This window comes from Aptenodytes patagonicus, chromosome 8, assembly GCF_965638725.1.
Source record: "Aptenodytes patagonicus chromosome 8, bAptPat1.pri.cur, whole genome shotgun sequence".
Taxonomy (NCBI): domain Eukaryota; kingdom Metazoa; phylum Chordata; class Aves; order Sphenisciformes; family Spheniscidae; genus Aptenodytes; species Aptenodytes patagonicus.
This window is the reverse complement of record NC_134956.1, coordinates 14,838,392-14,982,570: the sequence shown is the minus strand read 5'-3', so window position 1 is coordinate 14,982,570 and position 144,179 is coordinate 14,838,392. Positions and strand designations below refer to the sequence as shown.

The window sequence follows — 144,179 nt, the reverse complement described above, 5'->3', positions numbered from 1 at the left end:
GCCTTTATCAGGCCTGTGCACAGGAGTAAGTTTCACATCATGAAGGCAACACGACTCAACTGCGCAAGGCTGTGTTTTAAGTAAAATGGACAGAAGGCAACATGCCCAAAACCTACAGTGTTCTCCTGCTACATGAGATGGGAGATATTTAGCCAAATATTCTGCTGGCATATGTCCATTGACTTGGAGTCAAAGCAGTCATAGCAGTACGGAATCTGCTAACAATTAACCATATTCATACACACAGAAATACATTGATATGAATACGCATGCACACACGAACAAGCTTACTCCTCACACAGTTTCCAGATTAGTCGTCTTGTGGGTACAAAAAGATACATGCTCATATTTTATACAGCACATTTGAAGTTTGAGCTACAAAAAGATTCCTGCGTGTAAACGTATGGATACATTTCCTCCGAGTGGAGAGGTATGTCAGGAGAATATGATTTCACAGCCAGATCTGTAGCAACCACCCCGGAGATAACCCCAGAGGCAGTTCCATGGCCAGCTGTTCAGAGTTCACAAAGAATTCAGGCAATAAGCCAGAGCCAAGCCCAGATGCTGCTATTGGGAACTTTCCAAAGCTTTACATCTGCATCCCGCTCCTGCCAAATGCCCCATCTGGCTACGAGGTGATAAATTCCACCTCTCAGAGGACAATTAGCAAGAGAACACAGCAGGGAAAGGGAACACCAACGGCACCAAATCGATAAGAGAGACAGTTCACACTTGGTTGGAATTTAAGAAAGGATTTTCTCGGTATTGTCCTGCTCCATGTTCTATACCAGCCTTCCACAGAAGGCCCAAAGTACTGCTTTTCCATGGCCTTCAGCTAGTGGGACACTAGATATCCAGGAGACCTAAAGCAACGTGGGATTATGCCAGTGTGCAAGGGCAATACAAAATTTTTTGGTTTTTTTCCAAGATATCAAGAGAAGGCTCAGGTAAATCTGAAAACTGAGTCCCAACATAGGAGCATCAACATATGAGGCTGCCAAAGTGCAGGACTGCCCTTGAGAAGGGTTGTAGGTTTTAAAAAGATAGGGTGGTTCAGCAGAAAGGATTAGTACTGCTAGAGTAAAAATATAGTTCTTTACGCTCATGAACAGCAGGGAGGAAGAAAAAATTGCACAGGAACAAAACACGCATCTACTAGTGGGGCAACACATCAGATTTTTGCAACTGAGGATAGTATCATAGCATCCAAAGAGGAAGAATTCAGTCCGTGAGAAGTCACAGAGGACATTCTGTTTCTGGAACTGGTACAGCGAGGAGACATTAAAAAAAAAATACTGTGGAAACAGTTTTACATGCTTTAGAGTTTCTATTGCACCCCTTTTTGGCACTTTCTCCTTCAAAACTGGCAGTAGCTCAACTTTCTCTGAATTTCACAGAATCATCAGCTCTTCTCTCACACTGAATTGCAGAAAACTCAGCTTGGGGTGGCATCCTCAGTGAAAAGCACTTCTCCGAAAAAATCCATAGCATTATATATCTCAAAGCCTTTGTAGTATCACTATTGTTAACAGCAATAGTTTGTACATCACCCTAGAAAACCGCAATTATTTTTCAATGGGGCTAAGCATTTGAGGAAAGCTTATATAGCATCCAGGCTTAAAAAGGAATTAAGGGCCAAACTAGAAAACTACAGAGCTGTAGCACAGGCAAAGATCCTAAACTTGGTGATAAGGCAAAGAACAGAAGACTATTCGGACATGCTACACAATGAATGGTCCAAGAGGATTTCTAAAGGGGAGGTCGTGCTCAGCAAAGCTTTTGTGAACAGAACAATGAAAAGCTATCAGGACTGAAGCTAGAAATACAAGGTAGTTGCCTCCATGAATGCTTTTTATACAGTAATATATAACACTAGTATTTAAAGATGAATAAGTATGGCAATGATGGCACAATTGATAGACAGGTAAATGAGCTCAGTTCTACATCTAAGGTCAGTGATTAGTAATAGACGGGTTCAATTTGTAAAGGAGAGAGAGAAGTGACTTGTGTTGCAATCCAGCTTTGTGCAGGGCCCAATTAATAAATAAGGCACAACAGCACTGTGGAGGAGGCAACCAAGTTTACTTCCTGCTTATACAGTCATAGCTGGCTGAAGCATTTATCAATCCTGGAAAAACAACACAAAAGAAACTTTTTTTTTTTAAATATATAGCAACTGGCAAGCCAGTGACTAATACACAATGATAATTTAACATTAAATAGAGGCTAATCAAGTTAATAACCCTTTGTGCAAGGTACCATGTAAACAGAATAAATATCATCCCCTGCTCCAAAGGCCTTACAACTGTGAGGCAAAATAGAAAATACATGACACCATGGGATCAACATTTCAAGAAGATAAAAGCCTAATAGCAAACATGCTAAAGATACCACAGTGAAAATCGTCCAGAGAACAAAGGCAAACAAAAACTGAAAACCAAACAATAAGGGTCTGGCAGTTCGAAGTTATGGAAGCAACCAGGGTTGAGATCAAAATGCAACTGCACATGAGCAAGCCAAGGAAACCTCCTCAGAAGGCTCCTGCAGCAAGGGTAAAAAAGGTTCTAAAGACAGGAGCTAGAACAACAAAAGGAAATATAGATACAGGTAGATATAGATATGTATACACATACACACGTGTATACAGACATATAGAAATGGATACAAGGGATTAAACTTTCCTGGAGACTGAAGCAGAGCTGTGAGCTCACAGAGGCTGTGAAGTAGGACAATGAAGAGCAATTCTACGTGCGATCCTTTAGCTGACTCCCATGAAGCTGAACTCTCACAACCTGCCCCACAGGTTGCTGCGTGGAACCACTCACCTCAGCCTTGCTCTGTGCAGGTGCATGCTGAAAGCTGTGGCCTGTCCACAGCTGGTGGCATCTCTCCCACCCTTCTGCCAGCTCTCCCTCCCTTTCTCCATGTACACACAATTTGTCTTTTCTGTAAACAAACACATCCAATCTAGTGGAAAGAGACAACAACTTGTCCAGTAGGCACCACTGAAGAAACACAAATGCAAAATGTCTCAGGTCAAAACCTGATCATTTCCACCAAAAAAAAAAATCAAATTTTTTCTCTTTAGAAATGTTCCATAAGACAATCCACAACTACACAGGATAAAATATGCCAATTTTAGTAAAACTGAAGCTCTGAACAGCAATGTGAAGGATCTTCCCTCTGTGGGATCTGTTCTGGGTTCTCCCCCAAAAAAGGATTTAGAGGAGTTTTGTTCACTCATTGGAAGTTTATTTGGTTTTTGTTTTTTAATCAGTTGTAATGCCCCAAGGAGGGTGGATGCAGAGGGACTGATGGCAAATCCAGTAGCACCAATCACGTCTTTATTCTGAACTATCTGTCAGTGGCATGCTGCAACGCTACTTACATTTGCCTGTTATTCATTAAGATTGCAAGGCACAGAGCATGGCACCAACTTTAATTCTGGCAAGAAGAGTTTGCCTTAAATGCACTGGACATCTACACATTTAGGCAGCCTGACCTTTCATCAAAACTGCCACCTCTTCCTAGAGAAGGATTAAAAAGATCCAATGAGCTACCCACAGAAACAAGACGGGCTTGAGGTTTGCAGGTGGATTCATGGCACAAGGCACATGGCTGATGGCAGAAATGAGTTATGTCCCTTGTCCCATGTTCACCTCATAGGTACAAGAAGAAGTGACATGTAGTGAGTATGAAGGACTCCCTGGTGAAAATAAATGAGATGCAATAAACAAGTCTTCACACGACTGTTGCTATTGTGATGTTAGATTAATGTTCAAATTCCCAAATACACACCTTGTTATAATCCTGCTGAAGTCATGGCACCTGTGACAAACCTGCCACTATCATGTTAAAGCCAGAAGGAATTACATTGGTCTTTTAGAATCACTTTCTGCAACATAAGAGTCATTCAAATTATCTTCAATCTACTCCTGGTAAAGTTCAACCTTCTCTCATACGATAGCTTTCTTATGATTTTTTAGGACTTGGAACTATATTTAGAAAGGGACCTAAATTCCCACACAAGCAACCATGGCCTGATCTTCCTGCTCCCTGAATGGGGAGAAGCATTTAAGAACGAGATTCAGAGCTGCCAGCCTGCTCATCAGGAAACTGCATACACCAGCCCGTAAAGCAGCGCTGACAGAACTGACATGACAGTCCTGGACCTCCTGAGGGATTAGGCACCTCGCTCTCTGTTGCCAGAAGCATTTATGACACTTTAGGTTTCATGGCCATGAACTTGCACCAGAGTTTTGATACCTAAATTGTCCCCCTCAGAACAGAACAGGGATCAGCCTTAAATCACTGTGGAGGTGCTTGCTACAGACATTGCCTCCACTAAATACACAAGCTGGGATAATTAGAGCAATAGGAGACTGATGCCCCAAGAACTTCCACTACTGCAGCAAAGCTGTGGATCAGAATTTGCCACACCTTAATGATTATCTGGCATTTCTCCAATACTTTTGGCTAATACTCTGACTAATTCAACTTTACAACACAATGATCTAGGGGAGCAAGAACAGAATTGGACTCTCAGCACAGAATTGTGGCTTTTACTGTTGCTTTTTAGTATTTAATACAGACGGATTCCCTGAAGACCATTTGGTTTGGAGGACTGTCATAGGAGATTTTTGGTCCTGATCGGTGCTAGAGCGACCTGTGCTATTTTCCAGTGTTGAAAGACAAAGATTTATGTACATTAGTGAAAAATCAAAATCTTTCACAAGAAGGCAGCAGCACAGCATGTTGCCAAAAAAGCAGAGCTGCTTACTGCCATGGCTGGAATGCATTTCTGCAAAGGACTGAGCACCACTTTGATTTAACGGAAGAGCAATGCTGCATTTCTGTGTATCAGCCAGTGTAAGATTAATGCCTTCTGATGTGAGACTACTGCACACCAGAGAGAACTGACTGACAGAAGCATTAACTAATGTTTGCAACATGATGGTTTTACAATCAGTATCCTCATATCTTTTTAACCAAGGGCTCCTATAAAGCAGTAGGCAACGCCACATGTCACTTTAATAAGCCTCTAAAACCTAAATTCAAAATCTAGCTGTTTGTGCACACAGGTATATGTGTCTGTGTGTATGTGCACATACATGCACACTGTGAAATATCTTTTAAGAAGAGTGCTGGTAATTACTGATATGGAATTGCACAAACTGAGAAGAATTGTTGGGTTTTTTTGTGGAATTAGGTGTTTTCCAAAATTTAGTGAGATTGTTTGTGGCCCTAAAGGTACTCCTCTGAGAACGCTTATTTATTTATGTCATTTTCTAACAGGGCACATTTTTAAGTTGGTACAAAATCCTACCTCATTGCCAACTAGTAGTCATGTTGATTTACAGCAAACTCAAAAATGGCTTACAAGTGAGAAGCCCAAATTCCAGCTTTGATTTGTCCTTTACTGTAAAACTGAAATCGAGCCATTTTGGGGTTAGAGATGGAAGAAAACAATGTGCTTGTACACTCAGGCTCAATTCTAAGCAAAAGCAAAATGAAGAACAACAAAATTAGTATTCTGAAGCCTGTGGTGAACTCTACTGAGCTGGAAACTTCTCATTTATCCATTACTGGTTTGCAAAATTTAAGACTTGTGCCCAGCTTCAGCAAGACTAAAATCAAAACTATTTCTACTTTTTCTCATCACCAATGCAGATTAATTCATTAAGAACTAAGCAAAGACCATCAATCTAGCTTCCAGGTAATCAATAATAAAGTCCTATAGGTTCAGACTGACCCATCTCTATTTTCAGTGGAAAACAATTAGTGGGTTGAGTGTTATTAGAGTATATTGGACCAATTCCGATAGAGATGTAATGAATGGAATTAAACTGATTTAATTAACACCTGCATACTGAAAGACACACAGAACAGGCCTGGCCAGAAATCTACAAGAATGTGATCCCAATCTGAATCTTCTCTTCAAGTTGCTCTCTGGAAAAAACAACCTGCTCTCTTGACTCCAGTCTCTGTCCCGTTATTTTGCTCTGCAGCTCCCCCTTGATCAGGGCAGCCTGGGAGGCTTTGCAGAGGCTGACCATGAAGAAGTGCCCCTCTGCTGTGCTCTGTTATTTCCAAGAGGACAGTTAGATGAGGCAGAGAAGTAATACAGAAACAGAGCTAGGTCAGATCAGTCTCACATGATAGCATGCAACCTTGATACAGTCTGGCCTACTGACTACTGTCCAGGCTCTGTGGAGTAGAGTCAATGTTTGAAGAAACTTACTTATTTTTTAATTTTTTTTAAATCCTTCCCCCTCTTTTTAGGTTCATAATAGAAACAAGTAGGTATCACTGAATTCTGTTGTAGTCCTATTTTGCATCCAACATTATAGCAACCTAAACCCTGTAAGAGCTGCAGACCCCAAGACAAGCCATACAAAGATTCTAATAGAAATTACAGCAGGAAGAAGAGAGCTCAAGCCATCAAGCCCACATCTTTGCTTATGTGACACTGTTTCAATTCTGTATGTTTAAGGTGTCGCCTCCCCATCTTTGTTCATATTTTTGCAGGTATGTTCTCTGTGTTTCAGCCAGATGATTTTATTTTGGAGTTAATTTCTCATTCACATCCAGTTATCTTCTTTTTTTGTTTGCACATTAATAATAAAGCAGGGTTAAAAAAATAAAGAAGGTTCATTTGACAGCATACATTCATTCTTTTTAAACTCAAAACACTGACAGCTCAAGCAGCTACCTCATATCTCCAGGTTCCAGCAGACTAAAGGAAGGACTGATAAACAGCCCGCAAATCATTTCTATGCCTGTGAACGCGTTAAATACAGGGTGTTTCTGTTCTGTGCAAAAGAGTCTCTGTATTATCATCCTGTTTATCCTTAAGACTTTTCTGCCACTGCTTTTATGTTTCACTTAGGGTGGGGAGAAAAAATTAACAGATATCTGTTCATCTTTTTCTCTATAGCCACAGTTCAGAAGTGGCAATAGAGCAGATAATGTGTTTGACCTTGTGGGAGTGGTGGGTGCCTTAGGGCACCATACTCTCGTGCTGTCTTCCTTTCTTTGGGACCTGGCAAGTGATAGACAGAGGATTATGAGGAGATGAAAAGATTCCTTTTAAGTTGCTGTTGAAATTAACTGATCAGACTCTGTCATCCCTAGGGTCTTGCTCTCCCTTTTCTTATATTCTCCCTGCTGTGGGAATGAAACTCTGCAAAGAGAACAAAAGTGCCACTCAATTCAACTAAAAGGAGTTCTCTGAAATGGCAAGCTGTTAATGTACATACTAAAGATCATCTCCCATTGTGCTTGTCAACCAGTTTGCCAATCATTTAAGCTAACATTATCTTTTTGCTTTACCTTAAAAGTCTGCAAGTTGCCATGACAAGTCTGGAAAAAAAAAAATCTTAAACGCTTCTTCATCTGGAGGAAGATAATTGATGACATGTTAAAACTTGGATCTTTAAAGGCTAAGTACCAATTCCTGTCCATCTCAAGTCAGCAAGGTACGGATGCTTGGGAAAAAAGCTCTGCAGAATTCAGGCAATATCTGGCTACAAAAGAACAGCTAAGGAAGTCTTCAGAAGTTTGTATCAGGAATACTCTCATCAGTGAGCAATACCTGCAATGCTACTGCAGTAGAAGACAAACCTTAGGGCAACATTCCCAAATAACTCATTTTGATGGGTAGGACAAAAAACAAACTTATAATGCATCCACTGCAGAAAAGTTACACGAGAGGGACAGACTAGTTCTCCCGTATGAAAGAGAAGCAGACAAATATCACAAACCAAGACCATCAATGTTCTGTGTGAGGGTTGTCATCTTTAGGTGAAACTCCTATAATAATGGAGTCCTGATCTTGCATCAGGGCATGCAGACAAGACTCAACACATCATCAGCCATAATAGTTAAGTGTTGGCATTGGAAGTCTTTTGGTTAAGCCAGCAGTGACTCAAGGAGATGCTTATGATGGAGAAGTAGTTTCTGGGTGGAATAATAAGTGTGATTTTTCTGCAGGAGAGGGGTAGAGGGAACAAGAGAAAAAACAGCTGATGAGCTAGATATCTCTGTGGAAAAGAAATTTATTGCTACAATTTTTTTTTTTTAATCTCAAGTTCACCATTAGAAATGCATACTTCCCATGCAAAGGTGCAATCCAGCATAAATTTGATGAAGACTATGCTCAGATCAATATTCATTTAGATTGTAAAAAGGTGTCATGGCCTAGAAGGCTCCAAAATTACAACTACTGTCAATAGAGGAAAGTCCATTTGCAGAGTCTTAGATTATATTATCTAGTACCTGATAGCAAAGATGTTTCTAAGAGCAATCTACAATGTTTGGGAACTTCTGCTATCTTTATATTAAATTTGGCTGATGACCTACAATACTTGAGCATGTGCATGCATTTTTTTTTTTTTAACACACAAAGGGCTTTCCAGCTGAGGGAATTTTAGGACACTGAAAATTCTCTCTCTTTTCCTTTTTCATACGTGCATACACTACACTATCTAGAAATGCACAGGCACCATAGCTTTGAAAATGCTGGGACTCTTTGGTAGCTAAGGCAGGAATTTTCTACTCAGAGTTACTAGCTCTTTAGAGAATACCTTTCTTTAAATTATCTCTTCTTCATTTCATCATGATCATTAACTGCATGTGTATTTGCAGGGCTATCTGCGACAGGTATCGTCACATATCTTTGCCTAACTCATTTGATTAATTGCCTCCAAAGCATGCCTCTGGCTAGGGGGCATGCCACCTTTTACTACAATCCCTGCCAGTCACCAGCAATTTATTTGTCACATGTATATACACAGCCCTAGCTAAGAACAGCAAGGATCCATGTTACCATGCCCATCTCATTCAATTAATTGCTTCAGTGCCAAGCCCCTGGCCAAGACAAATTTGGGTAACTGTAGTGTTACATGACCCATGCAAACATTTTCCACGTATACACTAAATCCATTTACTGGATTTACCACTCACCCATTTTCTGTCACCATACACCCCTGTCCTTGCCACTCATTTGAAGGTTAAATATCACATATACAAGCTTAGCTCCAGCTGCTGATCTCAGACTCCACCTGCCCTTTGCCCCATGTTCTGGGGCTAGAATATGCTAGGTGAGATACTGTTCTGCCCAGATCTCAATATATTTCATTAGGTAGAAAGTGTCAGCATTAAGAAGCTAGATGGTATAAATTTGACATAATGTAAATGTTATGTTTTGTGAAACTTATCTACATCCTTTGTTGTTTCACAATGCCCAGATAACTGCAGCTTGCACCGGGGATGCAATGACCGAGAACTTACCCTTGCACACCCTAAAGAGGATACAAAAGTTGGGATGGGGAGCTCCAGAAGTCCCCAGTTCAATAAATGGCATGTGTCATTCAGGCCAATAAAAGTATTAGGCCAGAGTATACATGTCCATGGACTCTGATAAAAAAAGACACTATAACTGCAGTTGTGACCGAAGCCTACGCAATGTGAATCAGGCACAGGCACGAGGACAGGGAGAGAACATAACTGCTGCGAGTTCATAGATACAGAAAATACTGGATGGGATCCCTTCAGCAGAGCCCCAACTTCACAAAATCAAAGGAAGATCTGCAACTGTCATTAACTACAGCAGGACTCCATCTTAGTCTGGCACTTTTAACTGATTTTACAAAGTCAGAATTGCAACTGGTACAGATCACTTCTAATTTCTTCATAATAATGATTAATCACTAAACTCTCCCTCCCTCAAAAGTTACCCAGTAATGAAAAAAAGTCATGAGAGCAGGATTATAAATGCGTCTGATAAACAATTCAGATGACTGCCAGTGATTATGAGTTCATAACACATTACTGAACTTCAATCTCTACATTAGAGTCAGTCAAAACCATCTTAAGTATTAGTGTAAGTAACTTATGGGGCAGGAAGCAACAGTTCAGAAAAGAAACAATACTGGGAAAATCCTGCTAGTCTGGCATGGGTGAGTTGGTGTTGTAACACAGAGGCAGCTGCTGCATATGAACCCTTCATATGCGACAGTTACGCTCTGCATCTCATCAGTCATGAAAGCACACATGCTATCCTCAGTCTGAATCAGGCAGAAGCTACACAGCAAGCAGTTATCCTCCAGGTTCACAAAATTGCACAAAAACTCAAATATACCCTGGCCATTCTTCATTTAAGAGTCACCCACACAGCCATGTGTGCACAGCAGATTTATACACCAGTTAAGCAACTGCTGTTCATTCTGGATGCAGGACCACGCTCAGACTAACTACTGCAGTATAGCTGTATGCATTGGGAATGATACTATGATTTCTCTGGATATCAGCCACATTTATGGAGCCTTATTTATTGATCTAGCAAAGGTTTCTGATACAGTTGACCGCACATTTTTGTTACAGCAATTTAAGCGTGACACAGATTTTACTGTAGCTTGGTTTAGCAGCAATATAATGGTCACTGGGTATTATGGGGAGGCAACAGCTCTGCTGTATCTGTGCTGCAAAGAAAGGACATTCTATTCCCCCAGATTGTTGGCCTAGCATCTTTTCTGAGAATGGCATATTCACTTGCCACAACCTGCATGATTCCCTGTGCTGGTTGTGGCTGGGATAGAGTTCATTTTCTTCACAGTAGCTAGTGTGGGGCTCTGTTTTGGATTTGTGCTGGAAACAGTGTTGATAACACAGGGATGTTTTCGTTCCTGCTGAGCAGTGCTGACACAGAGTCAAGGCCTTTTCTGCCTCTCACCCCACCCCACCAGCGAGCAGGCTGGGGGGGCACAAGGAGCTGGGAGGGGACACAGCCGGGACAGCTGACCCCAACTGACCAAAGGGATATCCCACACCATAGGACGTCATGCTCAGCATATAAAGCTGGGGGAAGAAGGAAGGGGGGGATGTTTGGAGTTACGGCGTTTGTCTTCCCAAGCAACCATTACCCATGATGGAGCCCTGCTTTCCTGGGGATGGCTGAACACCTGCCTGCCGATGGGAAGCAGTGAATGAATTCCTTGTTCTGCTTTGCTTGCACGTGCAGCTTTTGCTTTACCTATTAAACTGTCTTTATCTCAACCCACGAGTTTTCTCACTTTTACCCTTCCAATTCTCTCTCCCATCCCACTGGGGGGGAGTGAGTGAGCAGCTGTGTGGGGCTTAGTTGCCAGCTGGGGTTAAACCACGACATTCCCCTGAAAAGTTTGCATATTCTTCAATGGAACCTGTCCACAGCTTGCAGCCTGGGCAGACAAAGAGACAACAACAATTTTAAATACCCTCCATGCTCCTCTGATTCTGAGCAACCTCAGGACTCGGAGATCCCCAGCATAATCTTTCAGGCTTTCCCCAAATGCCGCAAGATTGCCCAGTATTTAGTATTGCTGTCTCTCTAACCCTCATCCTAGCAGGTATCTAATTCTAAGGCTTGCAGAAGGATGTGCAAAGTCCCGTACAAACTTCAGTAAGTGATCTTACTTCGGGTGACAGCAGTCTATGTTAATATATATGTTGTTTTTAAAAAAGTATATATACAAAGTAAAAGAGTTAATTCTGTCAAAAGAAGCACTTCCTGCTTTATTTACTGTGCTTCTCATCGACCTCCAAAAGCAGAGTAATACACAAGAGAATCTCATTTACAGAAAAACTGTGTAGTATAACATGAGTTCCTAGGTCATATAGCAGTTCTGGTCTCAGAAGGCTGGCAAGCTGCACGCAGAGGGGAGAAGCCATGGCAGGACCAGTACAGCTCCAGCATCTGGGGAAGCAATGAAGTCACCATTGCTGGGCATCCTAAAACGCCAGAGGTCTTACTAAAGAACGCGGCTTGAACCCACTACTCAGCCTGGAGATGGAGGGGAAGAGAAGGAGCAAATCTGTGAATGGTTCTGGGCAGGCACTTTTTCCACAAGGCACAGCAAGCAAGAGCAGCCCTTTATTTTCCTCAGTACTCAGCTCAACATTTGAGAAATGATTGTAATCAGCTCTTTTGTTTCAGGGGCTTATCTGATCACCTACCAGAGCTAATGAAGAATTTATTTTCCTCCCAACTGAGCAGAAGTACTTGAGTTCTTAAGATTCCTCTACCTCCAGCCCTGAAGCATCAGAGATCAGCTGTAATACATAGGATGTAGTGAAGAGAATTTTCTTCCTCAGGCACCCACGTTCCTGGGTGCTGCAGGCACAGGTGGGAGGCATACCCCTCTTTCTCTGCCTGTGACACACATATGCTTTTTCAAAGGCTAAATGCTTCAGTCTAAAATCACTGGGCTGATAGCACAGACACATCAGTGAAAGGTAATGATCTCTGTTAGCACAAAATTTACTTAATATTTAAGATGATACAGTGACCTCATATCACCTTTAACCCTATGATGACAGTATCTTAGTAAGTATGCATAGCAGATTAAACTTGAGGTTCAGCAAGAAATACCATGGCATCTCTAAACTGAGCAGTTAACTCACTTTTTCCTGCAGAATATAAAATAAATTGGACTTTGAATGCTATATAGCACTCAAAGATTATGGCTCAGATCCGCTAAGGAATTTTGAGGGAAGGCAAAGTGATGAATTGTCCAAAAAGCCCCTCACTGGAGGAAGGGAGAAAACATTCCTCCACAAAGCCAAGAATATAAGGAGGTGACCGCTCTTATCCCAACAGATCCTGGAATCCATAGCACAATTCCTTGATGAAACTTCAGACATGGCAATTTGTAAGTGTTACAATGCTAACACGTGGCCAGAAGCTCTTATAACCTTATGGATTTTTTCCCCATGAAAACAGCTGCTTAAATGATTCCATACTCTCAAAGAAAGTTGCTGCATTTTCCACTCTACAGTATGTTTTGTTTCTATTCCAGTTCATCTAGGATGATATTTCCATACCTTATGTGAAACAGTGAAGCTGATCTCCCTTTTACATTCTGATTAAAGATACTGGAATGCATTCCCTGTACACTTACACAAAATGGCTTAGGTCCCATTCCAAATTATATGTACTTACTGAAATGGGATCCAAAAATGGATAGAACTTGAGATCACACATTTATATTAATTTTAATGTTCTCAAGATTAGTCAGAATTTTTTAAGCAAATCATTCATTTACTTGGATCCCTGTTTCACATTAGAGAGCATGATTGTACCAAGATTTTTAAATCAATTTTAGAGTTTTTTTTCTACTGAGGATTAAGCTTGATGATTAAAGGGACTTTATGTTAATTTCAATAAAATTTTGCTTGCCTTTTCATTTACTATTTTATCAATTCAGTAAGAGAATTTTGCAGAGTCTCAGAGCTCAGCTTTTGAGGTCTAACATGACAGTTTCTTGGTAGGCTGTTCTTTCTCCCTTTTACACTATGATAGAGGACTTTAGTAATGGTCTCTCTCCCCTTTGACACTAACCTGCTGGAAGACTCCTAATGTCCTCCTCCCACCCCACTGTTCTCACTAAATATATTTTGACAAAAGATCAGAAAGGTGAATGACAGGCACATCCCCGTGGCTACTGTGGGTTACCCTCATAGCTACTAAAGAGAACAAATACAAATCATGGTCTATGCACAAAAGCCAAGAATAACTCATGGGCAGGACTGCTGGTGCCTTTGGAAAGCTTTTCACACAATAATGAAAATCCTAGATACTGCTAGACAACATAAGAACAAAAAAAAAACCCCAAACCTGTAAATTTCAGCCCCAAGCTACAGTGACTGTTATCAGAGTCTGTGTTATGACAGCCCTGGAAGCCCCAAACTAAAAAACACATAAGAAAGGGCAGGAAAAGGGTCCAGGGTCATCAAACCCATCCCCTACCCTACCAAGGCAGCAACATACCTAGCCATTCCTCTGAAGCATTTGTCTTGCCTGTTCCCCTCACTCTGGGTCTGCACAGCTGAAAGGACCAGTCCCTGCACCACAACGGTTAATAGCTGAGAACAAGAACAGAAGGAAGGCAGAATTCGTTCCTCCCCTGTTACTGATAGGCAAGAGGGGCCTGCCGGAGGTGTAGCCCAAAATACTTCAGATAAACAGCTGTCCCAGCACAAGGGACAAAGCTATCCTTCTTCCAGTTAGATGATAACTCAAAATGCAGCCCTGCACACCAGATCTATGTACTCTGTGTGCACTTAACAGTCTCCAAATTTGGCCATGTTCCCACAAGAGTCTGGCTGGGATCCGGGCTTAGTCCATAAGGCACTGGCTCTCCAAGTGCTTTACCAAACTGAGTGCACAGCTTATAAATACAGAGCAGAGACTGATGAAGCAAAATATAAGGAGACCTGGGAAGTCCCAGGGAGTGAGTAGATAAGACTGGTCCAGAAAGTAAAAGCTACAAAGAAGGCTTTTCACATAGTCAGGAGAGGAGAACTGGAAATAGAGATGGGCATCAACACAGGAGTGTGAAGCAGTTTGGCCTTATACACAAAGGGATGAGCTAACAGCCTTTAAAAACAAGAACGTACATTTCTTCCTAACCCTAACACCAATCAGCTCTGTGACACAGGGCCAGCAACCTCCCCAGCTAGTGCCCTTCCTTTCCCCATCTCTTGCTGGCTCCATCAGGAGTTCCTCCAGAAAGGAACAGTCCCCCAGTACACATGTCCCCAGTACTCCATCCCAGCATGTCATGGGCTCAGCTGGGACCTCTGTTCCCTATTCTCGTGCAATTAATCCAAACAAAATCAAGATGAGCAGTGATCGCTTTTGACAGAACTGAGGAATTTTCTCTACACAGTGATAATAACAAATTTCCACTTATTTTCTTGGCAATTTGCTTAAAGATCAGATTTTGCTAATTGTAAGAGAAATATTCACAAACGCCCAACACTTCATTTAATTTTCCCCTCAAAAAAATCCTTTCAATGAAAACTGATGGATTTGCAAATAGTCTTTGTCACCATAAGTCCCATTTTCACCACGTACACCTACCAAGTGCATGAAATATTGTCCAGTTCCAAACACGATACCAGTACTTTGCAGACAAAGTACTTAAGGTCAAGCCAGAGGTCAAATAGCTCAACAAATGGTGAGGGTTGAAAACACACTCTTAACCTCACGATCCTGTCCATAGCGTCTTGCTCCTGCGCCACCTCATCCCTTTTTGCTCAGTACCTGTATTAAGAAAAGCTACATAACTGACATCACCTACATCCTGTCCATGATTATTTTTAACACCACAAATCTGTTGCAAGTCTCTCCCTCATCCCTTTTTAAAGTAAATTTATCAAGGAAATAAGTCCTTCTCTCTGTAGAACATGGAATTTTTCCCCTCAGGAGATGGGGTAGATTTAAGACCCAACACCTAATGATTTAGCAGAGCCAGAAGAAGGAACTGTTCAGCAGCAGAAAGGGAAGAATTTCAAATTTTTTTTCTGAGAAGCATAGCATTTGCTTCTTCCATAAGTGTTCCCAAGAAAAGTGTGCCTAGAAAAAGAGATTTGAAGTAATTTTTTAGAGGGTTTTACGCTCCCACTGAGCCCTGTGCCTTTGGACTCATGCCAGCACTACTGAAGGATTACAGTGGATTCCAGCCATTCATTCTTCACCACACACATTTCAAATTCATCAAACAGGAGTGGTTTGCTCTTCCTGCTTCCGATGGAGATTGCCAAGCAACAGCAACGCATGAAGTGTTTTTGCTTATAGGATGAGGACAGGCTTCATCATTGCAGATAGTTTCTTTAGCTCTACTACCTTAGGTCACGGGTCTCTTAATAAACATCAGTGCTCCCCTTTCTTCCCAGAGTGTGGTTTTATTGGTATCTCACAAACAAGAGTACCTGGGCCTCAGCCTTTGGTTGGTTGCCCCCCAGGCTTCACCCCAGGTCTTCTCGGCACTCGTTTCTCCTGCCAAGGGAACTGCTCCCTCCATTCCTCATCCACACTCACAGCAAATAGACAGAAGCTGCCAAGGGTTAACAACAGGTCAGTGGTACTCTCCTGCTCAACAGGCAGGTTCTGGGAATCTCCTTAATGGGAAGGTGCAGACCTCCCCCTCCTCTCAGTTCTGCTTTGCCCAAGCCCTGGCATCCTTGTAGTCACCGTGTTCAGAACAGAATTAGAGGACCCTTCCTTCTCCCTTACAGAATACCCTGGTCTGTCTTATTGTCCCAGGGAACTACTGGGCAAGAAACCAACCAGGTCTCTCACACAGCAGTACAATGCCCTCCACATACTCACCAGTGTACCCTTAGACAATTCTTCTCCTTATAATTAAATCTAGAGGATGCTATGCTGATCTACTACTCTCCTACTCTCCAATTCTCACGCAGGCTGACTATTTTGTAATGAAAAAAGGGTATAGAAACTGTGTTGCCCTATTCTTTATAAGCAATGATCCTTGTATTGCTGTCAGCAGTTTGATTAACATGGTTACCGCTCAGTACAGACTCCAGAGCTCCTTTTGAGAGATATATAGTTGAAAAGTTTGTCTGAAGAACCTACTGGAATCGGTCTGGGTTTAAAAAATAGTTTAACATGCTAATGTGACTATTAAATGCACAGAAGCTTATGGCTTCATTGCAGTTGCGAATGCAGAGATGCTAGAGACCATCTTTATTATAACAAAGATGTGAAAATCCTTTGTGTTCATCTAGGGTTTTGAGCTGAGCCCAAGCTGAAGCCAACAGTATCTTTTTCATGGTACAGGGTTCTTAAGATGCCTCTGAAGCTTTTATCAGATATTTCAGCACACAGTTATTGAGCACAGGTACCAAAATACAAGAGTACTTCCATCTCCATCTGCACTCCTTGATGAAAGAAAACAGGTTCTCTGTTCTGTGCCACTGCTGCCATCCAGAGCCAGTATGAATGGCTGTTTTTCAAAAGTCTGACCCCAGCAGTAAGATATCTGCTAGAATTTCATGCTGCAGCATTGGTAGATTTTATTTGCTGCATTTGCAATGCCATCCTTTTTCCCTTTAAACAAATTGACCATTAGAGAACATCCTCTGTGAAAACAACTCAGAGAATGCTGGCACTTTGAATGTTATGCCGGAGGATGGGAAATTTGTATCTTTTGATGGAACAAAGTCACTGGTTTTACTTTGCTGTCGCTTTTTGTTAAGCATGTGTCCAGCTTCATTTACATGCCTGTCAACATCCCTTTTCCCTTGCTTAGAAACACTGAGGCCAATACCACAGAGCTCACACTGGAAATGGAAACACAAGAATGCATCTCTCTATATTTATACACTCACAGCCCTAATGTCAGTGCCAGCGGGCAGCCAGAAGAAAAATACCTGTGCATTTTAGCTATGACAGACACTTAAGGACCAGCTTTTCTGAATTTGGTGCCAAAAATACACAGATTTCGTTTTCTAAATAAACAAAGCAGTCTTTGCCATGCAATGACAGCTTTTTTTTTTGTTCTTCAGAGGGATATAGGGGTGTGGAAAAGGGGAGGTATGCATCCTGCATTTTACTGCTGGATCTATTACATGAGTCCTGTCTACTATATTCTGTTCTCTTCTACTGTCCTAATTAAGACAGCTTCAGAGCAAGCTCTCTTTAGTTGGCAGGAAATTTTATGCCAATGTCAGAAACACACAGTATCTTACAGTTTTACAGGTTGGATTTAGTTCCCAAAGATGTCAGAGCTATACTTGTGACCAGAGTGGACACTGGTCCCGGCATTTGCCAAACTGTGCATGTAGCAGAGGACGGTCACCTGAAATCAAGCAAACCAGCCCCTTCAGGGTAACATTGCACTAGGTAGAAAACGGGTAAGGCAAGGGCATGTGTAGGATTTAAACAGAAAGGTCTCTCCATATATGATATGATGCAGAAAACAGTCTGATAACATGCAAGTGATGCAGGACTGCATATACCAGCCCAACCCAGGTGGTGTCACTGAGGTTACCCAAACCACCACCTGCTGGTTCACCAATATCTGCCATCACGTAGGATGGTCCTTCAGAGCAGGAGCCCAGTTCATCTACACAGACTCCCAACAGCACTGTCCTGCATCAGCATTCCATTAAAATGAACAGGACCATTTAAAGACAGAAATAAATATTAATAAGGTGGCAGAATTCAGCCCATAATGGCTTCAAAAACTGTTAAGTATTTTTAGGCAGCATGGGGGCTGTTGTATCAAACTGCTGAATGCAGTAAAGGTATTCACACACTTCCACAGAACGACTGCCTGTCTCAGTCACTTTAGACTTATTTGACAGTGTTCTTGGTAGAATAAAATTTTTCTAAATTCAGAAATTCAGCAGGGAATCTTGCTTTGTTTGCAACTTCAGAACATCGCCACCTTCTAGACAAGTTACTAGTAGAAGTGCAATTCAAATTTATTTCTTTACATCTCAGTGCTAATAACGGTGGAAAATGCATCAGGCCTATTTAACAGCAGACAAAATCATTTTTTGTATGATTTCCAATGGCTGTATTTTGTATTTGCATGATGATACACTTAATCAAATCAGTCTTATGCTCCAAAGATGAGTATTTAATTTAGTATTTTAAACCATGTTGTACCCTGTGTTCTACATGAGAAATAGCCAGGGTGCATGCCTGTGCCTTAATCAAGACCAACTCCATTTCATTAAGACACACATTCCCTTTGAGAAGAAAGGTGTTAGGATGGGATTCAGCAGGTGGCACTGTTACACATAATTTAACACTTTTTTACAGGATAGGTGTACTTTTTGATTTGAAGATGTGTTACGCCTTTGTTAGTTTTTTCCAGTGAAGTTTCTTTCTGGAAAGCAGGAAAGAGGAGGACAGCTCTTCCAAAGTGTAGGAGGTTCTCTCTCCACTTTAATCTCTCTCACAGGAGTCAGCGGTTGAAGCAGAAGTTGAGGTGTACATTGGAAACACTGGGGGACATGATACATTTAAGACCATTTCTGTTTCAGGAACAAGGTGTACATTTAAATAAATCTCACATCACTTTGAATACAGCCAACATCTGTATTACTCAGCTTCCAACAGGCAGTCAACTCACAAAAATTGCTGAGGGCCAAAACCTTCACATCAATGATGCTCACAATATTCAGCAGCAGTTATTAAAAAAAAAAGTTGTTGAGTACCTAATGGTGTTTCTTATGTTGAATGTTACTTCATTGTACTGAAATTGGCATGCTCCTCTATGTGAGCACCAGCAGGTCTATTGGGGTTAACAACATAAGAAATTTGGGGATACTACTTGAACTCTACCCTTTTCTCCTGCCCTTGTATTTTTTCTGGGTAAACTGCAGTCCAGGTCCCATAGATGTCAGAAAGGATTTCCTTTCAGTATTGCTGCTCCTTGGCTTGGTGCCCTCTATCACCCACCACTAGGTCCCCCAAGAAGAGATGCATGATTTGCAGTTCCTCACCAAGGAAGGGTTAAGCATTAGGAGAAGCCTTCTAACAGCAAGAAAAACAAGTTGTCTACTGTTTTGGCATACCCATCACTCTCTAGGCTACTCTTTAAAATCACCAAGCACCTCCCAGCACCATGCACAGCAGTATTTGAATTAGTCTTGAAGGCGGAAAGCTGGTCTCTAGGCTCCAGCCTTGTTTTCCTAGATCTCTCTCACACACCGACTTTCACTGTCAGTCATGACAGAATTAGTTACTGGCCTGCTCCCAATCCACTTTCCACAGCATAGCTGCGTCCACTACTGACTGCCCATCAACTCTTCACAATAATTTTTAAAATGTGCTTCAGTTTCAAAGAACTGATTCTTTATCACTGTTGCTAGTATTGCAAGGAATGAGATTTTGAATCCATGCTGTTTTGCTGCACAGACAGTGATGGTAGCCAACACTTTTGAATCAAATCTAGCTTTTTTTTTCCCCCCCTATCTACTTGCATAGAATTCACCAAACATGAAACAAATTAGCTTTTTCTTTTTAATTTTTTTTTTTTAAATCATACTGTTCAAACTGAAATGTGCCAGCATCAAAAGATTTAAACTTCTATCTAGGAGGTTGAGCTGAGCAAATAACAACAGATATTGCTGCCTAAGCTTCTGGGGGAAAGGCAAGGATGTGGAAGCATCAGGAAAGATTTATGAGAGAGAACAGTTTTGTCTATTTTGAGGCAAACCTATACTGAGATTAAAACAGCTTTTAAAATGGATGTTTGAACCAGGAAACCATAGGTGGGAAGAGTCAGATGACATCCTCCTATGAAGGCTAAAGGAAATCAGGAGAGATCTATAAAAGGCAGGCTGGTATCCATTGCAGACACTGAAGCAAGGGGCCTCCTTGGCAGGTGCTATGTGGGAAAAATTTGGGGAAGTTAGCAAAGAAAAAAGGGATTACTGGATTGTTCCATTTTACTGGGGGGCATGCTTATTTCTTTACCAAGAGGGTGGTCAAACACTGGAGCAGGCTTCCTAGAGAGGTGTTTGATGCCCCAAGCCTGTCAGTGTTTAAGAGGCATTTGGGCAATGCCCTTAACAACATGCTTCAACTTTTGGTCAGTCCTGAATTGGTCAGGCAGTTGGACTAGATGATTGTTGTAGGTCCCTCCCAACTGAAATAGTCTATTCTATTCTTATTAATTTTCATGCAAGAATAAATGGAACTGAGAGGAACTCAGGCCTTCGTGTGTGAACTGTAAAGACAAGTTATCAGCCTACAGTGGGAATGATTTAAATATGATTTGTTCCTGGATACTAGACAAGGAGACTGTACTTCCAAAGACATGCCTACTGCTTTGAGTTAGATTTGCCTTTTGAACTCATGTCCATTTGTAAAGTTAAGTCTTTGGCACAAAGAAGAGCACCAACGCTACACAGAAGCTGCCTATTTGGGAATGAATTCTCCATCACCAAGATTCCAGTGACCTTCACAGGACTCGGCTGATTTCCACGCCTGCGATTTATTCTGACGAGAAACTAACACATACAATTTGAAGGCAGTATGTAAGCTACGGAAACCAGCAGAGAAAACTCAGAGACCAGTATCAGATGGGCTCAAAGAGACTTTTAGTATGGCAGGACATGCTGGGCTATTCTCTCTGTAAAACAATACCATCTGCCTTCCCCCTTTAAAAATTAAAATTCAAATGAAATCATAATTCTGACTGTTTCAGCCTTTATCAAACTCAACTGTTCAGCACAGCATTAAATAGTATGAAATAAGGACTCTTGGAGGACTGTGCACACTGCATGAAAGCATTCATTAAGTCTAAGTTATGGTTACTTCCGCTGTCAAGTCAACAATGCACAATCAGTGGTGGCTAAAATTTTAGGCTGCTATGTTAGGCTAACGAATAGCTTTTGAGCCTATATAAATTCTGTTTCCTGCTAATGAGGACAAATTATATGTCACTACGGGATTAATTTCTTTCTTCGCACTAAACAAAATAACAGGAAGAAACTTCTTGCAGATACAACTTCGTAAAAACTTGTCATGATTTTTGCTAGAAACAGCACTTCTCTTTTCAGCACTTTGGTTCAGCATAAGAGCATAAAGAGATGGGGCAAAGGCAATAACTAGAAGATTTGGATTCAAACACATCCAAACTTTGAAGAGAAAAAACAAAAAGAAATTGAAACTCACACCTATACATGATTCTGCAAGTGCCCCGTGTTGTCACAAAGATATGGATTCACATGAAAGTGAGGCATCTCTGAAGCTCAGGGTGCACTGAATCCAAACACAAATTTTATGACCAGGACCATCACTACTTAGGATAGTCATCCTACAGTATCACAGACCATCAACTTGAGCTATTAGATTTTATTGAATACTCTTCCTTAAGTTCAGAGGCTGGTCTTTGCTGGCCTGACAAATGCCAACTCAGAGTCATTCAAATCAGCACTGCAAAACAATGTCCCTGTCTCGTTTCTCTCTGACTATATCACCATCACTTCCTGTAATCCACTTTACATCAGGCATAAAACCGTGTCTCTCCCATTGCACCTGCCACAGCCAACCCCCACAGCATCTCTAATAATGCCTCTGGTATCTGCCCAGCCAACATTCCTAGTTTCCATCACCTCAGAGTATTTTTTGTTTTCTACCTCAGTGTCCCATAAAGCCCAGAGAAATTCCCAGTGAACAACCCACCCTCCCTTTGCTGCAATCCACACAAAGCACTTAACAACAAGCAGGCTGCTGGCACAGTCTGACAGCTGCCTATCACACTAACCAGGACTGCCTCATTAATCTCAGGTGCTCCCCATCAGCCCACATCCAGCTATTGCCTCCTCTCTTCTGTTCCTATTACCTTTTGAACCAGTTCCTTTGCATTTCAATACCTACCACAGCGGGACTCTGGCCCAATATAAAGGTACTTGGGTGTTACTACAGTGTAACATGCTATTACATACATTATTTTCTAAGCTTGTCAGCCAGGCAACCGCACTAGCTTGCTGCCATTAATGCTAGTAACAGGTAGAGGAAACTCTCTATGCTTTGGTGAAAGAACAGACTACAGAACTAGCCGTGTATCTGAAAAACCATTAACTAAATCAAAATAATACGGCAAACCAGTTATAAGAGATCCTAGATGCAAATTAAATATATAGCACATATCCCAGGACTGCAGTGATTCAGTTTGGGATTATTCTATGTTTATATTATCACTTTAATACCAGCTATGTTACTAGTGTACCATATTTATATTGCACTCAGTGCCTTCCAGGCAGGATTGCTAGCACTGAGAGCTGAATTTCCACAGGTTTTTTAAAATTTATCTAGAAAGTGTTAAGTATATGGTATTTAGAGTAGGAATTGGGAATAACAGCACCAGCCACATCACCATGGATCACATAAAGAGCATATAACTCCTCATGGAGGACAAAGCTTACGCCACAGGGACAAAACAAGAATCACACAAGCATTTTACAGTTAGTATGCTTCCTCGGGATCACTAAAACAAAAAATTACATGTTTTGCAGTCCAGACCATGCAGTTGAATCAAGACAAAATGGCCCACACCTCTATAGAACTGTACTCTTCTGGTGGCCAAAGAACCCCAGAAAGCAAGCTCTATGAGGGGGCTGCAAGGTGCACAAGTCAACTTGTGTAGAAAAGAAAGGCTGTTTTTCCATGTAAAAGATGGTAAAGCTTGTTATAGGCTGTTTGGAAGAAAACACAAATAAAAGGATAAGCCTACCTTAACCTTGTGTTGCACTAGAATGAAGGTGAAAGTTTGCACAAAGCAGCCCAACAGTAGCTTCAAATATCATCCTGTGACACAAACACTCCTGCCCCTCTCCAGGTTGCAAAACACCTGAAGGCATTAGATTGATAAAGGGAGTTTAACCTCTGACCTTCAGCCCATGTGCTCCTGGGAAGTGTAGTTCAAGGTAGTTAAGTGACAAAGTCTGTGAATCAGAGTGAATTACAGAATGTGATTTCACAGGATTATTTATTTGTATGCAAGAGAAGTCATGAATTAATTGATGGCTTCTGTTATAGAAGATTAAATCAAGTGTTTTCAGGTGAAAAGACTTAAATCTTTGGGTTATTGCAAGAGGTTAAATTTCTCCTAAAAAGTCAAATTAACCTCAGCTCAGGTAAGGGAGTTGAGATAGAGTTATCTTAGCAAATGGCTCCATAAACTTTGACATGCTTATTGTTATATTTGATAGGAAGTTCTACAGACTGAGCTGTGTAGCTTAAATATTTTATATTAAGTCTTTTAATATTTTTAACTAAAAGAGATATTTTTAACCATCTTTCCCATTTCTCCAGGAGCAAGCCTGCCAGTCACAGTTGATTCCTGATTTCCCAGTGCCTCACAAAGATGTCATCCCCTTCCTTCCAAACCAAATCTTTTCCAGCATTTCAGAAGACAGAAATAAAATCATCTACTCACAGTTTTAGCTATAATAGTTCTGAATAATTTATAGGTAGGAAGAGATGGAGAAGAGATGTACAGCATGTGACTGATCATATTAGCATAGTACAGCCAGATAAAATGTTTTCCAGAAGAAAGACAGTTTAGTTGCATCTTTGTAAATTACACTCTGAAAACTGAACAAGCAATCACTTTCAAAATGTAAATATTTCTAATGAAAGCACTGTGTATGAGAGTAGCTTCTCCTACCTTATTGCATAAAGCAAATGATACTGATTATTTTTCCCATAAAAGTGGACTGTTTATCAAAATTCCCATTAGATTAGGAGAAGGTGCACTGAGGTATGGGCCTGAGAAGCATGAATTCAGGTCTCATCTATCCAGCTCACTGGTCTTTCAGAGGCAGTGATGGATGGAGCATCATGCTGAAAGTCAGAAGTCAAGTGCTGTTCCCAATTTTGCCAAGTGATTCCCAGCCAAGATACTTGTCCTGTTAAAATGCTATGGTCTTCACAATAAAACAATAAACTTCTATGACTTTAAAATCTACAAGACATGAAAAATCTGCTAAGTTTCGTGAGATCACAAGATAAAAGGGACCTGGTACTTGTTCTGGCATGAAAGAATTAGTGAATTGCCCAAATTACATATCATTGCCCACTCTGGGTAACAAACACACAAACTCTCACAAACAAAAACCACAACTCTCAGTCCAAATTTGTCTACCTCCATGTGCCTTTGTAGGCTGGCATCCCCATTAGTAATAGAAATTTCCCAATATATGCCTACTATAGACCTTACTAGGAGGTGAGTAGGTCCCTGGGGATGGGAATAGTCCTTTGCTCTTCCAGCGCAGCCATACAGATTTAGTGAAATGGGACATTTGGAGTTTTAACAGGCTCAGCAGATCAGGCAAATTTCACCCTTTGTCTCTACAGTATTCCCTGATTGTTTCATTAGCAGAATGCCTCCCACTCAGAGAGAAGGAAAAGTGGGTGTGGGTGAGAAAGACTGCATGTACTATACACATACAGAAGGGAAGAAGTTGCTGTGAAAAAAATGAGTGAAATGACTGAAACAAGACAAGAAGGAGTACACTATCATTCGTATGTTACTGTGTGCCCCTCTGCTCCCTAATAGCATCAATCATGATGGTCACTGGGGTGTATGTGGTGGAAACAATATCTTTAGATATTAAGAAAACCCTTTCTACCATTGGGTCAGACACCTGAGAGAGGAAATAGCACAAGACCCACTTGACCAAGTCCCTGGGAAGGGTAAAAGCATTGCCTTTAAAATTTAGTCCAAAGTGACTGCTCTTCCTTTTCTGTCTCTCTTCTGAAGCTGCTTACTGGGAAGTGACAGCTTCCTCACCCTCACCCTGAGCCCCAGTTGCAAAGTGGATTCTGGCAGGAAATAAAGGTGCTTAGCTCCTATTTGGACAAGGCTGCTGTGTGTTAGCAACCCCATACAGCAGCCAAAGCAGCCTGTATCGAAGTGTCACATCTTAGCCAGTCCCTGCTTAGCACACTGGCTTAATGGCAAACAGTAAGTGGAACACTCTGCTTTCTCTTGTGCCTCTGTAATAGCAAAAAAACAAAAGTCAAACTCAGTAAGTCACCAGGAAAAGTGAATCCAAAATTGATATTCAACTTTTTGGACACTTTTTGCATCCAACGAGGTCTCTCCTAATCACCTCTGATACTTCTTATTTTCCAGACATCCTAGACACTGCCACGAGGAAACGGGTAATTGATTGGGGCCTCAAGATTTAATGTATTCACTGAACCTTGGTCTACTAACAGCTCATATTCATCTCAATAAGAATTGAATCAGCAGGTCACATCATGCCACCAGGATAATTACAGACAGAATGTATGAGATTTTTAAAATCCACTATTTTTTGTGTAGTTTTAGTTTATATCAAACATGAATGACAAGGAAGGTCCAAAAGGTTATAGCAATAAATGGACAGCAAAATACTATGATATTCAGACCCAATTCTGCTCTTTTTAGTGAGTCAAAACACAGTTATTTTCAGTTGGAAGATTGTTTTTTCAGAGTTTTTTGTTTGCCCAAATAACAACTGCAAGATTTGGCCCTAGTTTCATCTGAACCTAGAGGCACTTCATTACAATTTATAGTGAAACTCAGAGAGCAAATACACATTTTAAAGTATTTATAAAAGCAATCACTTCTACAGTCCACGATTTCCACACTTCAATTTGGATCTTATTTCTTCACATTTCGTTATTTACTCAGTAATTTCTGTTTATCCAAGAGCACACTGCTCAGATGTAATATCTCACTTTCAGCAAGGCCCTGCTTCTTCCCAGTTTTTCACAGCTAAGTTCACTGGAGTGGAAGAAGGTCAATAAGTGACTCTCTTAAAAGTCTTAATATATAATCCAATTGTTTTATGCATTTTTTTACTTGACAATGTGAAGTGTTGATAATACCAGAGTCAGACAGACACACTGGAAACAGATGTTGGAGGCAAACTCTTTTGGCTCCCTGGTCTCTGGGTGCTGGCCATTGGCCAAATCATAGGACTCTTGTTCATCCACACCAAGAACAGTTCCTTTAGAAAGCACTTACACCCACGAAGCTGCATCTCTAGCCTAATGACTTTAACAGATCCATTCCTGTGTCAGAGTTAGGTACCTACATGACTTTGCTGAATCATGACCAGGACCAACCTTGCAGTAGCTCTTGTGGAGCGGCAGGAAAGTGCTGACATTCCTATTGTGCATATTGTTAGCATACAGGCAGGAGAGATGATGCTGTCAGAGCATTAGGAGCCAGACAGAGCCTCCTAATATTACCAGGTACTCTCAGGTATTATGGAAAGAAAACTTAGCCCTGAAGAACAATGTTTAATATAACTTAGACTTTAACGTAGGCAGACAAAACTGTGTTTAACAACAGGCCAGCTGACCAGAGGTAAATCCTACAAGAATTAGAGTTCTACTGACAGACAATCTTACTTTCACAAAAGCAAACGCCTTTTGTCCCACAAAGCCACACTTAATAAACTATTAATTAAACTATTCCTTACAGTTGTGTTATAATATGGTCTAGTTTTTTTACTGAAGACAAGTATAGATGGAATTATGCAGGTGAAAGGTAAGTGATGAAGTAAGGAGAACACTGTCAGTAAATCAGGAGAACAGAAAAATGGCTTCTTGGCTGGTCAACAGTAACTCATGTTGAGTTTTTTCTATTGCTACCACATAAAATCAATATACTCCTGTGTCATGGTTTAACCTCAGTCGGCAACCGAGTACCACACAGCCACTCGCTCACTCCCCCCACCCCACCCCCCGGTGGGATGGGGGAGAGAATTGGAAGAGCACAAGTGAGAAAAACTCATGGGTTGAGATTAAAACAGTTTAATAATTGAAATATAATAATAATAATAACGATGTAGTAATAATAATAATAATAATAATACACAAAGCAAGTGATGCACAGTGCAATTGCTCACCACCTGTTGACCGATGCCCAGCCAGTCCCCGAGCAGCGGCCCCCCCGGCCAGCTTTCCCCAGTTTATGTACTGAGCATGACATCACATGGGATGGAATGTCCCTTTGGCCAGTTTGGCTGTGCCCCCTCCCAGCTTCTTGTGCACCTCCAGCCTTCTCAGTCGGCAGAGCATGGGAAGCTGAAAAGTCCTTGGCTAGTGTAAGCACTGCTCAGCAACAACTAAAACATCCGTGTGTTATCAACTTTGTTCTCATCCTAAATCCAAAACACAGCCCTGTACCAGCTACTAGGAAGAAAATTAACTCTATCCCTGCTGAAACCAGGACATCCTGTAACCTTTTTTCGTCCAGAAATATCTCTGCTTATCCAGTCTTTGGTCTTTCTGAAGTCAAGATAGTCTTGCACATAAAAACTGCAAGAAGTATAGTCAACATTGATATGTGTAAGGCTAAGATCTAGACAATTATTCTGATTCTTTGTACAGCTGAAGACTCAGGTTCAAAAATCCCATACTACTTCTTTTTAATGTAAAGATTTTTCAAGGTCCTTCCAGCAGGCAAGTATAGCACTTCTTTTGATTTATCCTGTCTGGTCAAAGTAACAGAATGATGACCAGATTTAGAGGATTAAAGGTAGGACTTTGATGTTACTGTAAAAGATTTAATGGAGCTGAGGGAATACTATGCAGAACTCCAATGTGCTACCCTTTTTCCTATAGCCGAACAGCCTTCTCTGCTGAAGTACAGAACAAAGTTTATTCTTTTTCAGGACTTTAAATAAAGATATGGGAATTAAAATTCCAAGAGACCAAGTGCCACACAACGGTACTTTTCAATATACATTTAAATCCAGCCTCTGAAAAACTTATAAATGCATTTCTTAGACATCACTATTATGTGGTCACTCTGCTGATATTTCCAAAATAATTTTTCCTTCCCACTCCACTCAGTTTATTGCTGCCACATAAACAGGATGCACCCACGAGGTGGCAGACATTGGCAGTACTGGAGTTCTGTCAGTAATATCTCTATGGCTGGGGAGGTTACATCTTACTGGGCACACATGGGAACACAGCCTTTTCTGCAGAAGTGACATGTCAGTCCCTGTAATGGAGCATCATAAAAGCACATACCTCAAAGTCATGCGTACCACACGAGGATACCACAATCCCTCTTAGGATGGCTAAGGAATATTTGACTGGTGTCTTGATGTGGGAAGGCATGTGTAGTAAGTGGGACAGTATGGGAGGGATATGGAGATAGACAGACTCAAGGACAGAAGTCTCTTGTTATTGCCTCAGACTAACTGACAGCAATGGCTGTTTCAATCTGAGAACTATGCACATCCCCATGCCATAGGAACAAGGGCTGTATAATGAGATGACATCTATGGTGCTGTGATTGCCATAAAAAATAAAAAGAGGTAATGATGAGATACAGAAAAATAGAGCAGCGAGGTTTGTAACGGGGCAACCTGAAGTCTCTTGAGTGACTGAAAGAAATTAAGGAGGCCTGCAGTAATATGAAAAACCTACCTAATCTGACTACATCATAGGGACCGAGATGAATTCCTAATCAGGACAGGCAAGCTTGACCAGCTTTTCTCCTAAGCAGTGTATCTGCATTATTACAGTCTGTCATTTGTTCACGGTTAAGCCAGAATAGCCGAATTTCCTTTGAATATTCCTTCTTCCCAAATAATCCTACCAACATTGTCTCTAAGTCTTGGTTAGGGCCCAAAGCCATTCCTGTTCTCTGTATGTGTGCAGCGATGCTGAGGATTCATTATAACTTCATATCTTCCCTCAATTGTTTATCACTTACTTGTACTAAAAGTCCAATTCTGTGATGTAAACTTGTGTGCAACATTACCACAGCTGATGGTAGGAATTCAACACTCCACTATATTACCTGAGTCTGCAGTCACACGAGTGACAAAAAAATCCTCTTCCTTTTGTTCCTCTAAAGGGAGTGACCGTCATATGAGCCTCTTGCTATGCCTGGAAAAACAAAAACAATAAATTATGTTGAGCTTTCACTACAGGTTAATGTGTAATTTAAGTGAAAAGTTCTCTACAGACAAAAAACAAACACACTATGCATTACCGCTGTGTTGGATGCTTTATTCAAGTGTCTCCTGAGGCCATTAAGTAGTTGACAATGTCTGCTGAAGGTACAATGTAGAGGAAGCTTCACCTTGTATGGAGATTTGGTCACCATGCACCCCTTATATACCTTGAAAGTTCATAAGGTATGAAGTTCTCCTCCAGAAGATACTATATATAAACAAAAATAAGGTTTAGAAATAATTTCTCTGAAACTCTTCATGGCTGTCATGTAATAGCTGAAGAGGAACTTCCTGTGTTGCCCCAGTATCGTAAAAGACTCCAATGAGAAAGACAATCAGCCAGATTCACCACCGGTTTAACAATCAAAACAAGAAGTTTGCTGCTCACATTTAATTAAACAATACATTAAATGCTGAGAAATTATTTTCAGATGGGGAAATTTCAGGTCATTATGCTGCAGCTTGCTGTTTGAAAGATGCAGGATGCAAATATGGTTAAATTGGTATCAACCACCAATACCCTGGCACACTTAATCACTGTCAAAGTAACTGGAATGTTATTAAAATTATCATTATAACACTTAGGAGTCACAGTCAAGCATTACAAGTCCTTGATATTAGACACTAGAAAGACAGAACAGAAAGACAGTACCCACTGTGAAAAGCTTACAGCCTAGTTTGTTATATGAGACAACAGAAGAATGGATACAAATAAGCAGAAAAAAACACAGACTGACAATGTGTGAAGCTTATAGCAGCATGCTCTGCAGAGATCCCCAAGTTTGTTGGTAAGTTCACACGAGAAAATGAACCCATCTCCTGGTCTAGGAGTAGGGCTATGATCCTTCCAGCTGGGCGTTCCCACGTATGTCTGCAATACATGTGTGCTGGGTATCACACATATGGGAAGGCAGCAACTTAATCACATTGATTCACTGCATATTCTTTACACTTTCAAAGTGCATATGCACAGTATATCCCACACTCGCACTGGGACAGTACTTCCATATGCCCAAAAATGTCAGATAAACATTACACTTCCCAGAAGTTCATCCAAGATTTTGGCAGCAAAAGATGATGCATCTAAGTGCAAGCAATATAGTTCTGTTCACATACCAGTGACCTCTAGTAAATGAGCCCTAATGCTCAGGCATATTAGCACAAAGGTAGCAAAATGTAAATGAGGTCGTTCTGCTTGAGAACCTGTATTAGTCTGCACTCATGCAGGCTGAACGGCTGCATTTTGGCCAGTGGAAGCCAAGGCTCCAGCAGAAGCTAACAGTTCCTGATCCCTGCAGAAGGAGATGACCCCACTCATAAGTTGAAACTCAGCGGGACTGCTGCCAGCAGCTCAAAATCAGCCCACCTTCCTTTGATACATATGCTGCAATTGCTAGCACATGCCCTTGGCTGCCACTAGTGAGTTAGGTCATTATGATTTGTTGCCATAATTTATTTTTCTGAGACATTTTTAAACAGATATGTGGTGGAATACTACAATGTATGTTGGTGGTTAAATATAAACAAACTCCATGTGTGGTTCAAAAGTTCAGCTGCAATTTGAATGCTTTGGAGTAGAAAGTGATAAAAGAGCAGAGAAAAAAAAGTGGGAAAATATAGGATGAAAAATGCAGTTGAGAGGAGGAAAGAGAAAGTTGTAAATGAGCACAGAAGCAATTTAATTACCATATACAGCACACTTGTCAAATGCTACATTTCCCTGCTTTGATGTCTGATCTACAGAGGAAAGCTGTTTGCTGTTCCTTCCGAGGCAGTTTGGTTTTGCTTTAGTGATTCAGCAGATACCATTGGATCCTCTGCTCTGGACTTGTGCCAAACATAGCCCAGAGAATTTCACCAGTTGATTCCTGCACGGAGCTCAATAACTTCTTATTGAACTGGGGCATGTCTTCTAGGAAGACATCTCTTCCTGACTGGATCCATAGGTGAGGTGTTTCAATTCTTAATTTCCCTTGCTGTTAAAAAATTTGCACTTTATTTCCCATTTGAATTTGCCAGACTTTGTTCTAACAGTCACAGGTTTGTACCCTGATGACAGCTCATCTATCAGTTCAGCATTAGAAAATTCATATGTGCCAACGCAGTTATTGGGAAGGGGGCAATTCTGTCTTTGGAAAGACTTTCCTTTACAGGGGGCAAGAAAAACAACCTTTAATAAAAACTCTTCAGCAAGAAAAACAGCCTTTAATAAAATCTCTTCTGTAACTAAAGAGTGAATCACAAACTACAGGGAGAAATGATACAGGGAGCAATCAGTAATAGCACTAGAAGCTAGAGTGACAAGCTTGAATGTGTGCAGCCTGAAAGGCAGCTGCTGATGCAAAACTAGAACACCCTCTCAATGATTTTTTTAATGACTCAGTGGTCCTGTGTTGGACTCTGCAAATCATCTCTAAAATGGAAGGGATGAGGTGGCCAAAAATTGTCTATCTTTATCACCCAGACAAAGTCACTGTAGCAAAAAGTTACCATAGCTACTCCTTAATGACAGCAAAAGCAAGTTTTAGAGTTTATCACTGTTGCTACTTTTAACTCCTATCCAATGTTTGTTGCAACTTGCAAATATCCAAACACCACTCTACCACCAACACCAGCTGCCCCGAACAAAGAGTAGCGCAAGGAGCAGGGAAGCGACTACCTATGGACTCAGCGTAGCACCAATGAGTGAAACTCAGCTGGCTGAGGAAAACAACTGTATGATCTTTTTGTAGGGATAACCTACTAATGGCAAAAGGGCATGGCTGAGGGACACCATCTTGCTAAAGCTGGCTTTGCAGAACAAGGGGTTTTGACCTAAATGGACAGCCTTCAGGGACACAGATGACTTTAATGCATATGCACCTTCTGAATCCACGAGGACACAATACAACTATGGGAAACATTAGTGCACCAATTCTGCCAAATGCCAAAGAGGGAAGAGAATAGAGAACTGCCCAGGAAAAAAAAAAAATCACAATTTTTGTAAGTAAGATGAAGTATGCGGGGACACAGTAATACTGGCTAGAAGCAAACTTCTATCAGGACAGCAGAATCTTGTCTATACCCTCTAGGATGTCACCATCTTGATTTTCCCAGTTCTCTACTAACGTGCATGTTATGTGCTTTCCGAAAACCCAACCTGAAATCTATGCATCGATCTATTTACTCACTTGCAAGCTCCATATTATCTTTCTCCTTCTATTACTATATATACACACACACATATACATACATGTATATATAGTACACATGTATGTATGTACTAGTTTAATTGTAGTCAACACAGCACTTACTTTTCATCACCAAAGATGATTGCTTGCATTCTCTATCTTACACACACTCCTTTATCTGCTCTCCATTTGAGTTTTATTTCAAGGCCACCTCCTTTTCTAGTTACCGTTGTTTTATACTGCATGGATGGAAATGTCTGAAGCAAACAGAAGGACTAGTTTGTTCCTAGAATCGTATAGCAAGCTGACCCAATGTCAACCAACACTCCCCATATATTCCCCAATTCTGACATTCTTAATCTGAGAGATGTAAATGCACATGTGAGATGGAACAACACTTTTTGACCTCGCATGGAGAGCAGACATAGAAGAAGTGATTTTCAGCCAAAACAGTTTGCTTTTTACTCTGTGTATCAGGCATGAAATTAAAAATCACCAGAGCCATGTCTCAAGAACTAAGTTCAAGTTCTCTTGCATGCATCTACAATTTTGTCTACGAGAGACTGGCAGGTACATCACTGAGCACTGGAAGGGCTTGAATCAATATATGCTTCTGACTGACAGATGGTCAACCACATAGTACGAAACTACTCCACAAAGAGCCTCCTAGATGTTGTACTATAGCAGCTAAGCAGCTATTCAGGTTAATGTGGAAAAACAAAATGGAAAGGCCAAATGTGAAAAGCTGTGTGTGAGCCGATTACTGCTCTCTCTTCTGTGGAAACCCTCTCCAGAAGGTATGGTAGACCATATAGGACATGTGTTGGATTGCAGGCAAACTGTTGACTTTCAGTGCGGGGAACACCAAAACAGGATGAATGGCTATCATACTGCAATTCAGCTTCTGCTCAGAGCGCTTGTCAGATTGTGCTGGCTCACCCAGATTCAATTACAGACACGCTGGCTTCCAGGAAGATTCACCATGAAGTCCAAATCAGTTATCTCAGATGAAGGGTCAGTGGTGGAAAGCCAAGGCTGATGAATGGCAGGCAAATGCTGACAAGCACCATATGTGCTTGTTTTATGATGGGCTCAAGGGGGTTTATGGACTAAGACAGAACATGACAATGCTGATCACAACCAGGGAAAAAAATGCTCTGATCACAGATTGCCAAGGCATAAGGGCCGAACACTTTCAGTATTTGTTTAACAAAAGCACAACCACCAGTAGAAATGCGTGGGACTCACATTTGAGGAGGCTTAGTTGAGCTACCAGTTATACAATAGTATCAATGCAAGATGGTAAACGACATCATTTCTTGAAACATAGAGTGCGAGCTGCTAGGCTTTGCCTAAATGATTGCACCATCTTTTTTTTGTCAGATTTGGGATGCAAGTATCACTCCACAATATTTCAAAGATAAATACATCATCTAGAGATGAAAGGAGAGAAACCTTACTGTAACTACAATCAGCAATCTCCCCACTGGCCTTCACTAGCCAGGATCTTTCTCAGATTCTCCCCAATCATTTGTCCTTCCATCTGACAAAGAGGAAAGTTCTGGACTGAACGGTAGCTCTAAGGAAACCACAAAACATTTTACACATATTTTGCAGCTCAGCAAATGAAGGAGAAGTGTTCAAGTTTTAATTAATCTAAAATACAGAGCTCAGCTGCACTTCTATGACCGTGCAAGAAAATTTCAATCAGCTTTAAGATAATTCTAGCAACCAAACGTACTGCACAGCAGAAAACGTGTCTCACCTTCCCCCTCTGACAAGCAAGGTTAAACAAGGATGTATCATTTAGGCCCTATCCTATTTGTATTATTTTATATGTCAGAGCTGGATCAAAGTGACCTAAACCTTCTCATGAATATCAGGATTTGCTTTTGAACTGCCATAAGTTTGTTAAACCTATCGGGTTAACACAATGCTCAACTGATGGAGAATGGATGCTCAGTACTTGCCACACAGCAATTCTCTTTTCTACCATTCCCATATGCAGATCTAAACATCTGCCTGCTTAACTGTTCACTTTTCTTGTGAGAGTTTTGAACAACTGTGCCAATTCTGAAAGTCTATTTCATACAGATCAAGTTTTCCACTAGACTGAAGGTGTACAAAACTGTTTTGCCTATCACATTGTAAGTCGTGATGTTGTTTCAGAGCCAAACTTATCAGCTGGAGAAATTCTACTCCAGCTAAAGGAATATTCAGATATTTTTCTGAATACAGTGGTAAGGCTAAGTGATGATTTCTTGCAACATGTTGATTCTATGCGCACAAAAGCACTAATAATGAAGATATAACTGATGGGTCAGGCACACCCTCCAGATGTGAATGCCTTGCTACCTCTTTTATAGAGTGTCTTTAGCATGCAAAGAGAAAGCATGTTTGCCTAAGAAAGCACAGCAAATACATATGAAATGAATGCTTGTGCAAGTGCCACTTACTGGCTAACCCTCTCAAGATCTTAACTGCAAATAGGTAGCAATGGAGTGGCAATATGAGGAAAGGCATTTGAACATAAAGGACATGTCCTTGGACAGAAAAAAGGTGTAAAACAAAAGATACACAGCATCAGAACCAAAATGGCTCAAATAATGAGCCTTGCTAACCAAAGAAATGCTTTGAAAAAGCTTACAAATATCCCCAAAGTTGTTAAAGATACCCTTTAGATTAGAACTTTAAGAGTATTATATTATGTGTGGATACAGTGCAAGAAACTGATTAAAGAAAAACAGATGTTCTCTCCCCACTCAGCATGTACATAATTGATAAGCTCCCACAACAATTCTGAAGTGCATCCTCATCGGCAAGCTTTTATTTTTCCCAGACACACACTGACCTGGCATCCCAGACCACAGAAAAAAAATTTCAGATACACTATGTACTGCTGCATACCTACATATTTTTTTTATGAATTGTAAACTTGATTTAGAGAAGAAAAACACTTGAATTGTGAAACCTATAATTCAGCTATCACACACCAAAACCAAGACACAGGAATTAATGGAGGGATGCGTTCTCAGTTTAAGCATTTATTCCTTTGTCTCAGCTGTCAGTTCTGTTAGCCAACAGAAGCTGTGAACACACTTCTTCCTTTGCAGTTCTACACAACTGTCACATTGGGCTGCAGAGTCAGTTACTGTTCTTCCAAACTTTAGAAAATATAAATCAAAATTTATTTAGTAAGCAGCATTATGTCTCTTAGAATCTGGTCCTTGTGTGGCTGCACTTGTGTAAGTCTTTTTACATTCAGATTTTAGACGATAGCAGTTTACAATCTAAATTAAGAAGCATTAGGGATAAGGTAATCATATATAATGATGTTGTCAACTCTAAACATTGCACCTACAGCAGGTCTGGAATGGGAATCCTCTCAAATACTTTTGAGTTCTGTGGGAGTAGGAATTTCATTATTAAAACCAATTGGCAATTGTCCTATTTCCATAGATGCTTTTCATAGCAATGGTGGTGACTTTGTCAGGGCCCACAGTTCCCTCTCGTTGACCTGTTCATCTGCCCTAGAACTGCACTCACCAATGGGAGATTCTGACATTTATATCTAGCACTCCAGCAACATGGATTGCACATATCAGGCTACTGAGTCAAATAGAAAATTATCTGTTAATTTAGATATCACCTGCCCTAATCAGTGTCATGAATCTAACATGACTGTATCCACCAGCAATGTGAGAAAGGGTATTTGATGATGATGAAAGTCTAGAAAACAAAGGCCGCAATTCTATTTGAAAAACAGGTAGCAAAAGAGCAAATAATTGAAAACAGCCCTTAAGATAAGGACCAACCCAAAATTCAAACTATACCTCTTACTTGCCAGTTTTGAAGTTGGTACCCTTCTTCAAATGTAGTTTTTAATTTTTAACATTGCTTGCTAATTCTTTAATTGTTCTCACTGTGGCTATAATGTTACCATAGAGCCATTGCCATGGCATATTCAAGAGAAGTCAAAGAAGGAAGTCCGATGGCAAATCTTAATTTTATAGCTTTCCTACAAAATAATTTCAAGCTCACGGGCTCCAGATGACTCTCAGATTGATTTTGTGCAGTCACATCCATGCATACCCACAGACTCTAGCACACTTCATAAATGAATTCAAAAGGTACAAGCCAACAGACAGTCAAGCTTGGCAAGTTATGTAACTTACTAAATTTTTAGTTGTTTCCTAGTGTGTATATTATTATAATTATTACTGCTGTTGTTGTTATTGTAATTATTGTTGTTATTATTATTGCCTATCGCTACTAAATTCTGATGCCCTGGTAATATTTACCGGTTACATTCAAACAGGGCTGTGCTGTGCTAGCCTCTATACGCATTTGTAACCGGCTCACCCTGGCCCAAAGGACATTGAACCAGAATTCTGGATCTTTCAAAGTCTGTCCTTCTCCTATATTACCTTGGTTTCACAGTTCACTTTGCACTGGCTATTCCATCATTTTTCAAACCTTTCTGGTTATTCTACCTGTCAAGGAAATGTGCATTAGCCTTCAACAGGAAAAGGCTGTGTACCTGTAAGTGAAAAGCAATTAAGTTAATAATGAAAACAGTCAAGGTTTGTGTAGCTGTCAGAAAAATGAGAGATTTATTAACGGTACATTGGTTGGGAAAGAGAAACGTTAACTCCTGTTTAGTTAACTTGTATATGCTTTGTACGCATTTTGCTTTTGTAAGAACTGGGGAATTAAACTGTATTAATAGATGCCTATTAAGAGGGCAAGTTTGTGCTCACAAAACCTTTGACCCACCAATCAATATTCACTAGTCCCAGCTACACATTGATATAAATGGAGTGCAAGCTTTTTCTGTTGCAATGAGAGAGCACTTACACTTATGAGCTGTGAAGGTTTAAATAGGTTTACAGCTGGTGGAGGAGAGAATGTGAACAAGTTCATCTATGAGACACAGAAGTAAGAATGCTTGAATTTTGTAGATTTGTGTCAAATAGGTCACAAAATACTCCTGCTGTGGGCAAACTGAGTACTTGAAGATACTGAAAATTTGGATCCTAGGACTAACTTCTTATGAACTGACTTGTCATTGCCATTCCCAGACTGTTTTGCCCAGCATCCTTACCCCATAGCAACTTTATAGCACATTCTCACTCCAGTTAGTTTCGGTATAGCTCTGTGCTAAGAAAGTTGTACATCTTTCAGCTCTGGAAGGTAGCCTGCATCTTTTACATTGTTGTGGTGACTCACAGGCCTCTGAGGCATGTTTTCATTGCAAGAAACTTCTTTTGGCTAGCAGAGGAAATAACAGATCTATTGCCTGCCCCTTTCCTAGCTCCTTTTCAGGTTCTAGCACTGGATGATGGCCAAAGGCTTGCTAGAGACAAGGAGGAAAAGACTGAGGTGCACTGCTTACTGTATTTTTTACCACTGGAAAATCTCATGGAAGTTACAGGAATCCTGAATGCAAGCCAGAGCAGTCTTGAAATCTCCCTGACTCATTGCAAGCCTCGTAAGTATCAAGCCTTCTCAATAAAAAACAGTGCAAATATGGCCTAGAGCCACATCTCCCTTTCCCCACTGATTTCCTTTCTGACTTCATTCTTGCACTGGCATAAAGAAACAGGGCCATGTTGCTGAAGTATTTATTACAATCCATGACCACTTAAAATTAGAACTGACTCATAAATAAAGTGGCACAGGCAGATTTGGGGTAAGCATATCTGATTTACAGACTACAATGCTATGCACAGAAATAGCCTTGATTAGTAGCCATCTCAATTTAGTAGCTGCCTACTTACAGCACAGTTTATAATAGACTTTGCCTTCATTCATTAGCTGCTCTTGTTTAGTACAATATTTGCTCCTTTATCACACACACCTTTAAGCAAAGCTGCAGGGGAAAGCAATTAAATGCAATCGAAGCAGTGCCTTCTAAACAAAGATATACAGGATGTTCTCTCTGCTAACATAGCTGAAGGCCATGATTATAATTTATAACTAAACAAATGCCCATATGCATGACATTACAAGCTCTGAACCATGATGTGCAGGTAATGAAACTGTACAATCCTTATTTATGCTATGAAACAAGCTGTTACTTTTACTGCAACTAGATAAACCTTTCCTCTGTTGCTGTATGCAGGTGCAGCCCACAGTGAGTCAAGCAGGATTTGCAAATGCACCACAGTGGCGGGTAAGGGCTGACAACTTAAGTATGCACTTGGTTTTTAAGACCTCATGCTCACGGGAGATATCAAATTGTCCTAAATGCTTATAACCAAGCAGGGTGAACTGGTTTGAAAACATTTTATAAACAAAACATAGCCTTACAATACATGTTTTTAACCTTCCTTTGCCCCACTTGGCCCACTAGTAAACTGTGAAAGAAAATATTCAGTCTCCTTTGTAAAGCACTTTGAGTTCAAGGGATACCAGGTGCTAAGTACTGCAATATTAACAAGCAGTTGCATTACTATGAATTCATTGTCATTAATAACCACAAAAAATATTATTATGAAAAAAGCAGTACTAGAAGTTTGAATTGGGTGCAGCCTATCCTGCTGCAATATCTCCTGATTATAGCTACCAAAAGGCATGGAAAGTTCCCTAGAAGGCCACCCCAGTTACTAAATTAGAGAAAACGTAGAAAGATTTTTGTCTCTGCATTGTAACCACAAAACACGTGACTAGAGGAAAATAGGAAAAGTGTCAGGGCAGTAGGGTTTTCTTAGCTGCTTGGGAGTGCTAGCAGCTGCATGTTGGAACAGCCCTGAGGTCTCTGGGTGGCAGGCGGGCTCCCTGCGCACTAGTTGGGGCTGTGCAAGGAATAACTTTATGCTCTTTTTGCAAGCCTTCAGCCAGAACCGTCTGCTTCCCCACAGCAGCTAAGAATGTCATCTTGTGTTACTGTCCTTTCATTTCAGCTCCATACCCTCTTATTACACCCTCATCCATCCCTATTTCTAAGGCTGGCACTTTAATAAGAATTAAACCTACTAACACTTTTCTGATGTTAACTTTAATTTCAGTTTCTACAGAACAGGTGTCATGAGGAATTAATACCATTGCATTTAGCAATTCAATTAATAAAAGAATATTAAAATTACAATAGTAATGAGTAAAAAACGATTTAAACCTTTAACAGTGTCAGAACTCCCAAATTTCAGTAAAAATATGCAACCCTAATGAATTAGTATTAACCCTGGGGCCTGAAAACGAAATTTGAATTCTTTGCCATCCAATCACAACTCTGCCTTCAGCCTAACCAGTTATTAATAATTTCTCTGCTGGTGATGAGGGCTATTTTGTAATTTTATTTCATCAATTTCTAGTAGAGCAAAGAGGACATGTAGTTTGGTTCCATTTTTCATCTCTAAAGACATGGGTAAATTATCTGTGGATGTAGAATTTGAGCTTCTGACATCTAAATAAATCATTTTCCCCTGTAGAAGCGATAGTAAACAAAAGTCAAACTCTTATTGATCTTCACCTCACATTCCCCACACTGGATCATAGAATTGGCATCCAGAATCTGAATGTAAAATACATATTTTTTTAGCATTATGATTTTAGAGCTAAGCTTGAATTTAGACAGCAACAAAGCATATGTCACAGTTACCTGTCAGCATATGTGGACGGTTTGAATAAAGCTCTAGAGGTGTCAGCTGCTCTACTCTTCTTCTCCATGACAGCCAGGTAGACCCCACAACTCTGCAGCTGTACCATGTGTCAATTATCCAACATGCAAAATAATACAAAATTTTTGCTATGATACTTGCCCTGCTCCTGGCATGATGTGATTCGACTTCCTGCTAGACCCGCTTGTACTCAGTTCAGCTTTCCATCTTTCAGGGAGAAAGGTTTGGAACAACTTGAGGATCAGTTGGGAGGCAACGGAGCAGCCAGGAAGATGACTCATAAAGCAATCTACAAGGCATCAGATATCTAAGGAAAAAGGAAATTCTATGTTGGATTGCTCAAAGAGCAGAATTTTAGGAGACAAATCATAAAGTTCTTTAGCAAACCATTGCAGATAACCCAATCTGCAAAAATATTGACTGACAGAAACAATTCTTTATACATTTTATGTCAACTACTATTCTCAAATACAGGACCATAGATGTGCATGCTTTGGTGACAGCAAGAAATAGTGAGAATGGCAAACACACTTTGCTAAGAGGACAATTTAAGAAGACAGTAAAACATTCTGGAATTGCTGATATCTAAGATAGGACTGAATGCTGCAGAAGGTGATTCCATTTTGCCACAGAGCCTTCACTGAACTTAGTAGCTGCACATGAATGGATTACAGGATCTGATTAATCTATGTATTCACTTTAAGACTTTTAAAAATATAGGTAAAAACACATTGAGTAAAAATGCCAAAATACAACCCATTACAAAGTCCTAGTAGTGGTAAATGCAAGTGGTGGAAAGTGTGTTTTGGAATTTTTCTCCATATCCTCACAATTCTTTGGACTACGTGTGGCAAAAATACCTACTTGGCACAAAACCAAATTAATAGAAAAAAACCAGGATTTACAAAAATACTTCCCATTAAAGCTCAACATTTCCAGAGTACAGGAGATGTTTCATGTACAATCATCTAGAATCCTTTCAGTAGGAAATTTCCCACTGATAGTCATGGAAGCAAAACTGGATCCTGAATTATACAGAACATTTGCATTCTTCATTTTAGCAATTGCACAAAGTTCATCTGTTTGGCTAAGTGCCGACAAACAGCCATGAGAATGTGGTGACCAAACAGAACTGATGGCAGGGAAGACTGGCACATCAAACATGATTAACATTACTATAATACACAGCCAGCAAAACTGCCAGTTACTTCAGACTCCCTCCTCTTCCCCTCAAAAGGAAAAAATTTTCTTAAATACTCAGGAAGGGAAAACAGGCTGGTAAGCCAAGCCACTTGAATAAAAGATCTCTGGAACCAGATTTTTAGCTACATAAAACAGCTGTCATGTATCAAAGTCAAGATGTATTGAGGCAAGAACCACCCAAAGGGATAGTGTTTTAAGCATTGAAGAATGAAAAGTCCACAGACAACTGCATGTGCAGTGTATGTAATAGCATTTCTGAGCTGGGGGAACTGGATTCATGCACATGTAATTCATCAACCTAAAATGTGAGCAATGCTTTGCCCTCCATCAGAAGCAATGTACTTTCACAGGGCTTATCTTCTGTAAGTATCTTGGACCTTCAGTGAGATTTCCAGGACACTATTTCCCTCAAAACTGTTCAGTACTTCATCTATGCATCACCCAGGAATTAGTTTTCTTAAGCAGTTTTATGATGACTGGTGCCATGACCTGACTCCAATGAAATTAATTCTATAGCCCTTTTTAATTTAATCCAACAAAAACCTACTCATCCCAACATGGACTCATGGATCATTTTAATATATACATTTATGCTAGTATAATTAGTATTATTAATATAAATTAAATGAGAACCCTACCATTTATTTTACACAGAATAGTGATAGAATAATTAAAGCCAGTGAGCATTAGAACTGTACAAAATATCTTTGAATATTAAATCTGATATAGGTCATAGTTGTTTTAAAAGTATAGGACCAGAGAGAATTTGTTGATGTAAAAAAAAATTACTTCCTTTTTGTTTCATTTTACATAAGTAATTTTTTATTTCCACATGCTTAAATACATATGTAGGGAACAGTTTATAAAATATCACATTGTTAAATTCCCCCAAGTGAAAATGAAAATCCTTAGCAACAGACATAAGTTTCATTTCCTTAACCTAACTATATGCCTGCATGTCTTCATTCAGCCACTACCTTTCCTGATAGAGACTAGCGTGCATTTTTATTACTGTGACAGAGACCTCCAGAAGATCACTATATCTCTGTGTCATTAGAAACATCAAAGTGTGATAAGAAGTATCTGTTCTGTACAGTATTTAATACCTACTCAATTCACAGACTGTTGAGTTCTTTTTCAGCTGTACCCATCTTCCCTGGAGGTGTATGCCACTTTTCCAGTGCCTCCATATCACATGTCTACAAAAGACAAACTATTTTTATCTGGATTTTTTTTTCCTCGTTTTTAAGAGACAACCATGCCTTCACCACCTGTCCTTCCAGTTACCACTCATCATGTAGACCCTTCCTTCTCCAAAAGACCAGCTGAGGACCACCTCCTACTTCAATGACAGCAAAAGCAGTAACAGTCAGTAGCCATGAGGAAAGTTGAAGCTTCTTTATAGCACAGAATAATATCCTCAGCCACTTTCAACTTCAGCAAGCACAAGGAACAATGCAGAAAATTATCATTTATCCTAAATAAAAATTCAAGTGTATCCAAGAAGTAAGAAGTTCAAAGTGTTATTCCGTTCTGTCTGGCAAAAAGTCTAAAACTAAATTTTGGGCACTAAATTTTGTTCAAAATCCATTTTCATTTCATGTTCATTCCTAAAATAATAATGGATTTATTTTAATGGGTTTTCAGATAAATTATCACACTCAAAGATTTATTACGTTTTTTGTATAAGATAAAGGCTGAATTCTTCATTTAAACTCAAGTGCAGACCCTAACAATAAAATCACCACGAGTGCTTCCGGAAATCTCTATGGACAGATTTACTGGTGTGGAAAAACACATACTGTGACACCAAAATTAACAGGGCCAAGAAAATTGTTACATACTTGAAATAGCTTTCTGCATAAACTGCGGCATCTTTGTAAGAGGTGGAGCTAGAACAGCCCTTTATCTTAAAGTTTTTGCTGAGAGAAAGGAAGGTTAAGAAGTATGGCTTCTTTAAACCAAAAGGCAAGTGCAAATATCTAATAAGTGATATACCACAAGTACGTGATAAGAAAGAGGGTTTCCTTGTCAAGTACTGTACAAAATAATAGCTGTGCTTATATTAGGGACAGATGCCTCTCAGCAAAAAAAAGGTAGCATTTGATTACATGAGTAGAAAACATTTAGCTGACAGATTAATTATTTTTGAAGCAACAGCAGCAATGAACGGATTAATACATAGAGCTCCCTATCTCTATGCTTCTGTAACAGTCACAATAAGTAAATTCCGTTTCCCTGAAGAGATTCAGACTTACTGAAAGGTCTTTATGTACTTATAAATGTGTCAACAAGAGACAGGGAGGTAAGGGTTTCTAAGAGGTATTACTGCAATGTATATTTGATAATGAAATTTGCTGGTTAAATTAGCCAAAAAAAAATTATAAAGGTCTAATGGGCTTAGTCTACCATTCAAAAAACCCCACACATTTCCAGTTGTAGCAAAGATATGATGCTTTCTACAATGGAGTATCACAACTTGTCGTGGTTTAACCCCAGCCAGCAACTAAGCCCCACACAGCCGCTCACTCACTCCCCCCGGAGGGATGGGGGAGAGAATCGGAAGGGTAAAAGTGAGAAAACTCGTGGGTTGAGATAAAGACAGTTTAATAGGTAAAGCAAAAGCTGCGCGTGCAAGCAAAGCAAAACAAGGAATTCATTCACTGCTTCCCATGTGCAGGCAGGTGTTCAGCCATCTCCAGGAAAGCAGGGCTCCATCACGTGTGATGGTTGCTTGGGAAGACAAACGCCGTAACTCCAAACATCCCCCCCTTCCTTCTTCCCCCAGCTTTATATGCTGAGCGTGACGCCATATGGTGTGGGATATCCCTTTGGTCAGTTGGGGTCAGCTGTCCCGGCTGTGTCCCCTCCCAGCTCCTTGTGCCCCCCCAGCCTGCTCGCTGGTGGGGTGGGGTGAGAGGCAGAAAAGGCCTTGACTCTGTGTCAGCACTGCTCAGCAGGAACGAAAACATCCCTGTGTTATCAACACTGTTTTCAGCACAAATCCAAAACAGAGCCCCATACTAACTACTGTGAAGAAAATTAACTCTATCCCAGCCACAACCAGCACACAACTAGGAAGGACAGAGATTAACTTACCTGTTTGCAAGTGATATATTTTTACAAATAATTTTGGCCATGAGCATGAACTCTTCTCTTTAACAAGCCAATCCCAATTACCATATTCACCAGTTGTTTAAAAAAAAAAAAAAAAAAAATCAATCTTTTGTCTGGATCGTTGCAAATTGTCCACTTCAGGAAGCCTGCACTGGATATTCACAGAGGGTCACTGATCACTTAAATCACAAGGTATTGCTACTGGATCCCTAACTGGATTATTGAAACTAGAAAGTGATAAATAGCAAACAAACATGTCCATTCTGAACATTTGGATGCTTTCAATTTGTACTGAAATTAATTACATTTTAAGATTTGCAATTAAAGTGAGGATTCACAGACTTCTGGGATCTGTTCAGAGTGCACACATTGGGAATTTTATGTCCCCAAAATTAATATAAATCAAACTGAAAGCTTCTACTTACCAAAATAACTTCAAATCAATCTTGTTAATACTTGATTAGCCATACCAGCTAAACAGTTGCAACTCAGTGCTACTTATTACACTGGAGAGCAGAGCTGCCTAAAAGTGGAAATCAAAATCTCTAGGATTTAAAGATGCAGAACACTGGGGAAGCCATTTGACCAGCACTCATTTATACACTCAGATTATACAACTAGTGGCTTATAAGGAATGATTCAAGTGTCAGAAATGTGTCATGTGTCATCATGGTATGCTATTTAATATGTCTATCACTTTTGTTACCTCAGAGCTCATTGTTTATGAAAAGGGAAAAAACCTAGTGTGATGTAGTAAAATGGTAATGGTATATTTATGCAAATGCATCCTTCTCATCAAACTTCTCACCAAACAAGATGAATTACAGTTCATTCTCAACTTGAGACAAACGATAAAATATCAGAATACTTTACAGTTATGCAATTACTTTCACCTGGAAGAACCCAATCTAAAGGGATGGTATGAAGAAGTGGAGGGCTCTGGGACAGGGTTTCTTTAAGTAAATACATCCCGTATTTCTGTAGAGAATAACCTCACATTTCAGAGTTCTACATTAATATAAAATCATGAAAAAAATTGTAAAACTTTACTGGTATGTTAATGGACTTCATCTTCCAAATAGGTGCCAGATTTATATTTCTTCTTATGAAATGCAACAAGTCCTTTCAGATTCCTTCTGAGGTGAAAAGAATTAATGTTCATTTCTGGAAGTGTGAGAAGTTATGCTTTATCTGTAAATATAATATCTTTACAGATTCTAGTGTGAAATTAATACATCACCACTACATAAAATGTATAATTCATGAACTGATACCCAGTCAGATGTAGCAGCCATGAAAACTGAGGCATCTGCAAATCATCAGCATACATCTGGAAAACAAGTGATGTCAACAATCCCATAAAAGTAGAATATGGTTTTTTTTAAAACGTAAAAATTTTTCACTGCATCTACCTTTTGCCTTTGCAATGTAAGATTTAGAAATGGAAACACTACTTAGAAAATAAGCTATAAAATTTTTTTGAGAACAGCCAACAAAATCATTATCACGTATAAATAGGAAGCAAATGAGTTGTTACAGACTCTAGAAAACAAACAGCTATATGCCATGAATATAACTATGGCACTATCTCTTGGAGAATAGTAGGGGCATATATTGAAACAATGATGTAGCTTATAGGTGTTGCTGAGAGCAGAATTTGAGAAATCTACAGTGAGCAAATCAGGAGCTATTGAGACACAATATAGGCAGACCCTCACAAACTCACATTTACTTTGAGTCCTTCTTTGTTGTGGACCAGAGTGTGGAGGGCAAAGGATCCTCCCCCTGCACGTTAGGGAGGTGATCGATCATAGATAGGGTCACCAAGGGCAGATTGCAGGGGTGAGAGAAGGGTGATCGGTTGGACAGATACAAAGCAGCAGCAGGAGCAGCAGTATCGGCATTACACTCCTTTCTTCTCAAGTTTTTCAGACTTCACTTGCATTGACAATTTCAAGGGTAGACTGGGGGGAGCGCTTCGCATTTGCCGCCAGCTTAGATCCTTAGCTTCTTTTCTAAAACTGCTGAAGTATGCTTTCTTTAGTGTCACATAGGATGAGGATTACTGTGTTGTGGGCACCTGCTAGATAGAAATTTGAGTAACATTGTTACTACACACCAAACATATTTATTTGAATCAGCCCCATGCATTTATGATACATCATTGTAAGAATTTTCATCCAATTATCCATTATTTTAATTATTGTTCTGTACCAGGAATATTTGATTATGCGTCGGGAAGAATTATAAGTTAGAAAAATAAATTTTAAACAGAAAAGAACCTTGATTATATATCCTAGGGGATGCTGATGCTAAGGAATGCTACTGTTCTAGACAAAGTGTCAAAAAAACAAGATCCTTGCTGAATTCCACTTGTCAGTTAAGATTACTCAGTATTACAACCTCTCCTTCTCGGGTTTTACAGAACTTCATCCCAGATATTGAAATATTTCTTCTGGTAGAATATTCAACTCTCATATATTTAAGCCATTTGCCCCCACCCCCTCCAAGTTTTTTCTAATGATTTATTTACATTTGTATAACTCCCCTAATCCTCAGAGTACTGTTAAGGTCCCTAAGGAGACCTTGTTTTTCATGGCAAGTGCTTCACTGACAACAAGGCTGAACGATCAGCATCCACAACTCTAGGAGCTGGGAAGCTGGAAGTCGAATTGGAGCTGGGCTTTGGGACCAACCCCAAAGGAGAACATGTCTTGTCCTGCAGGCCCTATTAGCTCCTCAGTGGCAACCTCACCAGGGCTGAATCTGGAAAAGCTGTATCCAGAAACAATCAGACCCAGAGTGGCACAGACACAACATGCAACTTTATCTTTTAAAATACAGTCTAAAAGACTGCTTTCTTCTGGGCAGATGCACAATCTTGTGGTGTGAGGATGACTGAAGCCATGGAACATACAACATGCAGCACAGAAGCAAAAAAAGTAGCATATAAATTTGTGGATTAGCTTAATTGTCAGTAATTTAAACAATGCAAAGCTAGATATCCTGAATAGAATTTTATAAAAAAAAAAATAATAATATCCAAAACAAGCCAGAATCTGTACAACATATTTACTTGGAGAAGGAACTGAATGGATTTGAGAGAGAGTGTGTAATAGGTGCTCGGTGTCTGATGTAGTAGATATCACAGCCACAGACTGAAAATGAGGGAACAAAAATGCCTTGCATCTGCCATGGCTGGAGTGCCAATGTATAGAGATCACAGAAGGAAAAGCAGGAAAAGCCAGTGCAAAATGCCTCTTGGTTTTGTAGCTCTTTACAGAGATCCCTTTCATGTTTCAGCTCAGTGCCAATGGCCCCACATATCCATTCAAAATATGGCCTGAAAGGCAACTGACTTTGTCGACTGACCCTCCGAGTATTCCCCAAAAACATTCCTACTCATCCTTAGGAGAAAATGCCAATATGATTTGCAGCATCTTGCGCAGAAGCCACAGGAGACAGAGGCCTCATTCTCCTCTCAATCACCTAAGGCTATATCCAGAAAAACCCTTCTCACGTCCATTGAGCCTGATCTCACTTTGCACGCCAGCTGCCATCCGCTATTCTAATGGCTTCAAGCAGCCCTAAAGCCTGTTAGCCAGGCACTGGCAAGCAGCCTTCCCTGCAGAGTTTACATTACCCCAGGAAACGGGACTTTTCCAGTGCACCCTGAATGCGCTGCAGTCCCGAGCTGTCAGCACAGCCTCTGTGGACACTGGCAGACGAATCATGGGAGGTGAGTTTTCACTAGGAACTGCAGCAGAAGCTGGATGGCTTCAGGGTACTTGTGGCATAAAAGACAGCATTTATGCCACCTTCGGATGCAGCCACAAATGAGGGTCTGGCTCTTTGCACAGGACTGAAACATAAAAAGAATGTTTTAAAAGGATACAAGGGCAAAGAACCATTTTGTACTGGCTTGTCCTGTTCTCCCCGCTGTGATCTCTGCACATTGGCATGCTGGCCCTGACAGGTGCAAAACATTTTTTGTTCCTTCACTCTCATTTTGCAGTGGTGGCACACGCTACAAGAAACACTGCAAATGTACTAATCAATTACTCTCAAATATCCAACTCCTCCTCAGAGCAAACAGATGTCCCACAAACTTGTCACTGCATGTGGTAGGATGTCTTTGCAAAGAAAGTTGTTTAGTTGCTTTTACTTATATTAAATAAAGAATTAGCAGTAGAAGCTACATGTAAGGTTTGAGGAATAAGCAGGACTTGCTACCTTTAAGTAAAAATAATTTACCAGGCATCTTTAATATAAAGATTTACATACAGTTTAATACTTGCCCATTTTTTTATATCTATCCAAAATCAGGTGCTGATCAGGTCTTGGGGTCTTAATCCCAAGAAATGGAGAGACAAATATGCAAGAAATTGAATTGATATACAACTTTACTCTTAAAAAAAAGAAAACAGAACCTCTTGAAGTCTAGTCTGCTCCTAGTTCAAGCCACCATGTCATAATAACCCCTTTATATAGTTTTGTCTTAAAAGGCATTAGAAATATTTTTGTCCCCACATCCCTCACGGGAAAGCTGTTCCAGAATTTTACTTCATTGACAACTAAAAGTGTCCTTCTAGTTTCCAAATTTAATTGTATTCATGATTGCTTTATGCTCATTTGTCCCTTTGCCAACATTGCTCTTTAGCTTCAGCACTTCTTTTGCTTCGTCAGTCATTTCCCATACATGAGCTTGCAACTTAGTAGTCTCCAAATGTATGACCTTGCACCACATAGCAGTGAATTTCATTTGATTTCAACCACTCCAGGCCCCAAGTTCATCCAGTTCTTCCTATCTGACAGGCTGCTCCTATTCAGAGTCCAGTCATCTGCATATTTTACGAGTACACACCTCCTTTTTGGGACAATGATATTAACAAAAATACCAAAAAAGATTACTCAGAAGACCAGTCCTTAGAAATTGTACTGTAACCTACCCCTTCATCTAAAACTTTCCAGTGTGTCCTGTAGTTCTCAGACCTTTACATCACTCTTTACTCGCTTTGCAACTTTCTTTCTGATGAGCATTATTTCTAATTTCCCTCAGAGATGCCAAATCACATACACAACTACAGGCCAGCTAGAGGAGTCCAATTGCATTTTGTTATACAGAAAATGAGTTATCTTATCAAAGATGTCCCCATGGATTTATCCTCAACGTATTCCATCAAATCAGTGCTGAGCAGTGGCCAAAAAGACAAGTTGCTGAAAGATTGCTTGCGAAAATGCCAGGTGCTAGATTTTTTATCCAGCCCAGTTCACCTTCATTGCTCATAATCCAAACCTCTATTAGTGGCAAATGTGACATCAGTGCCAATGTTTGCCATTGCTGAGCTAAACCAAATTCCATCATCACTTGGACCTGAGTAACCCTATTTATCTCAGCAGCTATCCAGGGGCAGAGAACCTCCCGATCTTCCCTGTCCTTAGATTCACATTGTATCAAGGTGCAGCATATTCTGTAGTAGTCAGAAAATTACATCTTTAGCAGTAAGCTCCGAAAAGAACAAAAAGTTCAGTCAGGGAAGGGACAAGGTAAAAACGTGATCTCTTTTCCCAGGTTCATAATGACATTCATGAAGAATTGAGCCAATAAACACAGAGTTTCACATCATCATGATGTCGCTGGTGTGCAGGACTCCTGTGAACAGCTATCTCCTGAACTATGGCAGTTTGATTTGTCCTAGGTAATAATGAAATGTAGTATTACTGTATACAGTGATTGGCATCTCAAATTCTTCTGCTCTGTGGCACAGCCCCCTGAGCTGAGAAGATGCTCCATCTCTAAAATCACTCTGGTCTGTATCCCAAGCTTCTACACAAGCCAGGGGTAACACAACAGAAGTTGAAGAGACTGAAAAACTTTTCCTATTTTGGCAATTCCCTAAAGCCTATTTGTCTACAGTTACCATGCGTTTGGCCTTATTCATAACACCTAATGATGAAAGCATACAAACTGTATTAGCAGAGTTCTGCTAAAACTCTGTGAAGGCTATCATCAGTGCACACAAAAGCATCGTGTGCTTTCACCTTAGCAATGCATACTGGTAAGAAGTAAATAAATGTACCTCTCCGCTAACTATCCTCTATGAGGGTGGCTGCTCCTCCACAGGTAACCCACAGCATTTAGTTCATTAATTTAAAATGAAAGTTAGAGTAATTCAAGTTACGCTGCTTTTTTTCCTGAAGAGGAATCAGTTAAAGCCATACAGAATTCATGCTTTGGAAGGGAGCAATGTATTTATGTCACGTTGCCTACTACAAAGTCTCTGCAAATGAGCATATAAACTCATAAAAGGCATGTCACATTCATTTTGGTAGGTGTAGGTTTGTTCGTGCTCTCCTCGTGACAAAAGAATTTGTCAGCGCCCTCTTAGAAATGTATAGAAACATTTGGTTTAACTTGTTTAAAACAAATCTAGTAAGAAATTATCTAAGACATGGTCCCTGTCCTTTCCACTCTGCTTACAACAGAAAATAGAGCTGACCGTATCTGAAAGAGGAACATAACTTTAATCTGACCCTTGTTGGGGCTTTGGATAACTGACTACTCAGTCATAACACAGTAAATATTGATTTATATTTCAGGTCAAAGATATGAACAAAAGGCCATAGTCAGTCAACTTCCAGAATATACTGTATTACATAGAAATGTAAGACATTAAGTCAAGTACTCCCTCCAAGTACTCAAAATCTTCCTCTCAAAATTTGTGACATTTTTTAGCCTTACTTCATATGGAATATCCTAAGATATTAAGTTCCTGCAAGTTTTATGAAAATCAACAGCAGGGTGGACAACAGATGTTATTAATGCTGCCATTAGTGAAAGGTGTGAAGAATTAAGCCACTATTCATTTCCTTTGGCAGCGGCCAGGCTAATATACACTTACTGGCTGTCCACTCTTCACAGCTACTGCATTGGGCAAACCACAGCACATACTTTCTTTTCTGGCTGCTGAGCAGAAAAAGCACATAGAGGACTTAGGACATCTAGGAGCTCTGCACTGCGGGGAGAAGAGTTTTAGGAAAACAGAAACTGGCCAAGACACAGGATAAGTAACAAGAGATGCAGGAATGTGAAAATATTATAGAAGAAAAAGGAAAGACAAGTGGGGTGGTTGTTTTAAGGGAGTCACAAGAGACAGAGGAAGTTGAGGTTGTTAGACTAGAGGAACTTAGTGCATGAATCTGCATGAAATCTGTCTTTGTGAAGACTTTTGTTCACAGAACAATTTCATAAAGCCAAAATGGAGAACACTGTATGGAATCCAGTGCCTCGGCCCAAAAGAAATCATTGAAAACTGCAGATGCTCTTCATTTCTCGAAATTTCCATTTGGGTTTGTAGGTTTGTCTGTATTCCAAATGTGCAAAGAGTTTTATCTGAAAGTACTTGTATTTCTGCAAAACCCAACATTAATTAAAAAAGATTAATTTAAGAGATATCACAACAGAGGCATTTATATGCGGTGGATACTGTGAGAAACCTTGAACCCTAACAACGTGAACAATAAATAAATAAAAAAACAGTATCAAAACACTAAACAAAAATCTGACAAGTTGGATGAGCAATGTCAAACTCAATATTGACTTCTTTTTCTATCTTGTCAGTAAAAATAAAATAAAAAGTAGAAAGAAAGCAAAAAAAAACCCACAGTAATCAGAACGAATAAAGGCTCTGTTTATCCCGTCTCAGCACAAAAGAACACAGGAGATGTCAGAATAGAAGAGCCCATTTTGACCCATCACAGCCAGTATCTTGCCTTCTAACACTTCATGCTACTTCAGAGGAAATGCTCTATGGCATTCTCCTTCATTGGACAATCTGTGTGATGGAGAGATGAAGAAATTCCTCTGTGAGTCCAGATAGCTGTCCATTTTAATGCTGAATCACGAGGCTGCTTGTGAAATTGCAATTTTTATTCTTGTCTATGCAAGTTACTAAAACTTTTTAGGCATGATAAATTATCTGCCTTAACAATGTTCCAATAATAGCAAATTACAGTGGTTAAGATTTTATTGTATACATATACATCACAATCAAACTGATAAAGGCCATCGGTTCATTTCAGAGGTGAAATCCTCTGCAGTACTGAGACTAGTGTGGAGATGGTTTCACTCTGAGAATAGCATGAAGACGGTTTCATTCCAGACTAAGAACACTATCGTCTGATTTACAATAGATAATGTGCCGAGTGCATAATACAGAAAATGTAGAATGATTTCTTAAGAAATCATTGGCAACTTAATTGTATTATAAAAATCAATAGTTTGTCATTTAATGGCTTTACTGGACAGAGAAGAGTGGCTTTGCTATTTAAAGTTCCCACTGGTCATCCGGAGGCTGTTTTTCTTTAATTCTTTTAAAAAATTATCTGAATCAAAGAGGCGTGAACAAACTATAAAAGACATTAGACAAAATCTCCTTCTACTGTAAAGCTGAAACAAAACAACTAATAGATCAGTATAGTTTGGAATGTTTGAAGACTATAATTACTACAAAGCACAATAGCAGGTGCAAAGAGAACTTTTTTCACTTTAATATGCCAAACTTAAGCACACATTGCTTCAATACTATAGCAAACCATGGCAGGTTTTCACTTTTCCTGTTATTATGTTATTATGTAACACTTTTCATTGTTATTATGTAACTTTAATGAACTACTCTGAAGGAATGAAGGTCATTAGCACACATACTGCATAAAGCTGATGGGTCTTTCAGTTAAAGAAATATTCTGCCTTTTTTCAGATGTTATTGCATTTTTTTAATCTGTAAACAGATACCAGTTGCCCCATAGTAAACCAAACAAAGCAAAAAAGAGGAACAAATTTTGAGTTCTGTGCTGGTTGTCTTTCTACATCTAAGAATACTGGCTAACCATTTAGGCATTCTCACTAAATATGTCTTCATAATTTTCAGGGTTTAAATGCCTGCTCTGAACTGAAATTTGGCCAACTGATCACATGGGTGGATTCCTATAAAGTCTGACAAGACGTAAGTAGCCAATTTTCCAGTTTCAAGTATTACTGTCTGAGCACTCAGTGCTTTCTGGAGTGGTGCAGCGCATTTATTTCACAAGAAAGAATATGATTTTTTTGTACGCTTCATGAACAGAATTAGTCTGGTGATAGTGGGATACTAATGTCTTTATCTCACCTCAGCACTATCCAGTGTGGTGTACAGAAAAGACAGATGCAGAAGGAATGCCTCCACAGCTTTCCCACTCCTGCTGCAGCTGCATCCAGCCCCTTAACAGTTCGCTTGACCATGGCCCTCCCTGGAGTCCCCTTCCAAGCTTGAGCAACAAGACTGCATAGCAGTGAGAGGAAACTTGATGAAAGTCTAACCTTGGAAGTACACACCACAGAAATTGGCCCAACTATGTTTTTTCATAACTATCCACAATCCTCAAATAAGGATTCTACAGAACCTCTGTTGATGAAGTATTTGTGGGGCTTAGGGAAATAGGTTGTGAACTGATGCTCAGTTTTAACATATTTACCCAAGAACTGTCCTCTCCAAATTGCTGTGTTTTCTGAACTGAAGGTGTTACTCCATCCTTCTGAAACAAAAGCCTTAAGCTGATGGAGAGATTATATATATGCATCTCTCAGAGAAATTATTCTGTTCTAGATCAAACAGAGACAGCCAGGATAACTAATGAATTCCACTATTTTATTTATTTGAACAGTATTTGTATCAGAAGACCAATGTACAAATAAAAATGAGACAAAATTCAGAGTTCATGTACATGGCTGCAGGAGGAAGCATCCTGCTGGAAAATTTTCAGAGATCCACAAACGGTAGCGGATACAGTGGTGACCACGCAGTTAAATTACCCTGCATGACATAATCTTGGCAACACATTCCTAGGAAGGTCACTGGCTGAGGAGGAATGCTCAGAGGAAATGAAGATCGGCCTGGCACTGGGGCCAATATGCCTCAGCTCCATGGCAGCTGTTACCAAGTGAAGGCTAAGCAGGCAGCAAGGCACACCATGTCTCCCTTCCCTGTAAGTCAAGAATGGCAAGAAGCATCTACAGAAAAATTCATAGGATGCCTGTGTGTCTTCTTTCTTAGCTTAACTAGTATTTATAATTTATATAGCTATCAAAACATAACATGGCATTTTACAAAACACAGTATGAACTAGAAAGACGAGATTTCCAGACTACATGAACTGACAGTCTAAAAAGGCATAAACCAAAGCAATTCAGAACAATACAATACAGAACAGACTGGCAAATGGTCATTAGAGCTGAAATGGAGCTTTACACAGGAGGGAAGGGAGGCCACTTGCCATATATCAACTGGCAGCCTGCTCCAAGTGTGAGCAATGGTATGCAATAAGGCAAAGTCAGGAATGGATGAAGGAAATTACAGTACTATTCCTATGGGTATAAACCCAAGCTATATCAGTGGGGGTCCTTTAAAAATGGCTAGATTTAATATCACACATCAACTATCTAGTGCGCATTGAATACTCTCCTAAATTAAATCAATTCAGTTCCCAGCATGATGCTACTAACATCTTGGTATTTTAATTTAAGATAGGAGATGTAACCACACCTTGTGCTTAGGGCATTTACGAGAAGAAGGGATGTCCATATGTTCCAATTTCCTGCTCCAAGACACAGTAAAAATCTCTTCACTGAAATACATTGTACCATGTAAGGGGTTAAGTTCAGAACATAGAAGGGTTGTATTAGAAGATAAATGTATATGAGTTCTCATAGTTTTCCCCAAATTATTACCCAAGCACTTGCTGAACACTCATCATACCTTTCCAGGGCTTTAGTAGATGTACACTGCACAGCGGCCTAAAATGTTTAGCCAAAGAAAAATACATAAACCAGCAGCTCAGGTACCAACAGCAGCTGATCTACAGACACAACCTTAAAGAAGTCAGTAAAACAAACATCTTGATTGTCTGATCATTACTTTTACAGTGTTTCCCACATTACCGGAATTCCAAACCAGACCTTGGAAGTACAATGGGCTCAGGCCACAGATGGGCCCAAATTTAACGACACAAGGTTCCTTGCTAGTTTTACACTACCTGCAATTTTTGAGCCATAATGTCTACAACAAATGGTATGTTTTTTTCTGTAAAACCAGAAGAAACAGAGGAAAAAAATTTCCCTTCACAGTATGTCTAAAACCAGTTTTCTCTGGCAGCTGGCGAAGGGGACTTGTGCGGCCCAGTTTTGCCATGAGCAGGCAGGTAGATGTTTCCACACGTTAACACTCACAGCTGGCTGCTTCATAGACCTTTATAACTTTAGGCTCTTCAGCCTGAATCTCAGTTTTTAACTGGAATTTCTTAACTCCTCAGGCCTTAGCATAACTCCTGTCACAAAGGATTTGGGCTTTGTACAGAGTTATGTGTAACGAATTTCAAGATGACTTCAGGTTAAACCGTATATAATGAACTATGTAGTTTCTGTTGGCTACAGAACTCCCCAATAGCTTTCTAAGCTTTCTTTTACTATCATCATCTCTCTTTTGTCCTTGTTCTATTAACTGTTTTTATTTAATAACCTGTAGCTCAGTTTTAGTATTATTGTTTTCCTTATCTCCAGTACCCAAGAACTCTAATCAGTGTAATCCAGTGTATGATAAAACTACACTGGATGTGATTTCTTTGAAAATCCCAAGGTAAAATGAGAAAGCTAAATAAATCTTATAATGGCTTTAACTCATTCCCTTCCTTGGCAAAACCAGGACAGTCCCTTTCAGGAGCAAAAGCAAGGAAGGTGAACAGGGTGATGGTGGGCCAAGACACGGCCGGACCCATCGATGGCTCAGCACTTTCAGTTCATGTATTTCATCAAGCTGTGATGGGTTACAGGGCTCTTAATAATTGTTCTTTGTAGAAACATTAAGACGCACTTTGAGGAAAAAAACGGTATTCCATTACTTTTTTGTGAAAAGGTTACAAAGTTTCACAAAGAAATGCTGTGTTCAAAAAAGCAGTCACTTCAAGGCAAGATCTTCTTTGGCTAATATCTCATTATAAAAACCAGGATCAAATTGCTTCCCCATGACCTTCTTCCCAGAGGTTTTTGAAGCCATCAGGAGGTGTTTGCTTATTCTTGACAGTGATGTTAAACTAATGGGGCCGTCCTCATTTTCTTCTCTTCGCGAAAAATGACAGATCTGCAAGTCCATTCTAATTCCTTAAAAACTAAGGGCCTTGATGTGGCTGCTCTGGCTCATAGCTTCCTACATCCTTCTCAAAAAACACTTTACACAATGAAGCCTTAAGGAATAAATGGCAAACGTGTTTCAGGAGTTGAGTTCTCGGCACCATTTGCACTTGAAACACCTCCACAGGCCCTGGGTGACACTGTGCCATTCACATGGTCACCCTCCGCCTTGGGTGCCCCAAGGGACACCCTGTGAGGGGGCCACCACAGCCTTCTGTGCTAGGTTTGGCTGGGTTTTATTCACTTAGTAAGAGCCAGGGAGGCCGCGGGCAGCCCGGCCGCTGCCAGGAGACCAGTACCGCCCTCATCCTCTGAAGAGCCGCCGACGATGGAACCCGAATCGACGGCCGAAGGCGCCGCTACAGGCAGGTACAGCTGCCCGCCATGATTGATCGATCCAGCCACGCCCCGTGCGCCGCCATTTTAAACGGTTCCCGCCCTGCCTTCTCCCCCCGCCTCACGGCGAGCTCTGGGCCCGCCCCCTCCGTAGGTGCGGCCTCGTCCCCAGCCACCCTCGCCCAGGTGAGACCCGGCGGGGGCCTGAGCTCCCCGGCCTGAGCGGCACTGGTCCTCTGTGGCGAGCGGTGGGGACGTGGCGGAGCGGGAGGGCCGCGGCGGCCGGACCAGCGGCGGAGGGACGGGGGAGCCGGGGAACCGGCCCGGCGCTGGGGGACGCGGCCTTGCCGCTGTTGTGGCGCAGGGAAACGGGTCTGCGGGGATGCTGGTGCTTGAATCCTGGGCATTGTGTTGAAACGTTTTGTGATCAAATTTTTATAAACGTGAAAAGCTTGATTTTTTTTTTTCCTTAATTCTGCGAGTTGTGTGTAAAGGCTGGCTGTGCCACTTTTCACATAAGAACACCAGTAGTCTTGGTATAGTTTATTAATGGTCTTTCTGCTCATGTACTATGTTAACTTGTATTTTGAGAAAATATATAGCAGTGTTACAAACCCAGCTTTAAATATTCAATATGTGGAATTCATTTATCTAGAGGATACTAAAACCCTTCATCAGTGATGAACTGCTTTCTCTGGTGTGTCCCAGCCTACCATAAATCAGCACTGGCTTTGGGCCTGTGATGGTGAGTTATATGTATTAACAGTCGTGGGTCTAAGCTTATGTTCCCTGCCAAAAATAGTGTATTTGTGTCATTTTTCAATGCAAATTAGTAGCAGGTGCAAATTCACTTTATTTTGCTTCACACTTTTGACTTTGGAATAGAAAATCTTAAATAAACACAGCTTTTTAAACACTGGGATGTTGATCAGAAAAATGTGTTCATACTTTTAAGTCAAGGGACTAATCATGACTACGAAGGTTTTGGGGACTCTGAGTCTGTCCATCCCTATCTCCCTTGGGGTTACAACAGTGCTTAGTATTAAGTAATTTAAAGAAGCCTGAATGTCTGTTTGCATTTACTGTTTGTGAAATACTCTTTTGCTTGTAACTTACTAGGGACCAATTGTTTGAATTGTGGGGCTACATAAACACAAAATATTATGGTAATATTTGAATGTGAAACATTCTAGTTTGAAGAAAAAATATGCATAAGATGATGTCCTAGGATGGGGATATTTTTGCAGGGTTCTAAGTGGTTTGTGTGAATGGAAGGATTAGAGGGCCCTTTGGACTGCTGCTGCTTTATTTTTGGTGTGGGAAACATTGTGAAACTAATGATCAAAGTCAGTGTAGAAATCAAGACCTCACAAGGTAAATCCTGATAGGAATCTATTTTTCCAAAGATAAATATCTTTCACTGTTGCTTAACTTTATAAACTACGTTCTTGATGGTTTGTCGTTGACTGATACTTTAAGCCTGTATTTCCAGTTGGACAGATGTAGTAAAGTATATGGTTCAGGGCAATAAAAAAATAAGTTTGATCTGTGACTGAAAAATGAGAGAACTGCTACTTTATGGCATTCTATAAAGATGTCATAAAATATCTCTTTATTTGACAAATATCAAAAAATGGAGGATTTATATTTCAAGATGCTGTTGATTTTTTCTAAAATAGTCCCTCTGGATTTTAAGCACTCTTGATTTTTAGAATTTCTGGAGAGGCTAGGAGGAGGAGAGATGAAAAGGGGAAAAATATTGCAGCTATCAATTTTTCCAGACCATTCTCTCTTTTGTTTTTAAGCATAGGTTACTATAACTAAAGACAATGATACTTGATGCATAATGAAAGCACCTCTTAATATTATCTCAGTAATTACATGACAACTATGTCATTCACTTAATGTTTTTAGTAGCTACCAATCTTAATAGCAAAGGTAATTTCTAGTCTTCATTTGTAGTAACTTAATGGAGATTGGGAAGTTACAAGTAAGCAATATATGAGCAAAAATTATTGCAGTGTCACTTGCAGTATTTTTTGCCTTTATGAAAAACAAACTGACATTTCACTGATGTGTTTACAGTAATCAGCTTTGTAGTATGAATGAGTTGTCCTAATACAAATGCTTACAAACTTCAGGTCTAGCTTACCTTTCATTAAAGTTAGGAGGAGCCATCTTGTTATGAATTTGATAGTTACAGAGGTCATCAGTTTTCTGAGTCTGTATAAAATATGTTCTGCAAATTAGTAAATAACCTAGCTTGCCCATATGTATGTCAGTTTAAAAAACAACTGCATTGGTGGCAAATTTTAAGCTGTATTGTAAGAGTGAACTTTATTTGACAATTTGAAATTTGAAGATTTTCTAGTGATAGTATGAGATCTCTAGTCCTTCAGTAAGTGTTCATCACCCCACAGTTTTGTATTTCTTTTTACTACCACATACTTCCTAGATGTTCTCTCTTCATATATTTCTCTACCCTTTCTGTGATCCATTATGAAAATCTCTAATTATTTGATCATCTTTTTTATCTTAAGTATATCATTTGAATGAGAACTTTTTGGTTCAGTCGCATGCTTCTTCCACTTAAATTTAAGAATTAATTAGCAGCAGAAGTTTTTTGTGTGATATAAGTGTGTGTCTTCATGGTGTTTTACCAGTGCATGTATGTTCTTTCTGTGCTCGGAGCCAACTGAGAACTATTTCCGTACAACGCGGTATGGAGATAAATTAGTGATGTCAAGCCAAAGCTAATAAGGCCTGCTGAGAGGCAAAGTGTATTAGCACAGTATTGAACCCAAGGTAATGTATCAATATGGCTTCCACACACCTTGCACTGTATACAGAGCTATTTGCATCTTCAAAACCCTGTTTGGTGTGCCATCAGTGGACTGGCTGTTATGAAAGCCAGGTATACTTTATGAGAAGACAGTGAAGAAAATGAAGTATTACTTTCTATGTCTTATGTGTAATTCTGACTACAGCAGTGTCTGCAAATACTGTAGCTGTCCACCTTGCTAAGTAGCTTTAGCCTTCCCATCCTGAAAGATGGTATGGTAATGAACATGAAAGTTGGCCTCTACGTACTACCCACTAAATGTTTGTTCCAAAATATATACTATGATTATAGTCAGCAGAAGACTTCTGACCAGAATATTGGTAGTAGTCTCTAAAAGAGATGAGTTATTCTTTTCAATTTCAGAACTTTTCATGCAGTGACTCTTACATCAGGATCCCTCACATTTATTTAATCTTAATAGTTTTCCCTGAGATGTAATAAGGCATAACAGAACTACAAAATATGTGAGGGTTGTGTTAGGTGCATGATGCTTGGCAGATCTGGAACTGATTTTTTAAAGCAAAAGTAAGTGAAAGGACTTTGCTCCAAGGAAAAAGCAGCATTGTCTTTCTCACCTCCTTCACTTAATAATAAATAAAAATGGGGGGATGGTGAAATCCTTATTCCTAGAAGGGCAAGTGCCTCACCGTGTGAGTTACAGTAATACACTCATTGTAAATATGTACCCTAGGAGGGCATGATTTCTGCCTGTCTTTCACTACTGGTCCTTCACATTTAGCTCTGGCAAAGTGAATCAAAACAGTAGGTCACTCTGAGATTAGTTCCACGGTGCCATTACTTCTCACTAACACAAATCATGCAATTTTGAGTAGTTCTGGCTTGTTTAAAGCCTGTAGATAATAGCAAAGATAGAGCTGCAGACAAAAAAGTGAACAAACAGTGATTTCCAAAAGGGATTGCTCTCTATGTAAAGTGAATGTATACAGAAAGAAGAAATAATACACTGGCTTTAGAAGTGTGTTCCTTAAAAGGCATTTCTAAAATGTCTGGTTCATAATTTAGAATAGTTCAATATAGCTATTAATGTAGTCATTCTTAAAAACAATTATGCCAACTGAACAAGTGGGAAATTTATATAGAAAATGGTCTAAAATGCAGAATAAAGCAACTGGTGTGCTAGATGTGCAGTGGCAGTGTTAAAGTAATATGATCAAAATACTAATTAGCCTGTTACAAATGCTATGGTTTCTAAATTTCATTTTCTTTATAATCAACATGGGATAAATTTCTAATACCTTTTTCCATTTTTATTTCATTTGTAGACAACTTTAAGACTTAAAATAATTGTTGCTGATTAAAATAATTGCAGTTAAACATCAATAGATTTCATCACACTTTCCTAAATGAATGATGATATCCTTCTTAAAATAGAAAGCTGCTCTAATCCTTTAAATGTACATTGTTTATGAACTTATGCATATTGTCACTGAATTTCTAGTTCATTTGCAGTCATATATCTTTTTATAAAATTTTTTAAACTTTGTCACCTTCTGATTGTGAGAGCTAAGCTGTTCTTTATGAGGAGCTATACTTATATTCTTCTGGTCAGCATATTGTTTTTATCTGTTAAGAAAATGGTTTCAGGCTCAAAAAAATTCCAGGAATTAAAAATAATTTAATTCTTTAAGTGGTCTGTGCCTGAACTAAAGCAATGAACATAAACAAAGTATATCAAATAAATGAGACAGTCTTGTGAAAGCATTTTTCTGTGAGTTGATGAGCACTTTCAGGTTCCACAGTGAAGGTGCATGTTGTCTCTTGTGAATGGTTCTACCTGTCTTTGGAGACTGACAACTACCTTTTATGTTCAGGGTCCCTTCACTTTCTGTTGGCTTCAGGTGAAATTGCAGGCGCTCAGCATGATCAAAGAGGGATGTGGGAGGCTTCCAGTATCAGTCCCTTCACCTTCTCCTGTTCTGATTCTCCAACTGCAGACATCTCTTAATTCACATTGACTTTAGCAGCCCTCAAATAACTGAAGTGCTTGGTTTGAGTCTTAGACTAATCATCCTCAAAGAAGAATGCTGAATGTGAAAGAAGATAACTTGTCTCAGAAGTCTCTGCCAAATATCTCTAGATGGAGGGGGTTCTGTTGCAGCTGTTCCATATGTTTCTCTTTTTCTATATTAAATGTTAAGCTTCTCTTTAATGGAGTCTAATGTTTCCCCGTGGGCACTGGATAACAAAGAATAATTAAAAAAATGTGTATTAAAGATGATTTTCAAGCATTTTTAAAGCATGACAAAGCCTTCATTGTTAAAAATAAGGGCTGACATAAAATTACTGGTTTTACTTGAATATAAGGAAAGGCAGCCCTGAGTACTTGATGCATGAAGAGAATGTTTTCCAAGACAGCATCAATATTAATATTTTTTTATCTTAATTCCTTTGTGGTAGCACTCTGATGCAGTTGATACACATTCTGTACTCATTAAAAGTATTTCATAATAGTATGCATATCTTTTAAAATATGGTTGGGGTTTCATTGTAGGGTTTTTTCATGTCAAATCCTATATAAAGTTTTTTGTTTGTTTTTTAGCGTAGTCCGTAAGTGTCTCTACTGATTGAGAAGCTGAAATTATTTTTAGCCTGTGAAAGCTGAAAAATGTTCAAAAATCAGTATCAGGTAAAACAGAATTTTTTTTACCCTCTTCCATTTCACCTCTGAGAGAACTTAATTAAAATGGCTTATTCTGGGGGGCAGAAAGTCCAGATACAGAAATGTTTTGGAATGTTTCATTATTCAGTATTTTTATAGAAATGTTATAAAACAGTGGGTAGCTGCTGATGCTGTCAGGTCTAGAGTGGACACCAACATGGTGTTACCAATGGCTTTTTGTCTGGTGTGCCTTCTCTTGTGGGCCAGGGAAGGCACACCATCTGCTCCCACCCAGTCATGGAAGCAGGCCCAACTCTTAAGGTATAGTCAGAAAAGGGGAGTTGGTTCATTCTCTTGGTCCAGCACAGGATTGTGACAACACTAGTCACATCATTTGCAAACCTTATTATCCCTTTTACTGTTTCCTGGCCTGCCTTTTCACCATGCTTTGCCTCACTTTCTCTGCCCCAGTCCCCTCCTGAGAGAGCAACCCACCCCTAGTTACTTTTTCACCACTGATCCCAGATGTGCTACATCTGTACCCGAAATTGGTATTTCTGATGCTGTTTTGTAGGCTATCTCAGTTTTATATGGTATTTCTGATACCATTGCCTAGGTGCTGTTGGCTTTGCAGGATTGTGCTCCCCAAAAGATGCCCCATACTCTCCTCCAATTGATTGTGGAGTTTGACAGTTTCTTGCTTAACTCCCCCTTGGCCACCCATAAGATCCAGCCATCTTCCACAGCACTAAGTAACTTCTGTCAGCTTCTTGCATTAGTGTTTGTTCAGCATTTTCTCATGTCATGTCCAGTAGTTTTCCATGTTCTGTTCAGTTAGTTTAACCTCAAATCGGGGCCTACTCAAGGGCTGCAGTATTAACAAAATGTATTTGTAAATATGGGAGAAAAAGCCACTTGTTTAAGATTTGCTACAAGCACATACAACTTGGCAGTTAAGAATCTTTTTTAATGTTCCAAGAGCTTGATCCTGTAGTCCTTAAATATGTCAGATAACATTCAAATTGATAGTATGCCATATTTTTAAATTCTTTTATCCATTATAAATTTAAAAAATATTTTGCAAATGCAGTTTATGGAATGCCATTTTGAATCTCCTTAGAACTTAGTAAGTCTAGTCACTGGGGTTAGCCATGTGACTAGAAGCTGCCAGGTATGGGTAGGCAGAGGAAAATACCTAATTCCTATACAGTGCAGCATTGATGTTCTCTGAAGCATAATTTGAAGAGCATTTATTTTGCTGGCAAGACTGCTCACCCCTCTTGCTCATTCTGACTTGTGTGCAATTGTTTGGGCAGCTGAGCATAAAGAGAATTGGGAAGTGCCGGCAACTAGGAATGAGAAGGGAGCGTCAGAGTTGTAATGATTGATTAGGTCAACCATACTGCTGAAAGAATGCTTATCAAACTATAGGCTGAATACATCAGATGTCACAAAAAATGTGACATCAAATGAGAAAAATATTGAAGCAAATAATTCCCAAAGCAGAGATGAGAACCTACCTCCCCAAGAGCCTATGGTTAGATTCTTTGACGTCTAATAGGGCACATGCTCTGTGTAAGGAGTTTTCACCTGGCAGGGGCATTCATAATCTTTTTCCAGTATTAATTCTCTGATGCGTCATGAAGGCTACAGTATGAGTACAGCCCTTAACTTTTTATGGTGATACTGGTAGGATCAGATCTACTATGAGGCCACTTAAGTTGGCCCAGAAAAGGCAGTAAATTTTTGAGTTTCCCAGACTGTTTGGTTAAATCAGACTGGAATTTGGTAACTAGTAGAAAAGTTACTGGGAAGTGTCTTTGACATATTCACATATGTAGACAGAGCCAAACGCATTCATATGTGTAGACAGATTGTGTAAACTTCAATTCCGTAGGAAATCAGACAAAATATTCAATCTGCAACAGTTTTTATTTTTTTAGCAGTATGTTTTAAAACTCACTTCGCTTGGTGAGTTGTAGAAATAAACCATGTCCAAATATAAATTACTAATCTGCTGCATGTCTTAGAATTTTTACAATAATTTTGCTTTTTAGAGAATGACATCATAAATAAAATTTAAAATATTCCACGGTATTCCTTCAATTTTATGTTCTGGTCCTCTAGTAAAGCCAAATATTGACTCTATGGATTGCTTGTATTATAGTAGTCTAGAAGCTGTTATTAATATTCTGCTGTCTGATCGGTAATACTGACTGTGGTAACAGACTGATGTGGAGAGGGATTGTTCTTATGTACTCATCTTGACCATTGATGATTCAGTGCTGAACACTTGATTGGATGATGTATCCTTAAACTGTTTTATCATAGGGTGGCCCGTTTGTTGAAATATTCAGTGCTCAAGGCAAGAACCCAGGAGCAAAATGGAAGATTTTTGGCAATCCGTCAGCTATATGGAAAGTAAGTTTTTAGAGGAACTTATAAAACCTAGAGTATAAAACAAAAATGTGAATGAAGCTTAAAATTGGAAGGTAATGAGGGTTTTGACCTGACAGTGGAGTTGTTACTTGCAGGTCTGTCATTATGACAGACTAAATGACTACTTAAATTAGTTCTTTATGCCTGCTTGCAGACTAGGTTGGTCACAGTGTCATTTTATAGTTTAAATATTTAGAAAGTAATTTTGCTATTCTGGTAACTAATGGATTGATTTGGGCCCATTGGATCATGAGTCCTGTTTGTCAGCATTATTTGTTCATAAAACATGCAAGTAAAGGACATATTTCTATGGATTATATTATTACCATCATATTTGAACTACTGTTATACTTGCAGTGCGGTCTGCCATTTGTGACTTTAAAAAAGTAGCTTTGCATGTTAGTAGCATGGCTGGTTGTGAGGAGAATTCTATCAAGATACTTATGTTTGTTCCTTTTTGTAGGAATATGATAAAGAAGTAAAAGGCTTTGTGTTTGTACTGGAAGGAAGCAGTCAAATCAACAAAATGCAGCTACCAAAGGAAACTAGACAAACTTGTAAGTAGAATTAAATGAATTAAAAGTAGAATTAAAGAATTAAATGTCTGATGTTGTTCTGACTATTAAATCAGTCTTATATTGGAATGTAAAACTTCCATTATTCTCCCTCACTCTGGGCATAATTCAGCATTAGCAAAGTGGTTTTTCAGTAATTTTTAGCAGGTCGGTTACAAATAAGTAAAAGGTATAGAAACGCCATGTTAAAGTAAGTGCTGTAGGGAAGACCCTTGTTGATACATGTTGTCCTAGTGCTGCTAGGTTCGCTTCTATACCTGATCCTGCTACAGGCTGTCTAGCAAATAACTTCTGACTCCATTCAGCACTTACTAAAGTCAATTTTATTGGCATTACAGAATGCGAAATAGGTTCCTGTCCCCTTTCTCATTTTACTTTTTAAAGTATTTTTACTTTTATGTATCAAATAAGCACTAGCAGTACAAGGAAGCTGTACCCAAATTTCAGCTGCGTTTATGTAATCAGTCTTTGGGTAGTATGGAGCATTTCCCCAGGTTGTCTATTACTTACACCAGAATAAACCAGAATCAAAGCAGTCTGTGTCTTGGGGCATACAGCAATCATCATAATTTATGCCTTAAATGCCACTGCAGGGTATTGTACCTTGTAAGGCTTGTAGTAATGAATTGAGCTGGTTTAGAATTAAGTGCTTGCTTTTGAAGAAAAATTGAAGTGGTGATTTTAGTCAAACGAAACAGGAATCTTCTAGTATACTTCTCATGCAGGGTATATAATTACAAATTAGTTTTTCCAAACAAACACAAGAAATAAATAAGAAATTATATAGTCTGGTCATGCATTAAGGCCTTGAAGATTAATCTGATTTTTATGAAAAATTTACTTTTATCTTCAGTATAATAAATATTAGCCTAATGTGTCTTTCTGAGAAATCCAACTTTGTTCATTGCCAATGTTACAATAAACTATTACAGCCTAAAATGAGGATTGAGAAGTAATGTTGTAGATTATCACTGCTAAGAATAGTTTGGTTTTAAATTTACTTTAGCTAGTGCTGCAATACCACAGTTAAATTTCCATCTGTTAACATTCTGTCTCCCTTTGTCTCTTTCTCTCTTGAGGTGTATGTACCTCAAGTATTTCATTTATGTCAAGTATACAATCTCCCAGTTGTACTGGAATCTTTGAATACTTGTCTAAAAAGACATTATATATACAAATATAATTTGAAATTTTAAAGTGTCATTTGATCTGCAAAAGAAGGAAGTTCTGAATTGGCATTCTTTAGAAGAGGAGCTAATGTTGCTGTTGAGTCTTAAGTCAATGAAGAGCAGCCCGTACCCTCCCTGATGAAATAACTAAGAAAACAACATATGGTTCAATTCAGACAGCTTTGTACTATCTGTTTTCCCTTGATAGGGAGCTACCTGAATCCTGAGAAATTTCTTGTGTTTCTTCCCTCGGTTAAGCTCCTTTGCTATTGTTCTAAAAATCAGAAGCCTCCACTGAGCATTGTCATGATCTGGATTGCATTTTTACCCAAGGGTTTTTTGAAGTTGTTTAAGGTGTATATTGTCACAAACGTGAGCGCAAGTTTCATATGACTATAAGATAATCTTGGTAGGAAAGTATTACTTTAATTTATAATTCCTATGGGATATGTGGTGTCTACATGCTCTTGGAACACAATGTAGAATTGTAAGTAAAAAAAGGTTCCTCTTATTTTCATGAAAATTCCACCAAAGCCACAGATGGGACTTACAAAACAACACTTTTATTGCAGTTTGAATTGGTTTTCTTCAGGTTTTTCTCGTGTTTATATGTTGTGTGAACCTTGGGAAATAGTGCTGCAGGAGCGTAGCTGTATGGTACAAAATTGAAATGCTTTATGGTAAAATGCACGCACACACAGAGTACATGTATTTAATTTTTTTCCTGTTTCTAGTGGGACTGATCCAGCAATTTCTGACACTTCAGATTTTTGTGCCATTGGGACAAGACTTCTCCACTGAGTTACTGTAAGATGCATAAAACTTCCTTGGATACTTAATGTAAAGTGAATGCCTGATTGCAGCTATTAATTGTGCTGGCAGATTTTGCATTAGTGTGGTGACTTATCAAGACAATAAGAATAATCCCATTAGCTTAATTACTTACTACTTGGATGTTTTAAATACTGACATTCCTTTGAAGACAGAACAAACTCGAAAAATCATGAATGAAGATGGTGAAAAATCTGAAGAAATGAGACATGAATTTATCAAACATACTAAAATACTGGTTCATAAGGGTCTCCTGAAAATTCCTAAGAGATTTATAAATAACTATACCAGGGCCCTTTGGTTCAGGGCAAAAAGAAATATATATTCTAATAACTGGGGGAGAAAAACCCAACCAACCAAATGGTAAAAAGCTAGAGCAACAAATGGAGTGCTCAATTGGTATAATTATGTCCATACTGTAAGGAAAGAGAGGTACAGCTGAAACAGACTTTTTTAATAGTTTGATGTGGAATGATTTAATAGAGTTTTAAACTTGGGCAATTGTCAGTCATTGGACGACATTCCCCCCCTGAGTATAACCAGCATAACCCACTCAGCTTTGTAGCCAGTAGAACACTGAAGATTTGGATTAACAAAAGAAATATTATACCATTAGAAACTCCACAAGAAAAGATGGGTTAAATGATATGCAATTAAACTGAGTAAAGTCAATGCAGAATTTTATTTTTGTTTGTCTTTCTGTAACTTTGCATTCATCTGTACACATAGGTGTCAGCCTTTCTTGATTGTCTGAAGTCTCTTGTGTCTGGAGTAGGGGGAAACAACTCTTGTAGGTTTAAGTCAAAGAGGACAATGAGATGCTGAGAAAATATCATTCCAGCTATACTGTAGTAGGGAAACAGTGTTCATTATAATGTGAATAATCTATTTCATGAAATGAGGACGGTGTGCTGTTTTATGTTCTTGGGTAATTCTGTTATCTTCTGTGCCTTCATGTAAGTAGAGTCATCTTGGAATATTTTGTTATTTTAATAAATAATATGCTAGTGTGAATCAAGTCATATTTATTAAAATTCATCAGTGGATTTATAACAATCAATGCAGGTATTTTAGTCTCAGTGGTTTGTGAGTTAGTGGGCATTTATAATCTACATCATGTTGGTAATATTATACATTCCTCTGTGGCATGCTTAACTTCTAACATTATTTTAGAATCTGAACATTGAGAAAATCTTCAAAGGATAAATTAACTTATTTAGCACAGATCTTCACCAGAGAATATTTTTGCTTCTCCGTGGAGCATAGAAATTTGAGAGAGAACACTGGGCTCAAAATACTTGTTTTAAAGACAGCTTTGACTCTATGCATCAAGATCTCGGTGCAGAAAATACTAACATTTTACTAATTTAAAGTGAGAAACTGTTGGCAGGAAAGCTGGTAATTGAACAGACCAGAAAACTGCAGGTTTTCAAGCAACTTCCCTTTCTCTTTAATTTCTCTTCCTACCACAGCCTTTATACATTTTCTGTTATGTCTTCCTTTCAAGGTAGTTATTTTTATTTCTTAACTTCACTTTGAATAATTTTTTTGTTTAGATATTAAGGTATCTCTAATGTAAGCATACACAACTTTAAAGCTACCCTTTTTTTTTCCTGCAACACAGAGCTTCTTTGGGTGTCAAATCACACTGACTTTTCTGTTTGAAGTAGTTCTGGTTACACAGAAGTGTGTAACAAAAGGGACAAAACAAACAGGATATGCAGTAAACAGAAACCAAATACATAGATTTGCTTCTCATAGGCATTCTGTAGACAGATGTCAGACTTTGACAGGTATAGGAATTCAGATTTTTTTATAGTGTCGTATTGAGTTTGGTTCTTTTGGGTACTTGCCACCCATCTATACCTCTTAACAAGAACCTCTTCTCCACTTTTCTATTCATTTTTTCATCACTTGCTTTTTTTGAGAGCTCTAATTTTCTACCACCTCTCCCACCTTTCTTTGCCCTTTCTCTTTCCAGCTCATATCTAGACTTTGTTTTCTTCACCTTTTCTTGCTACTTCCCATTCCCACTGTTACTATGTCCCTCTTATAACAATATATGTATTTATTTCTATAATATTCTTATGTACTTCTATAAATTTAAATACACGTTTTGTATTCGCTATATATAGTTTATGTAAACATATACTATATTACTATATTTACTATGTAAATTTACTATATTTAAATAGTTATAACTATTATTTTTCACTTTCATTTTTCTTTTGTCAACTTTCCTGATTCTAAATTAGTATTATCAGAGCCTGATACAAATCCTAATTCTCCCTGCTTCTCTTATGTGCAGTGATTTCAGTGTCTATGTGGATGAAGTAATCTCACTTAATACATTTCCATATACTTTTTACAAAAGAATAGATGTTTAAGTCACTGTAACTGTTTCACTACTTAATTGCTTATGTTATAATCAAATCATGCTTATTCTGATAATTACATAAGTTCATCAATGCATTCAAAGTAACTGGAGCTACTTAAAGATGTATAGGCCTAAAAAGTACAATCTCATTTGTTCCCCACTTAGTGCAACTGTATGCAGAAGTTAGTAAAACTTCCTTAATACAAAACTTAGTAGTAAATTTATTTTTAGAAATCAACTGTAACTTATTGATGTACCTATAAACTCCTTCAAGACTTGCAAAATAAACAGTGTATTTTATCCTAGCAGACTTATGATAATCCAGTAAATAATGAAGACAAATCCTTCTTGCTTCACGTGACTGCCATTCAGTTCTCTTCATTTCAGGCATTTTGAAAGGAATCTCTTGCTTGTTTGTGGACACAATATTGACTGTCTGGTGATTCCTGGAGTTTAATGTTCGAAGATGGTTTCTTACATAATCTGGCTACTTACTACTGAATCTTTGAGTAGCTTCAAGTGAAAATTGATAGCATAGCAAGCCATCAAATTTACTTTATATAAAAAACACTTTGCCAAGTTTTTGTAGTAGCAGCACATGATGCTTTATGGTACATTTCTTCCTCTCCCATTCTGCATAGAGATGGAAACATGAATTTAGTTTGAGCCTCATCCTCTTTTGCATTCTGTTCAGTGATTGATCTGATCAGCAAACAAGAATTTCTTCAAGGTCGTCCCTCACTGCTGGTATCAGCTGAGCTAAACTTTCTAACTTGCTGCTATCAACCAGTCGTGTGGGATTCCTGTCATAAATACTGAATGTGCAAACAACTGTTTAAATTAGCTGTTTTGCCTTTTCTTTGGAAGAGATTTAAGTAGAATTTTAATACTTTGTTAGGTGCCATGATTAGATGAGTATCACCACATTAACAATCAATGTATTGATCTGCCTAAAAAATGTGTAAAATAGATTGTGGATGAAAAACTTGGTGAAGCGTAATAAAATCACAACTAAGAGCATGTAATTTATGCAGCCTTTTTGAAATAAATAATAGCAAAGCTGTTAGTAATGCCAAATATAGCTGTCTGTTGTAAATATAGTAGCCAGTTGTTAAATCTTCAGTATTATGGATTTTGCTACCTTTCTGAAAAAGCAAAAGTAACTCAATGTTTGAAAAAAAAATTTGTGTATAAAAGAAAACAGCATCTGGCTTGTGTTGGCATTCTTGGTTTAATTCCCAATATATGGACATGTGCAGGTGCTAGCACTTCTGCTTGGCATTTTGTCAAGCACACAAACATTCATTCTTAAAATACTGTAATGCCAGTCATTGTCATACCTAACATCGAAAATAAACATATCAGAACTAAAGTATCACATGAAATTAGTATGTCATGTTATAATTTTTACAGCAAATGAGTAGAGCTGTTGATGTGAGAAAATAAACCTTCAAATTGTACCATAGCCTCAAAGTAGGGTGGTCTGAGGTGTGGACAAGGATCAGAAGCTCTATTTCTGGTGATGTACTGAAATATGTTGTCTTGTATGAGTCCCTGTAGGTTGCTCAGCCTTTTTTCCCCTGTTCTCCATATGAGTTATGGGAGTAATATTCAATTTATTTTGAAAGTATATTATAAAGAGTTAACTAACTCATTGTTGTATGATACTTTTAAATATATGAAATAATAAAAATAGGAATTATAGTAAATTTTAAAATCTGGTGGTTGATCAAGTACGCTTTCATTGATATGCAGGCTAGTGTGTGCTGATAGTACAGATTTAATTTCTGATGTATTATACAATCACTGAATAGATGCCAGTTTAGGGAGATAGAGTTTTTGATAAAAAAGAGAAGTTTCCCAGTTTTGCATTTGGGCATCCAGACAGGACAGAAGATAGTAACAACAAAATATGTCAAACTAATACGTAAAGTGATCCAACAAGGTTAGTGGCAGAACCAGGTATGGTACTTACTGATCCATTGCTGTAGCTCTTAAGTCATGCCATCTATCTCAATGATGGCCAACTTTACTACTTGTTTAAATCTTTGGATGGTAAAGAGCTATAAATTGTGGCATACTTTGTAAAGTTGGGGATGTTTGAGATCTCATGTAAGATCCACTCACCTCTGACATGAAAACCTGCACAGCAAAAATACATGTTAGTAATAGCTGCTTCTCAGACTCCTGCTTCCATAGCCCAGATCTTGGTGCTTGGTATCAACATGCCATGGGACTCTGCTTTGTTGCCACTTCCTAGAATTACTCACTACCTTATGGACCATCTTGCTAGCATGAATGTGCTGAGGATCACAGCATGGTTGCTCATTTACTTTAATGGTAACTATGTCTCTTTATTCTTCATAATGTTTCAACCTTTTTTTAAGGCTCAGCTGGCAAAGTGCTTGTGAACAGGTTTGCTCAGTTAGAATCCCACTGTTCATAGTCAGATTAGCTTTGCTTGCCACTAGCCTTCACCAGCTTCAGAAGGCATCAGCGCTTGTTATTCTGAGGGGAGCACACAACATTTTAGAAACATTTATATTAATAAGGAATTATTTTTCTGGTAAAGAGACTAATCTTATGTACTGTAGTCAGTTAGTTTTTTCAGAGATGGACTGCTTTATAACCTTATTTATGTTTCAGTTAAATCATTATCACAGGAAAGTGAGGGTGAAAGGCTGTTACCTACCCTCAAAAAACATATGTAGTAGTAAGGTTTTCATTTTAAAATATGAAATTATCAAAAGTTATGTCCTATAGTGTGAACTATAAATACTCTGCTCTTTTCAGTAAGTTATTTGTCATATCTTGTGGCAGATAGTTCACTTGAGTCATGTTATTTTGGTATTTGTACATTTTTCCTTGTACTTGATAGCCATTTCATTTGAAACATGGACAGAGAATGTTTTTAATTTAGTATATCCAATTATGAGTCAGGAGGTCAACTAGATGATTGCATCTGCACAAATACTTCAGTGTGAAGTATATGTGACAATAGTTCTGTTGTCACTTTCCAGGATTTTGTCATTTATTTCTGATCCTGTTATTTGAGAAGAAATGGAATTAGGGGTGATTACAAACACCATCCAAAACTCTTAGATCTTCTTTTCTGTCATAAAGAGGTTATGTGTTTGCATTCTTTGCAAATCTATCATCAGTTAAGTCTTACCTTTAATTTTCCAGCTTACTATTGGGTAGAAATAAAATTTTACTGTATTTTAAGGTCCAAGAAAACTTTTTAAAACCCAGATTTAATATTACTCTGTGCTTGTTACAAAGGTGAGCTTTGGTAGAAATAGTTTGGATACAGAACTGTGTTATGATGGAAGGAAAGAGATCTTGTTCAGATGCTAATAAAAATATCCTGAGTAGAGATCAGTTCCCATTATAGTACTGCTTCATTCTGGGTAGCAACTTGGAAGAAGGTAGCAGTGAAATTTGCCAGTGGTACCAAATAATAAAAACTGTCTAGCTGGTAAGAAGATGTACAAAATTTATCTCACCTTGGCAAGAAAGACAAACTCACCTGAAGGTTTTTTATACTTACTTCTCTTCAGGACTATTGGAATAAATTACTCTCAAATTTTAATAACCAGAACACGCTAGATTTTATGTGTATAACTAATTTATTCATAGACACCATAATAGCTTGAATTTATGTGAATTACATGCTATCATAATTAGTCATCATTTTAGCTTTGCTGACAGATATGATAAATTATTCATGTTAATCTAAAGACCCAGCATGTTTTCAGATACAGAACAATAAAAATATGAATCTTGGTTAGTCTTGCAAAACTTAGACCAACCTTTTAAAATTAGAAGCAGGACATAGATGCTAATTCTATTGTGTAGTTCTAACAGTATTTGAAGATTTTAGATAGAGACCGAAGGTAAACTTTATTGAACAGATTTAGCTGGAGAGATTATTTGAAATTCTGATGTTTAGTAACATGAGGCTTGCTCCTTGAATTTTCTGTGAAGCAGGAGTGAAATACAGAAACATTCTTAAAAGTATTAGGGTATGTTAAATTCCGTAACTTTCAAATATGAGTTAATCTCCTTCATAAGTAAATATTTTTTAATAACTCTTCCAGTTGTCACTTTCACTAGAGTACCAACACAGCATGGGTGGTAATTTAGGAAACAGATATACCAAAAAAGATACCCCATGAACAGGGTGTCCTGCTTCCAGATATAAAAAAGGATTCATGCAATTATTATAGAACTGATAACAAAATACACAGTCCTAGTTTAAAATTATGTTGCTAGTTAGATTAGCTGCTTGGTCTGAAAGAAGATAGGTGCTTGGTCTGAAAGAAGTGAGATACTTTCTTTCCCCCTAGTCAGGATAAATCTGTTACCCTTATTCTGCAAATATTTCTAATTTCTCCATTTGATGACTTTCATTGCTTCTGCAGCTGTAAAACTGTTTAAAGTTGTCTTATGTCAATATTTTCATTGCTTGTTCAATTAATCAGTATAAAACATGAGGCAAGGAGAGACTTTTTCCACTGTTGATCTTCTGTTCTAGAGCTTGCACACATCCTTATTTACTTTCTGCTTATTGAAGGAATCTTTTTTCCTTGGCCCTGGAACTTCTTCAGACATAGATACTTCTTGTTCTTTCTTCCACAACTATCAAGATCTCTAACTACTACCAAAAAATTTTTGTTCTCCGAGTGCCCCTTAGCAGCTTAATTACCAGTTCATCCTTCTCCAGTATATCTTTAGGCCATCTGGACTTTCATGAAAGTGTTCTTTTCTCTGCACTTCTTGAGTCCATAGGATTGAGTACCATTTGAGGGGTAGTAGTGGATCTTTCTTTTCCAGCAGTGTTTCTTTCAGTATTTGAATGTGTACCCACTCTGTGCACAGTGTGAATCAGTTGTGTTTCTGAAAGGTATCAACCAAGGAATTTGATTTTTTTTTTAGTGTTGGTTGAACAGATACAGATGTGTACCAAATTTTCTTTTATCTGAGGAATTGAATATGTGCTCCACCCAGAACTTTCTCAGATGTTGAAACTCTTTTCCTTCAATGGCTATAGACTGTGTTAATGTATCTTTTGCAGAAGGCTCTTTGTAAACAAGAATATTCTCAAGAGGGTAATTTCTTGTTTCTTCAGTTATTGAAGGGGAGAAATCAGAATAAGTTTCTCATATTTTTGTAAGAAAAAACCCTTCTGTTAAACTATAGGTTCAGAATTTGTCAATGGACACATGTACCAAGGTGAGAAAGAAATTATGATGGTGGTGCTGAATAAGCATCCTGAAACACTGAGGAAATTGCTCACACCTGGAGATCCAGGTGGCTAAAAAGTTGAATGTTGTCATCTTCAGTTATTTTGATGATAATCTCTCCTTATAGTATCTTGTGAGAAAGTTTTAAGTTAAAAAAATAAGACCCATCACATCCTGCTAGAGTTAAAACAGAGAAGACTAGCATGATATCTAATTGTGACCAATACGTAAATCTCAGATTCTGAATAGCTTACGAAGGTTGTGAACTGCTTGAAGGAGAACAAGAGAAGCTTTGATTTGCCAACAATGTAGGTAGAGACAAGATCACACTTCTCTGAAAAGACAGGCCTCATAGTAACATTCAAACTCCAGTGGCAAAGCAAACCATGAGCTTTCTGCCAAGTTAATGCTTCAATAAGGCACAGTAAAAAATAAGAAGAAAGTAGGTTAATTATAATATCCTGTAGTTGTAATTACATTGAGGGCTTAAGGAGGCTGTCAATGTGGAATGAAAATCTACTCAAGTCAACCCTTCAGAGTATCCTTTTGGTTGATTGGAAGCCAGGATGGTTACTGTTTGCCTTAATGTGACTGTTCATGACTAAATCTCATTTCTTAATTTGCTCACCTTAATTGTAGACAGTTGCATTTGCATAGTGATCTTAGTCTAGAGGTATTAATCTTCAACCTTTTAAGGAAAGGGAGTGAAGTAATGGTGGAGCCACCCCTTCTCTTTTGCAGTTCAAAAAGATAAGGAGTAAGGATTGTTTGTCTATAAAGAATACCTGGCATGGTTGTGATCTGACATACAGCAATAGTATATATAAGAACAGAGTTAGTGAGGTGCACAATGACTCAAGGGTTTCCAGCCTTATGCAGCAGCTGTCTCCATATAGATATTTCCTTTTATGTGCAATTACCATTTTAGAGACAACATTAAGACTTCAGTTTATTCAAAAAGAAAATTCAGGGATAATGCCTCATAAAGTTTCATCTGTTTTGAGATTTATTCTTGGTAGGAGGTGCGACTACTTACATTTCAGCTTGCTTTTCTGGGGATACTTGCATACACATGATATGATGTGCAGACACTGAAGAAAATGACATGATCTGACTGGATACCTACAAGCTGTCCTGTGTTCCTAGCTACCAAAGAGTAGGGCATGGCACTGTTACAGATGAGGAGTAAAGCAGACTATTTAAACAGGCAGCTGAATGTGCATAGCAGTAAATGTTCCATAACACAAATACACAGAGGCAGATTCTGCGAAAACTTTAAATTTAAATTGGAAAGATGGGAACTGTTTTCCATACCTTTATTCTTACCTTAACTGGGTATGATCCTTTTAAGGAAAAAAAATCTCATAGCTGGTCAAAATTAGGATAGATGATTCCTTGTATTCTTTTCAGTCAGGTCTTTATTGGCAGGCTCTCACCATGAGCTCAGTATGGTTAATGATCCTTTCCTAAATCTTGCCACTAACATTTAGATATGTTGTTTTATTTTAAATTGGTAGGCAAAACCATTTCACTTGCTGTTCTGACCCTGATATGCTTTCATTCTCATTACTTTCAAAAAGGGATCAGAGCAAAAACAGAGATAAAATAATTTAACTTATTGGAACACTGTATCAATCTGTTTCTTAAATGGAGAGTGCAGTGGGAGTCTAATGGCACAGACCTTGATGAGAACGATTTTGTTACATTCTACAGGAAATTGAAGGATGGGGTTAGAAAACTGTTACAGCTTTTTCACTGTAAAGATAAACTAGAATTCTAATTTTAGATAAAACTGTTACATTCTTCTGAATATTTAGTGACAAGTAAATTGAGGTCTGAGAAGAAGGAATACTTAGTCACAGGTTATGGTAATCCAAGTAACATACTTAGTTTCAAACTAGAAAGGAGATGGTTTGAGTCAGATTCTGGGCCAGGTAGCTTACAGTGGTTTTGAATTCAGGTTCTTGAGTCAGCTATAAAAAAAAGAATATTTTCAAAATAAATTTACAATTAATATTTGTCCATGGTGTTTCTTGAAGCTTGTGACTTCTTTTAAAACATCCTAAATCTGGATGAGGTCTGATTGCCCTAATTAGTGCCTTAAACCAGTATTTTCCAGTGTGTATCCTTCTGGTGATATGAAGTCTTCCAGGAAGTATTCAGCAACAGTTTGTATCTGCAGACCAGGAACCAAGGCAGGGGGAGTCAATGTGGGAAGGCAGAACAAGCATGAAAGCAGAGGAGGACTGCTGAATAGGTGATTAAGAATGGTAGGGGAAGTGGAGATCATTTTGGCAAGGAGGGGAGAGTGGAGGAAGGGGGCCTCTTCTCTTTCCATGCATCAGTCTCCTTTTGGCTGATCACTGCCTGCTAATGGGCAGGTTATCCAGCATTACCATTTATTTAAAGACCAGAGAAACGGTGGTGAACAAAAATACATTTCTCAGACTTGTTTCAGAAATAGCATATTGCTTTCTCCTCAGACCAGAGCATACTCATCAGTCTGCCAAGCTCAAATTAGATACAGTTTGTACAGTGAAGTCAACAGCTGTCACGAAAAGGAATATTACCTTCATCAGGCTGTGTATCCTCCAAGGCTGATGTTGCAGGATTTGTTGCAGCTGTAGTGTCTGCAAATGAACAGCTAGTGTAATTGCTTTTTGTAAGTGCAGTTACAGGCAGTCTTAGTTTAGTATAGCACAATACCTTTAGCTTAGTAGGCTGATGAAACACTGTGTCCAGTCTGTACAGTTCCCCCTTTTTCCACTAGTCACTTCAGTCCAAGATCAAGAACATTATCTTTGTGTTGCAGTATTTCTGCATAAGTTTCAAAATGTCCTGAAAGTAATTATTTTAACCAGTATCACTTTATCTTTGTTTAAATATATCTTGAATCTGTTGAAACTGTTGGGAGAGATGCTTTGTTAAGTTTTAACTTGCTAGGTAGTGAGTCTATTTTAACCTATCATATGATATGCTATTAAATGAATAGAGTAAATCTTATCATGGTGTTAGATGATGTCCTGGTGATACTACTCTAAAGTCTTCTAGGACTTTAGAGAGAAGAAAAGTACTAATTATGTGTATTTTGGTTGGTGGATCAATTTAAGTAATGTGGAGTAAACTGAATCCTGTTTATGTTTGATTGCTAGGGTTTGTTAGTCAGGATTTTCATATGCCAAATAAAGAAAATGCATGATCCAGTGTTAGCAAGAAAACTTAGTTTTGTCTTTTTAAAATGCAGACTTCTTAACCATTTATTCTAATTACTAAGAATTGCTAAATGTGAGAAATATGGCTGTACTTAAGAGAACTGTTACATATAGCAGGTGCAAACATAACCTTTTATTTGTCTTTGTAAACATGAAAGGACAGATTGTCTCTTTAGAATAGATAAATTCATGGAAAGAAAAACAAAGTGGAAAGAATAACAGCCAATAAACTAAAGAGCCAACAGAATTCATTGCAGGCATAAATAACTGCATTGTAAGGGTAATTTGTTTAGATTCTTGAAAAGAAGTAGGCACTAAACTTTCCACATATTAATACTTATTAGAGTACTTTGTACTGAACAAATTAAAAACTATTTTCTGGAATTACGGTTTTCTAAACTATTTGGCACAGTTAGCCATTCTTCAGAGGAACATACCACCATGCCTTAAAATAGAATTTACTAAATACTTGAAAATAAGAGAAAGATCAGCTCATTTCAAAACCAAGGATGTTAAAATATTGATAGACGTTTCTAGAGTATATGTTATGAATATTAATGACCACTTCTAGAATGATTTTGGAAACTTATGAAGTTCTAAGAGTAATGAAACTTTCACAACAAATATTCTTGATCAGTGAAAATACCAGGTCATTCCTTCAGTTGGAGAATTGATTGCAAATATGTTGATATTTTGTAGGGAAAGCTCAGGGATCACCAGTTCTTTGTAATTGCTCATATTTGGAAAGTTTTTCTATTCTAGCAACCAGATTTGATGATTCTCTTTTTGTACCTGCCACCTGTATTACTGCCTTTTTATGGATACTGTTTAAGGGGACTTTGGTGTGTGTTTTTCCTTAATTCTGTCCAGAAAAACACTATCAACAGAAAATTCCAGTATATAAAAATAAAGCTGGTTCTTCACAACTTGTTCCCTAAATCTAGGTGATATATCAATCTTCCTGATCTTATTTTGTAGAGATTTGATTGATTTCCAACATAACTAAGTCTGGTTTTATGAGGGCAGAATACAGTGCTCTGGATTTCAGATGATCAGGCAGCCAGTTCAATAATGTAGTATCTCCTGTGAGACCAATTTACAAGTAGCGCATAAAATAAAACATATGTGAAGTACAGACTGCTCCTGAATAAGGAAACTTAAGAATCTGTAAGCATGGCAAATCAGCTGACCATTGCTATTCCTTTGTTTTTCTATCTTTAAAATGGAGATGATGATGATACTATCTAATGTTTCTGAAACACATAATTTTTATAGGGAAAATGGCACTACAATTGCTAAGTACTAATATACTAACACTAATAGTTAAGCTTTACCTTAACGCTTAAAAGCTTAAAGGTTAAGCTTTTAGCATTCTATCTGGATTTTGACCAGGATACAAAGAGATTTCCATTAATAATAAATTGTATGGGAGTTGCTCTTTGCTTAGCAACATCAATGAAATACCTACTTTCATGTTTGGTAAACTACTAGTTTAAGTCATTTATAAGGAGAAAAACACTTTCATTTTAAGAACAAGTGAGCCTGATAAATGAAGCATCCCTTCAACAGTCTAGCATCATTTTTTCTAAGTTCATTTTAAGCCTTGAATTGAATATTAACAAATGGTTATAAATTATTACACATACAGAAGCAAAGTGAATAGGTAATCTGAGAAGATGAGTTTATTTGTACTCTTGGGTGGTTGCCACCATTTACTTGCAATCTCACTATAGTTACCATTGTGAGGAGAATAGTCAATCAAAGTTGAAGATATAAAATAAAATTGAAAATTGAATTGGGAGGTAATTTTACTTTCAAATGGTTTGCAAATGTAGATGTTAAGTGTGAAATGAATGCAGTTAATGACCATAGCTGGGAGAGTTATGCACCTGCTGATCACAGGAATATTATTATGTGAGGTTGATTTTCCTGTTGACTACCTCATTTTTCTAAACATGGTCTCATTACTTTTCTATCACATGTCTGACCCTTAGATATAAATACTCAAGCACAGACATAATAAAAATACATTAACTCCTGTATAGATTTTTTTAAATGCATCTTTGAAAATCAAGATGTGTGCTGCAGATGTTTCTTGCCTTTGTAGGTTTAACATAGGTCGTGCTTTTTGATAACAGAAAAAAAAAAGGTTGAGTTTCACCACAAGTACTTTTGAGTCATTTTACAAGTGGGAGTTCTAATATTCTAACTCCTGTTGTCTGAATTATTTCAGAAAAAAGTTTCATCAGACCCTTGTTTTATTTTTATTTTCCAAGAAACAATGTAACTGAAAAGTCTGAAAGTTACACCAACTATCAAATAATTATCTTCTCCCAGGAAACAAATTATTTTACAGAATTTTAAGACTATCTTCTTTCTCCAATTTTGCCTGTTCTTCAAATGTTTCATATACTTCAACCTGTAGAATATAAATATTTTTCTTTTAAATTTATTTACTGAAATAAAATTTAAACTTCTTTAGGTGTGATTATAACTATATAGCTAAGGTTTTCTGCTTCTTTACAGCATACATACCATCACAAAACCCATCTTATTTTAGACTTATATGACAGTCTGATATAAATGTGTGTATTTTTACCTAAATGAGTGTGTTTTGTATTGCACTTCGGAATGTAACTGAGCTGTACATTTACTAATGGCCTTTTTATTGCTAAGGTACCTAATATTTTTCGGGATGAAGATAAAACTATTCATATAAAAAAAATAAAATTTAAACATATTGAACTAATATGAGAAAGTTAACTCTAAGTTTTTATTGCCAGTTATTTGGAGATATGCATGACTTAAGTCTAGGCTCCTACTGCTTTGTCATAGCATCACTTAAAGCAACATTCTCCATTGAGAATTATGCAGTTTGAGTTTCAGCAGGAATAGTATTTTTGTGTGTTTCAGCACTCAGGTTACTGCAGCTACCTGGTTCCTCTGTACAGTTGCTCAGCTCTACACATAACCAGGAGATCTAGGGGAGTTGCAAGCAACTACTACTCCAATTCTTTGAAGTTCTTTGGTGCCTCAATTTCTTAGCACTTCTGAACATCAAGATTTAGAGCAGAGTGGAGAGTTTCTGAAAACTACATCTGTAGGTTTTTCATCAAAGGGTATATGAGAAGCAAAGTAATGGATGTGGAACTAAGCCCTGATCTGGGGCACAGGCTTAGCTATGTGGCCAACTTGCTGATGATCTTAGGTGAATTATTTCACATCTTGCTTAAATTTCTTCAAAAGTAAGATCAAGCCCAGAATGCTAGCATTGTAAGACACTTTGAGGTCATCTGATGAAGTCACTTTTCAAGGACTCAGTGGTATTATTCATCTATCCATAAATATATGTGCAGCTGATACTGAAATCTGCTATGCCTAAGGATAGCAGTGGTGAGGATATAGTGTTCTTCCCCTGGCACAGTAGTGAAACTTCTGCCTTTGAAGTGCATGTGACTTTGAGAGGAACTGCTAGTCTTTCAAAGTGGAACAGCTAGTAGACTCTTCCACTTCATTTTGATTTGCCCACCCACGTTATGAGGATTAATAGATTAAAGATCAGATTGTCTGCAAGGGAGAGGAAAGAATCAACAAGTTCTGGAAAGCCGACGGACTTCCTGTTTGCTTTGCAGGATGGTCTTAATGACTATGGGGCATCAAGAAGGTGCTCCTGTGTTTTTAATTGCCTGTACTAGTAGCACCTTTTGATGGTTACATACTTGCAGTATATTTTGTACTGTCCTTGGTTGAACACTTGAATTGCCATAACAGCTAAAGTATGTAACTTGCTCCAGAGTTAATGCCCTCCTAAGCTGACCTAAGGAATCCTAACAACATTTCAGGGTGTTTATCTGCAAATTTTGGGTGACATTTCATTAGTTAAGCTACAGGTAGTCCTTACTAATGAAAAAGTGTTTTCAGTAATAAAAAAAAAATAATCTACAGGGCAGTCTCACAATTTTAAACTAAAACCCAGCATTTAAATATAATGATTATGAGTAATTATTTTTAACACCACTAAGTAGTGACAGAAAGTTGTTTATTGTAATTATTTGTCATCTTCTCAGAGGGGCTGCTAATTACAGAGAAATACCCATCTGTTAGAAATAGGCCTGTTCAAAAATAATAGGTAAATTAATCATTATTTCACCATACAGATTGCAGCCTTTAAAGTAATGTCTGTTCTACGGTATAGTAAGGTAGGACTGCTGGGGAATATCAAGGCTGTGCTGCTGTGGGCAGCTAAGCCACACATAGCTGCTCTCTTACTTCCCCCGCAGTGGGATGGGGGAGAGAATCACAAGGGTAAAAGTGCAAAAACTTGTGGGTTGAGATAAAGACAGTTTAACAGGTAAAGCAAAAGCCGCATGTGCAACCAAAGCTAAATAGGCATCTGCTACTTCCCATCAGCAGGCAGGTGTTCAGCCATCTCCAGGAAAGCAGGACTTCATGCGTAACGGTTGCTTAGGAAGACAAACGCCATCACTCCGAATGTCCCCCCCCTTCTTTCTTCTTCCCCCAGCTTTATATGCTGAGCATGATGTCCTATGGTGTGGAATATCCCTTTGGCCAGTTTGTGTCAGTTGTCCCAGCTGTGTCCCCTCCCAACTTCTTGTGCACCCCCAGCCTACTCGCTGGCTGGGTGGTATGAGAAGCAGAAAACAGCCTTGATGCTGTGTAAGCACTGCTCAGCAGTAACTAAAACACCCCTGTGTTATTAACACTTTTCAGCGCAAATCTAAAACATAGCATTATACAAGCTACTCTGAAGAAATTTAACTCTATCCCAGCCAAAACCAGTATAGCTGCTCACAAGACTTGAAAGAAACAGAACATAAAAATTAGCCTCTTTATCAGTTTAAAGGAAACCTAATCTTTGTGATCATGGCTGTGGTCTGAATCTATTAGACGTGTTCAGATTCAGTATCCTTGATGTCATTGTGAGATGACCTGAATAGTGGGCAATAAACTTTTGTATTATAATTCACATTTGAAGATACGTGCTCAGGAAGTAAAACCAGACAGACAATGTCTTGTGTCTATCTTTAAGCCAACAAGAGTCTATATAAAATGACAGGGGCATTTTTAGGAAAAGAAAGCAAGTAATGTTTTTCTAGTTAGCAGGTAACAGTGTGTCCCAAGATAACACAAGCTTAAGGGGCAGAAACAAGTGTGATTATTAAAGGCTACTGGGTTCTCAGTTCATACAAATTGAATTCTTTCATAGTCTGAAGGGCTATGGAAATCTAGCGAAGAGTGTAGACTGTTGAAATAAAATTAGCATGTAAAGTGATTTTATATACGCAGGAATATAGCCACAAAGTTTGAATTTGAGAAAGAAATCTCATTACTCATCTTGTAAAAGAAGTAATTTTTAAATTCTGTATTTGCTATCACTGACATAAAGGTTCTGCATATGAATAGTTTTTTTGTGATTGCCCAAAGATAGTGGATTATTGAATTGACAAAGATCTGTTCCATTCTCTCCTGCTTCTTCTTTTATAGGATAACTGATTTAGGAAATATTAAAAGAAGATTGTATTTATCAACGGTCCATAAGGAGTTATCTGTAACCCCTCTGCATGCAAAAATTCCTCTGTTTACCATCAAGCGCAAAATAGTAAGTACCTTGGGAATATTCCTTGAACTGTGGTTGAGCACGCTTTTTATATCAGAAATGTTTTATGTAAGTTTATAGACCTGTTGAAATTACCATTTGGTTTAGAATTCAGTTCCTGCCGATTCAAGATACATGTGTATGTCCCCTCTACTGGACGGTATCAGAACTACTTAATACTACTACTCTTCTACCCTTCTTCTAACATTAGGAGTTCATTCCCATTTTCCAAGATTAATGCTGTTTGTGATGTGTTTATCTCTCACTTCTGCTGTCTATTCAGCCTTTGTAAAGTTCTCTGTCTCTGTGTCCCCGGTGCTTCTTCATTATAGTGCTCCTGTTCATGTGTACCTTCTCCCGTAGTGACCTTTTATTACATTCACTGGAGCTGCAGGTAGACTGTAGCTGATGGCTACTTTCATGTGCTTCATGTTCTTACAGATTCTGGTATATATAAAACAACACATATGTCAAACTGGTGAAAATAAAACAATAGCCATCAGCTTCTCCCTGTTCCCTTCTCCCATGCCCAGCAACAACATATGGTAATAGCTGTCAGGATACAAAACCTGATGGTTACCATATAACCTTGTAAAGACTGAAGTCTCAACTACTGCTTTAGAAAGTCATTTGGACATGAGAATAGTTAGATTTCAAATATTTTAAAATATAACTATGCACCAAGAGAACTAAATAACAGTATGCTAAGTATCTGTGGATTTAAGGCTAGACATGTGAGAGAATATTTTACAAAAACCTCTGAAGTTATGACTTCTTTTAAGATAGTTTAGGTGAAGGTAGCTGTGATAATTTTAGATTTCAGGAGTTTTCTGCTTTGTGGGAAGAACTGGTTGGATTTTTTTCAAATGAATATGCATCAGATCATACCCCTGAAGTTGCCGTTAATTCAAGATCCACTGAAATGAAATTATTTTTCTTCAGTATAATTTCAGTTAGTTGGTCGGTGTCAGGCTAGCACAAATGTTTCAGGATTAAAGTATGCATAAATGTACACCAGGTTAAATTCCATCAGAATATGAACTTCAGTTATACATCTTAATTTAGATAATAAAACATTAATCAGAGATCCACCTAAACGCTCTGATCAGTTATAATGACAAAATATTTTAATAACCTTAACGCTTGACCAACCTTAAAGAGTAGGTCTGTATTTCTTAGTGTATCTGAATACAAGTCTGTCTTCTTTTAAATGGTTATCTGCCTTTTTATTGTTGCTTTTACTTAAAGGAGGGGGAGTATGCTGCTTTCGGTGATTAGATAGATCTTTTACATGGCTCTGATAGTTTAACTTATTGTATACACAGGCTGATCATTATTATCAGTATGATTGGTTGTGAATAAGGATATAATATGTTGTTTGTTCCATCAGTAGAACATAGTTTACATTTTCATATCCTAGCTTCCTGTATTGTATTCTTACAAATGATGCTATTTTTAAACCTCAGCAATAGAAATATCAGTTATAATTAAATACTGCATTTTCCATTCCATTGCTTGGTGTCTTCAAAACAAGTATTCCTTTCCTTCCAAAATTTCAGACTTAAAAGCTGAATAGTAATGTATGGACCTAATTTTTTTCTCAAAAAATATTTACTATTTGGCATTTAGAAACTAGTACTTTTACCTTGACTTTATAAGGAAATGAGGCATGAACGATCATTATGTCTTGGTATTCTTCTCCCTGAATAAAACTTCAACCCATTGATCAACTGAATTTTATATGTGAGTAATCATATCAAATATATTACAGTTGTGTAAATTTCATGAGAATGGTTACGTTTCTCCTCAAGGCCATTTCTGTTTATTTCCCGGTTATAGAAGATGTGTTAGCATCAGCTCATCCCTCACTAGATATCAGAATCGATGAGGAGATTAATTGTTAGGAACACCAGAACTATGAGCATATGTGTTTTTAAACATCAGAGACTCTAAACGCAAAACATAAAGCCACAAAGAAAACATACTTTGTTAGTTGTTCTGCTTGTGGCATTACTTGTTTTATATGAAACTTCTTTTTTTCTGGGAGAATAATGGAATTGTAATATGGTCCACATGCAAAATAGACACCTGTAACTGCTTATTTCTATATTATAAAAAATAGCAGTATACAAGAGTTGAATTAAGTGGAAAAACTTGAAACTGAGAGAATTGAAAGAGCTACTGAATTGTGCAGGAGAGTGTAGCACATTGATGTTAGTGTTCTAAAAGTGTTTCCTGAAACAAATGGAATAACTATCTAATGAGAATTAAAACATGTATTTAAGTAGGATCTTTAGCAACCTAGGCAGTTGTCATTATCTGATTTGTCTTTTGGAAATGTCTTATCAGGTATGGTTAACATTTATTATAAACAATGAGTAGTGGGGTCTTGTCCATGCTAGAAATTTGCCTGATAGTTTTCACTGTGGAAGGGGTGCAAGCTTTGGAGAGATCCTTTTTTTTTTTTTTTTTTTTTGAATCTCAGAAAGAAATCATCAAAGAATCTCCAGCTATAGCCTTTGGAGCACTTAAGCTGCAGTAACTTTAACTTATGAAGTAATATTGAATAACAATTTTTTTTCCCCCAGAAAACCTTCAATAAATATACTTTCTCACAAGTTAGCTGCAAAACATATTGTGGATATGCTGGGTAACAGAGCTCACTTGGGCTGGCAGTCACTAGGTCATATGTACTGATCTGTTTGTATAAATTGTTGTAAGTGCAAAAACAGCAATATCTTTTTTAATATCAAAATGTTATGCATTGTGAATCACAGCCTGTGATAATCTAATACTCCACAGAGACTTCATTTATAGAGAACGATACACTAATACTCTTCTGCAATGATTAGTGTTTGGGTTTTATTAAAGAGTATTGTTTCTCTTTTCTAGTGGTGCAATATGTGTATTGACTTGGTAGCATTCACCAGTGAAATATTCAGAGGAGCTGTCTTCCAGTCTTTGGATGGAATTAGTATTTCAGCTAACTGTAAACTGAGAAAGATCTTCACTTTAAAATCCAAGCCTCAAGATACAGCTGAGGAAGATGGTGTGTTATAATTACTGTGTAGCCTTAACCATAACTGTTCATATTATAAAATCAAAGCTTCTTAGTCATCAGATTGACAATTTGAAAGATTACATGATTTCATGAAAATTAAAGTGGTAGTACAGCACATTAAATCTGCTAGTGTTGGACTTTAGGCGACTGATTAAATATATGTGTACTCCTCTGTTTTAAACATTGACTTCCTTATAAGTATTTTATTGAAGAAATTCTGGCAAGATTTATCAAGTAGAGAGCTTGTTTTAACGAGGGTATCTTATGCTGATAGAAATCAGGTTTCAGCCAAGAAGAGAGTGTCTGAAAGGAAAGAGAGATACTTAAACTTAGCAGCATTTGCTGCTTGTTTTCTTAATTTTGGACATTAGCAGCTGATGAAAGATTTCTTCTTTAAATAACGCAAGACAAAAATGTAACAAAACAGTATTATAGGAAACAGAGCTATGAAACTATCATAAGCACCTCTCTGTGATCTTTAGTCCATTTATCCTAATGTGTCCTTGTTCATCAGGAAAGTAATACTGGCGGTGAGCTGAAAACTGAGAGATTATATTTGTAATAGAGCAGGATATTGGTCAAAGGTTTACCAGTCTCCAAACTAGCATCATAATCCTGAATCGTTATTTTCCAAGGGAGAGAACTTCATTCCTCACTGATATTTGCAGTAATAGAGGAGGAATTGAAAAAGCACAGCTGTCACTTTCTTATTTTAGAGGAACCCTAGGTATAGGTCAGCTTCGATTTCATTCAAATTTTCATGTTGTGGCTTTTAAAGAACACACATGAAAAAAGGGTTCTTGTTTCTGAAGAAGGGATAGTTAGCAGTATTGTAAGTGTAACAAAATGTATCTTCCATTTGGAAAACCTAAACCAATAAGGGAGAGTATGTGATCATTGTGATTACTCCTCTTTTTTTTTGTTGGTGAGGTTGGAAAAAAAAATTAATTCAAAAAATTACTGCAGAGAGAATCTGGTAAATTCTCAGTAGAAACTGCAGTTAGAGGCCTCACTGGCTTTAAATTAATTTAATTCCATCAGTGCATTGTTTTCTGTCTTCCATTCTAAACAGTTTTTGAAATGTGTGTAAATGTTCTAAATGAGTTCCAAAATTCCAAAATGTAGTTAACATAATGAGTAGACAGCTTTAATAAACTGTTTGCATGGTAAATTATTGCACTTTTAATTACTGGATTATCAATTCTATGATTATTACACAGCTGGTGGGCATAGTATTTTCTGTATGCTTATGAATTTCCTTATCTAGGCAAGTCTTAAAATTACATTACAGCTTAAGGTTTGGCTGTGTTAAAATAACTCTATACTTCATACCCAATTACAGAAAAACAGTAGTAGTTTGTTGTTGTTATTAATTAACTTTCAGTTAACAATCATGATTTGATAAAGCTTTTTTCCTCTCAGATGATTGGACCACTTAGTTGAGCTCCACTGAATGCAGTGACATTGCAACTTGTAATGAGGGTCGAGTTCTTTGCTTAAACCTCCTTGGTGGTGGAAGTAGTGATTTCAAGGTGCAATGTGTGTGTTACTCTTTCTTAGTAGCTCATATACAGTATGTTTTGCATTCTTAAAATGATAGCAAGTGGAAAGGAGAAACAACATATACTAAGAAATTATTTCTGTATGAGATCATTGAGATAGAAGAGGAAAGAATTCATCTTCTCTGCCCCGAGATACTGAGGCATACAGGCTTGATATATACCTAGTTTCTGGTTTCCATAGTAATCCGGAGGTTATGTATGAGGTTTTTGTCACTAAGTTTTGTGTTACAGCAGTAAATAATGTAATGGCTTGGTGAAAAAATGGTTGGAAAAATATGTCCACTACTGAAATATAACATGGGACACTTCAATTTTTCTATTAGGATCTCAATACTTGATCCATTATTTGTGTTTAGTTTTGGGGTTATGTTTTCCTCTTCTTATCCTTGGAAAAGAGGCTAATCTTCATTAGCTTGCTATATTCAAGTCTTATGAAATTTGGAAGGAATTTGCATCAGAACATCAGGAATGGTTCTGACTCTGGATACCTTTCTTCATAGAGAATAACTTTCATAAACTCAGTCTATATTGATTGTCAAAGGGCAAGCAGAGAGAATCAGATCACATTCTGCTAGGTTGGGTTGACAGCTTTTTAGTTTATCATGAAAGTGTAATGGTGTCCAAAGTTTGAAATTAAAGCTTGTCAAATTCTTTATTTACATATATGGAACTTCTCTATCTGCTGCTTCAGTCCCACTGATATAAATACCATTTTCAGATGTTCATTTTGTCTGAAAATCAGTATATCGGTATTAGAATTAAAGCTGAGTTGTAATAAAAATTAACAAAATGTATTTTGTGATTCTGTTTTGCTTGTTCACTTGCCAAGTCAAGGAAGTTGATTTACTATGGCTATTCCAGCCATTAGTCCATATTTCTTAGTTTAAATGTATTCAAATTTTTTGGCCTAAAAAAATGCACAATATAATTTTAAATTTTACGTGTTATTGTCTTAAAAGTGAACAATTGCAGCAAATTTTTCAAGTGACCGTAATCTATTAAATCGTTATAACCATATGAACTAAAGTATATGTAATCTAACAAATAATGTAAGTCAAATTTAATTCTGTTGTGTCATCTGAGTGAAGTAAAGCCCGTGTTTTTTGATTCTAGATATGTGTGTTGTTCCATTTATGCCATATAAGCCCACAGATGTTATTCCTCGAACCTGTCAGCTAAATACAGATGTGCCACAAGTTACACAATTGCTGAACCTGACTAAAATTCACAAGCCAGAAATAAAATGCAGGAGATACCCACTAACAGTGCAAGAAACAGGTATTACGTTGTATTAAAATACTGTGAATACAATCTCTACAGTATGCATACAAATAATGGATTTTTTTGTAAAACTGTATGTTCCGGTGTCATAGACACATAGACATATATCTGTTCTATAGTTTGAGATCTATGTGCAGCCTGAACAATTCTAATTCAAGCGTGGGATTTATAGCAACAATATTTGAGGTATGTCTTTTGAATGTACGTTGAAGTGTGGCTGTTCAGTTGTTACACTTCTTTTTAAAGTATGTTTACATTAATGAAACTCTTCTAACAGTATGACCACGCATAGTCTCCTCAGTTTATACTCTGAAAAAGGAAATCTTGTCTTATTGGTGTCTTGAAGTTATTTGAATGTTTCTGTAAGCTAGAAGATAAAGCATATAATTTAGACTGTGACAGCATTGCATAGAAGAGATTTATGGAAGAAGCTAGGCAGTCGTGTGTCAAGATACAAACTATTGACTTGGATAAAAATTAAGAGACAGAAAGCAAGCAGAGGTTCAAATTTAAAATTTTCATTAGAGCTGAAGGCTAACAGCAGGAGGCCTTAGAAGTTTTTTGTTATGAATAATCTCAAAAGAGAAGTGAATAACGTGGGAGCAAAATTTTCGTATGATACAGATACTAGGTTAGTAAAGAGTGGGACTTCAGAGAGTTTTGAACTTGTAAGATGGCCAGTCCCCTATGTACTTTTTCATGAAAAACACTACAGAGCAGGTAATGTGCAGGAACCATACTTTGCTAAACAAAGTTTCAGTTTGCTATTTTTATTTCTTGTGGCCACTGTGTTGAAAAATTATGAGCTAGGGGCCACTGTACTAGGTAAATGTGTAAAATGATACCATGTAAAATCTAGCTTTGATAAATGCAAAGGATTGTACCTTGGGGATAAATGTTAACTACAGTTAAGCTTTAAAGTGTCAAAATTAAATGAGTCAAAGAAGGAAAGTTATCATCACCATAGATACAGCTCAGTGGAATTCTCAGATTAATATGTAGCTACATTTTAAAAAAAACTAAGATACTGGGTAGCAGGAAGTTCAAATTCATATGAAATGGAAAAGGTATCAAACCTTTAAATAAATCATTTTGCATTATTATCTGAAATACTTTATAGATTGTCAGTTAAACCATCTCAGAAAAGTTTTTACAGACAGAGAAGTGATTCAGAGAGAAGCAGCATGAATGAAAAAGTCTCACATGAAGAGATGCTGAAAACATTAAAAATTGGTTTAAGGGAGTTTATGAAGTAACTAGTGATACAAAGAAAGTTCAATAAAAGCTGCTTTTCCTATCTCATGGCACAAAAACAAGACATCATTTGATGTGATGATGCAGTTGAAAATTAAAAACTGATAAAAGAAAATACCATGTTCACAGAATATGATTAAAATATGGAATCCACTGCTACAATAAGCTGGTGAAGTAAAGAAATTTGTATGATTCCAAAATCAGTTGGCCATTTTATACGGGTAAGAATAATGTCCATGTCGTCGTATTTAGCACCAGTGAAAATGTGAAGGGAAAATTGAATCTTGTACTTCTAGGTTTTTCCAACCTTACTCTAAGAACTGTGGTGAAGGCAGATTATTTCATAAATCCCTACTGAAATTATCTTGTGCCATTTCTGAAGCATTTGGTTTTGGTCATTGTTTGAAGCTGGATGTTAGACAGATTATTGGCCTGTTCTAGAATACCATTTCCTGTGTTTTTATATTTAAATTGGCATGTCTGTCTGCGTAAGATTTGTAAGCCAAGAATCAGTAGAAACTGAACTGTAGAAGCAAATGGCAAGATTTGAATGTGAAATTGCTTAACTAGACTTGGGTCAGACAATTGACTGCTTTTTACTAAAGCTGCTATTTTGCTTTAAAACTATGTATTGCTTCCTACCTGCAGTAAAGTCAATAGCAAAATTTCACTAAGACAAATGTCTTTACAGTCCTTAATGTTTTGATTCAAAATAATGAATATCTCTTTAAAACAATTTTGTAATGAGAAAGATTGTCATTAAATAACAGCAATAGAATAAGAGACATAGATTGTTTGTGTTCATTAATGGAACTCCGTAGTTGTAAATTTACTCATAAACAGTAGTGGTCTTAAGGTAGCTGTGTAAAGAATGAAATACAATTTTCAGCTATTGACAGGTTTTTTTCTGGTTGAACAAAATCAAGTTTTTTAAATCAGTTGTTTTGAGTTTTGAAGACATCATCTACATTTCCAATGAGGAAATAAATCAATGTAGAAAAAATCCGTATTTCTCACAAGTAGTACATTTCATTGATTAAAATTCTAAACATATCAAAAATATAATTTCCTCACTTCCAGGATATTACTGCTTTTGTAAATCCAGTTGCACGTTAACTAATCTGTACTCTTTTTTTTTAAAGTTATTCTGTAGATCCATTTGCAACAGTAAATATCCTAGAATATGTGCAAGCACTTCTTAAAAAAGAGGGTTATAATGGATTTTAAAATGAGAATATTTTGTATGCTCTTATTCATGTCCTTCATGGAGAACTGATAATTTCGCCCCTTTTAAAATGTTGAATTGATTGTTATTTTCAGCTTAAACTTGAAAAGTACATAAACTTCTTACTGCTAGAGCTTAGAAAAATACACAGGTGAAATCTCTCTCTGTAGGCACCCTCTTTCCTCTACTCTTTTGTTACATTATTATTGGCTTCTGTACGAGACACAAGACTAAGCCTTTAATTTGGACCATATAATAATTGCAATGTCTTACTAAAGTTTTTCATTTTCCCCTTACTCTGTACCACCTTTTGAGTCATTGATTCATCATACTAAAACAGGATAGTAGAACATCTTTTGAGAAGGAAGTAGATCTGAAGTAGCTTAGAAGTGGGTCTGAACAAGCAAATTAGATAAAAAATCCATTTCCAATACATCTTCATCGGTGTAGGCAATGTTAGAAGTGGTGCTGTAGGTAAGGAAGATACATTTTTATTCCACTGTTTTTAGTATTTTCTCAGTCTTGAGGATTCTCATCTTTAGTGTTTGAATTCAGTGAATAATCATTTCCACCATTTCTGTTAAAATGCTCTGGAAATACATGTGTAAAGTATTGACCAAAGGAATAAGATAAATTACAGGGGATGATAACTGCTGGTGAAGTTTAATATTATAAAAGACAAGACTATTACAGCCAACAATAGTATTTAACGTGTAGCATCTCATGAAGCTCTAAAGAAAAATAAACTTTGAAAGAAGTATTTCTTTGAGAACAACCTTAATAATATGAAAGGTTTAAGAAAATACTTTTTAAACAACTTCTTTTCTGCTTTTACCGGAATATGAAAAAAACAACTCATAAAGATTTTATCATCTGCACTAAGCTACCATGCTGATGCTTTTTCAAGTAGTTAACTTTTGCTCTCTCTTGATATACCTCATTAGTAAAGGCAGACTGTCCTACAGCAGTTGAAATGAATAGGAGGGGGTTTAAATTTTTGCTTAGAGTAAGACCCTTCATACATTTCCTTATTTAAATTACATTCAGCTTTTTTTACATGCAAGTACCATTTTTGTAATATTAAAGGGTAAATAATATTTTTAGAGTATTATTGCCCTACAAGTAGTCAAGCCAAAGTTCTGTTGTGAAGTTTGATTGTAAGTTTGCTTTTGAAATAGCAGAGGAAACACTGGAATTCAGTTTCTCAATGACTGTATTCAAAAATCAATAGTTCTTGGCTGGATTGTCAAAATATGAGGGACTGTAAAACTTAAGTTAGTACAATAGTGTGAATGATGTATCTAAACAGAAAAATGAATGTTTGTTTAAAACAAGACTCAGGTTTTACCATCTGGACTACAAAGATATATAGCCCTTAGGTATGTATAGTAAAATAATTAATTATTACATCTCTGACCTGCATGAAAATGAAATGCCTTCAGTTTAAGGTTTAATCTTTATTTTTAATCCCATCTTATGAACATAGCATGTGTTCTTCCAGACATGCTATTCAAATTTCAGAAGTTGGCCTTCTTGAAAATGGAAGCTTTGGTATGTTTAAGTACATTTTAATTGGAAAACGTTCTTTTTATCTGCTAAACTTTGATATTTGATAATCAAAAGCACAAATTATTTTTAGTATCATCCACTTTTAATTACACATATTATTTCATTATGCCATCAACACACTGTTATGTGTAGATGTAGGTAATTAATTAAAATCAATTAATGTGTTCATAAAGAGAGATTTTCATGCAAATCAGCTTTTATAATTGGAGCTAACAACATCCCAAGGTAGTCAGCAAATTAAAGAAATTGATGTTAAACCAAGACAGGTCATCTAATCTTGTGAAATGGCAGCTGTTAGCAGCAACCAAATGTCACATCAGGAAAAAGGGAAGAAAGTAATGGCAGAAAGTAGCTTCTTTTGTGCTTATTAGTACAGTAAATTATGATATTTGGGGGCTAATGCATAATCGTTCTTTCATTTCCTTGATGACACTGGAAATAAAGCTGATCTTGAAATAAGATTAAATAATTCTACGAAAAATGCTTAGGAGAATCGACAAAATATTTTGTTTCTACTTTACTGATGTATGAAGGTGTCAGATCTCTAAAGTGAGATAGCAATTTAACACTGAAGTTGTAGCAAGAAAAAATCTTCAGACATTGTAAATTTTAACTATAAATTAATGTGAAGATACCCTTTTTTATCAGCTCAGGAAAGGAGAATTCACTGACAATCTTGGGGAATTAAAAAAGAAGAAAATAGCTATTACATGCAGTTCTGCAACCCTGGTGATGAAATTAATATGTAACCGTTTACTGTCCTTCCCTTTTAAATTTTTTTCAGAACATTCACCTGCATTCCATAGTTAGTTTTTGTTTGTCTTGCAGACTGGTTGGCATTTTCTGTGCTTGAAAAGAATTACAAAAATATATCTACATTTTTAAACACTAAAAAAATAAATAATGAAAGGGGTAGGACATTTTAACAGGTATAGAGTATGTTTGCAATACTAGGGGTCAGCCCTGGTATTACAGTAGATTCAGTAATTTCAAAAAGCAAGCTACATGTAGATAGTTCTCCTCTGAGCTGTGAGTGATACCTTGACAGTCTTGCCTCAGTTTTCTTGTGTTATTATTTATTTATTCTGTTATTTATTGGAGTTGTTTTTTCTTCCTGTCAGAAGCTAGGTTTTCATTGAAGTTCTAAAGAAATCATGCAAACCAATTTTTTTTTTTGTTTATAAATAGCCCCTTTTTAAATAAATCTTTAAAGCCAAGGAGATTAGAAATATGTCTATATAATAGACCAAAAGTTTCTTGCTTGTATGTTGACACACTTTTATAAAATATGCGTTTGCTATTCCTACATATTTCTAGGGATTGTGCTATAAAGGAACATAATTTTTATGTATGTCTAGTATTCATAATTCTCTTATTTCAGTTTATTTGAAAAAAGTATTAATATTTATTCTTTGTAAGTACTGTAATTTTTTTAGAACTTTTTTTTTAACTTAGGTAGCTTGGTTAATAGAGGACAAGGCAATATACGCAGCAGTAAAACTCAGCATGTATCACATATTGCATTTGGATCAAAGATCCTTGGGCCACCTCCATCTTCAAACAGAAGAGTCGGTACAAGGGTATCTGGAGAGGTAAGAAAGCTTAAATTACAACAAAACTGCTGGCATTTCTGCCAAGGAAGAGATTGACAAGCAGAGGAGTCACACTGAAGGTTTTCTTCAGAACTGATGTGAGGCTGTGTCTGGAGTACTGTGTTTGGTCGTGGACCCCCAGTGCGAGAGATACTGTAACATCCAGTGGAGGGCAAGTAAAATGCTTGGGTGGCTCCAGCACACGACATGGGTTTGTTCAGCCCGCAGAAGAGAAGGCTAAGGGAGAATCTAGTTGCTATTTTCAACTAATGCAGGGTTGTAGAGAAAACAGGCCCAGATTCTTCTAAGAGGTGCAGTGATAGGACAAGAGGCAGCAGGCCCAAATTGCAGGGAAGCTCTGACTGGGTATAACTATAAAGTAAAGTGGTTCGGTACTGGAACAGGGTCACAGGGAACTTGTGGAATTTCAAGACTTTCAAAGATAACAAAAATTGACTGGAACAGGCTGATCTAATTTCAGCATTAGGCCTACAGAAGTCTCTTCCTTCTGAAATTATTCTGTGATTTCTTATCATTCTTATTTTTCTGAATTTTTTGTTCTAGAATGCTGAAATTTGCGTGTGTGTGTAAATATTTTTCCTTATGAGAGCTATGATGCAGAGCAGAAACTCTGCATTTTGGTATGCTCTAAGTGGATGATAGTCAGCCATAGAGTAGCTCATGAGATGCTGTCAATTACAATGCCAGGGAAAACAGCTGGTCTCACTCTGCCAGCAAACAATATGCAGGTTTTAGGCATCTGGTCAGGACTACAATTCCCAGTTTAACACCGTGAATAAAGGATCCAGCCAAAGGAAGTAGACTCTTCTGTAGGAGGTCAATTGAAAACTAAGACGTAAAATGAGATTCCTTTCTCTGAAGAAGAAAGGACTCCTCCTGAGGTCTAGAATAGCCACAAGTTTCACTGTCTTTTTATCCAGATAGTGAATTTTAATTTTTTTTCCCTTTTCTTTGCCTTGTTTTCCTTTCACTCAGTGAAAAAACCCTGCCTGTTACTAGACTGTAAAGATTGAAGATACCACATAGAACTGTACCTACCATAAAGTTTCCTGAAAAGATAATATTTTAAAAAAGAAAAAATTTGGAAACATTTATTTGAAAAATAAGCTTAATTCAAAATGTGTGTCTACCTTTGAGTATTTTGAAAGCTGTTACATTTTTGTCTTTCATTAAGAAAATAATGTCTTTCAAGGTAACAAAGACCTGGGGTAGCAAAAGTAATAGATCACGCCGACTTCAAAGTTCAGGAAAGGGAACTGAATCTGTACAAGTCATTGAGAGATTGGAGCTATCGTTCTCACCATGCAATGATTCTTTAGATCAAGGAGGCAAAAGAAATACCCACCAAACAACTAAAGATGTATCTCAAAATGGTAAGAGCATAAAGCAAAGAATATGTAGAGTTCACAAACTGCCAACATTTTTGCATGATTCTGACTTCAGAATGTAAGATTTAATTCTCTGTTTTTCTAATCCTTTATCTACCTTGTTAATTACTGAAGACATTTATATTAAATCATGACTTATTCTACTGTATGAGCTTGAATAAATGCTCACTCTCTCTGCAGGTATTTGTGTTGTAAGTGTTTGAGCCAGGGATCACCGCCTGCTGGCAGTAGCCACAGGTTATACACATATTCTGCTTTCTCTCATGCTGTGTATATAACTGGGCTACTGCAGTGGTTCTTGATTATTTTGCAGACTTTTGCAAGCCTGTTTTGTATAACTTCTATGGTTTGCCCTTCTTCCATACCTAGTGTTAAATTTTTACTTTCTTGTGACTCTCATATTCCTGCTGCCCTACAAGATTCCCGTGCTGTTTGGAAGATGTTTGTATCCCAGGATAATGCTCCGTATGCTGTTTTTCCATGCCTCAGGTAAGAAAAGCACACAATATGAGTGTTCACAGGCATTTCATAAGCTTCTGGGTTGTATTTCAGACCCTGCAATTCAGACTCAGAAAAACTCTGAGAGTGGAAGAGCAGATTTTCAGCTTGCCTCACGACAAGGACCATCAGCAGACAAGAACAGTCATAGAAGATTATCTCCAAAAAATGCAGCCAAAAACACATGGGAGATAACCAGTGGTATGGTGCTCATTTTATGTTATTTTACATCTCAGTTATATGTGGCGTGGGGGACTATCTATTGTAAATTTCAAAGAACCCAGAAGCAGTTCACATAAAATATAACTGTCTGTGTTGTGGGGGATTATGGAAATCAAACACCCTGCAACCGAATTGCTTTTGAGCATTGATAAAGATTTGCAGGATGAAGCAGAGTACCAGAGCAGTGAATTAATAAAAAAGGAAAAATTCCATGCTCTCATGATTAAAGGGAAAGAACTAAAAATAATTTATTCTTTAAATCCTTATTAAATTTAATGCTAAAGACGCCAAACATCAAATGTGTGAGAAATTTTACTTGTCCCAGATAAGAGTTTATGATATTAATTATGGTACCCATGTAATGTCAGGGGTTTTTTGTTTTGTTTTTAAAGTTCAGTGGTGAATTTTCTTTTTTTCTTATTCACAGAAAGACACCTCATCTTATGTTTTTTTTTTTCCCTTTCCCACCTATCTGCCAAAAGGTGTGGTTATTTTTTGTCATACGGTGTCAATCAACTAGCTTTGCATGTGTCTGGAAAGTACGTTATTGTGGCAAAAATGCCCTTGTCTCTATGAAAAAGTAGTGTTACTTTCTATTAAAAGGCATAGCCACCAACTTGTAAAGTAGGCAGACTACTCAAATCTGCTCAAAATTGACCAAAGAAGTTTTTCTTCACATTGTGAGTTATTTCCATTTTGTTTAATCTTTGGGATGTTTAGAAGCAATTATATACTATGACAATGTCAGTAATCTGTAATTGCTATTATGGGTTTCATAATTTGACTGAAACAGATGTAAGATGCTAAGGCAAGTAGAGCCTTCTGGAGAATTTCTAAATTACTTCCTATGTACCTGAATTTTGAGGATTCTGAGGCAGGAATCACTGTCTTACTTGTTCTTCATCTAGAATACCAGGGCCTCTATCTAGTGGTAGAATTTCAGAAAAATTAATCAACACTTGTTACTTTATGTAAATACAAGTGATATGAAAAGACAGAGACTTAGGGCAGTAGACAGGCATGTGTAAATGCCCTATTGTAAATTCAGAAGCAGAGAACTGAGGAAGAAAGCTATGTATAAACACTGCTATTTTATTGTTTGTGTTTGTGTGAATGAAAACTGTTTCTATATAGTCTTAATTGTGTGTACAGGCAGATAAAAGTCACCATGTGAGTTTATAAGTTACAATTCTCCAAACTTTTTTTTTCCATATTTTGATTGCTTGGCACTGGTAGCTCAGTTTGCAGATTTCAGTTTCTTTTCGATACATGAAGACATCTAACTATATGTAGATGACTTAATGGTTTCTTTATCCTGTAGTACTGGATTCATCTGTGTTGAAGACCTTCCTATAGGCAACCTATTTATCAAGGAAAGTCCTCTTCTATGCTCTGTTCTGAACTTCTTCCAAAGTGGGATAAACTTAACCTCAGAGAATGATAGGCGTTCTTTGAGGAAAAGTTCACGGAGAAGGGGGGGAAATTCAGAAGCAGAAACATCTAACAAAAAATGAGGAACCTAATAATTTTAAATAAAATTGCACCATTCAACATATACAGCTGCATAAAATACTGTACAAATCATTTACAAAAGAAAGTGAAGTGTACACTGATGTTACCAGATGAGAGAACAAAAACGTTTCTACCCGTTTCTTACCAAACTGTTTCACATTTGCATTCACATTTTAAAAACAAATACCTTTCTAATAAAAGCAAAGAAATTATGATTTCTGTGATAACTGGTGTTGTAGCTGCTATTCATGCACACTGTCAGGATTGTAACCCCATACACCTCAGGACTGATGTTCTAGTCAGGAAACCCAACAACTGATCTTGCCCCGTAGTGAACAACCACAAGCTTGGTTCAGTGGTGATGACTCAGCCAAAAGCATAGTCCTGACACTTCTGACAACGTGTTAGTGTACATACACCTGTGAGAAGTCATTGGCACAAAACCACATTCCCCAAGCAAGTGCAAGCTTACATGGGTTCTGGCTCCCTATTTATACTCTGGTCAAAACAAGTTATATCAACAAGAATCTATCATACACTATTCTTATCACCAGGCATTTAGTATTCTTGAGCCCTGTGCAACCATATCCTATGGTGATCTTGGCACAGTGCTGCACTTGTTCTGCCATTAGCTTGAGTAAATATTAATTTAAATTTCATGGGGGGAGGGGAGCTTTCATAGGTGATCTTATTACCTTAGAGGTTAGTCGCTGCTATTTATAATAATATCTTTTAGATTCATTATAGAGCTCAAATCAGCATGTCTTCTATAGCAGGTGTGCAGTACCTTTACAAAGGTAAATTGTTTTTTAAGCAAGGGAAAAAATAAAATGAGTGAGCATTGTTTATAGTTCGCCAGTCTTATTTATGCAATGCTGAAACCTTCATTAAAATGTTACGCTGCAATTAAAAGCTTTAGCATAAGTCTGACTGTGTAGAAGAACTAATTAGATGTTTAGGTGATCATTCTTGCATTTATCTTGTTTGCTGCAATGTTGTGATTACACAGTAATTTGCGTATTTTGCTAAGAAGATACTCCAAATTGTTCATTACAATTGACATGGAAATGCTGAGTTAAAAAGAAATTCCAGTATAGTTTGTGGTGGAGAGATAATAGGATTTGGTTTGGTCCAAAACACCTCATATCTTTCACTTGTAGACTATTAACAAAATGCTACACTGACTACAGGTTACAGAAGTTGCTGAACTCTGTAGCCAGCATAAAATGTCTTACAGACTTTTCTGTCTTCCCCCTGCATATTTCATTAAGAATAAGTACTGTGGTATACAAACTAATATTTGCATTTAACTTATTACTAACCCAAGTATATTTCTTCAACATCTCTGGAAATGAATGTTGTTCTTTACAGAGAAGGTTAGCCTAAAAAACGGAATATTCAGGCTAAATACTATACAGACACTAAATCTTTTAAAGTAGTTCTTTATATTTCTTAAGTACTTTTGATATGAGTAAAGACATTACTTCACAATGGTGAGTAAAGTGATGTGTAAGAAGTTTTTGGATGTCTGTCAGAGCCAGCAGTAGGAGTCAGGAGTTTAAGCTTCTAACTGCCTCCTCTTCTCCACGCACTTGACAGAAACTGTTACTTAAGATTTCTTTTTTGTACTTTGATACTTAATTCAAAATTGACTTAAAATCACAGAAAACAAGTAGTTTAACACCTTTTTTATCTGTAATGACCTCTGCAAATTAAACAGCAACAACTGCATTAGAAGTCATTCTAGAATGAGAATAGCACAGGTGAAACTGCAGTTAGGGAAGTTGGTTGTTATTAAGTCAGTAGGCCGTAATAAAAATTAAGCCACTTCTCTCATTCAGAGTCCTTTGTGCATAAAAATTAGCAGATTCTCATAAAGTGGGTTGTACACTAAATGTATAACGATACCATAGAGGGCTCATTACAATGGTCTGAGCTATTAGTGCATATTTGAAAACTGCAAAGACAGCATGATACATGTCAAATCTAATTTCATGATGGGGGAAAAGGCCTTCTGAATCCTAAAGAAGTATGTGTTATACATCTTGGTCTTAGTCAAGCCACTGCCATTAAAACCTAGTAAAACGTGTCTAGATTAAACTGTGGAAGGGTGGGTGCCAGACTGGTCAGAAGACTGCAGAGTGCTGAGATATGAAAAACTGCAAAAAAAATCCAAAAATCTTCTTAGCTAGGTAAGTTCTGAAGATATTTTTTGTTTTGAAAAATGCAGCAAGTGAAAATGTTAATATCATTGCCTTAGAAAAAAGAGTTAAGAGCATTTCAGACTTAGCATCCGGAATAGCTGGGGGAAAGATCTCTTTATATACAGGAGAGTTGTCCAGCCAATTGAAGTTTGGGGATAAGTAACATTTTTGTGGCATTTCTGCATAGCACTTTCTGGAGTTGCAGATGTGGCAGCATCTCCAGGGCCAAAGACATTCAAAACAATTTCAGGCTTGGTGGGCCAGATTCCTATTGGACAAATGATCGGGTACTTTAAAATACTGATTTAGTGCGAGTTAGTTTTTTAATCATGTTAGGTCACAAAATCAATTGGGAAAAAAAAAATTCCTGAGTCTTTGTTCTCGAGCATCCTAATATTGTGTTCAGCTTTATAAGAAAAGTTAATGAGAAGATCCCTCTTTTGTTTCATTTTTATAGGGGAAATGAGTACTTAAAAAATGTCGATTATATAGATATTAAAATATAGTGAAAGCATAAAAACTGTGAAATGTGAGTTCGTGATTAATACTGGAGATGTGCAGACAGAAAATCAGTATTTTCTTCTTATGGTTTCAGTTGTTTTATTCACGTACAACCTTTCACATGTAATTCCAATTGCCTGACTAAGAAAAATATGTTATCAGAGGAGTGTGACACAATCTTGAGTGATCAAAGACAGAAGAATTCTGCTCTGGTATCCTCCTTTGAAAAACTTGTAGTTATTGATCAGAACAAAAGGTCATTGGGTTTACACAAATGAAGGGTGGTTCTTAAAAGTTTTGAATAGTCTCACTCATTTCCTGAGGCTCTTGAAAAACTAGTCCAAAATATTTGTAAAATAAATGGCATTACTTACATGTTCATCTTGTAAGTCTTTTACTGATTAGAAGCAAGGTGAGATTTCTAGATATTTACAAAATAGACTTTTTAATGTACATTAGACAATGATCTACTAGATTGTTTTAAACCAGCATGATTAATATAAAAAGAGTTTACTTGAAAAGCCTTGGGACTTCTAACTATAGCTGGTCTTCATGTAGAGACTGAAAAATAGTCTCTTCTGGAACAAGTAGGTGCAAGCCATGAATGTACAAGATGTGTTAAGTCCCTACTTTTCACTGGTTCCTAGTACAAACTACTGTTTAGGCTATTAACTGGAGTTTGGTAGCTTTACTAGCTATCTTCAGTAAACTGGAAAAATCACAGCAACCCAGTAAAAAGACAGCTGTTTCTCCTGGCGTTCTCGTTCTTCTTTCTTTTGCCTTCATTTATGTTGGTTCAGACTTACTTTTTTTCCCCCCAAAGCTGCTGAATCTGCCTAACAAAACTAAAAAGAGTAGAATACCATAGTAAACTTACTGTCTTCTGTGACAGCAAGCATTTTATTATTGCAGTGCTACTTTATTACTACATTTTTAGTATTTTTTTATTGAGCCTTTTTTAATATGGTTGGTGGTAACTTTGTTTTATGGAGCCAGAAAGTTTCAAGATCTAGTGAATAATCCACACCACACTACCTTTAATGAAGATAAGGGAGTATTGCATACTTGAGCAATTCTCCTTTTCTCAGATGCTGTTTCAGATTGGTTTTAATCAATCAAATTGACATTTTTTTCTATACCATCATTCCAAACAGTAAAATATAAGTTAACAATGAGAGTATAAAAATGGCCTTTTCATGTTTATCTGGCGCACTCAATCTTTAAATCCATTTCTGAAGTTTATTGTTTGTTTTAAAATTGGCAGATTAGTACTGCCTGTATTCAGGGAAACTTGGTGAAACAGATATCTTCATACATTTTTCATGTCACACTATTTTTCATCAGAGCTGTAGTTTGAAATTGAGATTTAAACCATAAGTTCTGGACATAAAAGAGTACAATTTCAGCAATAAAGAAGGAGCAGATTGTAGTATTATGAACTTTCCACCAACTATGTGTGATTATTTTTTTTAAATGTTAGCCACAAAAAATGTGTGTAGGTGTGGTGCTTAGGGACATGGTTTAGTGGTGGACTAACCATGTGTTAGGTTAACGTGTAAGGTTAACTCAGTGTAACATGTGTAAGGTTAACTCAGTGTTAGGTTAACGGTTGGACTTGATGATCTTAAAGGTCTCTTCCAACCTAAATGATTCTATGATTCTATGCCTATAGAAAAAGATCAATAGCCAAATTCAATAAAATTGTGTTTTCCTAGAATGAAATTCAGTTGAACAGTTTCAAATCTTAACAGCTAAATAGTTTCAGATTTGCAAATTGCAGGCTTGCATGTCATATATCATAGCCTGCGGATTTTTTGAGCTGTGATCTGGAAATGTTTTGATTAACCTTGCCTCACTTAGAAAGCAGCCTGATCTTTTTTGTTGCATCCTTGTCACTCTTCCAACTGTATAAATCTGATAAGCAGAATGTTTCTGTATTAGAAAAACTTACTTTGCTATACAACTTCCAGAGAAAGAGTGTGATCAGGGTAAAATTCAATTTACATATCTGGCATTAAAATAAACATTGTACGTTTCAGATGAATGGGTGTTTCCAGAAAGTTGTACTGAGAGTATTCAGTTGGATAGGAGTGAGCAGTTCGTAGCTGCTGAAGATTCAGCCTGCCATAATTTAGCCTCACCACAGAATGCCTCTGTTGAACATCACAGCAATGAAACAGGTGATCACCAAGTGAATAATAAAGAGATTTTCACATTTTCATCAAGACCTCAGTCAGCTCCTCATGGGAAGTCGCCAAATACGTCACCAGAATGTTGCATTTTCCCTTTGGATTTGAAGCAAGACAGTAACAGAGTACGTGGGAAAACCAAAATTGAAGATGACTTTCAAGGAACTGACAGCAGTGAAGAGGTAGGCCATTTTGTACATGTAATTCTTGATAAAGTAGTCTTCATTCTAAAACTCCTGGGATGGGATTCTGTCCTCAAGGTAGACCGAGAGGATAAATCATCTTTTCCCTATATACCTACACGTATATTTGTCTTTGTCAGGTTGTTGTGTCTAATTGGATACAGGAGTGAAAATGCAGGTATACCCTCTCTAACCCTCTGAAATCTTTCAGCAATAAAATTAATGAAAGAAAAGAAATATTTTTTTTAACAAATGTATCAGCTGATACTGTATAGAAGTTCACCAAATTGTCAATGCACTGAATAGTTGCATTGTGTCATTACAGTAACTGCTAAAAGTTTCCACCTTTATGAACATTCTAGTGTATTTCATTTTTAATTATAAAATCTGTTTCTTAACATTCTAATCTGTTGCTCATAGCTGAGAAATAAAATGCAACCGAGTTACATAATAGCAAGGTGGACTTAACAGAAATACTGCTCTATATTCTGTATTTCTGAGAAACCAAATTGCTGATGCTAATTATAAAAAATAAAAACTTTCTCAGTTTTTTTTCCTGTAGTTGTGGGGGGTTTCCTGTTATCTGGGGCAGCATATTATTTATTAACTTAAACCCATAACACTTTGTTATTTCAGATAAAGTTCTAGAATTTCAGAATTAAATCAGTTTTAGTCAAGCAGTAGTTCATGAGCAGTGCTATCTGGGATACCATTCTGAAAATATAGAACTGTTCAGATTTCAAAGACTATTTTTTGTCTGTTATGCTCATGAAAAGCCAGAGACGTTACTGTAGAAGCTAGGTTAAGAAAATATTTCCATAACATAAGAATTATGGAAGCTTTCCAGCACTGTCATTTACTCAGCTTCAGTAGTTTCCAATTTGATTGTTTTGTTTCGGTTTGGGGTTTTTTTTTGGGGGGTAGTGGTATTGAAGTCCTTTGTAAAGCTATGTCTCCAAAACACTGTAAAAATGGCAAACAAAAATTTCTGAAGAAGTACCAAACAGTGAAGGCCGTGCTATGATAAGTGAGTAAAAATAAAGTATCTTTCAAAACACAGGGCATATGGCATACTTAACTGATGAACTAAAAGCAAGACAAATTTATAAATTAATCAAAAGCTAAATTAATCGTTAAACTTTGCTGGTGCTTAAGCCTTTATTGAAGAAGATAGCTGACCTTCCATGCCATTGTCCTACCCCAGAGATCCAGTGCCAAGCGCACAAAGAGAAAGCAGTAGCCAAGTACTCCTGCTTTTACAGCACAACAACAACATTGGGGCACAACATTAATGGCAGTTCTAGAGGCTTGATGCAAGAGAGACTGATAGAAGATCCCTATCTTCTTTAAAAAGATTTAAGGTATTATATAAACTAAAAACTTTTCTTTGACTACGTGCCAGAGGTGTGCTAGGAAACAGCCTTTGTTTCATTCATTATTTGTGGATACAAACTGCATTAAATAGTATCAGCACTGCAGCTGGAGATGCTTAGACTTACAAAGCTAGAAGATAATTACATCAAACAAATCTACAGCATGCTAACAAATTATCAAGAGGTTTTTCTCTCAGTCTAACTACTAAATTAGTAATTCATAGTTAAGACTTTCTTTCATGTAAAAGAAGTCACTGAACCAACAAATTACTTAGCAGTCATATTTTGCCCATATTCATCCTCTTCCTTATACAGATACATTCTGTGTTGCTTCTTGAAGTCAGCTTTATACTGATAGTCTGTATACACACTTAATACTCAGATTTCTCTACTTTTGCATTACTGAAGTAAACTAGAAAACAGTTTTATTTCAAGCACTGAAAATACAGGAAAGAGGATCCTGGAAAAGCCGTGATCGCTGAACATAAGACTGCTAACTTAATAGTATCTATTTTAGCACAGTTTAAGGTATCTTTGCAAAATTACCAAAATTCTTTAGCCCAACCATAACATGCTTCCCAGTTTACTTCACTTATATGGCAAAATATTTATTTGACTAAGTTATGCTGAATCTTGCAGTGCTTTTTAAAAATGTGTTAATCTTACATGCTGAAATAAGCTACATTGCTACAGGTTTTCATGCTATTATTGTTTCTCATGATCATTGTATTACAGCTTTCTTTGAATTTCAAATACATTATGTTTGTGTATAACACACATGGATATGTACATGCTCTTGAACTATATCAAGTAAGAGATTTCTCAACCTACAATTTAAATAATTGCATGTGAGCATAAATTGCCTTTCTCCTGGAAAATAGAAGTAAAACTTAGTTTTAATTTAAAAAAAAAAGAAGATTTTGCATATCTTTGTAGTTTAAATATCTTGGACTGGTAAAAAGTCCAAAAGTTCCAAAAGTTTTCCACGGGGTTTTTTATGTCACTGCATCATGAATTAAAAAATTGCAGTTAAAGGGGCTAAATCCCAGTTTCATCCTAGTCTACATTTGAAGTTGGTGGAGCTGCAAAGGAGTATTATGTACTTTTTTTATTAAATCTGTGGAAAATCAGTATTATCTACAAAAAATATGTACTTAATTGTAAAACATAAGAGACGGGTTATGCATCAGGATAAATTTCAAATAAGTGAACATTGACTCTATTTATGTTGCATATATCGAGAGCCGTAAGATATGCACAGTAACTGTGCTAGAATTATACAGTTTATGTAACTTTTGGCTTTTGGGGAGGAAATGTTTCAGCCTGCAAACTGAAAACAGCAAGTATTTATAAATTCCCTTTAGTGGTTACTAATTAGTCACTGAAATAGTTCAATGCTGTTATTCGATTATCAGAGTCAAATAATCAGTAAAGGATAAAAATTGCTTCTTCCCTTGGAACTATTCATCATCAGGTGACTTATTTTGTAATTATATGAATGTCCATGCTTTCAGCTCAAATTTCTGTCAGAGACTTTGTATAATTAAACTTGTCACGGCAGTATTTACAGATTCTGTCAAACCCAGAGCAAAACCAAGAACTCTTGCTGTTTGCAAGAGTTGTGTGACTGTGGCAGGTGTGACCACATGTCACATAATGCTATCAAAAATGCTGTTTTAAGTGTAACAGGCAAGTTCATCGGTGAAGCCTTCAATGAAGAAATTGAGACTTTTTCTGTCCTTATACGATTCAAAGAATAAAGGAGTAAGATTAAATAAGATAATGTACCCTTAAAAAGGCTGATAGATAATTTCACTCTGATACCGCAGTATTAAAGCTCAATGTACAAAGGGACTATATCCCATCTGCTCCTAGTAGGTGGCCCTCTGGAGTCATTAGAATGATCTTCTTAAAATTACAACCCAGCAAGAGCAATCAGTTTTATGTATCCAGAACTGCCCATCTGCATGTTCTTTCAAGGAATACAATAAATCAGTGGAAGTGCTCATTCCTCAGGAAAATCATTCTCATCTTCAGTTTACATATGCTGCACTATAGTTAATCAGGCAAACCTGATTGATGTTTCTGGCACCATTTCATGATTTAGTATTTAACAAATTATTCTAGAGCCTAAATATGTATGGCTGAAGAGACATGGAAAGGTGGAAAGGATTTAACCTTCAGGTAAATCAAAGTTATTCATTTATCGCTAATGTGTGGGGAAAAAATACAGTGTTTTCTTTAGTAATCTTCCATCTTAAGTTAACCTAACTTAATATGGGTTTCCAGCACAGATTTTAAGATAACTTATGGCAAATAAAAATTCATTAAAAAGAGGGAAATACAGATTTGTGTTTCAAGGACATTACTAAGTGAGGGAATAAAACTATAAACTTCCAAAACGTGTATCATTAATAAAATTGAGGGATTTTCTTGAATGTGCATTTCATTCTGTGTAATCCAGTCCTGGACTCACTGAAGTCAGTAACAAACTTGGATCACTTTCATTTGCAGTAGGACTGCACCTTGGCTATGAGAGGCATAGTGAAGATGATATTTCAGTATTATTGAATCTTCCAATATATACCGCCTTACATCCAGTGTGGTAGCATATGGCAGAGGACCAGCATGATGAGATGAAGATGAGGCCTCTCTCATCCTTTCTTCCTTGAGAATAAGAACATTGAGGCAAACACTAGATGTGCTTCCCCATTATTTTTCTTTCCATCTGTTCAGACTTGCTGTTTGTTGTTGAGATGGGGTGTGAGTGAACGTCATATGCTTGATTCATGGGATATTGTGCAGAGACATTGTTAGAAGCATGAATATAAGGTTAACAAACCAACCTCCAAAATTCTTAAATGATATTCAAATGATACTGAATATGATATTCAATTATATTACCAGAGGTGAGCAAAGTGATCTCAGCAGGAGTTATTCCTTCTACGTTTTAAGTTGAAGATGCAATGTAAAAATATGGAATATTAATAATTCAATGGAAAGACATCATTGTCATGGACTTTTTGCTTATTTTTGGTTTACAGTTGTAATGAATTTTATTGAAATGATGATTATCATGTAACACGCAGGTTTGGGAGGTTACCAGCATTCTAAATGGGCCAACATTTTCAAAAGTGTAATCTTGCCTCCCTCTCCTCTTCTTCCTACTTTCTACTTTTCACTACTTGAGATGTAAGAATATGTTTATGGTATGCTCAATGTAATTGCCAGGAAGAGCAGCTGGTTTACAGAATCCTTGCAAACTTATAATTAGGCAGCAGAGATTAAAGGGCCATTTTGAAATTTTAAGGTTATGTAAAACTGTATTGTGTGATGATGAGAGGGAATCACTCTTGCTTTGTTTCCTAAATTTAGGATGACAACAATGAATTCATCCAGGGTACTGAGAACCTTGAGATCAGCCACAGCAGGCAAGGAACATCTGATTCAGCAGTTTTTAAAGAGATCCCATTAAAGAGGATGTCATGGAGAAATGAATACTGGAAGAATAAGGGACACAGCAAACATAACCCCGAAGAGACCATCTTATCAAAACCGCAGAGTTCCACTGTGAGAAAAACAGATTCTGTTAGCTCTCGGAGAAGTTTAAAGCCTACCCTTTCTCTTTCTCCAACTGGCAGTAAATCTGAATTGTTTAAAGTAATTCCAAATGGATCTGAAAAAAATGAAAGATATGAAGGAGTTTCTGGTCAATTAAAAAGATCCATCAGTAAAAAGTCTCTCAAGAAAATCTCAAGAGAAAATTCATGTCTGACAACACAGACTTGTGTAAGTGATTTTTACTTTGAAATTAAATTATTAGGTTGTATAGAGATGCTATATTAGATATACCCATTTGCATGAAGTGAGAAACAATACGTCTTTCATCCAGATGTATTCTGGTTTCATCATAACAGTATTTACTGAGCTCAGTCTGAAACTTGATTTCGTCGTTTTTTGTGGCACAAAAAATAGTACTCCAAATAAAACAGAAATCACAGAAGTTTATAGATAAAAAGAGGTGTCATTGAGCAACTCACATTTTGGAAATATGTGAGTTAGAAAGTAGTTTTGGGCTGAAAGATTGCAAAGGAAAATTGACAGACTTTGAATTGATATATTAACGCGTGACCATAGAAAGAGTGTTAATCTAGGTACTTCATAGTCTCTCTGCGACAGCCCTGAAAAATAATAAATTATATGATTGAGAGCCAGCAGTAAGGCTGCGTCATAGGCTAAATTGCCAGGCTACTAAAGGAATTGTTACATTCACCAAAGTGTTGTTTTATTCCTAGTTTTTTCTTCCTGGATTCTCCTTATGGAAACATGCAGTAATTTGAAGAACAAGTTTGTCTGAAGCTAGTTACGGTCTTAAATATTTCCTAATAGCAATTCTTGTCTTTTCAGCTTATAATGATGTGCTTTGAATTGTGCTTTGAATCGGGAACTGGAGCTTAAGAATCAAGTGTATTCTGTAAATCACAAATGAGAGAGTATGTTACTGTTCCATGTTTTTGGATAGAATTCTTTCGGGCTTAGAATTACTGCAGATCCCTATCTTTTAACATGTGACCCCTTCTCTAAATGTGTTATGAGTAGATTAGATTTATTCCTGAGCATCTGAGAGTGGAACAGGCCAAACTTGTTCCTCAGGTTTCAGAGATCTTTTTTTCAGACCCTATGAGACCAAAGACTTAACATAGCCAGCATCTTCTGTCTGGCAGCGGTCAGTCGTAGATGACTGGGGAAAAAAAACAGTGCAAGGACAGAGCAAGCATCCAGTGATACCTCGCCAGCATGCCCTGCAGGCTTCCTTCCAGCAGTCCATAGCTTAGCAATTTCTTCAGTGAAATGTGTTGTCTTTGTGTTAAATAACTGGTGGTAGAACTTTTTCCACAGATTTGTGTAGTTGCTTTTCGTATTTATATGGCCTTTGCCTTGTGACAGTGAATTTCACAGTTTAACTGCTATTTGTGGGAAAAAATACGTATCTCCTTTCATTTGTTTTGAATGCACTGTCTCATTCCTGGTGCTTTCTCATTCTTGTGTTTGTTGTAAGAAACAATGAATAATCTTTTTTTTTAATTATTATTCTTACCTGTGCCACTTACTATTTGATGGCCGTATATCATATTCTCCTGCAATTCTCTTCTACAGGTCAGAGTTTTATGGTATTTAGTCCTAGGATTGCTGTTTTGTGAAATTTTTTTGTCATTTTTACCCAAGGATGTTGAATCTAGCTACTGCATGATCATTAATGTAAGAGTGGGTTTTGGATAGTAGTATCTTGAACCAGGTATTGCACACTGCTGGGGACCAAAAGAATAGATGCTTCTCTTTTTTGTGGCTCTATGAAGCAGTTATGTATTCTTTGGGAAAATTTACCTACAGTAATGTCTTGCAACATGACATATACCTTATTTGCATGAAGGAAATGGAAGTCTTCCATCATTATTGTGTTTTCTGTCCTTGTAGCTTGTCTCACCTACTATAGGATACTGCAGCCACCATTCCAGTCAGGGGGCTATGCTGGCATTCTGCTATGGGACTTTTAGTCTGTAGCAATTCTGTTACTTGTTGATACAGTTAATTTTAGTTACCTGATTTGACAGCATCTGTGAAAGGGGAAGCAGGAGTGACTACTTCCATGGGATAATGCTACTACTGCTGGGGCAGGGTCATCATGCAGAACGGTTCTACCTACCTACTTTTGGCTGCTATGGCTGCTGAGGATGGACCATGCTGCAGCTAATTGTGCTTATAGAAATCTGGGCACTGGGCTAGGAAGAGCAATCCAAACTGGGCATCGGATTAAAGAATAGTGTCTAGGAAAGCATATGTTCAGCTTTTCTGTGTGTCTTTGGTAGGGAAATGCACATACTGCCATGCCACTGATGCTTCAGTGCTTTTTTGTGAAATGAGTCTCTCAATACTGGTGTAGGAGTTGGGTTTTATGTATCTCATAATCCTGTGAGATAGTATGTCTGATTGAGGGTTCTAGAAATCTCTTCCTGTATTCTACAAGTAGCTTATTGGATTGTGTAAAGGCCTTGCACTTTCCCTGATAAAAACAGAACATCCTTTTCCATGAAGGGTGTGGAGACTGGTTTCCTTTGGGAAGGAAGCAGATTAGGGGGAAGCAAGGGGAATGAAATACAATAATGCAGGTGAAAATCAGAAGCAGTACTGAGACCTAGTGGTGCTGAAAAATATCAGTGGTTGGTGATCTTAAAGACAATAAAAAGAAAAAAAACTTTTTAAAAGCAGAGAAAATCCTACCAATAGCAGCATGTGTTCTATGTATTTATTATCTGGAAAAGACATTAGAACTGCCACTAGTAATGTAGAAAATATGGAAGAATGCAATGCATGTGTTCTTTTGTATTTGGGAAGAAGTAGGATAATGTTTCTGTAATTTTTAGTGACAGGAAAACCCCAGTTGATACTGATAATCTGATTCTCTGTTTCTTAGATGTGTTAATATCCATGTATCTGTAAGCGTATAATAAAATTTGTTTACACTTTACGTTCCCTTTCCTTCCTAGTTTTATCTATAGGAATTCATTTTTTCTAGTTTCCAGTTACTATTCATGGTTTTTGTGATTAAATGTATTCCTCCCTTGTTTCCTGATTCTTTTCAGTTTTGGAAAATTGTTCCACTTGAAATTCAACTATGTTTATTGCTAATCATAACTGTAATCTATTTGTCCATAACAAATGAAATGATATGTTGATTACTTTCCTGAAAGACTTTATCAGTGTTTAATGCAGTGATCAACTTTGTCCTGTAGCACGTAACTAAATGTAGACTATGTGGATTGCAATTAAGTTTTTAAAGTGTTTATATATATTTTACAACTTTTTTGTGATACTTCGTTTTAAAAGGTGAAGGAAATGAGCTGTCATTTTCCTCTGCTCGATAAATAGTTGATTAGTAAATTAGACAGTAGGGTTGTTATTATCATACTGCACTTGTAGATGTAGATGTATTGCACATGTAATCTGTTGCTTGTAAGTATTTTTTGCAAGGACAAAGCCTATTATCAATAGAGAGATAATAGAAACTCAGGAGTTACAGACTTTGTTTTATTGCTACAAAATATAAGATGAAAGTATCTGGCAGATTTAGCTCTCATACTTGATTTGATCAAGTAATAAAATTTTCCCAACCAGAAGACTTTCCTTGGAGTTCTTTGATACTTATTTTTGTACTAGGCCACGGTCAAAATTTGAAGCCAAATTTGAGTGCCACTGACTGCCTTTTAAACAGTGGTTGTTTATATTAGAATGTATGTTCACCTAGCACTTACAGAATAAAGTCAAATATGTATTTTATTAATTTTTATTAAGAATTTTTCCAATAATTTTAAAATTAATATAATAAGCTATTTGAATGTGGCCTTTTTCTGACCACGTACGTATGTAAAGCTTTTTTGTATCTGCTGGAGCAGTTTTGCAGGAAGAAACTAGTATTCTAGGTCCCCACAAGTTTCAAGAAAAGAAGTGCTGACTTATAATATTGTTAACTACAGTGAGACAATACTGTAGTTTTTTTGTTGGCTGTGGGCATGTAATTATTTTATTTCCATTTTGAAACACTGTTCATTGTTTTAAGAATTATGTATGAAAGGATAGTTTCATATGAAAGGGTATTCGAGTGAGAGTTTACAGAGAAGTATTCTCTTCTAATCTGCTCATATGGAGGACTGGTAAAGAGAAAAATGCTTAACCAATTCTTCCTGCAGTTGATTCGCTAACTACTTAATACACTTTAAGGACCTGGTTGCTTGCAATGTTTTATTCATGTTTTAAGAGTTCTCTATTAAGTTCAAATATTTTTAATTAGGAAAGAAGTACAGCCCTCTGGGTAATATTGCAAGCACGTAGATAGCTGGTAAAGTTTTCCACATGTATAACTACATTCAAACAATTCTGAATAAATCATTTGAACCTAGAAGAATGCAAATGTCATTATATATGAAAAAAATTCTTTAAACAACAGGTTTTGTCAATCTAAAGTTTTAAGCGCTTAATAGAAATATTTTATCATAAGGGGAGGATATGCAAAAAGACAAGATAAGCTTTTAATTACTAAATGAAATATTAATTTTAGACAAATTTGTGAGTATTGCAAAATTACTTACATCAAAAGTTTCTCCTAAATTACAAAGTGAACTTAAATTCAGTTTTCAAATTCTCTCTTTGAAAATTGGCTAAGACAATATAAAATTTGTGAAGAGGCTTTTTTGTAGTAGTCCTCTGAAGCTACAGAATAAATAGTCCAAACTATTTCTCCTTTATTACAAGGAATTTATTGTACAGGAAGTTTAACACAGAAAACTGTCATGACATCTGTTTTCCTTTCTGAGTATAGTATTTCTAGGGTGAGACCATTACTAGAAAAGAAAACAGAATGACGATTTGAAATAAGCTGGGGAGAAAAAAACAACGAATGTTTTGAATTGTTTTGTAAAAATTCCAAAAATCTGTGCATCTTTCTTCATAGACATAAAGGAAAAGACAAGCAGGGTTGGGCAATGTTTTGCCTTTATTAAAAAGAGAATGAGAAAAATGTTCTTTCGATGCTTAGTGCTTTTATTCTGCATAGCACTATTTCATGCTGTCATTTTAATGACGGCATGCCAGTTGCTTCTTATATGAGGTAAGAAGGATAGGCCAAAGCTTCTCATAATAATCAAATAAATGCAGAAGGCTTCTATAGGGGAAAATTAACAGGAAATCAGTATCTTCGGTAAGATCAATAAAAGTTATAGCAGCTGTAGATCTGGTAGAATACTAATACATCAGAGCAAAGCAGACTTTCCAGACGTAACATAGCAAGCCTCATATGAAGTAAACAAATAACTAATAGTAACTGAGCTAATAACGTATGTTCAGTAAGGGTCTAGAGAAAACATCATGTATTATTTTAGGATTAAAAATGCTAGTAATAATCACGCTATTCAGGAATGAAGCTTGGACTTCAAAAGCCAGAGGTAAAAAAGGGGTGGCAGCTGTGTTAACAGCTTCTGTCATCTTATACCTTGTACAAAATGCATTTATCTGAGCCAAAAAGTAGCCTCTGAGTGCTTGAGGTGATTCCGTAGGAAAAATCTGTGCAAAGACATTTGACTTAAGAATTTGAGATACATAGTAAAAAATCAAAAATGTTTGCAATAGGCTTTGTGAAAAAGACAAGTAATTCTAAAGATTTGCATACTTGCACATGCAACTGTTTCCATGTGAGCGCCCTTCAGTCATAAATCCTGTTTTATGTGATATATTTACCTGCTGATTGTCAGCTTGCAGGCACACTTCCCATCAAAGGTAGTTTACTTTATTTCAGTGCTAATTTTCTTTTTGACTGGTTATTTGCAATGGATGGTTTTAAGTGAAATCTAATATCATGGTAGTCAGAATGAAATGTCTAAAATATATGATGGAGTTGCTACTCCCAAAAAGTTAATGTTGGGCAGCAATCTTTACTGAATGGTACTTAATTTCTTAACTAGAATTAAAATAGGAAGTATTACTTTACATATTATTGAGATAATAACTGTTGATTTCTTTTATGGCACCCATGAGGAAATAAAAATATGCTACATGTTTTTATATTCTAAAACTATTTTTGCAAATACATAGTAAAATATTCTAGAGCTTGAGCTGAATTAAGGTTCTGTACATTGCATGATGCCATTACATGTATCATTAATAAGGAAGGGTTTCTCCATCTGTCCTTGATCCAAAATTCCCTTCCAGTGTGCATTGTATTGCACATCCTATACTTGGAGTTCAGCACTGTGAATGAATCTATGAGCATATCCCCAGTGAAACTTCTGGAGGGGAAATAAGTAATGTGGTATCCTTCATTATCTGGCTTTGCTCTGATCCCAAGGACAAAAAAAGCTGGCAGGAAAGGGGATCAGATGGACAATAATGCTTTTCTGATTCACAGAAAATATAGTTTTATTAAGGTATATGGAACTCCGTAAAACAGAAAAAAGTGCTGTGTCACTGAAAAGAACCTTCTTTTTCAGCAGTGTTGTCATATAATCTTTCTAGTGAAAGTGTGCACTTTGCATGTGAGATACTAAGCAATATACATGAAAATCTAGGATATATACATATCTTTTTGCACAATTTTCTTAAAATAAGGAAATCAATGTCCAATATATAACATCTTTTGTGGGCTGTTTGCATCATACCTCTGTGGAGCTGAATAATTGAACCTATATAATATTTTAGTAATCACTTGCATATATTCATGAGTGTTTTTAAAAGCAAATGTTGTGTTTGTGTGATGTCATAGCCTGAAGGTATTGAACGTTGCTGTACTATTTCTCTTACTAAGATAAAGCTGCAGTTCAAGTTTTCCTATGTCTCAGGTGTGACCAATTCATGATTATAATCCACACAAAAGACTTAGATATGTCTTGTATACATAGGAAGAAAGCAGAGGAGGTTGTTGTAATAATTCCAGTGTGTAGTATTTCAGTGTGTCTTTGTAAGGTGGCTTTTGTACTCCCAGAAGACACACTGAAATATTACACACTGGATTTCATAGCAGGAAAAGCTAGCAATGTTCATATCACTAGTACTGCTGACTTGCTTGTGTTCTTGAGGTCTTCAGTTACACTGTACCTCCCCACAGCAAAACAGACTGTGAGATTGCCTCTTCTGCCAGGAGCATGATAAATTCCTGGTCTAAAAGCCCCTTTCTCTTCACTAGAATCAAAGCACTGTCCCTCTGGGATAGTGTTACGTAGTGTCTTGCAGTCCACTGGCCATATTCCAGTGATCTAAATCCTCTGAAGTCCTGGTCACTACTTGGATTCGCTTTTCAAGCAGAAATGCTTTGTAATTCCATTCAGAATCAAAACTAGAGGCCTCAAGTATTAGACCTGTTCCTTTGTGAAACAGCAATCTATGTGGACCCTTTAAAAAAGGGACAGTTTTTCTTAAAGAAGGAGTTCTTTAAACAAAGATAACGCCACAGCAGGTTGGGTGAACATAAATAATCTTATCATGAGGTTTTGTGTGAGGCATAAGTACAAACTGCAAAATAGTTAATACATGTTTTTAGCTTTTGGCCTGTGGATCAAGTTTGATATAACGATTAGAGTTACACTAACAATTCAACCAATGAATATAAAGGAAAATGAAAATACAGTGATGTTTATTTTAAAACGTATATGCTAGCAAGTTACCAAAATAACTTTTAAAATTCAGTGCTGACATGTGTAGCTTTCCAGAGAAATTTTATGCTGCGCTTGACAAATAACTAAATGTTATGTTGATGGTGTTTATGATACTATGATAACTGTGTGATTGGGTTCATTTCAGGATTTGCATTTAATGCTTAAGCAATTTTAGCTGCTGGAGTTTTGAAGTTCTGAAAGCCTGCTTTTATCTTCTGTTTTTAATTGCAGTGGAACAGCAACTTCGCCAAACACCCTGGATCCAAACTGCCATCCATAACAGTGTTTGTGTTCGTCTTCCTTCCTGTAATTATGTGTAAATATGCTTGATCTTCATAGCTGAACAGAAATCTGTTAACTAATCTTTTGTAGTAAACATTTTGTTTTTCTTTTAGTATTGTAGCTTCTTGAAGATTCCTCTAGACATTCTCCAAGGTATCTGTTTCATTCATATATTCTGTTCCATGATCCTGTCTATATTGTTGACTTTTCCATTTTATTTCACAGGAGTATGACTGGAAAAATTACCAGTCAAATAGACTGAGTTCATCTGAACTACAGATGCTGGCTAGCATGAAGAGACAACAAAATGAAGAATTAAGGGATACTGGGATCTCACATGGGCTGAGCGCATCACAGATAGACAACTGCAATGTTAGCATAAGTACAAGCAGTGATGATACAGCAACCTGGAACTCTTGTTTCCCACCAGTAAGTCTAAACCCACGGTATTTTCTCTATTCTATCAATTCTGAGATTCAGGATTCTTGAATATTAAAATTTCTTTTATTAGCTTTGAAATTTAAGGTATCATTACCAAATGTTTTTTAGAACTTATCAAGTAAAACACGCAACCAAAACACACACACTTCCAGCAGGTTCTGTGGTACCACCATGGACAAAGAGCAAATCTATTACACATATTCCTTCCTAGAATCCTGAATAATCATGTAGGCTGTACAGCTTGTCACAATAGTGGCTGACAACCTGCAGGTGTGTGATATAGTACTTAAAAATAGTTCCAAAATGAATGAAACCCAGAGTGAGTAATGGAAAATAATTGCTTCTTAGAATGATAAAGACTCATTACTGAAAAGCTAACTGTTTAAAGGACTGAAGCAGAACAGCGGCATAAAGCTGCAGTCGTTCTGAGTGCTTAGAATGTGATCCTTCTGTATTTCACACCTTGAATCCTTATTTGTCCTGGTACAAAGTGGTACAAAATCACACACAGCTGCACTATGTGACAGAGTACTGTTATAAGAGGCAGAGGAGTATTTGTTACACTCCACCGAAGAGTATTGAGTGTATGAAGTCACTAACACTTCAGCAACTATATAAAGGTACTTGCAGGAGCTGCTGTAAAACTAGATAACCTCATACTCCATTTATATCTCAGCAACATAGTTTTATTATAGGTGAATCAATAATAAACAATGAATGTGGCTTAAGTAAAGCACACAACACAACTCTCAGAGGCAGATCCAATGTTAGAAGAGTAAACACTGCTGTGTTACCCCAATATAAACTATTGTAGAGTAAATGCTCTAAAATGTTACATGCAAATTACCTTCAGGGATCTATAGGGCTCAAATAGAGGCCTGTAGTAGCAAACTTCCCTAGTGAACGATCAACACAGTGTTGGAACTTTGTGGTACACTGGTAGATGAAGGTTTCAAATGAGAAGAGATGTATCGATAAGTGGGTAATTGTACAAATAAGAACTTGGTTGACAGAGTAATATTTTGCAGGATGTCAGAGAAACATTAGTTGGTTTTAAGTATTTGAAATATGTCAACATTACACATTTAGTTGATTTCATCATATTTCCAATGCGTTTTCTCAGTACTCGCTAAATAGACTCAAACATGGTGTAAATCTGCAAGACTGGACAAATGAACAAATAAAGAGAATAGCAGTCTCATTAATTTTTGAATAGTTTAATTATAAGGAAATTTATAAGAATATTTAGACACGTCAGGTTTGGTTAATACAAATTACGTGACTAAAACAAAATGAACTTTTAAAGTAAAATGTACTGATCCAGTATTCAGCGAAGCACAATGTGATTGCAAAGACAGTTCTTTGATCTTACTGCCTTGATCAGCTTCTGTAGCATCAGACTAATAGCATCAGTCTAAAAAAGTGTTTAGATATAACAAGTTAGTCATTTAAATGGTAATTTAATATAGCTGTAGTTTTTCATAATAGTCCTTTGTGGCCATCTTTCTCTACATAAATCAAGCGTAAAAGGCAACATATTAGTCTTTGAGAGAGAAGTTTTTCAAATTTCAGTCAGTTGAGTGAAGTGTTGGCGTGTCTTACACATACAGCCTTGTCAGGTTTCTCCTCTGCGTCTTGCAAGGTGGGCACTGAGGTTTTAAGATTTAATGGCAAGAACTTCATTTCCAGGAAGAGGTAATTTAGAAAGCAAACCTAATCTTTCTCAGATAAGGACTAACCACTTAGTGCTGAAATTCAGCTTCCGTGGTCTTCCTTACCCGTATACCTCTGCCTTTACGCAAATAGACTCTCTGTACCAGTAAAATGTCGCTTAGTCCACAGCATCTATTGATTCTGTTTTCCTTTCTGAGATAGCTGCCACAGCACCAGCTATTCATAGATGTGGTACAAGTTTTTGGAGTATGGACTTGTGTGTTTAACTGCTTGATGTAATTGTGTTCCAATAGTTGGAAAAATGCAGAGTAGTTATGTGAGGGTGATAATTCATTTTCTAGACCTTTAGTATCTAAGAAGGTTATAAACAACATTTATTAGGGAAGGTGATTATTTAATCATCCCAAGTTGTTTATCACAGAAGCTTTAAAAGAGTAATTGGGGGCATTTTTGGTATGCTGGTGTTAAATTTGAGTATATTTTTATATGCTTACAACATTTCAGAAGACTTTGAGCTTAGTGATGCTATGCCAGTATTCAAATGGGTAGCTGAAATGAAAAAGTTAATGTAGGCCAGTTAGTCTGATAACATTGTCAAAACAGTGAAAAATCTGGTGTGGGATTCAGTTAACAGATTTAAAGGGTGGTAATATGGTTAATGATAGTCAAGATCGTTTTATAGAAAAAACGTCCTGTTCAAAAAAAATCTGTTTTTCTTGATGAAGTTACAATTGATAAGAGAACTGCTTAGATGTAACATACTAAGACCATTGTAAATACTTGTTTAAAAATGAGCAGCATGCAATATTGATAGAGCACACCCTGAATGAATTTAGAACTGGTCAACTGACAAATATCAAAAGCAGTCAGCAGGGAAATATCTGTGAGTCGAATATATTCAGAGGGACCCACTTCACAGTTCATTCAGTTCTAGACCTGATGTTGTTCAGTGTTTTTTATTGGTGAGCTACAGTTTAATAGCCTGTGACATACATGTGGTCATGAGTTGATCTAATTCTTCCCTCTGGCTTTCAAATCTGTAATCTATCAGATAATTTCATATAGTTGTTTTCAGTGAATCCCCACACATAGCATTCTCATGTGCAGTAAATGTGTTACTCTATGCATAGGTAGTCTACATAACTGAGAGATCAAAATCAGCCTAGCTGGAGTCATTAGAACACGTTCGAAGGTTGTTGCTAGTGGATTTCAGTCTTCTGCCATGCATGACTTGGTGTAAGACCTAAAATGAGTAAAACCATTGTTTCTTCAGCTTCCAGTTTTTACCAATAAGTGTTCCTTATATATGTATTTATTCCTTATATATAATGCAAAAAATATGTGTAGAATAAAAGCAAATTTGTTTTTATGTCACCGATCTTTAGTACTACTATCATTTGAGTCAAAAGAATTTGCAAATGATCAATCCTTCCAAAATCAGATGTACAAACTGCAGAAAAGTTTGTATGTATCTGTAGCCATCTTCCAGTTGCGTAGGCAAATGATTTTAGCAGTGCAGTATATAGAAAAGAAATAGAAATAATCCTTGTATTGTAGTTTGAGAAATTAAGGACAGCTTGAAATTCTTGTCATGATTAAACTTTCATGCTTACATGTGTTTCCAGGTTGTAGCTTTCTGATTATTTAAATCAGTAGTATCTATTGCTTTCTCTTATGTTCTTCCAAGATAAGTAAGGAGTATTTTTATTCCAAATTTTCCTTCATTTTATACAACATTTTTGTCCTTTAGTGGAATCTATGGCAACAGCACCACCAGAAGGCAGCTTTTTGTGTATCTTTCATTTTTAAATACCTATGATGTTTTGCAAGGCAAGGGCAGGATATAATCATGTTAGATAGTGAACTTATGCATCAAAGTAGTGTTTTATATATAAAACATTTTAGTGGGTTTATTTTTTCCATCACTTGCCATTGTTAGTCTGATTTCCAGATTCACTGAAAATTCTCATGTTACTGACTAATGAAGCTCAGAAACCCTTCTGAATGTGAAGGCACATAGATCAATCATATTGCTAAGTTGCAGTTAGAACAGATGTCCTTAAACAACTATAAAACAGATATATGAAAACTATATTTTACAACGTATGATAGTTTACCAAGAACTGAATATATGCTGTCAGGAGGAATCGTTGAAATGTAAGTTGTTTAGCAGCTGCTGTAAACTATGAGAGCCAAAAAGGAATAAAATAGCTTTGAATATTATACATTACCCAGCATAGCTGTCAGTTATAAATATGGAAAACTTCTATTTTAAAATGGATTTACTTTGAAGGAGAATTGTAAACCCTTGTAAAATGCGTGTGGGGCACAGTTCCAAATAAATAATATGTGTACGTGGAACTAAATATTTTAAAAGACTTTATTTGACTGTGTCTTACCTGAATGTTTTCTTAAATCTTAAGGTCTATGAAATTCCATGTTAGCTTTGCAACAATATGAAAGACACAGTTCTGTATATTGCAGAGTGTAACGTGAAGTTTATACCCACACATATACACATTATCCAAGAAAAGTTGCAAAGCTTACAAAATATTTCTGCTTAAATGCCTTGCTTTGTTCTAGAGATCCAGTAAGACCTTCCTGCCCTGTCAGGGAATTGGCCCATTCTTAGATAGCCGTTTCCACACTTCAGACACCGCTTCAGATATAACACAAACATTCTGGAGCAAGATCATATATGAAGAGAATTCAGGATATCTTCTTGCATATGGTCCCTGATTCTCAGTCAGAAATGCAGAGAAGGAAGATTCTCCTAGACTGCTCATTGATATATCCTAGAAGCTTGTAGCGGTATAGTGCTCCATGAGCAGATTCCAACATACGCTCACCACTAAGACCTGTCTTTCGAGTAAGGAGTACTCACAGAGAAGAAAGATTACTTGTTCCCCAAGCAACTTCCTAAATATAAATTCAGTCACATAGGCCTTGATCTGCAAAATATCTGACAGGGGTACTTCCAGGTTCATACCTAATTTGTGGAAGGTCTTCTGTCCTCCTTTGTAATGATTCAGAAAAGAAAGGCACTTAACACAAAAATGATCTGGCAGAACTGAAGTCTGACAGACAAGAGGAGTGATATTTAAACTCAGAATTATTCCAACAGAGAGCTCAGTTTGACAACCCCTGGAGGGATCTGTTCACATCAAGTCAAATTGCAAAACTGAGGCAGACTATTCTTTACTGTGAAATAAGACTAAAAATTATTTAGACAGATATTCTGGTTCATAGACTGACTAATTCACTTTCTATCTCATCCTCAGTCTTCCACTAGCCATCATTTGGGAATTGCACTATCCACCACCAGGCAGTAGCTCATATCTGGCAGTAATTAGGATGTCATTCATCCTGAACATATATTTTACAACATCCCTCCCTACTTCCTGAAACCATGAGAACATACTCATTTTTATATTGATTTCTGAAAAAAAAAAAATATTGCTTTCATAATGCTTAGTATTTATTTTTAGCATTTCATGTAGTAAAATGTACAAGTATTGTTAATGTATGCTTGTATTTTCACTTCTTTTGCATTTGCTTCAGTGATTTTTTAGAACTGCTTTTGAGGTGTGTGATAATGGCAAGGGGGGGGTCTCTTCTGGGAGCACTACATACATACTGAGAGAAAATGTATTTCTGAATTTTAAGATTCTTGAATTTTTATACCAGTTTATGAATATTGATCTTTCTTGCAAATAACTGTTTTTAATGCCATAAACCAAATGTAGTATAAAACCTTTGGGGCACATTCTTACAATGGGTAGGTAAGATTTGAAGACTGTGGAAAATCATCATATTTTGTATGAATATTCATACAGTCCACCGTTAGCTATTCATGAACAGCTTAATCCAGGTTTCAAATTGGCAGTGCCATAGAGAAGCGTATGTGCTTCAGCAAACTTCATTTGGGACTGCTAAGATTGCTGTTAATGGTGCTTCTGAGAGAGAGGAACCATGTCTGCCAGCCCCATTAGCTCTGGCTCAGGGTTGTCTAGTCTTAAGAATGGCTGGTTCTGCACAGATCCAACTAAGAATCCCTGCACCATGCTTCCTATACACATACAGTCCAGACTGTTCTATCAGACAAGACTTGGCCACCCTTCCCTCTCTGTTTCCTGACTCTGTCCCCACACAGGCAGTAGAGAAATGACCATGTGGTTGACTCCTTAATTCATATGTATTTCCACCCAGACAAGAATCATCTGTTAAGTTGTACTTTTGCACAGTTAGGATCTGAATATATCCCTTTTAAATTTCACAGATAAGAAAAAAAGACTGTAAAATTCTACTGTCAGAAGCTGCGAATGTGTACACTCAAAAAAGATCTCTTACATACTTCTAAACATTCTGAAAGAATATTTGCGAAGTTATTTTCTCACTATTATTTTTTGTTTTCCATAGCCCATCAGTCAGGAGCATCACTATCAGAAAGAAATGAGCCCACTTTCTCATTCCAACCCACGGTAAGATTCCAGTTATAGCCGAGGCAGTAAGGATTCAGTTAAGAGTGTTCTGAATATTAAATGTGACATTCTTTGATTTAATCTTAAATCTCTTTTCAATTGCAGCCTCGTCTCAGAGGGCTTTACTATTGCTCGTTTTAGTCATTGTCTGCAGTATGTCTGTGTTGTCCTGGAATGCAGAACTGAATTCTGCATGTTCTGGATGTACCACTGTGTATTTAAAGTAACTGACATAGGCCTTGCTCCTACACCTGCTTTGATGCATGATTCGGCAAATCTTCCTCATCTGACATACATACACCTATCTCTTTCTCCCTCTCTTCCTCTCTGCTTTGAAGACTTAGTACTAGAATTCTGTACGTGACTGTAGGTGTCAGGGAATCTATTTGTTACAAAAGATTTTAATGTTACTTATTTAGATGGGACTTTTCAATAGATAGCCCAGTCAGGAAGAGGGTGTTACAGTGCTGTAGGATAGTTCAAAGGGATCCTGTCTACATGTTTTGGCTGTCAAGTTTTCAGCTTGATCTGTTTTGTTTGGAATCAGCAGCAAAATCCCTGTGACTTTAAGGTGAGATGGGGATTTGAAGACAAGGGGAGAGGGTGGCTAGGGAGAAATAATCAAATTGAGACAATCAAAATTAATTGTCCAGTTTCAGAACTGCCTTGTACCTGTGAAACCCCAACATCACTTTGTCAATTTTTTAACAGCCTGAACAAGAAGCATACTTATTTTAGGAAGTAGTCCTGTTTCATTTTCACTTTGTGCTATTAATGTGGATTTTGCTTGTCCAAGTTTTAACTGGAAAATGTATGTGTGTTGGGAAGGGTAGGAGGAGAGGACATTTCAGATCCAACTTCTTTATCTTTTATCAACAGTCTGAAATGTTTTATGATAGTGCACTGCCAGTCAGTTGTGCAGGATAATACGCATTTCTCCTCACACAGATGTTTTCAGTCACTTGTCTCGCTTGCCATCCACATTTTTATTATCATCTTGTTAGATTTTATGAAGTGAACACTATGAAACTTGCTGTGCAAGTTCACCCAGATGCATCAGTTATTGCAACATGCAGCCATATGTTTCCTAGTGCACGCAATATTACTGGAGTTAAAGTATAATCCTGGATTCCTGTTCCCTTTCATATGTAAATCAAAGTGCTCATGTTGGTCTAGAAAACCACTCTGCCTTGGGTGCTGGTTATCAAAGGAACTATCTCTGTCCTTATGAATTGTTACAATGAATGAAATGGACAGTGACACTTGACTGTAGTCCACAGAGTAAGATATCAGGTACGTTGTGACTGACACTTTGTCGAGGACTCTTTATTCCAGAATCGATTTCATAATTCTGCTGGCCTTAGAATTGCCTATATTTTAGTGCAAGCTACGTTGTTTGTCTTCTTTTTGCCCATACATTGGTTGAGTCAGGTTTTATTAAGTTATTTTTATGTATGTGCTAAAGCAATTTGGTACTCGGTACATTTTATATACTGAAAAACAGAATAAACACCATTATCTGTAAAAATAAAGCGTTTCATCACATCAAGTTAATATGATCAACAATGAAAACTTGTATTTCCATATAATAAAATTTAAAACAAAATAGTATAAATTACGACTTAGTTCTTACGCTATTTTAATCCAGTACACACAGTAGACTTAAATTTCTCTAGAAATCATTTCTGAGAAATGCAGGCAAAGTATTTGTAAAATACCTAACTTGGAAGTGCCTCATAAATTCAATAGCCCTTGTGAACTGCCAGAAAAGCATTATTGGGCTGTAAATACAGAAGATGACAAAATTATGAGGTCAGTTTGCATCATGATATAAAAACTGGAGATGATGTGACTTGAATACCATTATTCACATCATTACCTTTCATTTATGATGGAAAACTCTGTAATGTTTTTCACAGAGAGTGTGTACCTAAATGAGAGGAAGATAAAATTAATGGTAATTCTATAACTTAGTTCCTAAACTGTTTGTAAAGCCAATTTTAACAAGTAATGTGTGAGCAACTGGGAAATGTCTAAGTCTTTGTAAGCCTACTGTAGCGGTGTAGGGGAATACACAGAATATTTGAAAAATTGATATATCCTATGTAGATGAGCGGGTATAAATGCCATGGCATGATGACAGTTACGTGATGCACTAACTGAAACAACGAATAGTTTGTTGTAAAGAGTGGTAAAGAATTTGACAGGTCTCAAGTAACTTTAAAAAGTGTTGTAGTGATATTTTCTGGGAAATGAAAAGAGCAATGTGGAAGCTATTGTCCAGTAAATGTAGCTTCTGTCCATAAGATAAAAGAACAAGCCAGGAAAGAAAGCACCTGTGAAGATAATGGAAATGCAGTCAATAAAAAGACCCAGTTAGACTCATTTTCCATTGGTTCCACTGGGTAAAGGTCATAAGTCTGCCAAGAATATTGCTGCTGCAATACAAATGACCTCCACATCATGCTGCTTTGCAAGGCGTAGAACCAGTTAATGAAAGGAGACAGTCTGATTGCAGAGGCTACAGAGCCAGATGAACAAGATGATGCGCAGTGTTTCAAGCCTTAGCTATGCACTTCCCACTGACTGTTGTGCTGTATGGTTCTAGCTGAACTTCAGAATTGCACTCTCCTCTCCAAATAGGAAGCTGTAACTATCTATGTAACTTCTTCCTCCAGTGCAGGGGCTGGAAATTGCTATGTACCCTGCATCTACTTAGTAAGCTTTTGTCCTCCAAAATACTTGTGTGTCATAGAAGGTTTGGAAGTTTCATTAAAGGAAATCCTGAAAGAAAGTAAATATTCTAGAGGAATTTCAGCCATACTGAACTGCAAAATGTGGAGCTGCTGTCTGAAAAAGATCACTTGAGCCTAATCTTATGAATATATTTTCTGAACTTCTACAAATGCTCTGCAGAAAATTCATTTCTGATAAAAGCTGATTTTTCCATCTTTGAGAGAGGGGTTTTTTATAAGTTGAAACCTATCTTTGTAAGCATTGCCTCACCAGATCCTCTCTTGGCATCCTACTCAACTCTTCCCAAGCTACCAAATAAAATTTGTTCCTCTGAAGTTCAAACAGCTGTTCCCCAGAAACCACACTATAAAGTAGGACACAAATATTTCAGCATTTCATTGGGTATCCTTTCACAAGACGTATATTTTACTTAAGCAATTTCATACAAAATGTACACAGCCAAATTTCCAGTTAGGTTTTTCCTAGATGTTTAACTCTACCTGTTAAAATATTGTATTCCCATCGTGATTTGTGGGTACAGAAATTTGATGACAGTAAATGTCTGATTTAGACTATAGCTGAGAATACAAGATCAGCACAGGCATCATGTTATGAGAAAGTCTATTGAGCAGTGGTCTCAAACCAAAGAACGAGTGATCAAGCTGTTTCATTCACAAATGAAAATAATTGTTAAACTGAAGTTTAATTTGTTGTCCCTATTAATGGCTGGTGGGTTTCATATGTTAACAGCTCTAAAATCAACAGCCTCCCCAAACTACTCCATATATGTGGGGCTAACAGCTTTTTCAAGGGTGGTTGAAACCTGCAGAAGTTAATTAGTGTATCAGTCAATGAAAATGATCTTTTGAAGTATTGTCTGTGCCTCTGCTGTGGGCTTTGTCAGGGTTACCTGCACAGAATTACCAGGAGTAAATAAAACTGTACTCCCTTGTTAGCTCCACGTCTATCTCCTCTGCACTGCTCGAAGCTCATGCTTGTCAGGCTGGTATGTGAAAGTGTTATATGCATCAGTATATAGTGTACCCTACCCATTCAGCCCTATGTGTTGGAATTCACCCCACCTGATGGATGATCATGACCCAATGTGGGAACAGGAGGAGAGTCTTAAGCCTCCTCGCTGATACTGAGAGTCTTGTTCTTCTTCATGACCTTCTGACCTGCAACCATGGACATTATTATCTCCATAGGTTTTGCTATGAAAAGTGAGTATTACAGTTGCTCTGAAGTGGTAGGATTCAGGACCATCCTCAAGCCAGTCCAGTAGCTAACTTGTAAAATAAGCTAGATTTATCTGCTCTGTACATGCAAGTCAGTTGCTTCTTCAGTGGGATTTTTTTTGTGTTTAAATTAGATTCCATCAGTGGGTTTGTTGTGAATAAAAAAGAAACCTCTTAAAACTAAGGAGCATACAAGGTCCCTAAAATGTTAAGGAAAACCAGTGATATTTTGAAGTGTTTACTAAAATTGCTAAATGGAAATATGATGCAATTCAGGCCAGCATTTTGTCTAGATTTATGTTTTATCTATAAAAAGTGTCACCACTGTACTGTGGTTTAAATCCTTTGTAGCTTTGCCACTTGTGGATGTGATACAAAGTTTCTTGCATCTATAATTGGCTGATAAGGGCCTGCAGTCTTTGACAAATGATTAATAGTCACTGATCTCACTTCACGTGGGCTTGGTACAGGCTGACTAAAGCAAGCTGTCTTGTCATTGTAACCTACATGTGTTACATTGGACTGATCAGGATATCATCATTCTTCTCTCCTCTAGAGTCCAAAAAAAAAACCCAACCCAAAAAAACTAACAACTTTTTCTTCCCTTTTTTGGTAAAGGTATCTCTCCAATTATGATAAATCTCAAATCTGTAACATTTATCATCACAAAAGAAATATTTCATTGACTTGCAGATTAACATGTTTGAGGAGGACAATAACTATACACTTCCCAGAAGAAGTTGTAGGTTTTACCATAAGATGAAAAAAGCAGAACCCATATCTTTAATTACTACTTTATCAAACAATGTGATTTTCTTATTTTTTGTAATGATATGTACGCACAGTAGTCCAGATAATTGATCATGAAATAGATAAACATGTTTAAATACATGTTGACTTCTTTTCAAACTTGATTATTAGTAAAATTCTGGTAAATTAGTTAAATATAATGAACACCTCTTTCTATGCATAACTGACCACTCTCTATTGATTTTAGGAAATAAATTATTTCTTTCACTTTCTTTAAAAGTTTCTGCTACAGAAGTCTTTTTTTAGAACCTATTGTTGCCATAAATGTTGCCGTTATCATGCCACCTGAAGTTTGCGTAATATATCAATGATTCTAACACAAAAACACATCCACTGCAAACTCTCAAGTATTAACAGTATGTTCAGCTTTGAGACTACCATTCAAGTACTCTCATCTGTCCCAGATGAAAACTAAACATTCCAATAGCTCATGCATGTGTTACTATACCATTGAGAGATTCAGTAAGATTAAACTCACCTACAAAATGGTGCAGTAAAAGAAGGATTGTAGTTATAACATTTATTTGCACTACACCAGAACTTCTCCAACATGCATGCTGTGAAATTCAGACACAAAAGGTCTTTGTCTCCTGTGTTTCCAAGGAAAGGCTTAAATAGCAGAATAACTTAAAGTTAAGAAGCAAATTTAAAGATTGAGTTTTGCAAACAAAGAAGCGTATTTATTTTTATGATTCATTACAAGATCAAAGTCATACAACTCCATTACTTCTGCAAAACAGACAATATTACATTATGAAGTATTATAAAATTACACAACAGTTGTCAAAATAAGTGAACAAGAACAATGTATCACAAAATGTACTTTGGTTTTTCATTGTATTGTTCAGTTACTTTACTCATCCACAAAATAGAGTAATTTGCAATAGGTGTCCCAGTCGTTAATCTGAATTAGCAAAGTTCTGCTGCATTTGTCAGGCTATAATATGCATGAAAAAGAACATGACAAATGAAGCAAATGGCATAGGAAACATCTAATTGAAAAGGTTAAATTTTTTAATCATGATGGTAAAAAGCTTAGCTGCAGAAAGGTTTTTGAGAACCAAGTGGCTAACACGTAAAAGCTTGTTAAAATAATCCAAAAATGGCTTTCCCTTGTATGGGAATCTGAGAACATGAAAACGTGGCAGCATATACACTAAGGGTCAGCCACAAGCTAGCATCTAAGGTCTGAGTCCAACTTCTGACAAATCTTAGAGCCTTGAGATTTTAGGGTAGTTCACAGGGCGGGCAAGCTTCCAAATCGGTTTCTACCAGTGGTGGTGTTCCCTTTTCTGGAGAGAAAAAGCTTACTACCACTAACTAGCCCCCCATCTATGGAAATATATATTTATTTCTCCATCCTCCTCCTGAACTGGAAGCTTATTTAAATACAGACAAATCAGGCTCCTTGACCGATATCCCACACGCATACAACATTTTCTTACAGAGCAAAACTGTCTGGGTTTCCAAGGGCACAAATGCCCACAGTGCCCTTCCCTGCTATTCCGGTATCATTTGTGCAAGAGTGTTGTTTTTGATTCCTTTATGTTACTTTACATTTGTTGTTGATTAAACTGAGGTAGCATCATTCTCTCTTTATGGTAATGATTAAGTTTCCAGCTTCATGCTGTACCATTCATTGCATTAATATACTAAAAGGTCAGAGTTTTCTTACGTGCTTTTTTTTTTTTTTTTTTACTTTTCTGTAAAAGAAAGGTACTTTTCACAGTCTGGGAACATTCAACAGCATCACCTTTAACAAGTTTGATAATATTAAAGTTAGTGTTCCATTGAGTCATGTCTCTCCATTGATTTTTAAAAGCCCTCTGGCTCCATGTCGTCCATTAAAAGTTAAATGGGCTGCAGTCTACATCCAGGATGCACAGAACAGTAAGATGCTGTTGGTGGCTGGCTGTGGAGAAAGGAATTATTTTAATTGCAACAAGACTCGTTAGGTACTAGACTCAGGTGTTTTCTGAACTGGTGGAATATTAAAATACAATTTTTAAAATGAATGGTTTATTTAATAGTTAAAAATATGTTAAAAAGGAAGCACACCCTACCTAATGGACACTTCATTAAATGTGGAAATCCATTTGATTCACTGGTCAATGACTATCTGATGTAGTTATTAGAATTTACTTGCTTAAGATTAGATTAATATGAAGGAATTTTAACACACCTTTGCAAATTCATTACTTCCAATTTATACAGCTGATCTTCTGATAAATGAATCAAAACTAGCAAAGAAGAAAGGGCTAGTATTTTACCTGAATTAGATGATAAAACACTGGTTTTCTCTACTAGTGTCATTTATATTGCTACTGAATATCGAGGCTATAATCTAGCCAGCAAGCTAACATGGTGATGAACTAGAGGTTTAGTCTTTAAGTAAATTCCAATGTTACTGTCATATAACAGAAGCTGTGATAGAAGTTTCATATATTTAACTTCAAAACATTGACCAAATAGCACAATATATTAATTACTAAGCTGTTAAACCTCCAAATTCAGGTCATTCATATTTTTAGACTGCTGTAGATGACTGTGTACATTTTTAATAACCTGCACAAATTTGTCATTTGAACTTTGAAAGAAAAACAGGATAGCATTAACAGATCAAACTTTCAGCTAACACTAGTCAGCGTGATTATACTGTACACACTTGTACAGCACTTTGCACTATCTAAATATCTTGTTTAATAAGTAGAATTCACATCTCTTTTGTTATCCTAATCTAGCACCCATAAGCCAGTTCATTTACACATTTAAGACTTTAAGAGCAGATTCAAGTCTTCCATGCACAGTTGCACTTGTACTTTTTATGATCTCTTTTTTAGTTAGTAATTCATTGAAAATTAAATAATTTAGTTTTTAAGGAGGTGTCTCTGCCTCCATTAGAAGTATGGTATTTGGCAGGCTGGACTTGCTGAAGTGGTCTGGAGGAAGGGAAAAGGCACTCTGCAAATATGCTTGTGATTTTCTAAATCTTAGTGCTAGCAAAAAAAGAAAGTTCCAGTAAGGCATACAGTAAATGAAGATATTATGTATTAGGGATGGAATGAATCTGTCACTTTGACGGATTGTGAGGCAAAGAACAGATTAACAGATTACTCATAGTCAGAATGCAGCTCACTGTGAAAAATGTGCAGGAAATGATAAGTGTTGGTTTGTGCTGATTTAATGATATTTTGAAACTACAATAACACTCCAGGAGAATAATACAATGTAGCTCATGGCTTGCATTTTTTTAATCGCCAACGTATTGCCAGATTTCCCTTAAATACTTAGGATATTTCTTTTTAAAATAGAGCTTTCAATTCATGCAAAGTCATATGGACATGTATATTTATGTTATTTTTCAAGACTTTCATTAAAATACGCATTCAAAAATCCTTGATTTGTATGTATAAGTATACTCTATATTCTTTTGGTAGTGTATCATCATCTGTATACTCACTCAGTATAAAGATACTGTTTTTCCCACCTGGAGCTGAGTAGCACTGAACAGTTATTGATGTATAAATTAATACTGAATGTTTCTTGGTTTATGGCATATTTATGTAAGAACTTTAAGAATGTTCAAACATTGAAATTGTTTGAAGCATTTTAGATACAATAATGGACAATTTAAGTCTAAGATGACTTCACAATTATTATAGACATATATAGTGGCAGGACCTGAAATTTGATTTCAACATTTTTTCAAATATGATTGCATTTTGTACATAACACAAAGACATCTTATTGTTAATAGCCTTCATAAGTCCTTGCTTCACTACTGAAACTATTATTGAAGGCTTTATTTCTATGGAAATGCTTCTATTAAAAAAAACCTCCCATTACGCATACATCATTAATATATTACAAAACAGAACCCAAATAGGTGTGTATAGGTAATCTGATGTAAGTTAATGAAGTTACACATATGCATGAAGTTCAGTGGATATGTAAATAATTGAAAATTCAGATCTGCTAATCTAGAGGAGCCTAACAAGTAATACATGCTCCAAAAAAGTTGTAGGAGGGAATAGGTGAGGGGTGTTACAAAGCTAGGTGACTTTTTATCGATTTGTCTAAGAATTGAGTTAGTCTCTAACAACCTTTCTTAAATAGATATAATTAAAAATCCCAACAAGTGAGAAAAATAGGTCTTCATCTTAGCTGAATGGAATATTTAGGCTATACTGAACCATACTTTTGATATGAGCTGGCACTTTGCATTCAGTGGAACATGATAAGATATTATTTACTCACTTTGAGCATTTGCAGCAGAATTTGCTTCATATGGTATTAAATATTACTAATACAACAGAAGTATGTGCTGAGATTTTAGTTGATAGTTGCACAAGATGTCCAGAACTGGTCCTTTTTTCCTTAAAATATTTTTATACTCTTGATTCATACATTGGCATTCTTTGGCCCTCCACAGAGTTAGTCAAATTATCCACTGTAAAAAATAGTTCAGCAAATGTGCTGCTCTTATTATCAGTCAGGCATGAGCCAGTTCTCCTCTAGTAATCATAAAGATTTACTAAGTAGTTCATGCAGTTAAATATAATCTTTTGTGTTCTTTATTGATTGTACTCCAGATGCTTAATAGTCTGTCAATTTGATGTGTTCTTAATGATACAAAACTGATGGTTTTTTTCATTCCCTCATTTGATATAATGTAGCCCTTGCCTTACATTTTTTAAGTATACTGCCAGGCTGACCGAATAATCTGAATATTCCTTTTAACTCCTGTATAGATTGTTGGACAAAACCGTACTAAAACTTTGAAGCATTTTAATTTTTTTAAGAATGTGGATTAAATGATCCCATTGATTTAAGTAACATAAATTAAATCTGATCCAAAAGAAATGCAATAAAGTGTGCTATCTCAATTCACAGCAATGTTAAAAATCTTTATACTAAGTGATTTGCCATTTTCTAAGTCCAGCCAGTAGGATAGACTAAAAAGCAAAAATATCTGTAAAAATTCAAAGTATCAAAGTTGTTCAGTAAAACTTAAATCAAAACCCTCTGATTCTTCAGATTTCTGTTGATGGTAATAATTTTGATACATTGTCATTGGTAAGTGCTACTTAATAAAGCATCACTAATTTTCTCAACAGATTTTACTGATGGATGCCGTTTTCTGCAAATTTGACATACTGTCATAAAACTGGAAATGATGTTCACAAGTCCAAAAGATTCTTTTGCTTTCCATCACAGTTCAGCTATCGTGTGATTTTTCAATATACGACAATTACTTTTTGAAAGTATTTTTTAAAAGACCATAACATAACAAGATTATATAACATTTTTATTCTGTTTTGGTATGGAGAACAGCTTTCAGAATAATGAAGAATTGCAGTGCAAGCATTAAAGGTGCACGATGCTTTGAATGTGTGTGGAAGCTATTCTGAGCCTTCATGCAACACAACTCACAATGTCCAAAGACAGCACTTAGCATGCCACATTGTTATCAGGAAAGCTCTACACAGTTTATTGCATGTTGATTGTATTAATTACAGCTGGAGGCATTGATAGCATAAATAGAGTGCCTTTAATTAGTCAGAATGCATGATTAGCTTTTCTGTTTTAAGGAGATAAACTAGCTTCTTAAAGAAGTTCCCCAAAAGAATATTCTTTATTCACTCAGAATAAAAACACAATAAATGGGAACACAGGCCACAGTCTGCTTTTCTCGGAATATTGCCGGTTGTCTCCATGCTGGGCTCAACTTCTAGGCAAGATCTACAAATTTTTCAGGATTTTTTTTTTTTTTTTAAATTAACTCATACACTCTCTCTCACACATACACATGCTTTAGTTGCTTCCTAAAAGCAACTGCATACTTCATTGTGGAAAAGTCTGTCTTGACTGCTAGACTACAGCATCTATCAGAATTACCACTGTAATCCCACTTTTCAGAGGTTTATCAATCAACTGCCAATATTTACTCTCTACTGCAATTTGGCTAATAAGATATCAGCAGTTATGAGATTTTTTTTTTTCCCCCCAAGATTTTAGGAAAAGTTGATTTAAACATTGCTAAGTAACATGTGGAAGTAATAAACCAGTTTTTAATAGGTATAGTGTAAAATGTTTCAACCTGAAAAGTAATGTTAAGTCAACAATGAATCCCTAATATTTATAGTGGTTTGATTACTTGTCTTGTTGGGAGGGGTTTGAATAGCAAAACTGTTAGTTTTTCTTGGACATTGAGGGGAAAAAACATGAACTGAATCTAGACTGTCTTAATAGGAAATATTAAATTTGCCAACACATTTCTGTTGCCTCTATCATAAATAAACCCTCCTTTGCCTCACTTTAGAACCATCAAAATCCCTAGATCTTACAGTTGCACCTACTAGAGAAAATAATAATTCATCTACTAAACCAGATGCATCAAAGTAAGTATAAAGGTGATACTGAACAACTCCTTTGCATGAGAATTGACTCCAATAAATGAAGGACAAAATCAAAGACAAAATCATCCAGCTACTCACAAATCATCCCATCTGTGATTTCTCAGACTTGGTCTTTCAGGAAGACCTTCCAGAGATGAGACTTCAAACTAAAATTCATAAATTTCCTGAGTAATAAGAACTACCAATTTAACAGCAATACTGGTTTAATGGCACATGATTACCTCCCTCCCTCAATGTTCTCTAAATGAATTGTCTCTTTCTTTTCCATTAGGGGTAATTGCCTTATTATCTTTCTTTCCTTCTTACTAACATCCTCTCTGCTTTCCAGGTACCAACTATTTTCTTTAGAAATTCTCTGATACATATTTTATATGAAAAACACGTTTCTTTAAACTCTTTTGGTTTGTGCCAGACCTGTAGAACTGCATATATACTCTAAAGCTTCTTTACTTTTCTAACTACATTTGTTGGTCTGAGATAATTGTCTTTAGAAGCAAGCACTGGCTTTTCTCTGTCCTTGCACCACTTTTGCTTCAGCAGTCTTCCTACCAGAAATAATCTGGTTCTTCTCTGGGTCTCAAACATCACTGTCTTTTGAAAAAGCTGTAGTGAATATGGAAGAAAGGGTAGCTTGGAAAGCAGAGATGTAGATTAGCACTAATAGTTCTTCCCTACCTTCTCTAAAATTGCCACAGTTTCTCCAAGAGGTTGCCTTTGCTGACATTGTGTTTCAGTGCAATTGTAGAGAGTCAGGTAAGTGGTAAGGCTTTGTGCTCTCTGACCACATCCTATGAGCATGGTCAGATTCTAGTGCTAGGCTTATGTTGGCTGATTCTGAGGCAACACAAAACCACACATGCAAGTGGCAGAAATGGAAAATATATTCTACCATGCCACAGTGGATATCATAGCATGCATTTAACTGTTATTTCTAAAAACTTTTGAAGCTTTGGTGTAGACAAAGAGTCTTTGACTGTATTCAGGGAATGCAAATACAGTGAGCAAAGAGAGAGAGAGAGCTAATAATGAGATGTCTAGGCAAGCATATTGCTGTGTGGATTAGTTGTGCCAGTTCTCACTGGCATTAGCTGAACAGAGAAGAGGAGAAGGATTGGTTGTGAAGTTGGCCATACATGTGAAAATAATATGATGGTATAAAAAATTTTGAAGTATGTTTTTTACATATTGAAATGATGGAAAATTCAATATCTCTTCCTTTAAATCTGCTATACTACTTGCTGGATTTCTACACCAGCAGTTCTGTTTCCTGAGGCAGAAAATTAGTTTTTTCCATTTTGACTGCAAACAGATAGGTGGTTGTCCCCTGAGTCACCCCAGATTATGTGTACATGCCAACAGGAGATGATGTGGAATCAATAACAAGTCTAGAAATAGCAGAAAAACTAACAAAAAAAAAAACAATTGGCATATTTTAGCAATTATAACACATGACTGAGCCTTCCCAGATTTTTCTGTCAGAAGCAAATCTTACATGAGATCATCAAGGCTTTTCAGAAAGCAGAAGTACATTACCTGTTTACTTGGTGTTGGACAATTGAGTTGAGACATTTGCAGTCCGGCAATGTAAAGAAATCTGTCAAACTTTTGAAAACTTCATCCTTCTAGAGGAAGCCATGGATGTTGAAGTTACCTCTACAGCTCTGGCTAATCTTCTTGGCATCTAGCACAAGTTTGCATGCATAATGTTTTTGTGCCAGCTGTTGGAACAGCTGTGGCCAGACATAAGTTGAATCAACCCCAAACCAAGTTTAATTTACTCGGTAGAGCTGCCCTGTTCCCACCAGCATGAAGCAAACATAAGGGAATTTAAAGACCCCTTTTCCCTTCCATTCCCCTTGCCTTGAAGTGAATTTGACCAACCAATTTGACCGTTGGTCAGAAAGGATGGATCTGGTTCTATCAAAATTAGATGATTTACTGAGGTCCCTTGAATTCTGTGTTCAAGTATTAACTTGCAGTTATTTAGTCTAGTTAATGGTTATATGGAAGCTTTAATGTATTACAGCTCTTTACTGTTGAAGAGGAGAGATGGGAACTTAAGGAAGCATCAGCTATGCACAGTGTACAGAGGTTAGTTTAATATATGAAAAGAATTACAAGACATGGTTACCTGCACAAGGAATGTCAGAAGTTTGTGACTTAGATGTGTCCTTCCAGGGCTGTCTTTCTCTGATTGATAGTATGATATGAGTGACCTCTCATTCTTTGTGTTTCCTACCCGCTTTTTCAGTGAACAAGTCTGCAGTTCAGTTTGCAATAAAAAGCAATAATAATAAAAACGACTGTTCTGTTTTCCTTTCTTTGAGCTGTAACAATCAAAGACAGTGTATCATAAAGTGGCGCATGTGAAATGAACATTGAACTTTGCATGAATGTATGATAACATGAAAATCATCTTTAACAGCTATCACAAAGTACTGTTGAGGAGAGGCATAAATTGCCCAGAATGGGTGAAGAAGGTCTGTACTCCCTCCTTTATGGTAAAGTTCCCATCAAAACGTTTTTTTTCACAGAAGCAAAATAGATACGTGACAGCTGTGATGAGAAGAGTCCTCTGTATAGTCTTGCCAGTAGCTAAAATCATGTTACGCTCAATAACAATTTTTTTTATTTATAACATATAACATTTTATAGCAATAAAAAATTGTTACAAACAATTGTTTATAATGTATTTACCTAACAAAGTTTTTTTTCAATATCAACAATTGTATCAACAATAAGATCTGGACTCAATCCAATGTTTCCTTCTTAAAAACACTAGAAAACTGTTAGCATGTTATTCTTCGCTCTGATCACTAATTCCATCCCTTTATTGAAAAATTTTAAAGGTAAATTAAACTGGAAAGATTAAATTATTTAATACAAATCAGCTGTCCCACAGTTCATGAGCACTGAGTTGGTATCACACTGTTGGTGGCATCCATCTCATGTCTAAGCTCAGCTGTGACTCGCCAACCATCCAGACTGTGAAAGATACCGCACTTGCTCTGTCACCCTATTACAGGGGGCTAGCCAGGCAGTGCCAAGTCAGTGGTAAGCAAACACATCTCTTGTGATTGTCTTTAAGCCTTTTTCCTTAGAGAGGGTAAGGATTTTTAATCAAATTGACCCCCACAGTCTCTCATCAAACACAGGTTGTTCATCTCGAGTCTTTATTCCTCAGAAAAAGACTCTCATGAGTGCCGTAGGCTTTCAAAGTATAGCTCTGTGGATTATGGATCACACCTCATGTACACCTTTTGCTGGCAGAGCAATACCAGCTGAAATCTGCAAAGCAAACCTGACTTAAAACACAGATTTTTAGTGTGAGCGGAACAGGTGAAAAGGCTAAGGAAAGAAGGAAGCCTCAACGTTTAAGAATTGTATTAACTGTAAAGTTTATTTTTATAATAATAAAATCTAGCTTGATTTTGTTTCATCACACTTGACAACCTGCATTTTCCTTTGAAAATTTTTTTAATAATCAAAAGAATTAGAACAAATAGGAACACAAACTGTGCTTTTATGAATGATATTTTGATTTGTATTTTTCAGGGACTGGTTGAATGTGTTCAGTCCCCCCATCGTTCCTGGAAGCCAACAACCGGAAGAGCACACTAAATCTTCAACAAATCAGAATATTCCAGGTAGGAATTAATGAAGACAATGAAAAGGACCTGGGTAGAAAGACATTTCTAAATGCTGTTTCTGTAGTGCTGGTACTGCCTTTTCGTAGTTTTCTATACTGCCACATTTTGGTTCCAAGTTCTCTTATTTATTATTCTCAGCTCAAGCTAGCAGAGTTTTCCATGCAGTATTATTTGCCTCTGATAGAAGAATAACTTATGCAGTTGCAGTTTCCTAATGTTCTGGCTTGATACGGATAAACTCATAAAAAATGCATCTTGTTTCTTTAAAATAAGGAATTTATGCCAGTGGGGATGGCAAACCTATGAAAGAAAGAACGCAAATACTAAACATTCTTATTCAGAAGCACAATTAGGCTTATGTAAGTGATACTTCTCTTATGAAGAAAAATTTCAGATTTAGCCTTGAAATCTCAGCGTGATATCCTGAGTAAAGACTGTTGTCACCACCTAAAGTGTTACAGGTTTTTATTAATGGTGTTTGCTTAGAGAATGGCAAAGAACTTAGCTGAAACTGGAAAGTCAACAACAATAGAATAAAACAAATACCTTGTTTTCTTCAAATGCCCTTTTTTCTTATCGGTTGTTTTAGGAAACAGGGTAGATATCTGGATTTTTCTTTAAGTCTGGGGAATTCAGTGTGAAATCTCATAAATCTGACCTGTGTATTTTGGCTGCCCGAGGGATGAAGATGTCTCAGTGATTTACTGTCTAAAATAGATTATGCCCCTGAAATTGGGAATGTTTTCATAGATGTATATTTGTAATTGTTTATGACAGCAAAATAGAATTTTGCTGTCAGGAAGGGACCTTACTTTGAAGAATCAAATAATATGTTTTGTTAAGGGTCCTAAATAAGCCAAAGAGAATTGGACAGTAATCCTTGAGTTAAAGGCATGTTGGATGTAAATTTGTGATGGGTCTCTGAAAATTTTTTTATGTTAGTATTATGAGATCTAAGGCTTGCTGCAGTAAAGCTAGAATTTCTGTAAATTTTAAAAATTGGATTATTATCTTTAAAAAGCTTTAAGAAAGAAGTATACTTGGGAATTTGTTGGATTTCTTGTTATTCACACTAGAATTTCCAAACTGTTTTGTGAATTGTTCCTAAACTCATTTTCCTTTATGCTGAAATATTTTACATCATGTGTCCATGATTGCACATTTGGAGAACAGAAAATCTCTATATACCATAGCTTTTTATTTTGGCTTTTTACTTTTGTGCCTTTATTCAATCAAATAAAATTCTGACTCATGTATATGTATGATATTTGTAATTTTGATAACTTCACACAGAAACTTTTCTATCTCCAAATACTCAAAAAAAACTGCCATAGTGTTGAAGCTTCATTTCCCCAAGATGTTGGAGGAAATAAGAGAGAACAACAAAGCCGTTCCATGACCTTCCCTCCCCAAACAGGACAGTTTGGATTTTTTTCTGAACTACTAGACACCCTTCCCTATTAAAGTAGCAGAGAAGAAGCAGAGTAATTGTAGCAGCTGTGGGTAGGGGAGGCCTGATTGGCAAAGTAAGGGGGTACCTGTACAATATATAGCATCTTCAAGCAACTCCAGACCTCCCTTTCTGATTGTCTACAGGCCTTGGAAAATAATGTCCTTGCACTATATTGAGAGAAAACTGACGTGGTTTTGCTCACATAAAAGATACACTTAAGTTAAACACAGGTCTTTGGACATAATATGGCGGTGTGTGAAAATGCAGTGCCGTGTAATACATGCCTATCAGATTAGATAGTACCTGTTGAACTTTAGAATCTGTGTTTTCCTAGATATCCTAGATATCTTGGTTTAAAAAAATCTTGATGGACCATGGTAACTAGATGGTACCATTTTTGAAAGAGATGCTAAATAGCTCTTGTCCTGTGAGACATCTCTAGCACTTCAGAAAAAAATTTTTTTTTTCTTAATCACTTCACTTGAGGTTAGTTATTTGTGTGACAAAAGAACTGTTTTATTACTGACAATTAAGTACCAGATCTGATCAACAAACTGAATGCTCAAATTCATTCCAGAAAATTCTGCTGCCCTACTCACTTTAAAAAAAAAAAACACATGACATTAAAAAATGAATTATTTCTCATGTTGGGAAGTGACTTAAGTGTCACAAGATTATTTTGTGTGTGTGTGCAGTTTTCCAGTATTCCAAGTATCACAGGATAACAAAAGCATATTATCAGTACTGAAAATCTGCAGTGAGTCATAATGTATTTAAGATACTGATTTTATCTAAAAGTATCCTTAAAAAAAAATGGATTGTATAGCATTAGTATATTTATAAAAATTCTTTAATTCTTATATTTAGAAAAAATCTTTAAGTTGGGGCATAACTTTGGGGAAAAAAGGTGATTCATTTCTAAGAAAACGTTTCACTCTAGTTCATTTCTTGACGTTTGCACCGTCCATAGTACATAGTTAAATAGGGAGATGTAATGAGAAGTAGTCTTCTATTCAACAGGTTTCACAAGACAATCAAGAGGAAAATTTAGACACGTAAATATGATAAATTTCCATAGATTCTTCCCTTATTGGGCATTGATATTTCTGATTTAAAGACAATTTCATTTATCTTGACTTAACAAGTCATACAAGAAAGTTTCCACAGTAAGTGACAAAGGCAGCGTCAAATTCTCTGGAACTTACTTTATTGTATCTTGCTACTTGTCTTAAGATTGCTCTAGGAACCACCGCACTAGTCTTCTTTCTTGGACTACAGCTGTTGACAATAGTCGTATGGTAACCCTGCAGTACATAATTACAGTATAGATCTGAGCACTGTAGTTCAACGTTCAAGGATCATATCAGAGAAAATATTAGCAGTGTTTTTTTCAGCATGCCTTCTGCTGACAGCTGATGTTTAATTTTATAGTGACTTAAGAACAAAAGCTTTGATTTTGCTTTCGCCATGATATTCAAATTAAACTGCCAAGAGGTCTTTTTATGCAATCCTGAGCAACTTCATCCCAAAAGGGTGGATGGTGGCAGCATAAATAGCTATGAAAATTTTCTTTGAAAGTGACTTGTTTATCAGTTAATTTGGCCATGAACGCTTCATTCCTACATATGGTCAGGTTGCACACAATATACCGTTTGAAAGTAGAAAGATGCCTTCTAACACAACCATTACACGTTAGTTGAGTCTTGTAGAGGAATTTCACTTAATTTAATTAGTACTTCTTTTTAGGAAGTAGAAGAACAGAAGTGAGGTTTTCATATGTTTTTTTTAATCTGTTCAAAACTGAATAGGCCATGCTGCCATTGGAAATCTGTTGCAACATCTAGAAATGCCTTAAACTGCATTTGGGGATATTGTGAGATGCTAGAAGAAAGAAGCCTGACTTTAAAAACATGATACATCTAGAAAACTAAGTTCTCTTCTTGTTCACATGAAAATAGATGCAGGGAATTATTGCTATAAAGGTATAAATCCAGCTAGTCCTGGATGCAGTCTAATTCTGATTTGGTATGAATTCAAGGCATACGGGGAAAGAGGTACACCCCTGATGAGTCTGAAGAATTTCTTATTCCTAAATCAAACCAGGGAGTGTATTGAGAGGCCCGTTCCTAGGTAGAGAGGGAAGGAGCTTTAAGCTTAGAGAAGAAAAGAGAATCATTTTGAATAGAAGCATAGGCAGGGAAAAGCAAAACAATAACAGGAAGAATTCAGTGGAAATAACATGGTTTCAGATGAAAATGTAAGGCTGTGTGAGGGAATGAGGCATGAATACCATTTGCTTGTTTACTATGATCTGAAGTGTGGAAAAAGACTTTCAGTTCTACGCCTTCTTTCTGCACTGCATAGTTTTTCCCAAGAGCTGTCCAAACAAAGTATCTCAGTTAACCTCATTTAGCTTACCAGGCCAGGTGAAGTACCCACAGCAAGGAGGGCAGCAATTTAGCTTTACCTTTTTACCTTTGGTTACAGTAAGAGACAGTTTCTTTCTGATGGCATTTGTTAATGCTACTGAGGAAACAAAAATGAAATCTCTTCCCAAACGATAAAGTGCACGCTTCTTCTGTATGCATTAAGTGCACCAACCTACTTTCTGGTCTCTAGATAATGTAACCTATATATCGTTGTGTGATCCTGGCTGTAAATAGATCTGAGTGTTGTGAAACTGCTGCTGTTAGCATAACAGGCCATTACTTATTATGAAGTGTTAGAGCATACAAAGCATTTGGTTTGTATTAGCAGTCTGAGAATGAGATGAACATTTATGATGAAATTCAAGATACAGATTGTGTTCAACTGTGAATTATTTCTTATCAAAAAGCTATAGATCATATAACTTAGATTTAGCTTATATGAAAGATAGACAGGTTTAGAAAAGGAGCTACAGTATATAAAGCATCTGTAATAAAAGTCTGTATGGCTTTATCAGTGTATTTTAGGCTAAGGATTCATTTCTGTTACCTGAAAACGTTCTTACATTTTACATAACTTCAGACAACCTCGATTTAAAATCTTTATTGTCTGAAAGAATCTTATTTCCTCTCTGGTATTGAAAGCTCTTTTGTACAGATTTGCCTATACTGGACATTTAGGTGACATATTGGATACCAGACATTCAAATTCTTTCATTCTTACAGGCCTTAAGTACACACTGACTGTCTTTGTTCGTACTAAAATATTATTGTTTAAGAAAAATATCACTTCGGAATACTTTGATCCACTATCAGTAAGGGTACTTCTGGTGAACTGCTCCACTGACATCATTTCACCTCAACTAACTACAAGTCTTCAGAAATATAACAAAAATGCGAGTTGCTGTTATCTTGAAGGTAACAATTCAGAAGTCAAAAGAGTATACACTTTAAAGAAAAACTCTGTCACATCTGACAAAGGTATTTCCGTGTTCTTGTCGAAGTGAATGATTTATTCTTACTTTTCACACTTAACACAGGTGAAGATGACCTCAATGCTGAAGAAGATGAGGAAGTTTTGACTCTTTTGTATGATCCATGTCTGAACTGTTACTTTGATCCAAATTCTGGCAAGTACTATGAATTGGCATAGTCAGATCATGAGAGGATATCGTTTTGTGTTCGGAGTAGGTTTATCTTTTAACTGTTTGTAAAGTGTGACTGAGCTGTATAAATTATCATGTAACTTAAAATTGAATTAACCAATAGTTTTGCAAATGAATATATTTTGTAAATAGTGTCTTATTTTTATAGTTTTGTATTAAGTTGTAATGCAGTGGAAAATCACATAACATAAAAGTTCCTTGTGACTAAGACATTTACTTGTTAGTCTAATTTATTTCCAATATTCAAAGGTTCTATATGGAAGCAAATGAAGTTGAATCAAGAGGGTTTGTGGTGTTCATCTGTAAATTACGGTTTTACTCAAATAAAATTAATTTTTTTCATTACTTGCTTACTGTATATTTTTAATTGGTTCTGAGCTATCTTATTCTTTGTACTCTAAGATATACAGTGTGTTGTTCAAAGGCATCTATTTCATAAGCTCACTCTCTCCCTTTAGTCACCAGAGAAAGCAGTATTTTCCTCATCTTCAAGAAATTCTCTACTGTTGCCTATTACAGTAATGGGATGATGTCAAAGCTGTGGGGTGGTACAGTGTGTACAGTGCGGTGCACTTTAAGGCGTGTGCCTGGGCAGTTTATAAATCTAGACCACAACAGAGTAAATATGTCAGGCTCTGAGAGTACCAGCTACTGTCTACTTTACTGATGTAATTTAACATAGGACTGAAAAGCATAAG

At 37.1% G+C, this 144,179-nt stretch overlaps 1 protein-coding gene and 1 long non-coding RNA gene across 6 annotated transcripts; one reads left to right on the top strand and one right to left on the bottom strand.

Moving 5' to 3' along the window:
- The first annotated feature begins 57,068 nt into the window (after positions 1-57,068).
- Positions 57,069-143,826, top strand: CFAP20DC (CFAP20 domain containing). Of its 5 annotated transcripts, none has more exons than XM_076346529.1 (17): positions 57,069-57,131; positions 62,348-62,434; positions 64,739-64,828; positions 65,310-65,403; positions 67,325-67,397; positions 83,762-83,876; positions 86,766-86,922; positions 89,610-89,774; positions 95,281-95,417; positions 96,631-96,811; positions 97,379-97,525; positions 103,803-104,134; positions 108,883-109,296; positions 117,213-117,416; positions 123,522-123,583; positions 138,342-138,433; positions 143,356-143,826. In XM_076346529.1, the coding sequence occupies exons 2-17, from the start codon at positions 62,414-62,416 to the stop codon at positions 143,466-143,468; spliced, it is 2,397 nt and encodes a 798-aa protein (XP_076202644.1). In that variant the 5' UTR covers positions 57,069-57,131; positions 62,348-62,413; the 3' UTR covers positions 143,469-143,826. The 5 variants fall into 5 exon arrangements, with proteins under 5 accessions (XP_076202644.1, XP_076202646.1, XP_076202648.1 ...); XM_076346530.1 differs by lacking the exon at positions 57,069-57,131 and adding an exon at positions 57,606-57,690; XM_076346531.1 differs by lacking the exons at positions 138,342-138,433; positions 143,356-143,826 and adding an exon at positions 133,485-133,514.
- LOC143164224 (uncharacterized) lies at positions 129,026-136,680 on the bottom strand. Its single transcript, XR_012996036.1, has 2 exons — positions 136,320-136,680; positions 129,026-130,279 (listed from the first exon to the last, which is right to left on the bottom strand). It is a non-coding gene; the product is annotated as an uncharacterized LOC143164224 (long non-coding RNA).
- Positions 143,827-144,179: the final 353 nt, after the last annotated feature.

Bases quoted from the DNA above. Each gene is read 5' to 3' on its own strand.
- CFAP20DC (XM_076346529.1), top strand. From the start codon at position 62,414: ATGTTCAAAAATCAGTATCAG. The intron at 65,404-67,324 runs GTAAGTAGAATT...TCCTGTTTCTAG, and splicing joins AAAGGAAACTAGACAAACTT to TGGGACTGATCCAGCAATTT. The intron at 123,584-138,341 runs GTAAGATTCCAG...TGTATTTTTCAG, and splicing joins CTTTCTCATTCCAACCCACG to GGACTGGTTGAATGTGTTCA.